Raw genomic sequence first — 144,179 nt, forward strand, 5'->3', positions numbered from 1 at the left:
GCACAACTAAAATCGGTGGAACTATTAAATTTAAGAATGCTCATGAAATTCAAATGATGTAAGTGCTGATATCACAGAGGGATGTGGGCTGGAGGAGATTACAGAGAGAGGGAGATGTGAAGCCATAGAGAACTTTGAAAATAAGTGGGGAATTTTAAAAATAGGCTTTGCTTAACTGGGAGCCAATGTAGATCAGCAGGGATGATGAATGAACAAGGACATGGTGCAACTAAAGATACAGGCAACAGAGTTATACATCACCCCAGGTTTACAGAGGTCAGAATGTAATAGGGTAGCCAGGAGTTCATTAGAATAGACAAGTCTAAACACAACAAAGAATACACGTTTCAGCAGCAGCTGAGCTGCCACAGGGGTGGAAACAATGGCCTGAATAATGGTGCAGGTATGTGGCAGGAAGCTGCTCTTCTAAAGTTGTGAGCTGTCTAGTTCAGTTACCAGGGATGGAATCGTTGGTAAGGAAAGGAATTTGTAATATGCTTCAGTCTCCCCAATATTTAATTGGAAGAAATTTCTGCTCATGCAATATTGGATGTCAGACATGAGTCTGATCATTTTTAATAACAGTAGATGACATGTATAGGATGGGAATAGACGGATCCAGGAAGTGCAGAAGGCTTTAGACAAGCATCATGATCGGTGCAGCGTTGGAGGGCCAAAGAGCCTGTTCCTGTGCTGTTCTTTGTGGATGAGTCAAGAGGTGTTGTGGTGAGGTAGAGCATCAGCATACATATAAAAGCTGGTGTTGTATTTTTGGTTGATGTCATGTGGATGAGAAGTAGGAAGCCAAGAATAGATCCTTTTGGAAAATCAGAGACAGCAGTGCAGGAATAGGAAGAAAAGCAATCGCAGGTGATCCTCTGGCTACGATTAGACAGATAAAAAATAGAATCAGGCGTTTGCAGTCCAATGTTCCCTCTAAACTACACAGACTTCACACAAGTTAGCCCTTTTATGTTAGTGTGTGTGTGTGTAGCTGTGCAAAAAACTTAACGATCCCACACACTTAAACAAATAAAGTGTCCATTACAAAAGAAAATTAGAGGGAGTGTGGTTGCAGTTGCATCCAGCTGGCTGACAATGGAGAAGTTTTGATGGAGGATGGTTTGTATAACCTTGTCAAAGACTGCACACAAGGCCAGAATCACCAGGAGGAATATGATGAATGGTATCAGGCTAATGGGCCTTAAGTTCTGTTTCTCTTTTTTCCTTTCCCGAGTAGTAGTGTTACATTCCAATCCATTGGGACCATTCAGAACTTAAGGCGCCTTGTTGCCACATTAGGTCCAATGTTGAGCCACTCTCACCTTAATGCTCTTTGGCACCCAGGGAGATCTGGATTTGTAAATTCTATCCTTTCTCTTTGTGGAAGCATATTTGCACTGAAACCTTTTGAGCTCCTCCTTGAATGCCTCCCACTGTTGTAACTTTGATTTACCTCAAAATAGCTGTTTCCAATCCAATTTTGCCAAATCAAATCACAGCCAATGCTGACCTTTTCCCAACTTCAAACATTGATACTTCGTCTATCTTTAAACTTTTCTAAATCTAACTAAATTATGATCATAACCACTAGAATGCTCTCGCATTGATACCCCTTTCACCTGCCCAGATTTAATCTCTAAGGCTAAGTCCAGAACTGTCCATTCTCTTGTTGAGCTTGTTGGCTAAGGAAGTTCTCCTGAATATATTTTAAGAATTCTTAATTCTGCATCCTATGTACCTTTTATGCTGAATTTATCCTGAATACCCGCTACTGTTATTGCCCTTTTGTTTCTGCACTTTTGAACAATTTGCCTAAAATACACATTTGCTTTTCTCTTTCCCTTTGAATGTTTGGGGTCTATAGCAGACTCCCAACAGTGATTGCCCCTTTTTTATCCTCAGTTCAACACAAGCGGTTGCAAATGGGAATATGCAAATATCCTTCTTGCATATCATTTGTCCTCACAGCTGTAACTGTTTGACCAACATTGCAACCCTTCTCCAATTCTGCCCCCCTCTTTATTCTATCTGAAAACCCTGTAACCAGGAATGTTGAGCTGCTATTCCTGCCCTTTTTAAAGCCACATATCAGTAATAACTACATTGTACAGTCAAATGTCTTTCTGTGCCCACAGTTCATCTGCCTCATTCACTAGACTCCTGGCATTTAAATATTTACCATTACTAATTGAACAGTACCTTTGTTTTCCGTGTTCTAGCTGTTGCTTTGTTAACCTTCCATACTCACTGCGCTCTTGTCCAGCACTTTACTACTGGAAGGTTACTCTACCAAGCCAAGACTGGGTGACAAATGCTTACCTTGGACACTTTTGGTGCAAGCAAAACCATTGGTCTATATTTTTACAATACACAAGGAAATAAAAACGTAAAAGTACTAGGTGTGGTATCACTTTAATCAGTTAAAGATGTAAAGATTGTGACAGGTGGTCAGAAATTGTCTGCTAGATACAGTACTTGAGTTACAGATATAAAGAAATGTTGATGATGACACCTCAATTACTCATTGTGTATGTAACATTTGGACTTCTTTGTGGAAACTATGATAATGAATGGGTTTGAATAAGAATTGCATCTCGACTGATAGTCATAAACAAAACTATGATTGTACAAGAGATTTATTATTGGTCCTATAATGCCGGTTGTGACTGCCAGTCACCATTACATGGTTACCAAGGAATACATCTAGTCCAAGTATGGACTGGGTGGAGTATGGTTAACAAACTTTATCAGCAGCTTCAATAATTACTTTTGGTTTAGAGGTTAAAAAGGGTAGACAAAGCACCTATAGAACATCTTTCCCAGGGATGCAATGTTATTGTTACTCCAGGTAATGTTGAGCCACTGTGTCAATTACATTTTCCTTATGTTCACAAAAGACAAGAGGGTAAGTACAGTGTACAGCAGCATTGAAGTGCTGGAATCAGATTTTGATGTTTGTCACCCAGTATGGGTGCACGAGGCAATAACTGTTCAGGTTCTGCAAGATTCTCAAACACATGACACTCAAAAACAGTGGGTGATGGATGATATTTTACAGAGGGGCTCAATAATGGACTTGAAGGGCAGCACGGTGGCCTAGTGGTTAGCACAGCTGCCTCATGGCGCTGAGGTCCCAGGTTCGATCCCGGCTCTGGATCACTGTTCGTGTGGAGTTTGCACATTCTCCCCGTGTCTGCGTGGGTTTCGCCCCCACAACCCAAAAATGTGCAGATAGGTGGATTGGCCACGCTAAATTGCCCCTTAATTGGAAAAAATAATTGGGTAATCTAAATTTTAAAAAATAAAATAAAATAATGAACTTGAGGCTCAGATCACACATCGGGTGGTGTACTCAAATGTGAGATATGAAATTGTGCTGTGATTGATAAAACAATGCCTCAGGGACTGTGATAATCTTTGTGGCGATTGGGCTCAATTAGCACTTAAACAAGAATGGGATGGGTTTCTTGAATGCACTGCCAGAAGATACTGGAAGGCAGAGAGAGAACATTTTTGTTTCAGTACACTTTCACCAGAGAAGGCCCATTATGGATTGGATGGGAGATGGAGCTGTTGTTAGAAAGTCAATATTATTTCAAAATTAATTCATCAGTTGAAAGGGTTAAAATTGTAAATGAGACGGGTGTGATTAAGCACATGGGTAATAAATTAATCAAAACGTGATAACTCAAATGCCTCCTGTGTGGTTGTGTGCGCCTTGTATTTTACCAAATTGGGAAAATATGGTAAATCAGGAAGTGTACCAAATAAATGAAAAATTACCCAACTGGACAGTCACCCGATGAACAATTGCAAAAATGGTGTCTGGGAAGTAAAATCTTTATTTGTTTTGACAATTCGCCAGCATCCATAATGCAGAAGTTACCCAGTAAATGTACACACTACTGGGGCATTTGGGATTCATATTCAGGTACGATTGTTTGAGGACCAAACTGGATACAATTTAGTGCATAGAGCAAGTAGAGGGTGAAACTCTGGAGTATCTTAATCCTCCACTATATTTAATAAAAAGGATAAATGGAAAGTGAGTTTAGATTTAGACATGGAGGTAGCCGAGCATGTGAAGCAATAACACTAGGAGATCACAATCACATAGATTTACTTTTGCAGACAAATCACCTTCACAGCTGTGTGATATGCAGATGATCTCCTTATTACATATACTGCAAAAAGAAAGCACCTCAAAAACCATGTTTTATCATGGTGTAAGTGTGGCTGTGTCTGCTTACATTAGTGAATAGCTGTTTATATCTTCCAATCAATTTGGATTGAGGAACCATCAAATTTTTTGATTTCTGGTTGTAAAACATACCATCGAAATACAGGTGGGAGCTGCCCTTCAACCTATCGAACAAGTCGAGGGTAAACCTCTTAAGGAGTATCTAAACAACTGCAGCATTTGAATATCCTGAACAGCTACCTCTAAAAGACATTTGGTAAGTATGCAACTATGAGTCTGAAAGAGGCATATGAGTTTTAGGAGCTCGTGACTTATAGCAAAATATGAATCATGCAGGAGAAACGCCTTGGGCTATGTTGTCGTCTCAGACTTCTCGTTGCCTAGATGGTAGTGACTGTAGCATTGTTGGTTAGTAATTGATGGTTTTGAAAGTTGGTGAGGTTTTTAAAATTCCTAATGAAAAATTAAAAATAGTGGAGTTATTGATCTGGAAGTAAGGAATCCGAAAAAGATTTCTTCATTTTCAAGGACATGACTAAGATAATTCAGTTGTTATAAATATATATGTGCGATGAAGATTAACATTTATGGTTCTTTTAACACTCCCATTATATTTTAGAGTTTGATTTGTCAGTGTACAATTTAATTAAAACTAAGAATTTTACACAACCCTCTGGATGTGTTTGAGGCAGGGGGCATATAAAATAGGACGGGTGGCTAACCCACCACCTTCCCCCATATTGAGTGGGTGGGTAGGCCTATTGAGGTCTTTATATGACTAAATAATGGGCAGTTAAGGACTGCCTCGGCTACCAAAACACATGGACATAAACAGGTTCAGAAAGCGCGCAATCGAGGGGTCATCCAGCCCGACTGTCCGCCCCTCTACCATGGCTATATTTGCGGCCAGATACCCCTAGAGAGGGAGCACACTATCTGCCAGCAGCGTAGAGGCCTTCTGTGCCTGATGGACACCACAACGACTGGATGTTTTATTGACCCTTTAATCATGTTTTGATTTGATGTTAAACTTCTTTTGTGATTTGTTTTTGTTCCCTTAAGGGGCTGCTCTTTACATTTTTCCATCAGTTTGTTTAATTTAGTTTTAATCAAAATAGTATAACACATGGAGGATGGAAGACAGAGGAAAGTGGCCAGCCGCGTTTTTACCATCTGAGGAGAAAGGGCAGGAAGGAGAGGGTGCCATGTGTGCATCAGGGGCACCACCTCAACATGGTACCCCTTTGTGCCACCACCTGCTTCCAAAGCTCAACCCACCACCTTTGCCTCCCCAGGATCTATGATCATCCCTCATCCAAAAACCCTGAGATTCACCTTTGAGTCCAGTCACCATGGTCTTCTTCTTGGGATTGAGTGTAGCCCTAGCAGCGCTTACTGCTGAGTTCTGGCACGGCTGGGATTATTCAGCTGCCAGCTAATCAAATTGGCAAGGCAGAAGTCCCAATCTCACCTGAAGGCCGCTGCAGCATATTATCACTGTGGGGCTGCCTTTTTTAAAGTTAGTCACAAACATGTTTGGGGGGAGGGGGGGGCAGGGACAGGGACCAATATACCAGCACTTCTGTAAATATCAGCCTAATGGTTCAGGTGTTTGCTGAAATAACAGGTCGTTTGAGATGTGTCTCTTGATTTGTTTTCATGACAATATTGAAAAACAGTTAATCAAGGCAGTTTTGAGATGAAGAGTGGAACAATGGAAGAGCAGGATGAAAACAAGTTGGCATCTATTGAGTTGAAGGAATATATATTTTCTTGTACACAACAGCGCTTCTCATAATTAATTATCAATGAGAATTATCATGAGAAACAGGATATAAAGACACTCAATAACTCAACTCTATCCAAGACAATGCAGCCTGTTTGATAGGCATCCCATCCATCTCCTTTAACATTAAAAGTAAGTAGTCACCATAGTCCCAGACGACGATAGGCTGCTTTCCCCTTTTGAGGGAGAGAGCTGACTGGTGCTGATTTAACCTGAGGATCGCCACACCTCAGGTGAGGGGCAACGTTGAATAACCTCATGAATAACCTCAGCCAGTATGGAAACTAAACTGTTGGTCTCGTTCTGTATCACGAACCAGCTGTCCAGCCAAATGAGCTAAACTGACCCCTTTAACATTCCCTCAATCATTAGAGTAATGGCAGCAATATGTACGATCTATAAGATGCCACATAGTAACTTGCCATGGCTCCTTAGACACCACCTTCAAAACCCATGACCTCTCCTACCCGGAAGAACCACAGCAGCAGACACATATCCACGCTTGGAAATATATCAATGTTCCATCGATATTGCTGGGTCTAAATCCTGGAACTCTCCCTAATTGCACTGTGGATGTACATACAGAGTGCAGCAATTCAAGAAGTTAATGGCGGCCAGTGACGCTCACATCCCATGAATGAATTTTTAAAATCCAGAAGCTTTTCTTGACAAATGGAAGAGGGCCTCAGTATTGGATAGGAACGATGACAATGTGGGGGAAAAACACTTAGTGTATGGTATATTCCTCTGTATGACACTTGCTTAAAGATATTGTGTTTAACTGGACTTGGTTTAATGCAAATAAACAAGAGTCACTGCAAACTATCTTCTGGTGTCACAAACCTATTACAATTTTCACAATAACCATAAATAATTAGATGCTTTTTCAGAATAATGTATCATTATGATCATAATATTTCATTATAACTCAACCAATTTATCGCAAACTTCACTTTTGTCCTAAATATAATTAACTAACTTATATAATTTTATTATCCAGTTTCATTTTCAAACACATGCCCTGAGTTTTTTCAGCTATCTGAGGCTGATATCTTCAGTGTGAAAGTGCAGTGTAGTTACTGTAATTCTCTTCACATTGCTGAACACACTTTATGAAGTAATTGCGGTCATGGATGGCTCCAAGAAGGTCTGTCTGAACTAGACAAATATCATACAGCTCGGAGGTTGAGGCAATCCTGGTTCCAGCACCATCCTCCACAAATACCTGATTTTTTGCAAACAAAAAAGGAAAATCACTGATTTGAAAATTATGCTATACCGGAAGTATTTTTCAATAAATTATCAATGTTAATGTGTGGTACAGTATTTTATTCATAATTGTGAAATCCTCAAACATTAACGCATGTCAGTAGTGTGGCATGACATGTGTGTAAAAATTCTTTACACCTGGATCATTGATGAGACATTTTCTTCACTATACAGAAACATTATTCCAGGTAGAGATTTCAGTGAGAATGCTGGTACACAGCAAACTGTCAAGTAAGCTATTTGTGGTGCAACAATCCTGTTGGCAGTGACTGATCGTACAACATCAATATAAAACCCAGCAGACACAGTATTTAGTCAATTTCAGTAATTCACACCTTTCAGGCTGAGCAAATGAAATTCTTACATGGAGTTTTTGCAATTAATTTGCACCAGAATATCTTGCTGCTTATCTGTGAATGACAATAAATATGAAACAATAAATTACCATTAGGCAGTCACTCCACTCATTGTTAAGAACAGTGGCCAATCATTCCACGTCTTCATGTGAGACGAGTATTAGATGCAGCATTTATTGGATAACTCTCGTGGCATGGGTTACTTTTGAAGCATTTGATTCTGAGTAAGTGAAAGATTTTAAAGTTTACATAAATTCTGACAAAGCAAAATACTGTGGATGTTGGCAATCTGAAATAGAGACAGCATGGTGATTCTGACCTCTAGTGATTGTGTGGAATTTGCACGTAATCCCCGTGTCTGCGTGGGTTTCCTCCGGGTGCTCTGGCTTCCACCCACAGTCCAAAGATGTGCAGGTCAGATGGATTGGTCTTGCTAAATTGTCCCTTAGGGTGGTGTTGCAAGAATAGGGCAGGGGATTGGGCCTAGGTGTGGTGGTCTTTCGAAGGGTCAGTGCAGGGTTAATGGGACAAATGGCCTCCTTTTGCACTGTAAGGATTCTATAAATCAATGAAAATGCTGGAAATGTTAATGCTTCAGAACAATGACCTTTCATCGGATCAGGAAAATAAGAACATAAGAACATAAGAACTAGGAGCAGGAGTAGGCCATCTGGCCCCTCGAGCCTGCTCCGCCATTCAATTAGATCATGGCTGATCTTTTGTGGACTCAGCTCCACTTTCCAGCCCGAACACCATAACCCTTAATCCCTTTATTCTTCAAAAAACTATCTATCTTTACCTTAAAAACATGTAATGAAGGAGCCTCAACTGCTTCACTGGGCAAGGAATTCCATAGATTCACAACCCTTTGGGTGAAGAAGTTCCTCCTAAACTCAGTCCTAAATCTACTTCCCCTTATTTTGAGGCTATGCCCCCTAGTTCTGCTGTCACCCGCCAGTGGAAACAACCTGCCCGCATCTATCCTATCTATTCCCTTCATAATTTTAAATGTTTCTATAAGATCCCCCCTCATCCTTCTAAATTCCAACGAGTACAGTCCCAGTCTACTCAACCTCTCCTCATAATCCAACCCCTTCAGCTCTGGGATTAACCTAGTGAATCTCCTCTGCACACCCTCCAGCGCCAGTATGTCCTTTCTCAAGTAAGGAGACCAAAACTGAACACAATACTCCAGGTGTGGCCGCACTAACACCTTATACAATTGCAACATAACCTCCCTAGTCTTAAACTCCATCCCTCTAGCAATGAAGGACAAAATTCCATTTGCCTTCTTAATCACCTGTTGCACTTGTAAACCAACCTTCTGTGACTCATGCACTAGCACACCCAAGTCTCTCTGAACAGCGGCATGCTTTAATATTTTATCGTTTAAATAATAATCCCGTTTGCTGTTATTCCTACCAAAATGGATAACCTCACATTTGTCAACATTGTATTCCATCTGCCAGACCCGAGCCCATTCACTTAACCTATCCAAATCCCTCTGCAGACTTCCAGTATCCTCTGCACTTTTCGCTTTACCACTCATCTTAGTGTCATCTGCAAACTTGGACACATTGCCCTTGGTCCCCAACTCCAAATCATCAATGTAAATTGTGAACAATTGTGGGCCCAACACGGATCCCTGAGGAACACCACTAGCTACTGATTGCCAACCAGAGAAACACCCATTTATCCCAACTCTTTGCTTTCTATTAATTAACCAATCCTCTATCCATGCTACTACTTTACCCTTAATGCCATGCATCTTTATCTTATGCAGCAACCTTTTGTGTGGCACCTTGTCAAAGGCTTTCTGGAAATCCAGATATACCACATCCATCGGCTCCCTGTTATCTACTGCACTGGTAATGTCCTCAAAAATTTCCACTAAATTAGTTAGGCATGACCTGCCTTTTACGAACCCATGCTGCGTCTGCCCAATGGGACAATTTCTATCCAGATGCCTCGCAATTTCTTCCTTGATGATAGATTCCAGCATCTTCCCTATTACCGAAGTGTTAGAGATTTAATAGATTTTGAGCAAGAGGTGGGTGGGACACAGATAAATAGAAGGCCTGTGGAGGGTAGGATTCAGGAGAGATTAAATGACAGAGGTAAGAGGTCTTATGGGGCCCAAAGGGAATGGTGGTGAGATAAGAAATGAAACAAAAGAATATTAAACAGTAAACAGTGTGCCACTGTCTGAAAACAAAAGTAAGAGAAAACCGAAACATGCAAATAGGAATCAAAAGGTGGGGTCAGAGTTCACGATCTGAAATTGTTGGACTCAATGTTGTGTCCAGTGTGTAAAATGCCTCACTGAAAATTGAGGTGCTGTTCTTCAAGCTTACATAGAACTTCACAGGAACAGTGCAGCAGGCCAAGGACAAAAATGTCAGTAAGAGAGCACGGTGGGGAATTAAAATGACAGGTCACCAGAAATTTGGCTTCATACTTGTGATCTAAACGGAGATGTTCGACAAAGCGGTCACCCAATCTGTGTTTGGTCTCCCTTGTGTAGAGGAGACCACAAATTGTGCCTTGAAAGAATTATTGAAAGTGTGTTTTTATTCAGCTCATTGACAATCAGCCATCAATGTCCAAAATCAGAAATGATTTTCCTGTTCACCAAGAGAATGGCTGGGTTAGAGGAGGTTATAGGAAGGGTTGCAAATCCTCTAGGATTGACCTGGACTATCCATGAATTGAAGAAGGGCTAAACAGCTGGCTTGTAATGCAGAACAAGGCCAACAGCGCGGGTTCAATTCCCGTACCGGCCTCCCCGAACAGGCGTTGGAATGTGGCGACTAAGGGCTTTTCACAGTAACTTCATTGAAGCCTACTTGTGACAATAAGTGATTATTATTATTATTATTAAGATCAATCTTCAGGACACTGCTGTGTGCAATCCTGGATGTTGAGTGTCTCATTAGAGGAAACGGTTATGAATAAACAAGCTCAGACTAGATTAAGGATTGGAACGCTTACCCTCCCTTTCTTTCAATAGAATAGTGATCAAATCAAAGATTAATTAATACTCTGTTAATGAATGCCTCAAAAAATGGAACGGTAATAGCTTTAAGCATAGACAGATGGTCAATCTTTTATTTGAATTCATATTGAATTGCCCTTGAGAAGGTGGTGGTGCGCCACCTTCTTGAACTGCTGCAGTCCACGTGTTGTAGGAACACCCCCAGTGCTATCAGAGAAGGACTTCCAGGATTTTGACCCAGTGTCAGTGCAGGAAGGGCACTATAGTTCCAAGTCAGCATGGGTGTGTGTGTTGGAAAGGAAATTGCAGGCGGTGGTGTTCCCATGCACCTGCTGCCCTTGTCCTTCTGGATAGAGGTTGCGGGTTTGTAATGTGCTGTCACAGGAGCCTTGGTGAGTTGATGCAATGCATCTTGTAGATGGTACGCACTGCTGCCACTATGTGTCGGTGATGGAGGGAGAGAATGTTGGAGGTATGGAGGGGGTGCCAATCAAACAGGCTGCCTTCTTCTGAATGGTGTAGAGCTACTGGAGTGTTGATGGATCTGCACTGACCTAGCCAAGTGGGGAATATTCCATCACACTCCTGACTTGAAGATGGTGGACAGGCTTTGGGGAGTCAGGAGGTCAGTTACATGCCACAGAATTCCTTGCCTCTGCCCTACACTTGTAGCCACAGTATTTATATGGTTGGTCCAGTTCAATTTCTAGTGAATGATAACCCCCCAGGATGTTGATTGGGGGAGGGGGGGGGGCTTCAACAATGGTGATGCCATTGAATGTAATGGGGAGATGGTTTGATTCTCTCTTGTTGAAGATGGCAATTGCCTAGTACTTGTGTGGCGCGAATGTTACTGACTACTTATCAGCACAAGCCTGAATGTTATCCGGGTCTTGCTGCATTTGGACATAGATCGCTTTGGTATCTGAGGAGTTACGAATAGTACTGAACGTTGTGCAATCATTAATGGCACCCCTACTTTGGACCTTATGATGGAGGAAAGGTCATTGATGAAGCAGCTGAACCTGGTTAGGCCGGGGACACTACCCTGAAGAACACCTGCAATGGTATCCTGGGACTGAGATGATTGATCACCAACAGTCATAATGATCAAACTTGTGCAAGTGTGACTCCAACAAGTGGAGAGTTTTCTCTCGATTCCAATTGACTCCAGTTTTGCTGGAGCTTCTTGCTGCCATACCCGGCCAAATGCAGCCTTGATGTAAAGGGCAGTCACTCTCACCTCTAGAGTTCACCCCTTTATTTGAAATAAGCGAGTACGGAGGTCAGGAGTCAAGTGGCCCTGGTGGAACCAAAATTGAGGGTCAGTGTAGCCACCTAAGATGGACACTGGGCTAACAAAATGGAGAACTGCTAAGACTGCAGGGAAAAAGCAGTTTAGCCAAGACAAGCAGTCTGCAAAGACTGATTAGCATTCTGCACGTAGCAAAACTAGTTTCTGGCCAGGTGGGAGATCTCAACCAAAGGTGTTAATAGCAAAACGCTTTGCATATTAATGAGGCAATCCAGATCTGGGCACACACAATAGCAACATTTGGTTTTGAATAGATACTTTAAGTGGAGGCCCAGACAAAACGGCACCAGAAGTATCCATCACAAAAGACCCTAGAGACCGCCCCACACATCGAGAAGGGACCCTCAGATTGGGGGATTTGTGAGACATCGATTGGGAATTGATCCAATCAATGCATGACAGGCAAAGCCCGCCCCGAAAAGGCACGGACATTGGGGGCCACTATAAAGATAGACCCCACACATGGTCCTGTCTGTTCTTGCTCCGGCCTGGTCTGCTGTTGTTTTTATGCTCCGGCTTGGACTGCTGTTTTGACTTCGACCCAGATCTGCTGTTGTATCCTGACTCCGACTCCAGCCGTTGATCCTGTCTTCCATCACCAGCCGTTGAGCACCAGCCATCGTTCAGTAAGTCCCAAAACGACGCTCGCTACGTGAACTTATACAGTACTCGTCTAATAACGAACAGAAGGTGCAGCCCAGAAAGGAACAAAGGCCTTGTCCCCTGACCTTGCTGGTTCCCACTTAGATAAGTATTTAGTCGTTTAATAGTAGAAATAGGTATTAGTCTTTAGCGTGTGCATGCGTATTTATTATATTTGTATAATAAATATTGATCGTTGGAACTTACTAATCGGTGTATAGTCTTATTACTTTGAACCTGACCTTGAGATACTTGTGAGGTGTTTATATACGACACCTGGCGACTCCCGAGCTGAAATTACACATACAGAGCCTAGCAGTGATAAGCACACGGTCTTTAAACGGAGGCGTGTTAATACACTCCAAAAAACGCGTATTACACTCAAGTAAAACGTGCAACATCAGTGAGCAGGATGTTCCTGAGTGCCGCTTGCTAACAATGTCAATGATCCCAAAAGCTGATGATCGAGAGTAGACGGATGGGTAGTGATTGGCCATGTTTGATTTGTTCTGCTTAGGAGAGCAAAAAAGGGGGCATGAAAGGATACTGACAGGTAACATAAAGGAAAATCCTAAATTGTTTTACAAGTACATTAAGGGTAAAAGGATAACTAAGGAAAGAATAGGGCCCATTAAGGACCCCAGTGGTAATTTGTGTGTGGAGCCGGAGGACGTGGATAGGGTTCTAAATTAATACTTTGTGTCGGTGTTCAGTCGTGAGAGGGACGGTGTGGGTATATAAATCAGGGAGAAGGACTGTGATAAAATTGAAGTGATTAACATAGACAGAGAGGAGGTTCTGAGTGGATGATACGAAAATTGGTGGGGTGGTAAATATTAAACGAGGATATCCTTAGATTGCTAGAAGAAATAGACAAGCTGGTCAGATGGGCTGATCAGTGACAAATGGACTTCAATCTGGATAAGTGCGAGGGAATACATGATGAGCGGCAGGACCCTGGGAAGCACTGAGGATCAGAGGAACTTTGGTGTGCATGTACACCGGTCCCTTAAGATATCAGGGTAGGTGGATACAGTGGCTAAGAAGGCATATTAGCCAAGGCATAGAGTTTTAAGAGCAGGGAAGTGACATTGGAACTGGATAAAACACTGGTTAGGTCACAGCTAGAATATTATGTGTAGTTCTGGAATCCACATTCTGGGAAGGATGTGATAGCACTGGAAAGGGTGCAGAGACTTACCACGATGTTGCCTGGGCTGGAGAGTTATGGCTATGAAGAGAGATTGGGCAGACTCAGGTTGTTTTCCATGGAACAGAGGACACTGAGGGGGGACATGATTGAGATGTATAAAATTATGATGGGCATAAATAAAGTAGACAGGAAGAACATTTTCCCTTTGGTGGAGGGTTAGTGACCAGGAGGCATAGATTTAAGGTAAAGGGCAGGAAGTTTAAGAGGGGATGTGAGGAAAAACCTTTTTACCCAGAGGGCGGTGGGAGTCTGGAACAAACTGCCTAAAAGGGTGGTGGAGGCAGAGACGCTCATGACATTTAAGGAGTATTTAGATGTGCACTTGTGATGCCAAGGCAAACAAGGTTATGGGCCAAGTGTTGGAAAACGGGATTAGAATACCTAGGTGGTTGTTTTTGACCAGCGCAGATAGGGCTCATAGCTGAAGCAGTCTCCAGTGTCTTCACCTGTTTCTTGATATATGGAGTGAACTGAACTGGCTGAATACTGGCATGCCATGCTGGATCCTGAGGAGGATGTCAAGATGATTCGACCATTGGCACTTCAGGCTGGTTCCCCATCATTGAGGATGGGGATATTTTGGAGCCTCATCCTCCAATAAAATTATCCCCATCCTCCAATGAGTAGTTTAATTGTCCACCACTGTTGACAAGTGAATGTGACAGGATCTGACCAGTTGAATGTAGGATCACTTAGCTCTGTCTATTGGATGCTGCTTTTGCTGTTTGGTATGCAAGACTCCTGTGTTGTGGCTTCCCGAGGTTTGACACCCCCCCCCCCCCCCCCCCCCCCCGCTTGATGGGAATGGTAGAGGGGTGTTATGCCAGATTGTAGTTGTATACAATTCTGCTACTGCTTAGGACCCACAGTTCCTCATGGATGCCCAGTTTGGAGGTACCAGATCAGTTCGAAATCTGTCCCATTTAACATAACATTGGGACTTTTTTTGGCAATAGTATTTTTGTGAACAACAATGTGTTAATATACACAGAAACAATTATTATACTTAAGATTCTCCAAAGGCATTGAGAATTCATAAAAGTAGAATTTCTTTACATCTGATATGGAGCTGAGCTTTCCTCACAGAGATGGGCAACAAGTGCCGGGTTTGTTTTCAAGTCAGAAACTTGTCTCCTGTGGGGAACTGATTAAAGCTGCTATTTTTATGGGGGCAAGTGCTTAATTGATATGGAGGCAGGTTTCCTGCCCAGTTGGAGCCTGTGAGGGCAGGAATAGAGAAGAGCAGATCAAGTGTGAGACTCATTTTCATTTAGGCACCCTACAGCAACTATCACTGAGGCTGCTGGTGAAATGAATGGGGAGCGCTGCAGGTTTGGGCCCCTGAGCAGGGTTTCCCCTCAGTTTATTGATGTGGACCTGGATCTCGTGTTGGAGGCCGTGAGGGAGGAGGAGGAGGTCCTTTTCCTGGAGGGTGGCAAGAGTAGGCCATTAGCAGGGATCACATATGTTTGACTCCAGATTGTTGCTGCCATCAGTGGCAGAGGCGAGATGAGGGGAACTTGTATCCGGTGCTGAAAAAGATTCAACAACGTTGTACATTCTGGCAGGTGAGTGCAACACTCAACACCCTAGATAGCTCACAGGACTTGAATCATCCAGCAGACACACCACCTCCTCAGGATGTGTGTCCCTCCTGAATATAGGGGGAGGGGGGAGGTGTACCCAGGGCACTTACTGACTCCTCAGAATAGCTCCCAGGCAGAGCTGCTGAGAACTTTTCACCACTGAGACAGGCAGCTCCTAATGAATAAGGACAGATGACACTGGACACAGAGGACAGTAGTATCTTATCATGCTCGGTTTCATCCTTGAAGAAAAAGAACATGCAAAATACAAAGGGAGGGGGCCCAGACAGGAGGAAACCCCATGGAACACATAGCAATGGAAATAACCAGGATGTGGTCAAGAGGCAGTCAGGACTGGCAAAACAGGAGCTCCTGAAGGAACTAGCGATTGTAGGGAACAAATTAGCATTGCAGATGTTTCTACTCTCCGAGACTAGCTCTCATCATGTCTTCAGGTGCAGACTGCCCCACAAAGCACCCTCTCCATCTGCAGATCAAGAGCAGCACAAGCAAGAAGCAGTACCATCATACCGTATGAGCACACAATCCAGCAATGGAGATAGCCAGGATGTGGTCAAGGACTGCCGATACTCTCACCTGTGGGTCCTTGCATGGTGTATGGATAGGCTGACACAGGGTGATGATCACATCACTAGTGTGCAGAGGCAGAGGGAGCTGTGGGCCGTTCCCAAATAAGGAGGACAGACACAGCCTTGTTCAACTGAGCACAGATGGGGGGCTCAGGAGCCACAAGAAAGTAAGTTTCACCTTGAACAGGAGCAAGAGATGTGCTCCCGCATGTCAAAGTTCCCTGAGGAATTGTGAGCTCTTGGGTAGAGGATACAGGAATCCATCCAGCTCAGGTGCGCCACAACGGCTCAGGACTATGATTTGCATGAGACCCTCCATTGTAAGATTGGCCAACATGTTGTATGGCCATTTTTTGTTATTCTTCCGAAAGATGTGGGTTTCACTGGCAAGGCCACATTTGTTGCCCATCCCTAATTTCCCGTGAATGCAGTGGTTTGCTAGGCCATTTCAAAGGGCAGTTAAGAGTCAACAACATTGCTGTGGGTCTGAAGTCACATATAGGCCACACAATGGTAGATTTCCTTCCTTAAAGGAGATTAGAGAATTAATTGGTTGTTTTACAACAATCAATGATAGTTTTATAGTCATCATCACCAAGTATAGCTTTCAATGCCAGATTTTATGAATCAAATTTAAATTCCACAGTTGGCAGTGGAATTTAATGCTCTGGGAACAAGAGTCCAGTGACATTACCATTGTGTCACCGTCTTCCCCTATGGGGAATTAGTCAAAATGGATGCAGGAACCGACGCCACAGGATCTATGGACAGTGGATACCATGGACTGGTCAGTGGTGTTGGCGGCACAGAGATCTTTGGAGGAGATTCCAGCTGCACTTCAGCTGGCGTCTTCCTCCAACCATACAGAGCAACCGAAAAGGGGTAAGGATGTCTTGGAAGCCTCTGGAGATGCCTGCATGGGCATCTCCATGATGAGAATGACCACCACATGCATCTCGGCTGCCAGCTGACCAGTGAGCAGGTTGCCTCCACCTCCTCCAAGGCCTCTAGAAGAGCACCACACAAGAGTGACCGAGTTGTGAAGAGCACTACGTTAGTTCACTGGGGTGTCTTCCTTTGTGAACTTTGTACACAATATAAATATATGTTAAGGAACATGTCTAAGCCTCCTTTTATTGCTGACACAACCGGAAAAGTGGTAAACTATGGTGAAAGATTTAGCACGATACTCTATGGTGAGAACAAAGTCTCTGGGCAGATGTGTCCTTTCATTGGTGGTAAATGATTAAGCTGCTCCAGGCTGCATCATTTTTGCAGGTGTTTTCACACGCATCTCAAACTCCCTTCCATGCTATGCCCTTCAACATGGGTGAAAAGGTCTCAGCTTTTTCACTGAATCACGAGATCCTTGACATTCATGGCATCCTCAGGAGCCCTACCTGTCCTGAGCTGTGTCTCGACACCTCCCTGTGCAATGGAGGAACTTCCTTGTTCAGCAGTATCTTCTACTGCCTTCATTCCTCCTCCTCACTTGCCTCTTGCACCTCACCCAATGAGCGGTCTCCTTCCAGGATATCAAGGTCCTCACTCTGGAAGTCAGGATATGGAGGACACAGCAGACCACCAGATTGACAAGGCTCTTTGCAGTAGAGTATTGGATCACATCACCCAAGCTATCCGGACACTGAAATCTCACCTTCACCAGTTCAGTCATGATCCTGCTAAGCAGGTAGCTTTAGCTCTATCACCTCTGTCTAGAGTCATAATTGGAAGAATAAGAATAATTGGGAGAATAGCTTTAAAGGGATATTCCTTCTATCCTAGGAAATATACGTGGACTTTGGGGTTGGTGTGTAGAGCAGAGATAGCATGGACTGGTAGAGGATGACAGGGTCATGGCAAGTGCCAGCAAAGTGAGCCCAGGATGCAGGAAGCTCTTGTTGAGGTTGCAGACCAGTTAGATGTTGAGGTAGTGAAAGCCTTTCATGTTGATTAATCCAGCTGGCCGGTCGTTGGGTGCCTTGGTGGTCACATGGATGCAGTCGATAAGGCCCAGAGGAATCCAGTGATCGTGGGGAAATAAAATGCCTTTTATGCATGTGCAGCAGTTTCCTGTGTAAGATTAATGTACTGTCCAGTTCTGGCAGAGAGGTCATCGGTAATTAATGAGATGTAGTGGTGTGTGAGACGCTATTAAAGGTCCACACCTAATCCTCAGAAAATGCCAGATGAGAAGTTTAGAAACAACATTACTTTTGACGATCACAGGTAGGGCATGGTGATCAGTGCTGCAAAGTACAAGGTCTTGGGCCAAAAGGTCACGGGGTGTTGAGCAGTCAAATACCTGGTTAGTAGCAGTCCCTTGACTGGGTCTCCTTCATTTCAACGTAGCTCCATTTCAGTGGTAGATCCTGTGTTGATCTTATGGCCTCTGTTGTCCTCCTGCCCCTCTTTCCTCTCAAATGTTTCAGATAACCATCCAACTGGGATCTCGCCCATCCCGACCTCTCCACAATGTTATATTGGGATGGGTGAGGCTCAGGGCAGCCCCCAAACCCTTTTCCCAATTGAGGCCTGTAAGTGCCTAATTAAAGACCATGGGTGGGATTCTTCGCCGGCGGGATGCTCCGTTTTGCCGGCAGCCCGGGGATTTCCGATGGTGTGGGGCTGCCCCACAATGGGAAACCCCATTGACCAGCCGGAGTAACGGAGCATCCCGCCTGCGGGTTGAGGCAGAAACATGGCGCGGTGGGACGGAGCATCCCGCCGCATTTAAAGGCTGTTTCCCACCAAGCCCCAACTGCTGCCCACAAACCTTCTGCTGGGGGATGTAATATCCTGCCCAATATCTCCCAGTGCTTTCTTTATATTCTCTTCACTGGTAGATTTCCTGGGTCAAGTATCATGTACTGGCTGAGTGAGCGAGCAAGTGCAAGCTTGTATCTGAGCCATTCTTCGGTGAGCTATACTGGTCGGTCAGTGTGAGCACCTCATGAAACTCACTCTCATCCCTCTCCCCGAGATTCTAGCCTTACAGCTCCATATCTTTCCCAGATAGTATGCAGAGAATTGCGGGCAGCACGGTAGCATAGTGGTTAGCACAATTGCTTCACATCTCCAGGGTCCCAGGTTCGATTCCCGCTTGGGTCACTGTCTGTGCGGAGTCTGCACGTTCTCCCCGTGTCTGCGTGGGATTCCTCCGGGTGCTCCGGTTTCCTCCCACAGTCCAAAGATGTGCCGGTTAGGTGGATTGGCCATGCTAAATTGCCCTTAGTGTCCAAAATTGCCCTTAGTGTTGGTTGAGTGGAGTTACTGGGTTATGGGGATGGGGTGGTGTGGGCTTGGGTAGGGTGCTCTTTCCAAGAGCTGGTGCAGACTCGATGGGTCGAATGGCCTCCTTCTGCACTGTAAACTCTATGATTCCATGATTCTATGGCCCTCTGTTGCTCAGGATTCCACTCTTCCTGTGGACGGTGATGCCACTGTGCCCAAATTCTGACAGGCATGCCTCCACTGCCAGCTGCAGCCCTTCCTTCTGGACAGGTGGCCACCCAATTATATGATTGACCTCTACCCCCACAATGCCAGGGGGAGATGACCCTGTTCAATTCCCAAGCACTATACCCACCACTTGCACAACTCCAGAATGTTGACTGTCCCACTGACCCTCTGTTCTACTGACTCCATAAGGGCCGGGGTGATTCCCAAGGCAGCCATGACCGGCTCCTCGCTTTATCCACCTCCCTTCAGCTGATCTGCAACAGAACACACAAGTAATCCATGTGCCCCCTTAATCATTCCACCCTTCATCTTTAACAAGCTCTATTATCATGTGTGCTCCGTCAAAAAACAGGTCCTTAGCTCATCGTCCTCTCCATCTCTCTGTCCTGTGTCAGTCTTTTCATTTCCCAATAAATTGCTTCCATTTTCAAGCCATCCAGCACTGATGCTCTCTACCTCTTTTTCTTGAAATCTTCCCTCCATAACTTCTCTTATTAGTCAATTCCTCTTTAAGATAGTACCTGACCAGTCTCTCTGCCTTTTCCTAGTTGCGTTCCATAAAATTCCTCGTTTGTTTATTCTCCTCAGCACTTCATCATTTGTTACTTTTTCTATTCAACTAATCCTTTTCATTCTCCTCCAAACACATATCAAAGCTATTTAGCAATTTGGTCTCCTTTTCCATAACGTCCAAGACTCGCATCCATACGCAACAAGACTCCAAATCGCACTCATTACAAGTTGTTTATTCACCTTTTTTCGCAAATGTCTCTTCTTACTGCGGCCTTTCTCTTTGCTGTCCTTAATCTTGTGTCTTTGCTACCCTTTCAATTGCAGATATTATGCTTCCTAACTCCTTGAATTCTTGCATTTATTCTAGTTACTTTTCTTCTCTGAATATATGAATATTAATATTTTCAGAGATGCGTCACTTTAGTTTTGCCACTGCTCACTTTCATCCCAAAATTCATGTCAGCTGTTTCTCATCTATTTACTAGTTCTTGAAATCCTTCCCTCGGTTCTTTCTACATGTGCTTTGTCATCTGCAAATCTAACTGATGTTATAATTCGACGTCCATCTTAACACCAGATACTGTGGCCTCAAATGCTTCTTTAATAATTGCTTCTGCAAAGGCATTTAGGAATACTGGCGATAAGTAACACACTTGTCGAACTCCTCTTCCAATTACACATTGTTCAAATTTCCCATTGGCTGCTTTCACTTTTGCAAATCATGTACAGATTTTTTATGAGTCATCTATCTCTCCAGTATACTTCAAAGTCTTTCAGCACTGTCAAGAGCTTAATCTAGTCAACCCGGTCAAATGCTTCTTCAATTAGAAAACAAACATTTACTTCTGGTCCAAACTCAAAATTGCGTGAACGCAGTTTAATGAAGCTGATTGCATCACTCATCACTTTTCCTCTCTGCAATCCAAACTGGTCTTCTGCTATAGTTCTGCACCTTCCCATCCACTCAATTTCAATTCTCCACCAAACCTTTGAAGTATGGACAATCAAACAAATTGTAACAAGTTTTCAATCTAATTTAATTAGCCTCAATATGAAGAGGGGGATCCCTGACTTGTCCTCCCCATCCTGATTACCATTGTTAGTGCCAAGAACGGTATCCTGTAACATCAACATCCTGGGGTTACCACTGACCAAAATTGAATTGGACTAGCCATACAAATACTGCAGCTACCAGAACAGGTCAAAGGTTAGGATTCCTGCAGAGAGTAACTCACCCCCAATTCTTGCATAGCCTGTCCACCATCTACAAGGCACAAGTCAGGAGTGTAATGGAATACTCTCCACTTGCCTGGATGAGTGCAGCTCCAACAACACTCAAGAAGCTTGACACCATCCAGGTTAAAGCAGCCCACTTGATTGAAACCCCTTCCACAAACATTTAATCCCTCCACCACCAACAAACAGTGGTAGCAGTATGTACCATCTACAAGATGTATGTATGGCAGGGATGGGTAATAAATGCTGAACTAGCCAGCAACATCCACATCCTGCAACTGGATAAAAAGAAAACTGGCAGGCTCTTTGGCACTTGTATTTTCATGGATCTGCCACCTACGTTTCCACCTCCAGGCGGATTGGGGGGGGGGGGGGGGGGGGGGGGGGGGGGCAGGGGGGTCACAGCAGTGGGGTATGTGCAGAATTCAATACAAGTAGTGCACATTTTTTACCTGTAGAAACTCATCCCAGTTATCCAAATCCAGGCTGGCATGAGCCAGAGCTTCAGAGACATATCCTTTCCCAAGTGTGTATTTTCTGCCGTATTTAACCAACCAAAACTACATAGTTAACCAGTACAAAGTGCTGCTGTTTGGCCTTCTTGGTACAGGCTTGCAGAGTATCTGGTTCCAAATTGGTTGGCCAGGTCATCATGGATCAGTGTTGGATCCAAGCAGAGTGACCACAAGGAAACGATAGGTAGGAGGCATAAAGAAAGATTTATTGAAACACTCTACTCCACTCCCCGAAGGGTTCTCCAGCCAGACTCCCCTTGTTAAGGAGAAGCCCCGCCCCATTAACGGGAACGTTCATCTTCAGCTGAGGTTACGTTGAATCTGATAGCCCACACCCCGTGACCTCTGTGAGGATTGTAACAACCAAAATGGCTGCTCTGCTGTTGGGAGCATGGAACAATCAGGCACATTATTCCTCAGGACCAATGTCATTTTAATGGCAGTGGTGAGTGGGGGAGTATGAAAAAGGGGCTAAAAATTAGTCAGGGACATGTTACACTGGCTCCCAGAAACAAATCGACATCCTAATTATAACAAAGGCAGTGACATTTTCATCATTAGTGCCTCAGCAAAAATGGAGGCCAACAATGCCTGTATGTGTTGCTAGGACAGGTGGATTTGTGGTGAATATAAGAAATTGCCATACTTTATAGTTTGTAGTTTTGCAGTAATATTGTTAAAACCAAGATTAAAATGCTTCCAGACAATATGTCTGCGAGAGGTGTGATTAAAAGCTATTTACCTATTTACAGATAGAGAGCTAATGTAATGTTGTAACAGTTTGAGGCTGGCTAAACACATCAAGGCACATCTTGTAACAAGAGAAAAAATTACTGGGTGCTTTTGAGTGCACCTGGTGTAGCTAATGAGAGGGGCCAGGTCCGTCAGGACAAAGGAGTTGCTTCCAAGACTCTTAAGATGAGAAGGTTTTCAGCTTGATCCTTAAAAAAGGTTTCCCTCTCCAAGAACTCTTCCCCAAGATACGCAAGTGGATCCTGGTTGCTAACTTTATATGGTAAGCGGCATTTGAAATATATGGGGTTGCTTAATTGGAGTGTAGAGGCAGGTTTCAGGAAGCAAGTTAAATGTTGTACCTGTTAACTGTAAAACTATTTCCTTTGTTTTTAATGTGCTTAATTCTGTGTTCAAATGAAAGTTTGTTTTAATACAAAAGTTGATCCAGGTTAATGTTTAGCACAGGGCTAAATTGCTGGCTTTGAAAGCAGACCAAGGCAGGCCAGCAGCACGGTTCCATTCCCGTTCCAGCCTCCCTGAACAGGCACCGGAATGTGGCGACTAGGGGCTTTTCACAGTAACTTCATTTGAAGCCTACTTGTGACAATAAGCGATTTTCATTGTTATCACTCCTCTGATGCAGTAATATTTCCTCACAGTTTTACCAAATGGTTTGGTTCTAATCCGGGATCTTAACCAAAGTTGGGGTTCGGGTCCAGACACGTAACAATTTAAAAAGTATAATTCCTTGTTTGGTTTGGGATTATTGAATTAAAAACAGCAAGTGTGAGGAGCTGTTGCTAACAGGTGTTGATACTCTTCAGTTTAATCGGGGGTGACTTGTAAAATAGCACTTTCAGAGGCCAAGAGTTTCCTGGGTGTTGAAGAAATAACTCCAGGGGGCTCACAAAAGGTGGTTAAAAAGCAACTTTTAAAATTGGCGGACAAGTTGCAGGGGTGAGAAGGAAGCGCTCGCTCAGCATTTAAATTTGGAAGGACTGCCAGAAACACAGCCTGGTTCGCAGCAAGATTCCGTGGAATTATCCAAGATCCAGTTGCAAAATTGCAACATGATAAAGAAATTAGACAGCTTGAATTAGAAGCAGAAGCAAAGAAAAAGAGTAGAGAGAATTTGAACTTCTGAAAATTGAGCTGAAGGAGGGGGAATTTAAAGGCACAGAGAATGTCAACTTTAAAGGTTGGAGTTAAGGCAGAAGTTAAGGAAAGTCAAGAGGGAGGAATAACCCTTCCCTGTCCACATTTTAGTGGGGATATGTTTAAATATGTTCAAGCACTGCCAAGGTTTGAGGAGAAGGAAGGATGTGGAAGCATCTTTTAAGATCTCTTTTCAGTAGAAGTAGCTAAACAATTGAATTGGCCAAAAGCCATGTGGGTATTGTTGGTTCAATTAAAATTAGTAGATAGTGCTGGTGAAGTGTTTGCATCATCGCCAGAGGAGGTATCTAGGGATTATGATGAGGTCAAAAAAGCCATTGTAAGTGGATATGAACTAGTGGCAAAAGCCCATCGATAGAAGTTTAGAAATATAAGGAAAGAACATCAAACAAATTAATTGTGATAGGTGGGTAAAAGCATTAAAAATAGACCAAACATATGAAACAGGGAAATTATTATTCTGGAGGAATTTGAAGACTCACTTCTTGCAGGAATGAGAACTCATGTGGAAGAGCAAAGGGTTAAGACAGCGAGACAGGCAGCAGAAATGGCAGAGGATTTTGAATTAGTTCATATAGAGGCTTGGTTTTCAAAATTAGTTTCAATTGGTGAAGGATAGAAACTGGGGTAATGAAAATTCCATGGGCAGCCAAGGAAAAGGAAGTATAGTTGGGGATATTAAAGAGATTTTACCTCAGGTTAAAAAGGGAACTTATTAGAGTGGTAGAGAGTTAAGAAAACTTAAATGTTTTCATTTGGACACACAAAGTCACAGTGTTGGCAGCTTAAGAAGGGTACTGGGAAGACAGGCTCTTAAAACAGGATAAGCCAGTGGGGTTTATTGAAGTAGCCAAATAAACCATGGTTACAGCTGAAGAGGTGCAAAAGTGTGTACAGCCTGGACTTCCGGTGGCGTGGGCGTGCAGGGCGGCCGCAGCGCGAACAGCTCCCGCCGGTGGCTGCGAGTCACGGCGATTTCGGGGAAATCCCCGAGTTTCGATGCACCCCCCCCGACTACCGTCGGCCTTTGGGGCCGTCGCGAGCAGCCAGCGGCGGGGGCTGAGGTTGTTTCAGTTTTAAAACCGGTGAAGAACCCCGCGCAGGTGTTGGGGCGGCAGGGGCTGAGGTCCTGGGCCCAGCGCGGCATAGGGGCCAGAGCAGCGGGGGCGGAGCTACGAGGAGGCAGGCCCGAGTCCAGGGCACCATGTAAGAGCGGTGTCCCACGACGGATGGCTCCCACCTAGGAGGAAGAAAGAAGACTGAAACCTGGTCCTAGGGGAGTTCTGGATGAGTACAGAGGGGAAAGGAAGAGAGCTGGAAGATTTAAAGAAATTTAAAGAAGTTTGATGAAGTTTTTTTTCCCTCCCCTTTGTCTTTAAAAAAGAATAATTCAGATTGATGAAGGACAGAAGGGTGGAGGGAGAGAGAGGAGAAGAGAAAGAAAGTGAAAAACAATAAGCTGCTAAAGGATGCGAAAAGCAGCATCGAAGAAAGGAGGAAACGCGGGGTCGCCGCTGAAGGAGAAGACGAATAAAAGTGGTGATAGGATGGCGGAAGCCGAACTGCAAAGCGGGGCCGCACTATTTACGGTGGAGAAGATGACCGAGGTGATGGCGGGGGAGCTGGAAAAACAGTTTGCGAGGCACATGGAGGCCTGGAAAAAGGAGAAAACGGCCGCATTGAAGTTACTGGTGGAGGAGGCAATCGCCCCGATAATTGCCCCGTTGAAGGTGGCGGTGGCAAAGGCATTGGCCGAGATGAGAGCAGGGCGAGAAGATGAAAGAAGTGGAGGAAGCCATGTCACGACACAGCAACCAGGTCACCTCGATAGGAGATGAGTTGAGGAAGGCTGTGGAGATTAATAGAGGTCTCCGAGCAAAGCTGGAAGACTTGGAAAACCGCTCAAGGCGGCATAATTTGAGAATTGTGGGTTTGCCCGAAGGGACATAGGGCCCAAGGCCAACACAGTACTTTGCTAAGAAGTTGGCAGAGCTGATGAGGGAGGGCGAGAGTCCCTCCCAGTACGAGCTAGACCGAGCCCATCGGTCATTAAGGCCGAAGACCAAAGTGACCGAGCCGCCAAGGGCAGTAATTATCTGCTTCCATAAGTTTTGTGTGAAGGAGAAGGTGTTAAAATGGGCGAAGCAGAAGCGGGCGATACTATGGGATGGTACTACGGTCCGGATCTACCAGGACCTGACGGTGGAGTTGGCAAAAATACGAGCGGCGTTTGGGCGAGTGAAGGCGACGTTGTATAAGAAGGGGGTACGGTTTGTTGCTCGTTCTGGGTGAGTGTGCTTTACACTCAATTGGCTCCGTTTTATTCCTTAGCACTAGAGTCGCCAGGTATCCTTATGATACCGCCACAAGATTCAAGTTCAAGTTCAGATCAATGACTCAATACACCAGTTGGTAAGTTCAAACAAGACACGTTTATTACAGTTATCTAATACTCATGCACATAATACTAAGACTAAACTGTTCCTACCACTACTAGGCCAATACTTATCTGGAATAAGGGAACTGCCGGATCAGGGAACAATGGCCTCTTGCTTTGTCCTGGATCCGCAGGCTTCCAGTTGGTGTGGACTAAAGGGGTCAGGAGTGTCTACTCTCATAGCGTGTGTTGTATGATACTTACTTGTCGGTGTAGCAATTAGCCAGGCCTCTCCTTCTCACATTCAAGTTCCTGGAGAGCTGCTGCAAAGGTGTTCTGCTGGGAGGGCCAGCTAAGAGAGAGAGCTGGGGTCGGGGGTCTCTGTCTTATACTGTTTTGGGTTTCGCGCCCATCTGGGCGGACCCTCTATAAACTTGCAATCGATTGGGTCTCTTCCCAATCGATTGATTTGAATTTCCCCAATAACGGGGCTGTTCCTCGATCACTGGGCGGTTCTTTCCACCTTATTTGTGTCCTTTTGTTTCAGACTCCACTGGCGCTGGGATGTCTGACCTGCTATAGAATGTTTCAATCTCTTCTAATTGTTATGTCCATTGTGCCTGGGAATCACCGGGAAGCGCTCAATTAATATGCGCAGCTTGTTAGTTTCTGTGCTGTCTGGTTTCTTCACAGACAGAATCAACAGAGAGGTTCTGCAACCTGCTTGCCTCTCTGTCATTGTCCAATTTTCCCTGCATGCAACTCAATGTTCAATTTTATGTCGGGAAGTGGCCAGCTTCGGTTGCTACAGGTTTGGTATGGTGTACCCAGCGAGGTTGAGTGTAACGTATAACGGCAAAGACTTTTATTTTGAGACAGCGGATGCGGCTGAGGCGTTCGTGGGAGGCACTAGCTGGGCTAATGGTGGAAATGGGAGAGGTGGACCCTTGGAGGTTCCTGCACCCAGGGGAATGCGAGTACTCGTTTTTCTCAGCAGTCCATAGGGTATACTCACAGATTGACTTTTTTTTGTGGTGGGAAAGGCTTTGCTGGCTGGAGTCAAGGGGTCGGAATACTCTGCAATTGCTGTGTCAGATCACGCGCCACACTGGGTGGATATGGTGCTGGAGAAGCGGGTAGTACAGAGGCCGGGGTGGAAACTGGATGTGGGGCTTTTGGGGAGCCAAGTATTCTGTGAAAAAATTGAAAAGGTAATTAAGGAATATGTAAGATTCAACTGTACGGGTGAGGTGTCAATGGCAGTCGTCTGGGAGGCTCAAAGGCGGTAGTGAGGGGTGAGGTAATTTCGTTTTAAGGCTAGGGTGGACAAAGAGGAGAGGTTGGAGCGACAGAGGCTAATAGATGAGATGTTGGAGGCAGATAGGAGTTATGCGGAGGATGGGGACCCAGCGATGCTGGGAAAGAGAAAGGAACTACAGGCGAGCTTCGATCGACTATCCACCAGGAAGGGGGTGCGCCAACTGAGGCAAGCGAGGGGTGCAGTTTATGAACATGGAGACAATTACTAGCGTATGTTAGCAGGTCAGCTCCAGAGGGAGGCAGCAGCAAGGGAAATTCTTCAGGTAAGGGATAGGGCCGGGAAGTTGGTGGTGGCTCCGGAGCTGATTAACAAGGTTTTTGAGGAATTCTACGAGAGGTTGTACAGGTCAGAGCCACCTGGGGGAGACCGTGAGATGCTGGAATTTCTGGATGGGTTGGAGTACCCGAGGCTAGGGGAGGGAGACAAGGCTACATTAGAAGGAGCAATACTGGAGCAGGAGATAAAAGACGCGATTGGGAGGATGCAGTCGGGGAAGGTGGCAGGGCCGGATGGGTTTCCGGTGGAATATTATAAAAAATTTAAGGATAAGTTGGTGCCCCTGATGGTAGGGATGTTTGAAGAAGCGATAGGGAAGGGAGTGCTGCCGCAAACCTTGGGGCAGGCATCGATTTCACTGTTGCTTAAAAAGGATAAGGATCCGACGGAGTGTGGGTCGTATAGGCCCATTTCACTTTTTAATGTAGACGCAGAGGTATTGGCAAAGGTACTGGCGGGTAGGCTGGAGGGATGCCTCCCGAAGATGATAGGTGAGAATCAGACAGGGTTCGTGAAAGGGAGGCAGCTGTTTTCGAATATTAGGAGGGTCTTGAACGTCGTTATGGCGCCGGCGGAAGGGAAGAAACAGAGGTGGTGGTGGCACTGGATGCCAAGAAGGCGTTTGATCGGGTGGAATGGGGGTACCTGATGGCAGTGCTGGAACGGTTTGGGATTGGACCAAGATTTGTGAACTGGGTAAAGTTACTATATAAGGAGCCGAAGGCGAGTGTCCGCACGAACAATATCAGTTTGAGATACTTCTCTCTCCACCGTGGGACGAGGCAGGGATGTCCTATGTCCCCCCCCTGCTGTTTGCACTTGCGATTGGCCATCGCATTAAGAAGTTCGGGAGCATGGAAAGGAATAGTGAGGGGGGGGATAGAGCATAGGGTGTCCTTGTATGCCGACGACTTGTTGCTGTATGCGTCGGAGCCGAGTGTGTCGATAGGAGGAATATGGGAGTTGCTGCAGGTATTTGGGTCTTTCTCTGGGTACATGCTGAACTTGGACAAGAGTGAGTATTTTGTGGTGTCTCAACCGGGGGTGGTGGCAGGGCTGCCATTCCGTAGGGCAGGGACTCACTTTAGGTATTTGGGGGTGCAGGTTTCCCGGGAGTGGGGAAGGCTTTGCAGATACAACATCACTAGTTTGGTGGGGAGAGTGAAAGCTGACCTGGCAAGGTGGGATGATCTCCCTCTGTCACTGGCGGGTCAGGTGCAGGCGGTTAAAATGAATGTGTTGCCGCGATTTGTTTATTTTTCAATGCCTACCGATTTTCCTGCCAAAGTCCTTTTTCAGGGAGATTGAGGGGAGGATTACCTCGTTCATATGGTGAGGGAAGAGGGCCAGAGTGAGGAAGGTGCTGCTACAGAGGGGGAGGCAGGCAGGGGTTTGGGTCTCCCGAACCTGATGTACTGCTACTGGGCAGCGAATGTGGAGAAGGTGCGGAGCTGGGTCAGGGGGGTTGATTCCCAGTGGGTCAGAATGGAGGAGTGTTCGTGCAGGGGGTCTGGGCTGAAGGCACTAGCAAAGCAACGGCCCCACTCCCGATAGCTCCGGGGAAATACTCAGGAGTCCGGTAGTAATAGCCTCATTGAAAATCTGGAGGCAGTTTTGCCAACACTTCAGGTTGGGGGCAGGGTCGAGGGAAATGCCGATCAGGGAGAAGCACAGATTTGAGCCAGGGAGGTGGGATGGAAGCTTTCGGAAATGGGAAGAGATGGGGATTAAGACTCTAAAAGATTTGTTTCCTCGGGGTCGATTTGCAGGATTGAGGGAGCTGGAAACGAAGTATGGGCTGGAGCAGGGAGAAGTGTTTAGGTATATGCAGGTTCGGGACTTTGCCAGGAAGGAGATACAGAGTTTCCCGGAGGAACCGGCCTCCACGTTGTTGGAGGAGGTGCTGACGGCAAGTGGACTGGAGAAGGGGACAGTGTCAGCGGTATATGGAGCTGTTGGAAAAGGATAAGGCACCACTGGAGGGGATCAAAGCGAAGTGGGAGGAAAAATTGGGAGGTGAGATAGAGGAGGGGGTCTGGTGTGAGGTGCTCCGGAGATTGAATGCCTCCACCTCGTGTAAGAGGTTGGGGCTGATACAGCTGAAGGTGGTGCACAGGGCACACCTCACGAGGGCAAGGATGAGCTGATTCTTTGAAGGGGTGTGTGTGAACATTGGGGGGGGGGGGGGCGCTAATCACATTCCTATGTTTTGGTCCTGTCCAAAGCTTGGGGAGTACTGGAAGGAGGTGTTTAGGGTAATTTCCAAGGTGGTGCATGTGAAGCTGGACCCGGGTCCCCAGGAGGCCATATTCGGGGTGTCGGATCAGCCAGGGTTGGAAACGGGGGCGGAGGCAGATATCATAGCCTTCGCCTCGTTGATCGCCCGAAGGCGGATCCTGCTGGGATGGAGAGCAGCCTCTCCACCCTGTGCCCTGGTGTGGCGAGGGGACCTGTTGGAATACTTGACCTTTGAGAAGGTTAAGTTCGAACTGAGGGGAAGCTCGGAGGGGTTCTACAAGTCATGGGCACTATTTATTATGCACTTTCAAGAACTGGATAACATCGAACATTAGTTTGGGGGGGGGGTGCGGGGGGAGGGGTCTGTGTATGTTGAAGATGGGTAATCCCTGATTCCTTTTTTTTTCTTTGTCATTTGTTACTGTTATGGGGTTTGAGATATTTGTTGTTGGTTATTGATTGTTGTTGGGTGTAAATTCGGGAGAAAAATTGTGAAAAAGGAGAATAAAAATATATTTTTTTAAAAAGTGTGTACAGCCTGTTCAGAGGTTGGTTGATAAACAGGTATCAGATCTTTTTATTTGTGAGGGTATGATTTACATATGTACACAAGGTGGAGTAGGTGAGGAGGTTAACATCTTAAGGGATACAGAAGCAAGTCAATCTTTAAGATATAGGCGATATGTAGTTCAGGAATATTGCGAAGAAAAGGTGGTAATATGTGTGATTACAGGTGAAGTGAGTAGTATTCCATTATGTAAGATAAGGTTAGAGTCGGGTGAAAAGTGGTGAAGTGGTGGATAGGAGTAACAGAGAAATTACATTTTTAAGGAACACAGTTAATCCTGGGTAATGATATTGCTGAATCACAGGTGGAGTGATGCCTACTGCGGTTGAAAGGCCAGTGGAATGTCAAACAACTGAGGTGTTGCAAGAAGCATTCCCTCGGGTGTTTCCAGATTGTGTGGTAACAAGATCACAAAGCCACAAAGGTTGAGACAGGAAGAGGAGAAATCCAGGAGTAAAGATAGGGAGGCTGAGGTTCAGCTATCTGGAACAATCTTTGACAGATTGTTGATAAAGAACAAGAGCAGGTGGAGGGTGATGCCGATATCTTTAGGTTAGGAATGTTGGTAGAATTCATAGAATCCCTACAGTGTAGAAGGAAGCAGTTCGGTCAATCGAGTCTGCAACTGACCCATAAAGAGCAATCAAAGCCAGCCCTCTCCCCGCCCTATCACCATAACCCCACCTAACCGTTGGACACTAAGGAGCAATTTATCATGGCCAATCCACCTAACCCACACATCTTTGGACTGTGGGAAAAACCGGAGCACTGGGAAGAAACCCACGCAGACATGGGAAGAACGTGCAAAACTCCACACAGTCACCGAAGGCCGGAATTGAACCGGGTCCCTGGCACTGTGTGGCAACAGTCCTAACCACTGTGACACCGTGCCGCTACAACAGAAGGATTCAGAGATAAAGTAGTTGTAACAGAAAGTCTGCACAGAAATAATATCTGAATGTACACCAGAGTGTTATTACATTAGAAAATAATGTATTAATGAGAAAATGGAGGCTGTTACAATTCAGGCAGATGAGAAAGGGGCAAAAGTTCATCAAGTTATATTACCAATGGGTTCTTGAAAGGAGGCATTGCTGGTAGCGCATGTGGTTCCAGTAAGGGGGCATTTAGGAGCAAGGAAAACTCAGGCGAAAACACAAAAATATTTTTATTGGCCTGGAGTGCATAAGAACGTAGTTGGCTTTTGTCGTACATGTCACACATGTCAGCTTATAGGTAATACCCATTCCGGCATTTGAGGGACATTAGTTTACTAAGTCCTAATTGATTGAATGGGACTCCTTCCTAACACAAAAAGTTGAAATCAGTATTTATTGACTATATTGGATGTGTCTACTAGATTGCTGCAGGCCATTCCATTACAAAATATAGACTCCCAAGGAAAATGAATCTTGTCAAGGGCGGCAGTGGTTAGCACTGCTGCCTCACAGCGCCAGGGACCTGGGTTCGATTCTGACCTTGGGTGACTGTGTGGGTTTTCATATTCTCCCCCTGTCTGCGTGGGTTTCCTCGAAGTGCTCCAATTTCCTCCCACAGTCCAAAGATGTGCAGGTAGGTGGATTGGCCATGCTAAATTGCCCCTAGGTGTCCAACGGTTGAGTGGGGTTACAGGGATAGGGTGGGGGATTGGGTCTAGGTAGGTGGTCTTTCGAAGGATCGGTGTAGACTCGATGGGCCAATGGCCTCCTCCTGCACTGTAGGGATTCTATGAATAGGGATTCCATGAATAAGGATTCTATGAAATTTTATCTCAAGATTATTCAGGGAAGTTATGGATAGCTTCGGGGTTTAGCAATTTAAATCATCTGTACATCATCCAGAAAAGCAACGCGCATTGGAAAGGTGACACCAAACTTAAAGACCATGTTTGAGGGCCTATAGTCAGAATCTTCCAAAGCATTGGGATAAAGGAAATCCATTGGTACTCTTTGCAATTAGGGACACACCTAATGAATCAAATAGATTCAGTCTGTTCAAATTGATTTTTGGTCATGAAGAGGACCACTTTAATTGATTAAGGAGAAATTGGTGAGTCAGAGTTTTGAGACTTCGGTTTTGGGCCGTGTGTCAAACTTTAGGGAGAGATTAAGTAGGGCTGCTGAGTTGGCCAAGAGCATTTTAGAAGTGTTATAGCATGATGTGAAAAAGAGTCGGATAATAAGCGAGGAGAAGGTATTACCTATCAGTGGTAGGTGGACCCTTTAAAAACAAGATTCAGTGGGCCTTACCAAATTGACAGGAAATTGAGTGAACTGAATTATGTGATAACACCAGATAGAAGGAAAACCCAAGAGTGTATCATGTTCATAAACTCAAAAGGTATTTTGATAGGGAAGGAAAGCAGGAGGTTGCGTTAGTAGTTATAGGTCAGGGAGAAATAAATCCAGAGGATTCTGAATTGGACATTCATCCCCTCAAATTAGATTGGACAATGAGGAAGTGATAAGAAATAAATTAATGAGTTACCTTCGGAGGAAAGTCAGAGTGACTTGAAAGGGCTATTACAATCACATGGAGTTATATATGGGAATAAACTAGGAAGTATAAGGGCGATTATACAAGATGTAGATGCAGGAAGCTCTGTTCCAATTAAGCAACATCCATATAGACTGAATCTACTCAAGATAGCACAGGTTCAAAAGGATATTGAAAGCATACTTAACAATTGTACCATTGAAGTAAGTTGCAGTGATTGGAGCTCACCTATTGTGATGGTTCCAAAACCAGATGGAATGCAACGATTCCGTAGATTATCGGAAAGTCAATGCAGTAATGAAGTGACAAATTTGTATCCTATTCCTCATTTGGAAGACTGTATTGAAAAGGTGGGATAAGCAAATTTAATTTCCAAAATTGACCTACTAACAGAATACTGGCAAGTACCTTTAATTGGAAAAGGCAACAGAAGTTTCAGCTTTTGTAACATCAAATGATCTGTACCAGTTTAAAGTCATGCCGTTTGGGATGAAAAATGTAGCAGCAACATTCCAAAGACTAAGCAATAAGGTCATTCCACGACTAAAGAACGGTGCAGTGTACATGGACAATTTGCCGGTGTTCAGTCAAACGTTGAATGAGCATTTGAAGGACCACAAGAGGCTGGCTTGGTGGCAAACTTGACTAAGACGGAGTTTGAGAAATCCCAAATTGCATTCTTAGGCCACACTGTTAGGCATGGCCAGATGGCGTTGTGTGAAAACAAAAGCTATTGGGGATTTCCCCATACTGTCAGTGAGAAGAGAAATGTTGAGGTCTCTTGGCATGAGTGGTTTCTTCAGCAAATTTATGCCAAATTTTAGCAGTGTGGTTGCTCCATTGACTGAACTTCTTGAAAAAGAAGAAATTTAAGAGCCATCAGAATGTCAGGAGGCAGACACAGCACCAGTTTTGGTGACACCAAATTATGACAAGCAATTTAAGGTGCCCATTGATGAGAGTAAAGTGCGCGTTGGTGCTGTATTATTACAAGAGGATGACGCAGGGATAGAAAGGCCTTTTAGTTATTTTTCAAGGAAACTGAATACACATCAAAAGAAACGTGCAACAATGGAAAAAGAAACATTGGGTTTGGTATTGGCGTGGCATTATTTTAAATTTATGTTTCTAATAACTCAACAGAGACAATTATTAATACCTACCATAATACCATAAAGTTTCTAGAGACATTTAAAGATCGGAATGCAAGACTGTTTAGATGGAGCTTATTGCTACAACCATTTAACTTATTAAATTAAATTAAGATCATACACGTAGCAGGAAGAGAGAACCTAATTACAGGTGCTCTACCACAACTTTGAAATGGGAGGAATGGAATATCCAATGTTGATAAAGTTCTGAAAAATGAAGCCATCTTTTTATAGCAGTGTTAATGCAAGTCAACTTGTGGCAATAATAGATATTATATTGCTGGTTCATTTTTTATTTTTTTTTAAAAGGAGGAGGTGTGATGAATATAGAAAATTGTCATACTTGTAATTTTACAGTATATTAAAATCTAGGTTAAATTACTTACAGGCTGTCTGCGGGATTCTCCGCTTCGGTGGCAGGGCATCCACGCCCGCGGGTTTCCCAATGGCTTGGAGTGGCCACAATGGGAAAACCCATTGGTGAGGGAGCACCCCTCCGGAAAACTGGGCTGGCAATTCAAGAGAATCCCGCCCAGTATGTGTGTAGGAGCTGTGATTAAAAGCCATTTACCCATTTGCAGATACGGAGCTAATGCAACTATGATTCTACGAACTGTTATCTGTAGAAAGCACTCAGAAAGGATTGAACCTGTAGGTATAGGGAAGAACAGACTGTCTGAAGCTTCATTCCATTATTTTTGATTAGGAAGAAATTTTATACATGTTTCCTTCAAGAAATGTAATTTGTGCGATCCAGTCCAATGTCCATCAGGTTGCAGAGTCTGCAGATAAAGAAGTGGGTCAAATGGTCCAAATACCATCTCTGATTCACGCTTTCTATGTTCGGAGGTCCTCAGTGGACAAAGAAAAAATTAGTCTGTTACCTGTTTATTTTCTCCTCCTGAAAAAAATGAATGAAATGAAAATCGCTTATTGTCACAAGTAGACTTCAATGAAGTTACTGTGAAAAGCCCCTAGTCGCCACATTCCGGCGCATGTTTGGGGAGGCTGGTACGGGAATTGAACCGTGCTGCTGGCCTGCCTTGGTCTGCTTTTAAAAGCCAGCGATTTAGCCCAGTGTGCTAAACCAGCCCCAACCTCAAGACAATAATGAATCTTCACATGATAATTTGGTCATTTGGGTTACGGAAAACCTCACCATGACTGAAAGCATGGATCATGAATACTTAACTATACTTTCTATTCGATGTTTTATCATATCATTGGTGTCACATTACAACAAAAATGCATAAAGTAGTTTAGTGGAATTGTGGTAAATCTGGATGGTGAGTACAGATATCTAAACAAGGATGGACAGTTGCGTAGAGGGCCAGAAATAACTAAAATGTGCATATTGCAATCATGACAATCAAATTACAAGCAGAGAACAGGAAACACATTAAAAAGGAGAATGATGAGATGATTTAGGGTGGAAGCATTTAATCTTTGGTATCTTGTGAATTAATTTTTGACTGCAAACATTGTTTTGCTCCTATTAATTCTGGATGTGAAGAAAATATTAACAACGAAACATACCCATTTAAAAAACTGCAGGATTTATAAGGAATAGGACTCGATCGAAGTGAAGCATTTAACATTCAAAGTAAGAGTACATCATAAATAGTCCCTAGCTAAGTAAATTCAAGATGTGGAGATGCCGGCGTTGGACTGGGGTGAGCACAGTAAGAAGTCTTACAACACCAGGTTAAAGTCCAACATGTTTGTTTCAAACACTAGCTTTCGGAGCACTGCTCCTTCCTCAGGTGAATGGAAGAAGGAAGTGGTCCGAAAGCTAGTGTTTGAAACAAACATGTTGGACTTTAACCTGGTGTTGTAAGACTTCTTACTGTAGTAAATTCAAGAGAGCGATTTGGGGCCGGTTTAGCTCAGTTGGCTAAACAGCTGGTCCGTGATGGAGAGCAAGGCAAACAGCACAGGTTCAATTCCCTTACAGTTATTCATGAAAGCCCCACCTTCTCAACCTTGCCCCTTGCCTGAGGTGTGGTGATCTCCACCAGTCAGCTCTCCCCCTCAAAAGGTCATCTGGAACTATGGAGATTTTACCTTACCATAAAATAGTCATGGATTGTCATTATATTGCTGCCAGTAAGGCTTCCATCCTGTTCAGTTTAGAGTTAAAGGAACAAGGTGTTGATGGCAGTGATTAGACTTTCACACCCAATCTTCCTCTAACCTCAACTTCCTCAGATTTGATATTAATAGTTCTGCTGCCTTCTCTCAGAATAAAACTTGCAAAGGAATTCTATCCTCTAAACTACATGTTGCCTTTCTACTAACTTTGGCAAACCTCTTTTTAACTTTGCACATTTTTTGAGAAAACAATTGAACACTGTGATGCCATCTTGAGGAGCTCAGTCCAAATAGTTTTTCAACCCGAATGCACTCATCCGGAATTATTATTCATCAATTGTTTACATTTTTTGTTGTACTGCCTACCAAGAATATTTTATGATGCAGATGCAGAATGCACCCCAAATTTTGAAGTAAGTATTTTCTATATTGTCATACAGCAGCATGTAGTAGTGTTGAACTGTGAAATATAGATGCAGTGCAGGGATTTATTGGTTAACACAAGTCTTTTATTCAAGGCTGCAAAGGAAACAATTGTTAAGCTACAGTTTTCTGTAGAACTCAAAACGGACAATAGAGAAGCTGTTGGAATTTGATCATTCAGCAGGGTGTGTTATGGCTATTGATAAAGAAAATAACACCTCTAACATGGTTTCATTGATGCCCATTTATATTGATTCTTTTTAGAATATCTTGTTCGAACAGTGAGCATTTCTGGAACTGATATGGTTAGAATGGAGGGGTTAGTTCTTGCAATGAGCCCCACACAGGTCTTGGCTTAAGCCAGTGACGGATTCAGGACTGCTCTGGCCCAACTGCTAACAGGGAATTCCAAATAACATTGCAGAGTTCTGGGTGCTCATTGTTTGCTTACACTGTGCACTATGAAAATAAATATCATCCAAGTATACTGAATAGGAAAAAGAAAGTAAAATACAATACACAAACAGGGTGTTGAACAAAATATAATGCATGCAAATGATCTTATGATAACAGAACGGCTTTAAACAAATGTCAAAAGTTATTTCTCATTAGGTAAACAGAATGTTCTTACAGGTCTTTATGTGCAATAATATGGGTATCAACCAACAATAACAATTTGCATTTTCACAATTTTTTTGACATATTATTGATCCAGCAGAGGGCAGCAGAGCAGAGCTACTGATCAGCTGTTCTGGGGGAATTTGCATACGTGCAGTGCAGTCAACCTAAGTTGAAGGGGAACCGGCGAAGGAGACCCAAGGAGTTTGAGTGAAGACAAGCATCCAGCAGAGGGCAGCAGAGCAGAGCTACTGATCAGCTGTTCTGGGGGAATTTGCATACGTGCAGTGCGGTCAACCTAAGTTGAAGGGGAACCGGCGAAGGAGACCCAAGGAGTTTGAGTGAAGACAAGCATCCAGCAGAGGGCAGCAGAGCAGAGCTACTGATCAGCTGTTCTGGGGGAATTTGCATACGTGCAGTGCGGTTAGCCTAAGTTGAAGGTGGTTTGTGGAGGGGCTGTTGGCAAGTGACAGTTAAACCCGAAACACTTTGTGAGTGTTTCCCACCCTACCTCCTCCTCTAACCAACCCCCCCACCCTACCTCCTCCTCTAACCAACCCCCCCACCCCACGGTGGTTGGGAAGCGGGAGCAGGGGCCTGTCGTGAAGGTGAGTGAGTGCCTTTAAATTTGCTTAACTTTCAGCGGGAGCAGGGTTTGAAGTAATATCAGGTAAGCTCTTCCTTTCTTTTTCTTGTTTTTTTTTTAAATCTAGAGGTGATGTCAGGGTAGGCAGTACAATGCTCCTCCTGCAGAATGTTTGAGGTGAGGGACGCCGTCAGTGTCCCTGCTGATTTCATCTGTGGGAAGTGCACCCAACTCCAGCTCCTCAAAAACCGTGTTAGGGACCTGGAGCTTGAGCTGGATGAACTTCGGATCATTCGGGAGGCAGAGGGGGTCATAGATAGGAGCTTCAGGGAAGTAGTTACACCAAAGACTGGAGATAGATGGGTAACTGTAAGAGGGACTGGGAAGAAGCAGTCAGTGCAGGGACCCCCTGCGGTCGTTCCCCTGAGTAACAAGTATACCGTTTTGGATACTTGTGGGGGGGACGACTTACCAGGGGTAAGCCATGGGGTACGGGCCTCTGGCACGGAGTCTGTCCCTGTTGCTCAGAAGGGAAGGGGGGAAAGGAGTAGAACATTAGTAATTGGGGACTCAATAGTCAGGGGCACAGATAGAAGATTTTGTGGGAGCGAGAGAGACTCACGTTTGGTATGTTGCCTCCCAGGTGCAAGGGTAAGTGATGTCTCGGATCGTGTTTTCCGGGTCCTTAAGGGGGAGGGGGAGCAGCCCCAAGTCGTAGTCCACATTGGCACTAACGACATAGGTAGGAAAGGGGACAAGGATGTCAGGCAGGCCTTTAGGGAGCTAGGATGGAAGCTCAGAGCGAGAAAAAACAGAGTTGTTATCTCTGGGTTGTTGCCCGTGCCACGTGATAGTGATATGAGGAATAGGGAGAGAGAGCAATTAAACACGTGGCTACAGGGATGGTGCAGGCGGGAGGGATTCAGATTTCTGGATAACTGGGGCTCTTTCTGGGGAAGGTGGGATCTCTATAGACAGGATGGTCTACATCTGAACCTGAGGGGCACCAATATCCTGGGGGGGAGATTTGTTAGTGCTCTTTGGGGGGGTTTAAACTAATGCAGCAGGGGCATGGGAACCTGGATTGTAGTTTTGGGGTACGGGAGATTGAGAGTATAGAGGTCAGGAGCACAGATTTGACTTCGCAGGAGGGTGCCAGTGTTCAGGTAGGTGGTTTGAAGTGTGTCTACTTCAATGCCAGGAGTATACGAAATAAGGTTGGGGAACTGGCAGCATGGGTTGGTACCTGGGACTTCGATGTTGTGGCCATTTCAGAGACATGGATAGAGCAGGGGCAGGAATGGTTGTTGCAGGTTCCGGGGTTTAGGTGTTTTAGTAAGCTCAGAGAAGGGGGCAAAAGAGGGGGAGGTGTGGCGCTGCTAGTCAAGGACAGTATTACGGTGGCGGAAAGGATGCTAGATGGGGACTCTTCTGAGGTAGTATGGGCTGAGGTTAGAAACAGGAAAGGAGGTGTCACCCTGTTGGGAGTTTTCTATAGGCCACCTAATAGTTCTAGGGATGTAGAGGAAAGGATGGCGAAGATGATTCTGGAAAAGAGCGAAAGTAACAGGGTAGTTGTTATGGGAGACTTTAACTTTCCAAATATTGACTGGAAAAGATATAGTTCGAGTACATTAGATGGGTCGTTCTTTGTACAATGTGTGCAGGAGGGTTTCCTGACACAATATGTTGACAGGCCAACAAGAGGCGAGGCCACATTGGATTTGGTTTTGGGTAATGAACCAGGCCAGGTGTTAGATCTGGAGGTAGGTGAGCACTTTGGAAACAGTGACCACAATTCGGTGACCTTTACGTTAGTGATGGAAAGTGATAAGTATACCCCGCAGGGCAAGAGTTATAGCTGGGGGAAGGGCAATTATGATGCCATTAGACATGACTTAGGATGTGTTGGTTGGCAAAGTAGGCTGCAAGGGTTGGGCACACTGGATATGTGGAGCTTGTTCAAGGAACAGCTATTGCATGTTCTTGATAAGTACGTACCAGTCAGGCAGGGAGGAAGGGGTCGAGCGAGGGAACCGTGGTTTACCAAAGAAGTGGAATCTCTTGTTAAGAGGAAGAAGGAGGCCTATGTGAAGATGAGGCATGAAGTTTCAGTTGGGGCGCTTGATAGTTACAAGGAAGCGAGGAAGGATCTAAAGAGAGAGCTGAGACGAGCAAGGAGGGGACATGAGAAGTCTTTGGCAGGTAGGATCAAGGAAAACCCAAAAGCTTTCTATAGGTATGTCAGGAATAAAAGAATGACTAGGGTAAGAGTAGGGCCAGTCAAGGACAGTGGTGGGAAGTTGTGTGTGGAGGCTCAGGAGATAAGCGAGATACTAAATGAATACTTTTCGTCAGTATTCACTCAAGAAAAAGATAATATTGTGGAGGAGAATGCTGAGACCCAGGCTATTAGAATAGATGGCATTGAGGTGCGTAGGGAAGAAGTGTTGGCAATTCTGGACAAGGTGAAAATAGATAAGTCCTCGGGGCCGGATGGGATTTATCCTAGGATTCTCTGGGAAGCCAGGGAAGAGATTGCTGAGCCTTTGGCTTTGATTTTTAGGTCATCATTGGCTACAGGAATAGTGCCAGAGGACTGGAGGATAGCAAATGTGGTCCCTTTGTTCAAGAAGGGGAGTAGAGATAACCCCGGTAACTATAGGCCGGTGAGCCTAACGTCTGTGGTGGGTAAGGTCTTGGAGAAGATTATAAAAGATACGATTTATAATCATCTAGATAGGAATAATATGATTAGGGATAGTCAGCATGGTTTTGTGAAGGGTAGGTCATGCCTCACAAACCTTATCGAGTTCTTTGAGAAGGTGACTGAACAGGTAGACGAGGGTAGAGCAGTTGATGTGGTGTATATGGATTTCAGTAAAGCGTTTGATAAGGTTCCCCACGGTCGGCTATTGCAGAAAATACGGAGGCTGGAGATTGAGGGTGATTTAGAGATGTGGATCAGAAATTGGCTAGTTGAAAGAAGACAGAGAGTGGTAGTTGATGGGAAATGTTCAGAATGGAGTTCAGTTACGAGTGGCGTACCACAAGGATCTGTTCTGGGGCCGTTGCTGTTTGTCATTTTTATAAATGACCTAGAGGAGGGCGCAGAAGGATGGGTGAGTAAATTTGCAGACGACACTAAAGTCGGTGGAGTTGTAGACAGTGCGGAAGGATGTTGCAGGTTACAGAGGGACATAGATAAGCTGCAGACCTGGGCTGAGAGGTGGCAAATGGAGTTTAATGTGGAGAAGTGTGAGGTGATTCACTTTGGAAAGAATAACAGGAATGCGGAATATTTGGCTAATGGTAAAATTCTTGGTAGTGTGGATGAGCAGAGGGATCTCGGTGTCCATGTACATAGATCCCTGAAAGTTGCCACCCAGGTTGATAGGGTTGTGAAGAAGGCCTATGGTGTGTTGGTCTTTATTGGTAGAGGGATTGAGTTCCGGAGCCATGAGGTCATGTTGCAGTTGTACAAAACTCTAGTACGGCCGCATTTGGAGTATTGCGTACAGTTCTGGTCCCCTCATTATAGGAAGGACGTGGAAGCTTTGGAACGGGTGCAGAGGAGATTTACCAGGATGTTGCCTGGTATGGAGGGAAAATCTTATGAGGAAAGGCTGATGGACTTGAGGTTGTTTTCGTTAGAGAGAAGAAGGTTAAGAGGTGACTTAATAGAGGCATACAAAATGATCAGAGGGTTAGATAGGGTGGACAGCGAGAGCCTTCTCCCGCGGATGGAGGTGGCTAGCACGAGGGGACATAGCCTTAAATTGAGGGGTAATAGATATAGGACAGAGGTCAGAGGTGGGTTTTTTTACGCAAAGAGTGGTGTGGCCGTGGAATGCCCTACCTGCAACAGTAGTGAACTCGCCAACATTGAGGGCATTTAAAAATTTATTGGATAAGCATATGGATGATAAGGGCATAGTGTAGGTTAGATGGCCTTTAGTTTTTTTTCCATGTCGGTGCAACATCGAGGGCCGAAGGGCCTGTACTGCGCTGTATCGTTCTATGTTCTATGTTCTATTACAGATCCCGAAGTGTTTCATAGAGATGAAGGGAAATACATAACAAGCGTTTGGTGGTTAGGAGAGGTGACTGAAAGTTTAGTTAAAAGGTACTGCTTTTGAAATAGCTTTTAACGGTGGAGAGAGTTAGAAAGAGAAAAGGACCTTGATAGCTGTGGTTCTGCAATTGATAGCAAGGTTAGAGTGGCACCAAAGAATATGTAGAGCTCAAGGTGCTGCACCGGGCCCACATGACTGGGACGAGGATGAGTAGGTTCTTTGGGGGTGAGGACAGGTGTGTCAGGTGCTCGGGGAGTCCAGCGAACCATGCCCATATGTTCTGGGCATGCCCGGCACTGGAGGAGTTCTGGAAGGGGGTGGCGAGGACGGTGTCGAGGGTGGTGGGATCCAGGGTCAAGCCAGGATGGGGACTCGCGATTTTTGGGGTTGGGGTGGAGCCGGGAGTGCAGGAGGCGAAAGAGGCCGGTGTGCTGGCCTTTGCGTCCCTAGTAGCCCGGCGAAGGATCTTGCTACAATGGAAGGATGCGAGGCCCCCAAGCGTGGAGACCTGGATCAATGACATAGCGGGTTTCATTAAGTTAGAGAAGGTCAAATTCGCCCTGAGAGGGTCGGTACAAGGGTTCTTTAGGCGGTGGCAGCCTTTTCTCGACTTTCTGGCTCAACGATAGGGTACGGGGACAGCAGCAGCAGCAACCCGGGGAGGGAAAAGGGGAGGGAAAAGGGGGGGGCCGACAATGACTATGTTTGTTTATTTAATTTTAATATTTTTTAAGTTCTTTTGTTGTTCATTAGGGTTGGGGGGGTGGGGGGATGTGATACATGCGCCGATACGGTCTGGGGGTGTCACAGTTATTATGGGTTATTTTGTTGCATTTCATTGTTTGTCGTTATGTTTTATATTTTCTGTAAAAAATTCCAATAAAAATTATATTAAAAAAAAAAAAGAATATGTAGAGCTGGAGAACAGAGTCAGGTGAAGTGGATTATCCTAAAGGTATGTTGCTGAAAGAAAAGAGGGGGAGTGGGGAGAAAACAGGGCATGAGACTCAAGAGGTGGAAGAAGATGTAGGGCAGTGATAGATGATCGATACAAGGACAGCTAATATGTGGACATAAACCCTGTAAAATTACATCTACTGGTTGGAGAGCGATAAGCAAGGAAGTCAAAGCAGGAATTTGATGAGTGAAGATTGCCAATTTGGTAGTCAGTGTGGTTGTGGTAAATGCAGTGGCTCGTACAAGGAAGCAATTTTAGAGATGTTCAGAGGCAGTGAGGAAGTCATCAGAATCCAGGGTCAACTTGGAATGTTGGAGTAATCCGATTGAAGGAACTGTGACAAAGCATTGTTGGAGGGAGACATGATGAGCAGAGAGAGTAGAGATGTTCCATAGGGGCAGCACGTGGTGCAGTGGTTAGCACTGGGACGTTCCCTAGAGCAGATTACTGATGGAATCTTGCAGCACTGGTAAATGTCTAACAGAAGCATCAGCAAAAGCAAAGTAATGAGTCATTAAATACCATGGGGTGCAAGGAGATTTAGGCAGCTGAAATTATTTGGTCCACTGCTTAATGACAGGCGAGGGAATGTTCTCAGGCCAGACACAAATCAACAGTAACACCACAAGGAAAACTATTGAAAGAAAACAGCAGTACAACCATGGATTCCCCCCAGCTCCCAGAAGGCAGCCACTGAATCAAATAGGAACTGCATCTGAAGAAGGTTATTGATCACAACAGTTCCAGCAGCACATTGGCAAAGTGTGTGAAATCTACAGAGAAACCATGCACGTTATGTGGTCACCATTTTTGGTTCCAGAATTTGTCAGTCAGCTGCGGGATCCAATCATTAGTATACATTCTACTTTACTCATTCTAAATTAATTCTGAGTAGTGTTGTACCTGTGGATGAACGATGCTCTCAGCATCATTCAGACGGATATTGTCATCTATAAAGATATGCTGTATTTCAGTTTCAGAAGGATCAATCCAAAATGGTTTACCACCATGATTTGAGAAGTTATTTCGAGCCCACCTGAAAAAAAATAAGGGACATAGAAAAGCATTAGACTTCTATCAGAATCAATGAATAATATTCTGATACTTGGGTCATGCACCTGCTTAAGCACGCTAAATAAATGGAAACCTAGTCACAGCTAGGAGGTTTGGTATTAAATGACCGGAAAGCATCATCACCATTTTCTAGTAATAGCAAAATTGTTAACATGGTCACGATACTAAGATTTTTTTTAATGAATGGAAAACTGTAGAAGTCATTCTCATTTTTTTTTATAAATCGGGAAGTTAAAATTTGAGTCCATTATTTGGAATCCTGACATACAAAATAGGCTGGCTTCAAAGTCAAGAGGTTGCGAGAGAGTGTCATGACTCCTCCACGTTCCCCACACTGGCTCTGCCACGGACCTAAACCACATTATGCTTGACATTTTACACTAGGTCTTTTCCTCAGGTTCAGCATCACAGACTGTTCTTGAAAACAATCCTCTCTCCCATCATACTTTACTTGCTCAATACCTCGGTAAGTGTTCTAACCACACAGACTGAACAGAAAACATTGTCTTAGTATTTAAATTAATATATTGCATGCTACCATGTGGCTTTCATATCTTTAAGACAGGCGGAAGAATAAACATCATAAACCAGTGAATTAACCTCTAAACTAACTACTAGGCAGGTTTGCTGAACAGTAAACAAATAAATGAGTGATATTAACTTTTAATGATATAATTTACATTTTGGAACATTAAACAACAAAAGCACTTTTCCCCTACTGGAAACTGGTATAAAAGATGGGCAACGAATCCCTCTCTGACCCATTTCCTGCTCAGCATGAACAGTTAAAATCAACCACAATTTTTGGATGATCACCAATGCTGGGTAAGGGATGCACTGCAATGATTCACTGAGTGATATAGAAGCAACAGCATTGAACCAGAGAAGAGAGCTACAGCAGATGCAATTTGTAATTGTTATTATTTCGCATTTCATTCTTTTGATTTTGTAAAAAGCTAATTATACTAAAAATATTGGTCAGCATTCTCCGTCCCGTCGCACCCTTTTTCTGGTGTGGTGTGCCCCCCGCCGGCAGAGAGATTCTCGTCCTGGCAGCCGACCAATGGGGTTTCCCATTGTGGACATTCCCACGCTGTCAGGAAATCCACGAGCATGAGTGCGTTGCTGGCGAAACGGAGGATCCTGCTGACGGAGAATCCAGCTCATTAAATCTGCAGTGGATAATTAACTTCCAAGACTCACCAGTCAAAATGATCCTGAAAACCGACAATTCCTTCCAATGAAGAGAAGTAATGATATACAGCTCTAGGGCTTGACTGTGTAGAAATCCGCTCAGATCCCAAGGTCAGCACAACATTCTTTTTGTTACAACGAATTTTACCTGGGGATATTCTCAATGGAAACTGTTGGAAAAAATAAGGGCAACAGTTGGTAATTAATGTTTTACTGAAGCCTGACACCCGAGACTAGAAGAATTCAGGGTTTGCGGCCGTCTCAAAAATCGAATTGTATCTTTACATTCACATCAAATTGTTAACAAACCAAAAGGAAACAAACTAAAACAAAACCAGAAAATGCTAGAAACACACAGAGAATAAAAATGTTCTGCAGGGGCCACTTCGAAAAAAAGGATCCACATCAAAAATATTAACTTATCTGTTGTCACCACAAATGCTAACCGATTCACTGTTTTAGATAATAATAATCTTTATTGTCACAACTAGGCTTACATTAACACTGCAATTAAGTACTGTGAAAAGCCCCAAGTTTCCACATTCCGGCGCCTGTTCGGGTACAGAGGGAGAATTCACAATGTCCAAATTACCTAATAGCATGTCTCCCGGGACTTGTGGGAGGAAACTGGAACATCCACAGGAAACCCACGCAGACACAGAGAGAACATTCAGTCTCCGCACAGACAGTAACCCAAGCCGGGATTTGAACTTGGGACCCTGGCGGTGAAGCAACAGTGTTACCCACTGAGCTACCATACCGATATCCAGCATTATCTGTTTTTGTTTCATATTTATAGCTCCTGAAATACATAGAACATAGAACACTACAGCGCAGTACGGGCCCTTCGGCCCTCGATGTTGCGCCGACCTGTGAAACCATCTGAAGCCTATCTGACCTACACTATTCCATTTTCATCCATATGTCTATCCAGTGACCACTTAAATGCCCTTAAAGTTGGCGAGTCTACTACTGTTGCAGGCAGGGCGTTCCACACCCCTACTACTCTCTGAGTAAAGAAACTGCCTCTGACATCTGTCCTATATCTCTCACCCCTCAATTTAAAGCTATGTCCCCTCGTGTTGGTCATCACCATCCGAGGAAAAAGACTCTCACTATCCACCCTATCTAACCCTCTGACTATCTTATATGTCTCTATTAAGTCACCTCTCAGCCTTCTCCTCTCTAACGAAAACAACCTCAATTCCCTGAGCCTTTCCTCGTAAGACCTTCCCTCCATACCAGGCAACATCCTAGTAAATCTCCTCTGAACCCTTTCCAAAGCTTCCACATCCTTCCTATAATGTGGTGACCAGAACTGCACGCAGTACTCCAGGTGCGGCCGCACCAGAGTTATGTACAGCTGCAGCATGACCTTGTGGTTCCGAAACTCAATCCCCCTGCTTATAAAGGCTAGCACACCATATGCCTTCTTAACAGCCCTATTAACCTGGGTGGCAACTTTCAGGGATTTATGTACCTGGATGCCGAGATCTCTCTGTTCATCTACACTACCAAGAATCTTGCCATTAGCCCAGTACTCTGCATTCCTGTTACTCCTTCCAAAGTGAACCACCTCACTTTTCCGCATTAAACTCCATCTGCCACCTCTCAGCCCAGCTCTGCAGCTTATCTATGTCCCTCTGTATCCTATAACATCCTTCAGCACTATCCACAACTCCACTGACCTTCGTGTCATCTGCAAATTTACTAACCCATCCTTCTACACCCTCTTCCAAGTCATTTATAAAAATGACAAACAGCAGTGGCCCCAAAACAGATCCTTGCGGTACACCACTAGTAACTGAACTCCAGGATGAACATTTGCCATCAACCACCACCCTCTGTCTTCTTTCAGCTAGCCAATTACCGATCCAAACCGCTAAATCACCTTCAATTCCATACTTCCTTATTTTCTGCAATAGCCTACCGTGGGGAACCTTATCAAACGCCTTACTGAATATTTATCTTTTCACTTGGAACAAACCAAGTTATTTATAATTGTTATGCAGTGTTTAAACACACACACACACATAGAATGATATGTTTTAACCTTTCAACAAAGTTATTAACTAAATCCGTTTTTCACTCTCCTTGACCAGTCACTAAGTTCCATTGTGCAAAACACACCAATTAAACCACCCACAGCAGGTATTTTCCAGTGTTCTTTCTGAGCCAACTACAATGAGATGCACGACAGCAGTATGAGTTGACTTGATTGGTGTAGTATTTTCCTCTCCCTCCTGGTAGTAAAGTATCTAGTTTCTGATCATTTTTCCCCAGATGGATGCCAAGACTTGAAACTCTAGGGGCGGAATTGAATGCCCCCCTCTCCGAGGTGAGTTTGAGGTGGGACAGGAGGGTGTAGAGTTGGAATCCCGCCACCTCCTGCCTCCTCTCAATTAAGTTTGGGGCAGTAAGGGTTTCGGACTGCCTTTCCACCTGGGTGCTAATTGTGGCCTTGAAGTGAGAAATTATTGCCCACTTAATAGCCTCATGCCACCACTACTGGTATTCAAACCAATGGGGTTTGCCACCAGTCTTAAGTGGGTGGTGGAGTCTCTCGTTCACATGCAACCTATGTCTAATTGAGGCACCCAGCTTTCGAAATGCGCGAGGTGAGGAAAATCCTGAGAGTCACCCCATGCCCTTCCCTCCAATTCCTCTGCCCCCCAATCCCTTGCCAGCAAGGCACTCCGTGCGACGCACCGTCATTTACCTTTCTTCAGAGGTCCAAAGATGAACTCTGGTGCAGACCCAAGAGTATTAATGGCAGCAGCCACTACTCCGAAGTTGTGCTACTGGTAATGGAGAGCTGCCTGCCTCTCAGGGGAAGAGTTTTTGCTCTTCTAGGGAAAGCACAGGGATTAAATATTCCCGATGGAACCAGTCACTTCGGTCCCTGCTGCCAATTCGGGACTTTAATTTCCTTGGGGTTCTTAGAGATTGGGTTGGCAGGGGTGCTGCTAGTTTTGGTGGTGGACTTCAAGCCTCCCCTGTCACTTTCGTTAAATTTCACCCCAGATGTGGAAATTCATGTTTTTTTGGTTCAGGAAAATATCAGGAATGAATAGGAACTATAGTTTTATTGGGCCACTATTTTAGAAATTTTGATTCTCTGTAACTGCAAATATTCCTAGCTGTAATATCTAATTCAATCCATACAAATTATTACATTTGATATGTGCTGGTGAATTTGAAAAGAGGAAACTTAGCTACTTGCGTGTTATGCTGCACATTCAATTAACAGTACATCTGGTATTTCAGGGAGACTATGGTATCCCCCATTGATATAATAAATGGATTTTAATCAATTTTTGCATTGGGATTAGCTAGTGTGTAAATATTGTATTGAACAAACTTTGATGCAGATTCACTAAGCTTATGCATTTATTTGATTGAACATCACTTACGTGTTTCATTTGAAGATGTTGATACTGAGGATGTTGACCTGACAGGGTTACCTGGATGGTTTTTAAAGTTCTAGACAAATCCGACCCAAATGTTCGAAGTATTATAGCAAATTCTCTGCCTTGTGATGATAAACAATCAATCAACTCAAAGAAAGATGGCAGGATCCGATGGTACTTTTTTCCATCTTCATCGGTTATGGACAGAAGTTCATTTGGGGGATCCTGCCACTCTACTGTCTGTAGGTGGTCAGTGAAAATCTTTTTAAAGAGGGAACCATCACTCGTCTCCGTAAAATCCAGCGGCTTCCCGAACTGCGAATAATAGCTCACCGCACCATCACAGGGTGGGTTCAACGAAGGTACATTACTCAGCCATTCCCACTGTCCTGAAACAAAATTTGCAACAGTTTAACCCATATCACAGTGCCAGAGATACTGAAAAAAAGCTCTAATTTAGCAAGGGAGCATTTTCATCACCTACAACAGGCAAAAGATTGTAAAGGTTCACAGGAAGTAGCCCAACATAGAACATACAGTGCAGAAGGAGGCCATTCGGCCCATCGAGTCTGCACCGACCACTTAAGCCCTCACTTCCACCCTATCCCCGTAACCCAATAACCCCTCCTAACCATTTTGGTCACTAAGGGCAATTTATCATGGCCAATCTGCCTAACCTGCACGTCTCTGGAATGTGGGAGGAAACCGGAGCACCCGGAGGAAACCCACGCAGACATGGGGAGAACGTGCAGACTCTGCACCAACAGTGATCCAGCGGGGAATTGAACCTGGGACCCTGGCGCTGTGAAGCCACAGTTGTGCTACCATGCTGCCCACTGTAACGTGCAACACTGTTGCTTCTAAAGTTTAGTTGTCATCTATTTTAAAAATAGCTGGAATAAAAACGTAACGAGTATTCACCAGCTGTCCTCTTTCTCCTTGTCTATCATACAAAGCCGTCTACTTTCCTCCTCATTGCCAGAAACCCTTTGGGCTCCCACAGCAGAGTTCAAATCGTATTTCTCCCGGCCTTGACCATCAACCTTCTATCTGCGCACTGCCACCAACCACTTTTCCTGTCATCCACCCATTCTTTTAATGCATCCCTTATCCGTTCACATCACCCAGTTTTTGCCAGCAGTAATTTCTTCAAATAAATATTTCCGTCTTCAATCTTACTGGCCCATCTATGGCCTCTCCTCCTACACATCCTTCTGCCTCTCATTTCTATCTAATGTCCTCATATGGCAACGACGCAGAGAAAAAGAGTGACAAAATGAGAGTTACAATTGTATATTCGGACTGTGAAAATAAACATATGTAACAAAATGGTGGTTTGATTAGTCACTTACAGCCTCTTCACTGCTTTTATCCCAAGATCCACAGCTCTAAACGCCAAAATGTTAGCGTTAAATATCAAGGGCGGGATTCTCACGAATCCCTGCGATGGCCCGACGCATAAAACGGCGCAGAACCACTCCGGCGTCGGGTCGACCGGAAGTTGCGGAATCCTCCGCACTTCCGGGGGCTAGGCCGGCGCCAGAGGGATTGCTGCCGAGCCAGCCGGCGGCGAAGGACCGGCGCGAGTTAGCACGTGCACTGAACCTCTGGCGTGGGGCTTCCCCCACGACCGCATCCCCCCGGCCCAGATCTCTTCCCCCCCCCCCCCCCCCCGGGGCCCACGGATCCCCCCACGCCCGCACCAGCCGGCCTACCATTCCAGGGCCCGCCGTGTGGGACCATATCCAATCCATGCTGGCGGGACTGACTAGAAGCCTTCGGCCACTCGGACCATCGGGGCCCGGAGAATTGCCGCGAGGGCCACTGCCAAAGGCCCCCGACCAGCGTGGCGTGATCCCCACCCCAGCCCGAAAACCGCCGCCGGAGAAAACGTCAGATCTCCGCAATTTTGAACTCAAGGATTACATCCATTTGTACCTGAAGAAGTTGTTTATTAACCAAGAGTGTAATTTAAAACCAAAATAGTTGGCAACGAGAAAATCAATCCAAAAAAATGTATAAAACAAAGCGCCCTTTCAAAGAATTTAATACAATTTTTATTTCTTTAGTAAGGCAGGCCATAAAAATCTCGCTGATGAGATCAAAATCATGCCACGCTCTAATGCACAGTAGCTTTTTTTCATTCAGCCCACAATTTTATTACCTTAGGTACTGCATTTTCCATTGGAATATTAGCACGCATATTCCACACTACCAGAACAAAATGGATTTTTAAGTAGGAATAGTGTTGACTTCACACATTTGAAAACAACAGGTAGCTAAGTATCTAGGTACAAAATTGCATGGGTTGTATCCCGTGTCAGCTAAATGAAAATCTGCACAATATTTTTTAATTATAGAAACCAACTAGATTAAGGTATCCCATTCTAATGTGTGACTAAAATTTAAGGCAGAGAGACAGAGTTCAAGATTTATCAAGTTAAATAATTTTGGAATAATAGATTTTCATTTTGATGCCTGCGCTGTTAAAAATCAAATATTCATCATATACTCCATAATATGTTTCCCAACTGGCTGTGTGAACGAAGAGGGTGCCTGATAGGTAAAAAAATCTTTTGAACTGCATATAAGTGATCATTTTCCTCTTATGTGATATAAAGCTGCCCCCTATTGGCCACATTTAAATCTTTCCCTGTTGCTGATAACACCGAATTATATACTCCATCATGAGAAAGAGGCTGTTCTAAAAAGTATTGCACAATTTTACCTTCTCTCTGCTGAACCGTGTTGACCTAATCCAGTTTGAAAGTTTTTGTCAAGTTTACATTGGACCTTAACTTTTGTCAACTGCAAAAACTATTCCAAATTAGCCAGCTACACTTATCAAGCGGCCTTGAGCTTGATAAGTCACCCATTTAAGGAATTTCACCTTCAAAAATAAAAGGGTAGATGGGCATACGTGAGTGATGATCTTTGGGTAAATGAGAGGTGCCCATGAAAACATAGCCCATGGTGAAAACATAGCCCATGGTCTTCAAATTTAATGTTATGACTCCAGTACTAATAAAGATTAAACTTAAAGGATTTCCCTGTCCAATCAGCACAATGGAGGTGAATGACCATCAGTTAATATTCCCATTCTAGGCCAGATTACTCACTCACATGATTAACAAAAGATAGGTTTCTGCCATTCTCAAAAAGGTGACATCAGTACTTATTTTCAAACAAAATATTTCAAAGCAACTGAATTGAGAGAAATTTATCAGAATGCCTTCAAGATTGATTTTAATTATTTTTAGTTAGGAGCAGCATGGTGGCACAGTGGATTAGCCCTGTTGCCTCATGGCACCGAGGTCCCAGGTTCGATCCCGGCTCTGGGTCACTGTTCATGTGGAGTTTGCACATTCTCCCGTGTTTGCGTGGGTTTCGCCCCCACAACCCAAAAGATGTGCAGAGTAGGTGAACTGGCCACGCTAAATTGCCCCTCAATTGAAAAAAAAATGAGGCAGCACGGTGGCCTAGTGGTTAGCACAACCGCCTCATGGCGCTGAGGTCCCAGGTTCGATCCCGGCTCTGGGTCACTGTCCGTGTGGAGTTTGCACATTCTCCCCGTGTCTGCGTGGGTTTCGCCCCCACAACCCAAAAATGTGCAGAGTAGGTGGATTGGCCATGCTAAATTGCCCCTTAATTGGAAAAAATAATTGGGTAATCTAAATTTTTTTTTAAATTGAAAAAAAAATGAATTGGGTACTCTAAATTTATAAAAAAAACACTTCTCACAAAATTCTGTGCAAGGAACAAGGAAATGGTTCCTATATACGTCCTCACTTATTGCAACAGAGATTTATTGTGATACAACATAAATAAATCACAGGAGGCTAATAGGTCGAAATAAGTGGAGAACATGTCCTCTTACCGATTAAGACAAGGGGTCAGAGGAAAGGGTTACACACACAAACTATTAGAAAAATGAAGGCACACAGTATTGGAGGCAACCATTTGGCAGGAGTAGATAATTTGTTAGGAGGCAGAGAATAGGGCTAATAGCTACATACTAGGATTGGGAAGATGCAACAAATAGTGTCACCAGAGATCTGTACTGGGGTCTCAGCATTTCATTATATTTATAAATACATTGAAAAGGGAATGGAGAGAGAGACCTCCAAGTTTGCTAATGAGACTCTGTTGGGTGGCACAGTAAGTAATGCAAATGGGTGCAAATACAATATTGTCCACTTTAGACCAGAGTATTTTCTAAATGGCGAGGAACTGTGAACTGTTGGTGATCAGAGATTTGGGGAATAAAGTACAGAAAACTCTGAAAACCAGTGGACAGGCACAATAAATAATTTCCAACGGCCATAGAATGATAACCTGCATCTCAAGGGTTCTGGAATACAAAAGAGTAGAAAAGATTCTAAAGTTGTCTAAAGTTCTGAGTAGAATGCATCTGGAGTACTGCACCAGATCCGGAGACTATACTTCACAGAATACACTGGCCATGAACTGAATGCAGCACAAATTTCATCAAATGAAATCAGAGCTGAAAGGGTTACATTGGAAGGAATGGTTGCAGACACTGAGCTTGAATTACCGAGAGCTCAGAAGATTAATTAAGAGGTGGTACGATGCTAAAATAATTAAATAGAGTAAATATGGAGAAATACTGTTTCCTCTAGTGGGGGAATCAAGTACAAAAGCACATAAACTTCAAAATCCAAAACTAGGCAGTTTAGGGATGATATCAGGAAGCAACTTTTCACACAAAGGAACTATCTGCCTCAAAATGTTCTTCATTTCAAAACTGAAACCGATTTGCTTTTATGCCACAAGTGTATTGTGGGATGTGCAACCAAGTCAGGGAAAAGGATCAGCATGATTAGAGGGACAGGCTCAAGGGCTGACTGGCCCTACTCAAAGAACAATACAGCACAAGAACAGTCCTTTGGCACTCAAAGCCTGCGCCGACCATGGTACCTGCCTAAACTAAAACAATGTGCACTTACGTAGTCCGTATCCTTCCAGTCCCACCCTATTCATATTTGACTAGATGTCCCTTAAATGCCGCAATCGTACCTGCTCCCACCACCTCCCCAAGCAGTGAGTTCCATGTATTTACCACTCTCAGTGTAAAATTCTTGCCTCGCACATTTCCCCATGCACTTTAAACCTTTGTCCTCCAGTACTTGACTCTCCTACCCTAGAAAAGAGCATCCGACTATCCACTCTGTCCATGCCACTCATAATCTTATCGACCTCTTATCAGGTCGCCTCTCAACTTCCGTTCTTACAGTGAGAACAGACCGAGTTTATCTAACTTCTCCTCATAGCTAATGTCCTCATACCAGGCAACATCCTAATAAACAGCTTCTGTACCCTCGCCAAAGCTTCCACATCCTTCTGATGGTGTGGCAACCAGAATTGTACACAATATTCCAAATGAGGCCTAACCAAGGTCCTGTACAACTGCAACATGACTTGGCAATTTTTATATTCAATGTCCCGACCAATGAAGGCCAGCATGTCGTATGCCTTCTTCACCAACCTTATCCACATGCGTTGCCACTTTCAGTGATCAGTGGACATGCACGCCCAGATCTCTCTGCCTATCAGTACTCGCAAGAGTTCTACCATTTATTGCGTATTGGACCTTCCAAAGTGCATTACCTCACACTTGTCCGAATTAAACTCCATCTTCCATTTCTCCGTCGAAGACTCCAATCAGTTTATATCTTGCTTTATCCTCTGACAATCCTTTTCACTATCCGCACCAATTTTTGTGTTGTCTGCAAACTTACTAATCAGACCAGCTACATTTTCTTCCAAATATCATTTATATACACAACGAATAACAAAGGCCCCAGAACTGATCCCTGTGGAATGCCACTTGTCACAGCCTTCTATTCAGAAAAGCACCCTTCTACTGCTATCTTCTGTCCCCAAGCTAGTTCTGTCTCCAACCTGCCTGCTCTCCTCTGATCCCATGTGACTTCACCTTTTGTACCAGTCTACCATGAGGCACCTTGTCAAAGGCTTTACTGAAATCTATGTATACAACATCTACTGCCTTTCCCTCATCTATCATCTTTGTCACTTCCTCGAAAACCTCGATCAAATTAGTGAGACACGACCTCCACTTCACAAAACCATGCTGTCCATCAGATCCCGCCTAATGCTGTTGTAATTAGCCTTCCCCCAGTCCAACACCTACACCCGAGGACCACTCTTGCCGTTTTCCAGAAGCAGCTTAAAACTTACATAATTATGATTATTGTTCCCGAAATGATCTCCGACTGAAAGTTCGATCACCTGACCAGGCTCATTTCCCAGCACCAGGTCTATATGAACCTTCCCGAGTTGGGCTATTTACATTTTGTTTCAACTTCTATGTCACTTCAATTTGAATTGTTGCTGCCTACATTATTGATTTACTGATGAACAATGCAATTAGCCACTCCTGGATTGTCAGTTAATCATGGGTAGGCAGTGGAGGTAATTGGACATCTACGTGTGCACACATGTGCATACTCTGTGTAACTCTTTTTAAAAAAAATTAATTCAACACATTGCCTCGGAATCAAAACTGATGCATCCCCAATCAGTCACTTTGTTAATCTCCCACTGCAGCTTCATTATTGCACATTTAAATTAAATCACCAAATTTTCTAGACAATATTTTGCTGCATACTTTGTGCCTGCTGCTCTTTCTCTATTTTAATGCAGTCAACTAATCTGACAAGCTTATAGCTACAAATGGGATCGGTGCCATGTGGAAGGCCTGTCTACAGTCCTGCCCTGCTACCCATAGTGGGCCATTCTGTCCCGTGCTGGCAGGAACATGTAAACGGTTGATATATATTAATTACAATACGAATAAAGGGCTGGACCCCCTTAAATGCCCCGCCCCCCCATCATTATGCTCTGACCTCCACAGCGGGAACTTCACCAGGGGGGCTTCGGTGCAAGTATTGAGAAGCATTGTTCTGGCACTCTGGACCCCAACAGGGATCAAAGTGGTCAGCCCATTGCTCATGTGCCACTGCCAGCTCAGGGGTTGATCCTGGAACCTTCCCCTGGGACGGGGTCCCGTGTCTGGACTGTCCCGCCCAGCCCTGGGCAACCTGAAAACCACTCTTGGCATGGTGATTTCTGGCAGCCCAATGTTCAAAATCATCATCCTGGTCTGACCTATTTAAACTTTTAAGTTACCCTTTCGCTCGGAACTGCTTTATTGTAGAAGAGATGAAGTAAAAGTACTTAGCTGCTTTGAATTGGCCAGCAACCCTCAATCAGGCCAAGAATATTTATAAACATTGCGGTTTGGATAAATGGAGGGTACTACAGATACATTCAAGCATGAAGGGAAGGATGTGAGGAAAGAGAAACCCATGTAGTTCAGTAAGGACAGGGGTGATGGATGAATGGAATTTGGAGTGAGTTAGGACATAAGCTTTGCTCTGGTTGGATGGAGGAAATGGTATTTCTTTCAGTTCGAAGTACTACAACAGGAGAGAGGCAACATCATTTCCCGTTGAACAAGATAAATGAGCGTGTCATTTTTTAAAAATCTGGAGAAAAATACTGGGTGTTACCCATTTATCTCAATAGACAAGGGTGGGGTGACAGCCTTCTCAACTCTATTTATAGGCTATGTTATATAAATTATGCTCAAAACATTTAACTTTTCTAAACTCATTCTTTTTTGCACATACCATCCTAATTTTGTGTTAAGCAGTTTAACGCAATCTTACGAGGCATTGCAAGCCAGGTAGATTACGGGAGCGGGGTCTCCCGGTTTCTATCGGTTGTGCAGCACTGTGGCGAGCTGCCTTCTGGACGCAGGGTGGCCATTAAATAGCGTCCTACAGCCGGGATTCTCCGTTCACCGCCACTAAGATTGGGAATCACGATCGGGCAGAGAATCACACGTCTGCCCAAAAATGGGATCGGTGCCAAGTGCAAGGCCTGTCCGCAGTCCTGCCCTGTCACCCATAGTGGGCCACTCTGTCCCGTGCCGGCAGGAACATGTAAACATCTGATATATATTAATTACAATGCGAATAAAGGGCTGAACTCCCTTAAATGCCCCACCTCCCCCATCATTTCTGACCTCCACAGCGGGAACTCCACCAGGGGGGCTTCGGTGCAAGTATTGAGAAGCACTGTTCTGGCGCTCTGGACCCCAACAGGGATCAAAGGGGTCAGCCCATTGCTCATGTGCCACAGCCAGTTAAGGGATTGACCCTGGAACCTTTCCCTGGGACGGGGTCCCGCCCAGCCCTGGGCAACCTGAAAACCACTCTTGGCATGATGATTTCAGGCAGCCCACTGTTCAAAATCATCATCCTGGTCTGACCTATTTAAACTTTTAAGTTACCCTTTCGCTCGGAACTGCTTTCTTATTGTAGAAGAGATGAAGTGAAAGTACTTATCTGCTTTAAATTGGCCAGCAACCCTCAATCAGACCAAGAATATTTATAAACATTGCGGTTTGGATAAATGGAGGGTATTACAGATGCATAGATGCATTCGCCTGAAGGAGCAGTGCTCCGAAAGCTAGTGTTTGAAACAAACCTGTTGGACTTTAACCTGGTGTTGTAAGGCTTCTTACTAGATGCATTCAAGCATGAAGGGAAAGATGTGAGGAAAGGTAAATCCATGTGGGTCAGTAAGGACAGGAAGATGTGAGGAAAGGGAAATCCACGTGGGTCAGTAAGGACTGGGGTGATGGATGAATAGGATTTGGAGTGAGTTAGGACATATAATGGAAACAAATTATGTTCAAAACATTTAACTTTTCTAAACTCTTCATTCTTTTTTGCACATACCACCCTAATTGTTTGTTAAGCAATTTACTACGTTAAGCTGTATAAATACAACCACTCAAGAAAATCTGCTTCTTTTTTGTCATTTGAATAGTTGTTTTTTTCCCCTCATGACAATTTTAATTGCTTTCAACAATCTGTTTAGCTTGTACAAAGCATGACAAATAGCCCCATTTTATTATTGTGCATATAGTTCATCCAGCTATGTTCTAGACTTTCTGGTTTAACAGTACATTGAACCAATTCTGAAGTTTGGGGCTTTTAAAGCTAGAATGTGATCCATCTTGTGTACAGCAGGTTACCCACTCTCTCCTCCTGGACAATGGCAGGAAAGGCGGCCAAGATAAGACTCCAGATAATCGGAAACCAGGTGGAGCCCTCAGGATGCGCTACGGGACCCCTTGGAAGTCCCAACATGATGACTCTGTGGGAATTGCCAATTGCCCAGAAAGACTGTACTTTCAGTGGGCAATTCCCCAGCTCCCTGGGACCCTACAAAAAAGTTGCTAACTCTGATCTAAAGTCGGAGACTTTGAACAGTTAGACAGATGTAAGACATAAAAAAGTTAGGCTAATTCCTGGATAATTACACAACAAGTCACACACTTGGCCACCCAGCTCCCCTCTCGACCGCCCGCCCTTCCATGCCCCCTCCCATCCGACACTTCCCTCCAACCTGACCTAACTTGGCCTCACTACCAGATTACCCATAATCCCAGAACGTGACCTCACAACCCTACCCACCTACCACCCTACCCAGCTGCCACCCTATACCCTTACCCATGTTACTCCATTACCCACTTTACCGGCTTACAATTTACCTTTTCTCTATAAACCTTTCAAAGTTACTTTGGCACAAAAACACGATAGCTGCTGCCATAAAAAAAAAGAGGGAATATGGCTTCTGCACAGGTTCTCCCCACTGCCCTCACAGAGGTTTCCTGTGTTGAGTGAGTTTGGAAGGAACGTCACCCAAAGACTGCCCAGAAAAATCAGAGGAAGATAAATGTGTATTTTGTTTTGTCTGCACAAAGTCAGAAATAAGGGTTCCAACCACGAACAGAAGATGCGGGCCTATCCATTATACGATTATGCATCATCAGACATTACACCCCCTCTTCCACTATTTGAAGGGAGCTTTCCTTGAGTTTTGGTTACACTTTCTGCAAAACCATGTTCATCTTTGGCTTCCTGGTATACAGGTCAAAGGATTGCCTCGTAGATACCTTCTTGGGGCTGGAAAAAAAGGCACATGCAGGTTCAGAATGTCTCCATTTGTCTGTGCACCTTTAAAGTGTTGGTAAGTGCTCCAGTGGTCATATAATAAAACTTTTCTATGACAGCGGGTACCACAGTGAGTCAAAAGGATAATCAACCAAAATTGAAGAATTCTGATTTAAATATGAAACAGATTGGATGGATTGGTCATTGTTCATAAATGTAGCAATTTGTCATTTTAAATGGAATAAACTACCCAATATTTTTTTTTTTAAATTTAGCGTACCAATTAATTTTTTCCAATTAAGGGGCAATTTAGCGTGGCCAATCCACCTAGCCTGCACATCTTTGGGTTGTGGGGGTAAAACCCACGCAAACACAGGGAGAATGTGCAAACTCCACACAGACAGTGAGCCAGAGCTGGGATCAAACCTGGGACCTCGGCGCTGTGAGGCTTCAGGGCTAACCCACTGCGCCACTGTGCTGCCCAACTACCCAATGTTTAGTGTGACTCTCAATGACAGATGTAAAAAAAGGCTCCTCGGAAATTAGTTTTAGCAGCAAGCAGTGGTGGTGGGGCTATTAGAAGTCGCATGGGTTTTAATGCACAGTTATGAGCCTTGCGACTTAGGACCAGGTTAACGCAAGAGGATTGGGGCATTTCTGGGACAGTACTTTAGCTGTCACACATTGCACACTCTATAAATACAACTGTGCCACAACAGCATGTAATGGAGTGTTAACGATAAGAAGAAATCACCGGAAATAATTTGGAAATTTGTTACAAAAATAACAGTGGACAATAGGCTGTGTGTTTGTAGATTGATCAAGAACACTGCATGGTTGGTTGTACTTTTTTTATTTTTTATTTCCCTGGGTCCTAACATCACCTGTGTTAGCAACAAATTATAGGATTGGTCGTGAGTTACGTTAGTGCTCGGAGCATTATAGGTAAGACTAATGAGTTAAGAGCGTGGAATTGTGATACTGTTGCCATCACAGAGGTTGAGGGAGAGGCAAGATCAGCAACTCAACACAGAACCACGACGGTACAGAAAAGGAGCGTGTCTGCACCAACCCTCCGAAAGAGCTCCCCTCCTACGCCCATTCCCCACTCCCATCCCCACACATTGATCACAGCCAATCCACTCACCTGCACATCCTTGAACAATCAGGGCAATTTACCATGGCCAATCCACTGCGCTGAGAGGCCGCAGCGTTAACCACCGTGCCACCGAGGTATAGGATCTTCAGGCAACAAAGGGGATGGTGTAAAAGGGGTGGTGTTGTATTACTGATAAAGGAGTCAGTTATCGCAGTAAGGAGGGATGATATCTTGGAAGGATCTTCAAATGAGGCTTGTGGCTAAAGTGCAGGAATAACAAGGGGACAGTCATATTGTTGGGAGTGTATTACAGGCCCCAAATAGTCAGCGGGTATTGGAGGAGTAGATATGTTGACAATTCACTGAGGTGTGTAAAAATAATAGGGTAATTATAATAGGGGATTTCAGCTTCCACAACATTAATTGGAATAATCATAGCGTTCAGAGGAGGCGGATGTCTTAAAATGTATTCAAGAAAGCTTTTTATGTCACCATATAGAAGGTTCAACAAGGGACAGCGCGGTGCTGGATCTAATTCTGGGGAACAAAGTGATAGTGAGGGAGCATTATAGTGATAGCAACCACAACACAGTATGACTTAAATTTGTTATGGAAAAGGAAAAAAAGATGGACTGCAAAAAGTGATTTTGGATTGGGAAAACCCAGATTTTGTTCAAATAAGGCAGGATCTGGCCAAATAGACCACAAACAGCTTGTTGTGGGAAAAGAGGTTGGGGGTGTCCAAAGAGGAAATGGGGAGAGTACAGGCCCAACATTCCCTTTAGGGTGAAACGTCAAGAGCCACACACCCAGAGAACCCTGGAAGTCTAGAAATATTCAGGATTGGATAAGAAAGAAAGAGAGGCTTTTAGCAGGTACAAAGGGAGCAAATCAGCTGAGGCCTTAACAGAATATAGAAAGGGCGGGGGAAGGGGGGAAAAAAGAGGGGTTATGGAAAAGCACTGGCGGTAAGATTAGTGAGGATCTCAAGATATTCTATAAATATATTATGGGGAAGAGGATAACCAGAGAAAGAGTATGGCCCATTAGGGACCATGGGGGCAATCGGTGTGTGGAACCAGAGGACATTGATAGGGTGTGAAACAAACACTGCACATCTGTCTTCATTTGGGATGGGGATGTAGATAGAGTTCAGGAGAGGGACTGTGAGTTCTTGAACAGTTTAACATAGGAAGTGAGGAGGTATTGGAGATTTTGGCAGTTTTAGAAGTGAAAAGAAAAATCGCCAGGTCCAGATGAGTTGTATCCCAGGCTTCTGTGGCAGGCAAGGGAGGAAATTGTAGGGACACTGACCCAAACGTTTGATTCCTCCCTAGCCAGAGGACAGTTAATGTAGTTCCACTTTTCAAGAAGGGTGGTAGAGATAAACCAGGGAATTACATACCAGCGAGTCTCATGTCAGTGCTACGGAAACTGTTGGAAAAAATTCTGAAGGAGAAAATTAATCTCCACTTGGAGACAGAAGGTTTGATCAGGGACAGTCAGCATGGCTTTGTTACATCTAACAAATTTGATTGAATTTTTTGAGGACGTGATCAGATGTGCAGCGGAGGGTAGTGCAATTGATGTAGTTTATATGGATTTCAGCAAAGCCTTCAACAAGATCCCACATGGGATACTGATTGAAAAAAAAAGATAAAAGCTCATGGGATGCGCCTAGGTAGGGTGCTCCTTCCGAGGACTGGTGCAGACTCAATGGGCCAAATGGCCTCCTTCTGCACTGAAGGGATTCTTTGAATCTTTGACCCGCCTGGTAATTCTTCAGAATCCAAGGATTTTGTGAAAATTACAACCAGTACCTCTGTAGCTACTTCTTTTAGATTCCTAGGATGCAAGCCATCAGGGCCAAGGGACTTATCTGCTAATAGCCACATGAGTTTGTTTAATACTACTTTTCTAGTGATGGTGATGGTATTCAATTCCTCCCACATATTCTTTAGTATTAATGGGATTTTCAAATATCTTCCACCTTAAATACTGATGCAAAATATCTGTTTAACTCTTCTGCCATTTCTTTGTTTCTCATAACTCCCCAGATTCATTTTCTGTGGGGCCCCATGTTCACTTTGACCATTCTCTTCCTTTTTATGCATTTAAAGAAGCTCCAATTGTCAGTTTTTATATTTCTCGCTAGTTTGCCCTCGTAATTTATTCTCAATCAAAAAAATAGTTCTGAGCTAGCAAGGATAGTGTAGCATATTTTGTTTCCGACTGTGTTACAATACAAAATTACATTGAATTTTAGTATTACAGAAATAGGCTATACAGCCCAATATAGCAACCCTGGTGGTTTATGCTCCATCTCAGCCTTCTCCCACCTTTCACCCTATTAACATACAACAAGGCACAGTAGCACAGTGGTTAGCACTGTTGCTTCACAGCACCAGGGACCCGGGTTAAATTCCTGGATTGGGTCACTGTCTGTGCGGAGTCTGCACCTTCTCCCCATGTCAGCGTGAGTTTCCTCCGGGTGTTCCAGTTTCCTCCCACAAGTCCTGAAAGACATGCTGTTAGATCAATTGGATATTTTGAATTCTCCCTCAGTGTACCCGAACAGGCGCCGTAGTGTGGCGACTGGGGGATTTTCACAGTAACATCTGTGTTAATGCAAGCCTACTTGTGACACTAATAAAGATTATTCTTTCCTCCCTCAGGTATTTCTCCTTAAATGCTATTTGCCTTGAACTCTCCATGTGATAGCAAGTTCCACTTTTTCATTCACTGAGGAAATACTGAAATTTACTGCAGTCATTATCAGTTTGTTCATTTATATTAAGCTCATCACAATGGTACCAATTGGACCAATTTTCAAAAATAGTCAAGAAGCATATGGAAATGTGCAAAATTTACATATTATGCTCATATCAAGCAGATGCATTGTTACAATCCCGAGTTATGCTAGTCATATGACTAGACACATGGAAGTAAAGGAAAACTCCCGAATATTGGCTACGATTACTTCATATAGCGAAAAGCTATAGCATAAACTTGTATAAGGAATTAGCATTTTACCTCAAGTTCTCTGTTAAGGGCTCCCTTACTTACCGTTGAAGTTATCTGGCGAAATACTATTTATCTATTTACTCCAGATTATTTTGTTGGATTGTTAACCTTGTCACCAAGTTAAAATTGCTTCCACAACCATAAGAAAATTTAATTGCCACTACGAAATAATGATTCTTACCTTCCTGGTTGATCCGGCCCCAGGTAACAGTGGTGAGAAAGGAACTGAGAGCTTTCCTGGGTCCTTGTCTAGTAACTGTGTCAGACAAGAGGACTGTGTTGTTTAAATCCAAGTGCACAATCAGTTTTGACCTTCTTCCATTTAAAGTTTTGGGAATCTTGGTGATAATTTGGTTTGAAACAGATTCCACACTTTCAGTATCTTGATCTGCATGAAGCAATGCCATTTGTGATTTAGATATTGAGTGCTGAGAGAAGTCAGTTATTTTAGCGCATTCCAAGTCCATTAATCTTTGCAGCTATTGCCACTATTTCAATTCCCTCTTTTATTGGTCACAAGGGATTTCTTTGTTAAATCCCTGGTTTCATTACTGTCCCAGGGATGGGCTGACTGGCTTCAAAGACCTATAGGGGAAAAAGATGAACATTCAATAATCATCAGTATGACTCCAATTAGATTATTTTAGCATTTTTAAATCTGTAAATATAGACTAAAATGAATGGCTGGCAGAGAGAATTATGAAATACAATTACAAATGATACACAGAAGAAAGTGAAATTACAGTAGATATATTAGGGTGGAAGGTAATTGAAACAGCCCATTTGTTCCTAAATGCACTTTAAAGGGTTTCCCCAGAGTGAAGTAAGTTTTATGTTTCCACTGTTTCCCAATGTGCATGGGTATAATTTTCTTTATGTAATAGGACTATTACAGATGGTGCATAATATTATGCCCTTCTCCTGCATGATTGGCTGATGTGTTGGAATTCCCAACTTCGATGAATGGCTTAGACCATAAGTCCTAGGAGCAGAATTAGGCCATTCGGCCCATCGAGTCTGCTCTGCCATTCAATCATGGCTGATATATTTCTCATCCCCATTCTCCTGCTTTCTCCCCATAATCCCTGATCCCATTATTAATCAAGAACCTATCTATCTCTGACTTAAAGACACTCAGTGACTTGGCCTCCACAGCCTTCTGCGGCAATGAGTTCCACAGATTGACCACCCTCTGACTGAAGAAATTCCTTCTCATATTGCTCAAGTCATGTTGCTACACTTGAACATAAATATTCCCTAAACTGCAGGCAAATAGTTACTAGAGTGACTATGTAGCTCATGGATTTTGCCACAGAATCCAATTGCATTTTACAGAACATTTTATTTTTGATTGTCTCCTGCTGATGCAAGTCCAAAAAGCTCAAGCACAGTTATGCAAAAGCTATGGCTTCAAAGATTAGGAGTTGAACATGAAACCCCACAGCTTCGCAGCAGAGCTTCATAATGCTATAAAATAGGCATGTGCCATAAATCCAAGCATGTTTGTTCCTTACAATTCCACCCAAAGCCACAGAATCAACTTTCACATATATGTTGATGACACTCGGCTCTGTCTGTCCACCAGTTTTCTTGACCCTTTCACTCTTGGGCTATCAAAGATTATAATAATAATAATAATCTTTATTATTGTCACAAGTAGGTTTACAATAACACTGCAATATTAGTCGCCACATTCCGGCGATTGTTTGGGCACTCTGAGGGAATTCAGAATGTTCAAGTTACTTAACAGCACGCCTTTCAGGGCTTGTGGGAGGAAACCGGAGCACCCAGAGGAAACCCATGTAGGCACGGGGAGAACGTGCAGACTGCGCACAGACAGTGACCCAAGCTGGGAATCGAACCTGGGACCCTGGTGCTGTGAAGCAACAGTGCTAACCACTGTGCTACCGTGCCGTCCATGTTTGTCCAACACCCGATTTTGGATTAGCCGGTGCTTGGGGCAGCACGATGGCACAGTGGTTAGCATTGGTGCCTCATAGCACCACGGCCCCGGGCTCAATTCAGACCTCCAGTGATTGGGTCGAGTTTGCACGTTCTCCCATGTCGGCATGGGTTTCCTCCAGGTGCTCCGGTTTCCTCCCACAGTCCAAACGTGCGCAAGTTAGGTGGATTGGTCATGCTACATTGCCCCCTAGTGTCAAAAGGTTAGGTGTAACGGGGATACGGTGGGGGAAAGTGCCTTGGTAGGGTGCTCTTTCAACGGGTTGGTGCTGACTCAATGGGCCAAATGGTCGTCTTCTGCACTGTAGGGATTCTATGATTCTTCCAGGTAAACATTGAGAACACCAAACCTTTAACTCCTGCCACAAAATAATACTTTTACCACTAACTATGTTTGCTGCCTGGCTATTAACATGGCAGAAATCTAACTATTCACAAAGTCAAAAGTCCTGCTTGACTCTGAGCGGTGCTGCCCACCCCCAAATTATCTCCATCATCTACCTCCACCTCTGTGACATGAACAGGCCCATCTCTAAATCAACCAATCTACCACTAAAATCCTCATTCAGGTCACCTCCAGACACAATTACGCCAATGTTCCGATGGCCAATGCCCTATCCCTCACCCACCCACCATGTTCAACAAACTTAAAACTTAGATCTCCCTGCACGTCAAAAGCCATAGTTTATTTTCATATCTACCTTAACTCATAATTTCACCTCCTCCAAAAAGAAAAAAATACCTGCCTCCACTCTCTCCTCGTTTAAAATCCAGCTTGGACCCTTCAAACAAGCTTTTGGTCACCCACCCCTTTTTTTAACCTTGGGGTCTGGTCCTTACCTCCCCGGGGCTTCTGCAAAACGCCTCAGGAAGTTTTTTTTTCCCTCAAGTGAAAAGTGTTATATAAAGTTGCTGCTGTTGTTTTGCAGCACTCTGGCCCCGTTGGTAATCTGGATTCAGGAGCAGTGACTCCGGGATGGGGGTAGAGGGAGGTTTATTCTGCTAATGATGGAAAGGCGCCGGTTCTCCTGACTCAACCGCAACTCCTCGAGTCTCCCGAGCCCCGGCCGGCGGGTTCCGGTCAAGGTCAAGAACCTGCTGATGACCAACACATATAAATATTTAAAATATTGTACCTGTGTTCATTGCGACGTGTTTCTAAGTGCACGGCACATGTTCATCCATCAGAGTCTATTCAACCGGCCGGCTTCTTCTCTAAGAATTGTGGGATACAGGAGGACCAGCAAACGGACTTGCCCAGTCTCAATGACAAGACAGGAAAAGCCACTGCCTTCAAATATATATCTCATTCTATTTATTTATAAGTCTTGCATTTAATGTCGACAGTACATCCAAAATAAATATGTTGACACTATATTTAATTTTTAAGTAAGTTTCTCTAACTTCTCAGAGTTTTACCATCTGGCTCTTTTTTATGTTTTGCTGGTACATTGGCTCGTTAACCTGCCCAGTCTCACTGACTGGAAAGAAAGAGCGCCTGATTTTGGTTAACCTGACATGACTGATGGTTCATTTGTTATAAAAAAAACATTTTTGAACAGCCTTAAAATATATTTCTCATTCTATCTATTCATAAGTTGTACGTCTCAATATTGACAATGCAAAATAAATATGTTTAAATTTGCATTATATTTCATTTACAAATAGGTTTCTCAAGCTTCTCAGAGTTGTGCTATTTAGGCTCTTATATCTGTTTTGCTGGAACATTAGATCATTGGGTATGGTATAGATTTCCAATGGGTAATTTTTCTTTTATCATATTAACTAAATTTGGTGTTGAAACTATTTAAGGCAGAATAATAGCACTGTATTAGTGCAGTGTTTATATTGCTCTGTATTTTACTTTGGTCTTTTATGAAGATGCAATTATATGTAACAAAATAAGAGGATATGATTGGGTGAAATGGAGTGAATTGGCTCCCCTTTATTCAGACTCCTCAGTTGGTCGTAACAAAGATTTTTTTTTTAAATTACCCTCTGAATGCCTTTTCAACCAAATGTATTTCATTTTTCATAAAAAGCCGATCAAACCAGCTCGTCTTGAGCCAAGTAAAGAGTCAGCCTATTAGTTACTAAACCTGAGGAAAAAATGACAAAACACACACACACACATCTCATAGGAAAAGTTAGAGTCCAGATAAAAGTTAAAAGACTATGGGTGGGATTCTCTGTTGGCCGACGTGGAAATCGGAAATGCGATTGGGGAGAGAATAGGTTCCGACGCCGAAATCTCGGCAGGCACCGGGTGTTTGATGCTGAATCGTCAAAAACGCCGTCAATGCAACGCACGCCACATGTAGTTGAAACACCGTTCGCCTATCATTAGCGGGCCCATCCACGATTCTCTGCCTCCGATGGGCCGAGATCCCGACGGCGCGGTCCACGTGTGCTCTCAGAAATCGTGAACCTGGCGTGGTGGTTGCTGAGAGAGATTGAGGGTGTACAGACTGTGTCCAGCACCGCCATACTTCGCCGACAGCCATGCCGCTTTTTATTAATTTAAGGGATGTGGGTTTCACTGCCTAGCCCAGCATTTATTGCCTATCCCCAATCACCCTTGAGAAGGTGGTGGTGAGCTGTCTTCTTTAACTGCTGCAGTCCATGTGGATTACGTATATCCACAGTGTTGTTAGACAGGGAATTCCAGAATTTTGGCCCAGCAATAGTGAAGTAACGGTGATATAGCTCGAAGTCAGGATGCTCGGTGGGTTGTTAGTAACCTAACATATGTTGCAAGGGAATTACTAGAGGTTGAATTGATTGAACACCTTGAAGATTTTCAGCTCATAAGATAGAGCTAGTATGGTTAAGCTATGTCTGACGAACCTGATTGAATTTGTTGAAAAACTGACTAAAGTAGTTGATAAGAAAATGTCTATGGATGTTAGGGGAATGTCTATAGATGTTATTTATATGGACTTCCAGAAGGCATTTGAAAAAAATATCTCATAAGTGACTGTTAGCTAAATTTGAAGCCCATGGTATTGATGACAAATGCCCTGGTTAGAAAATTGGCTGAGTGTCAGGAGACAAAGAATAAGGATAATAGGCAGTTACACACAGGATGTGATTAGTCATTTCTCACAAGGATCTGTGTTGGAGCTTCAACTACCTACTGTATTTATTGATGACTTAGATGAGGGGATAGAAAGACAAGTGTCCAAATGTGCCACTGATACAAAGGCAGTATTGTAAGCTATGTAGATAGAAGCATAAAATTAAAAGAAGAGACGCTGATAAATTAAGTGAATGGGCAAAACTGTAGAGAATGGATTTCACTGCGGGTAAATGTGATATCACTCACTTTAGACCTGAAAAGGATAGGCCATGGTACTCACTAAATGTGAAAAACTAGAAACCATAAAAGTCCAAAGAGACTTTGGTTTCCAGGTACATGGAACATTAAATGTCATGGACAGGTACAGAAAACAATGAAGAAGACTAATCGAAGGCTGGTTTTAAAAGAAAGATGTAGAACAAAGAACAAAGAACAAAGAAAATTATAGCACAGGACAGGCCCTTCGGCCCTCCCAGCCTGCGCCGATCCAGATCCTTTATCTAAACCTGTCTCCTATTTTCCAAGGTCTACTTCCCTCTGTTCCCAGTCAAGGTCCAACTATGCAAAGTGCTGGCTAGGCCAAACTGGGAGAATCATGAGTAGTTCTGGGCCCCCAACTTTAGGCAGGCTATTTTGGCATTGGAAGGGAGTGAAGTGTTGCTTTACCAGAATGATAACTGGAGGAGAGATTGCGCGAAATAACTGATAGTTCAATTGAAGTTTTAAAAATAGTAAGGGAAAGAGATGAGGCAGACAGAGATTAACTAATTGAGGAGTATTGAGCAAGGGGACATTGTCTAAAATTAGAACCAGCTCTTTCAGGAGTGAAAATAGGAAACATTTCTACATACAAAGGGTGGTTTCCGCCACTACAAAGGCGGCTACTTATCAAAAGTATTTTGTTGACTGTAAAGTGTTTTGAATATCCTGCGATCATGCACAGAAGACAAAGATAAATAATACGGGACAAAAGATGCCATGGCAGCAAACAATCTGGGACATGAGACAACTGCCTCAAATATGGGACAGTCTGGTAAAATCCAGACGATTGGTCACCCTCGGTGACACAGGTTCAAGGGGCTAATTGACCTACTCCTGTTCCTATGTTCTGCCTCTCAACCTTTTCTTTTCTTAAGAGCCCCCAGCCTCCATCAGAATGGCCGATGCCAGAGCAACCATCCAAGATAAATGTAACCTCTCAGTCCTGGTATAATGCCTGTAAATCTTGTCAACCTGTTGAAAGAGAAATCTTATTTTGAATAAGAAGGGACTACTTATTAAAATAAACCATATTGTTAACTAAACAGAAACAAAAAGTACTGGAAATGCTCAGCATGTCCGTGGAGAGAATGAGAGTTAATGTGCCAGGTTAAGATGACTTGCTTTTTATTTCAGATTTCCAGTGTTGCAGTATATTTTTAACTATATGTTCTCCCTAATATGTGACACGCTTGTCTGTGTTGTAGGGTTAGCAACTGTGATTAAATGTATTCCTGGAAGTTTTATCACATGATTTGCATCAGCCAACGCATCAATCCTTGTGACATAAGACCATAAGACATAGGAGCAAAATTAGGCCATTTGGCCCATCGAGTCTGCTCCGTCATTCAATCATGGCTGATGTTGTTCTCATCCTCATTCTCCTGCCTTCTCCCCATAACCCCTGATCCCCTTGTTAATCAAGAACCTAGCTATCTGTCTTAAAGACACCCACACTGTCTTCCTACACCAATTGGGAAGCAAAGACTCATCATCCAATTGGCAATATTTGACTATCAGCCGACCAAGCTGTATTTGCCATTTTTGAAAATTTTATAACTATTAAGGAGAAATTATCAAAAAGTACAATTGTTTTTAATGTAATGAAACTTTTCTTCAGGATTGCACACAGCAGTGTCCTGGAATCTTCATTCTTGGCCACGGGCCAAAACCCTCCTGAGCTGATAATGTATTTCAGGGCCAATCAACTTAATAGAATGGAAATTAACAGAGGGGCAAATTAAAATGGGGCAGCACGGTAGCATGGTGGTTAGCATCAATGCTTCACAGCTCCAGGGTCCCAGGTTCGATTCCCGGCTGGGTCACTGTCTGTGCGGAGTCTGCACGTCCTCCCCGTGTGTGCGTGGGTTTCCTCCGGGTGCTCCGGTTTCCTCCCACAGTCCAAAGATGTGCGGGTTAGGTGGATTGGCCAGGCTAAATTGCCCTTAGTGTCCTAAAAAAAAATAATGTTAATGGGGGTTGTTGGGTTACTGGTATAGGGTGGATACGTGGGCTTGAGTAGGGTGATCATTGCTCGGCACAACGTTGAGAGCCGAAGGGCCTGTTCTGTGCTGTACTGTTCTAATTCTAATAAAAAAAATTAAAAGGGGGGAAGCTCCGAGTAGGAGCACAGCCCCAAAAATAACAAAGAGGAACGGAAACTTAAAAACAACTGATAATCAGTGGGCAACTTGTAGTTTGGAAGGCGAAGTGAAGAAAGCTTTCGCCATGGAACCCTGCAGTACCTCGACTCGGCCACTTGGAAAAAGTTTTATTTGAGTCTGTGACGTCGTCTTAATGCGCTCGAGGAGAGAAGCTGGCAGCACGGTGATGAGATCACGGCAGCTACACTGGGCAGGCGGCGTGGAGGTGAATTCGTTCAGTGTGGAATTGAGTTTAATTTCGGTTTAACCCGCTTGGCTAATCCCTTCAAACACGCTTTAAAAAAAATCACTGGCCCTCCTAAAAGACTGGAGTTTCTCCAACGCGGGATTTGCGGGCAGTTCTGTTAGCCGCGTGGTGATTGGTGTCCTTCTCCCTCCCTTAGGGAACAGACCCACAGTTGGATCGAATACAGTTGGTGTGAAATCAGAATGGCCGATCCCAGCCTTGCTGCAAAAGACAAGTATTTTCAGAGTCTGGGGAGCAAAATCTGTGCGTCCCAGAATCAGGAGCAGCGCAAAAGAAAACTTGGTGAGGCATGTGTTAAGAAATTCACAACAAAATGCTGGAGGAACTCAGCAGGTCTGGCAGCACACGTGCGGAGAGAGAGAGAGAAACACAGAGTAAGATGAATATTCTCTCTCCACAGATGCTGCCAGACCCTGCTGAGTTTATCCAGCATTTTCTGTTTTTATTTCAGGCTCCTGGCATTTTGCTTTTATTTGATGTGTTAGAAATTGTTCTGTTGAGAGGATCACCCTGGTCTCTAATGTTGAAAAGCATGGCAGCATTGTTTAAATTAAACATTCAAAACAAAACTAATATCCTGGACACCTGGGCTAAACCAAATTGATTTTGCTCACCTTCCTCTCTGACCTCCAATCTGATGAACGTCTGAGGTTTGTAGCTTCTTGTGCACCCCCACCCCCCCTTCCAAAAAAAAAGTTCGGAACCATGCCTTCAGCCTTCTCTGCCCTAAGTCTTGAAATTTTCTCCTAAAATACCTTTCTTCTCCATTTCTGTCTCCTTTAAAATGCTCCTTAAAACCTTTCTCTCTGATCAAGCTTTATCACCTGTCCTAAAGAGCAGATAGAAAAGAAGAAAGAAAAACGGAACACTGGGATGAAAATTTTAAATTGGAGACATTAAAAGACTGGATGAAAGTAATCAAAGACAAGAATAAGTTGAACTTGATAATGGATAAGGACAACAACATTTTGTATGAGTTCAAGTTTTGCAGGGATTGGATGCTCCCCCATTGGAATCGTGGAGCCTGGAGGTAACAATGGCGTGGATAAAGATTTCAGCAACAGATGAATTGAAGCAAAGGGTGGTGGATTTTTATAGGTGATTTTTGTGATGGAGAAGGTGTGGGGTTGAAATCTCCACTCAGTGTTGAATAAATTGAGAAGATTGTTTCAGCCTGTAACATGGCGTGCAAAATAGGATGGAAGTGTTGGAAAGGTCCAGTGTGTGTGAAGATAGCTGACGTGCTGATTGCTGTTTTCAAAATGTCTATGTGGAATAAATTGCAGGTCATCGAAGACTGAATGTTGGACAAATAGTTTGACAACACAGGAGGTACAGAGGCACCATTCGATGTGGTCAGCTTTCATGTAGAAACTGATTCAATGTCTGCAGAATTCTACAAATGAGGAAAGTAGGGGGACCAAGAATAGACATTTGAAGGGCATCGGAGGTAACGGGATGTGAAAGGTCATTATTGGGGGGTCTTTTGGTTGAAATTTGATGCATTTGCACTGAACTGAACAGTAGAGGAGATGGCTAGTGTGGTAGGAATAATGAACTTGCATAAAATGTGATAAAGTGTTAAATAAAAACACAAAATGTTGGAAATACTCAGGTCAGGCTGCATCTGTGGAGAGAAACAAAGTTGAGAATGAAAATTGCGGAGGTGCTGGCCATAATCCTCTGACTTCTCTAGATTCTGGGGAGGTGCCGGAGGACTGGAATTGCAAATATTACACCATTGTTCCAAAAAGGTCGTAAGGATAGCCCCAGCAATTATGGACCAGTCAATTTAACACGAGTGGTGGTCAAGCTTCTGGAAACAATTATTAGCGATAGAATTAGTGGTCACATTGAAAACTGTAAGTTGATTAGGAAGATCCAGCACGGATTTCGAAAGGGGAAGTCATGTTTAACAAACTTGCTGGAGTTTTCTGAAGAGACAACAGAAAGAGTCAATGAGGTAATGCTGTTGAAGTGGTGTACATGGACTTTCAAAAGGCATTCGATGCAGTGCCATGCAACTGACTTGAGAAAATTGTTATAGGTCATGGAATAAAAGGGTAGTAACAACCTGGATACAAAATTGGCTGAACAATAAGAAACAGAGGAATGGTCAATGGAAATATTTCAGGCTTGAAGGTTTGTAGTGGTGTTCTCAGTGGGCCCATGCTTTTCCTGATAGATATATAATAATGATCTAGAACTTGGTGTACAGAGAACAATTACAAAGTTTGAGAATGGTACAAAACTTGGAAGTATTGTAAACTGTGAGGAGGACAGTAGAACCTCAAAAGGACATAGACAAGTTGGTAGAGTAGACATGTAGGTAGCAGATGAAGTTAAATGCAGAGAAGTGAAGTAATGCATTCTGTTAGGAGGAACATGGAGAGACAATATAACATTTGTACGGTATTACGGGAGCAGAGGGACCTGTGTGTATATCCATAGAATCTGCAGTGCAGGAGGACGCCATTCGGCCCATCAGGTTTGCACCGACCCTCCGAAAGAGCAACCTACTTAGGCTCAATTCCCCATAATCCCACCTAACCACACCTGTGCATATATCATTGAAGGTGGCAGGACAGGTGGCGAGAGCAGTTTTCCTGGGCTTTACTAATGGCTAGTGTGGTAAGAATACCAAGATAGAGTCCATATTCTCAATTTGCGCTCAGGACGCAGTTGCGGAACACCGCCAAACAGATGAGACGACGATACTACACCACCTATAGCACACCAAGAACAGGAAGCTTGAGAAACTCTGCATCACCACCAGCTGCAACCAAGCCTCCCCTGGTACCACAGTAGAAAACAATACAGGGAAATCTGTTGTCAACTTGTCGGACTACACCTTTCAACCAGACGAAATTGATGTCCTCAGCAGAGGGCTCAATTTCTGCACCACCACCAAAATGGACCCCATCAGTCTCGCGGCAGACACGGAGGAATTCATCAGGCTAATGAGGGTCCGGGAGTTCTTCCACAGATCACAAGAGGCCGACAGCGAGCCCGGAATCGGAACAGCAGACCGAGAGATCTGCGGTGTGGCAATCGAAGAGGAAAGAGTCGAATTGGACCCCTCCAGAAGGCTGCTGCCCTAGACTCGACATGTACGCTCAAGCCGTGGTCTCATGACCAACCGCAACATCGTCATCACACCAGCAGACAAAGGCAGGACCGCCGTCATACTGAACTGAACTGACTACTGCCCCAAAACAGCGCTGGAGAGTCTCCTGCTGCACCTGCACCCACTGCCTCCATTCCTCGAGGCCTCCGCCGGCCGCCATCTTGATTTTCTTCCCCCGCTTTTTCTTAGGTGCTGCCTCCGCTATTTTGCTGGCCCCACTCCTGGTCAAGACCATAGACCACTGGGGATCTGCTGCAGACACCTGTCCACGTCGGGAACTGTCGAGCAAGTACCGCTGGGGGCCCTTAAAAGAGCCCAAAAGTCCGTTCCTGGCGGAAGCTGCCGAACGTGCGGCTTAGCTCCGCATAGCCGCAACCGGAAGTCGCCATGGCAATCTCTGCAAGACATGCCAGATCATCAACATGGGTACCACCATTGCATGTGAGAACACCACCCACCAGGACCGCGATACATACTCGTGTGACTCGGCCATCGTTGCCTACCTCATACGCTGCAGGAAAGGATGACCTGAAGCATGTTACATTGGCGAGACCATGCAGATGCTGCGACAACGGATGAACGGACGTCACGTGGCACTCACCAGGCAGGAATGTTCCCTTCCAGCCGGGGAACACTTCAGCCTCTGATCTCCGGGTAAGCGTTCTCCAAGGCAGCCTTCAGGACTTGCGACAATGTAAAATTACCGAGTAGAAACTTATAGCCAAGTTCTGCACTCATGAGTACGGCCTCAACCGGGACCTGGGATTCATGTTGCATTACATTCACCCCCACCATCTGGCCTGGGCTTGCAAAATCCTACCAACTGTTCAGGCTTGAGACAATTCACACCTCTTTAACCTGGGATTACCCCTCTCTCTGGATCTGTAAAGATTTATTTACCTGCAAATGCTCGCATTCAAAGTATCGTCTTGCATCTTTGACCTTGTCTATATATATATGTTTCTGGAACCTATCTCTTCATTCACATGAGGAAGGAGCAGTGCTCCGAAAGCTAGTGATTTGAAACAAACCTGTTGGACTTTAACATGGTGTTGTAAAACTTCTTAGAGTACAAGAGCAAGGAGGTCCCCACTAGCTAGACAACAGCTGAAATATTGTGTACGCTACACTCGCAAGGATGTGAACGATGTGATTGGATTAAGTGCAGAAGAAGTTTTAAGAATGCTTCCAGGATGAGAAACTTCAGTTATCAGGATAGATTGGAGATGTTGGGACTATTCTGCTTGGCGAGAAGAAGGCTAACAGGAGATTTGGTAGATAGGTTCAAAGTGATGACAGGGCTGTACAGAGTATGTAGAGAGAGACTGTTCCCTATCATAAAAGGATTGAGAATGAGAAGGCACAGATTTAAATTGAATTGTAAAAAGAGAAATGTGATGTGAGAAAAGCTTTTTCACACGAGTGGTTCAGATCTGGAATGCATTGCCTGGAGGTGTGGTGGATATAGGTTCAATCGATACGTTCAAGAGGGCAATTGATGATTATTTGAATAGAAATGATGTGAAGGGGTACAGGGGAATGTCACAAAGTCATAATGCTCATTTGGAGAACCAGTGCAGACACGATAAGCTGAAGGGCTACATTCTGCGCCATAACAGTTCTGTGAAGTTAATGTTTCAGATCAATGACTATGAAAGCTGGTAGACCTGAAAAGTTAACTGTTTCTCTTTCCATGATGCTACCTGATCATACATCCAGAATCCAAGTATTTTGTATATTCAAATTTTACAAATAACTAAAGGAAATTTAGGTTACATAAATATGCCAGTGGTTAGAAGAATCATCAGTGTGTAACATCCACAAGATTCACTGCAGTAACCCTCCAAGCTTCATTTGGCAGCTCCCTCCAGACCCACGACCTCTACCACGTAGGAGGGGCAAGGGCAGCAGATGCATAGGATCATTGCCATCTGCACATTCCCCACCAAGCCATACTCCATTGACTTTGTCAAAAACTTGGAATTCCCTTCCTAACCACACTGCGGGTGTACCTACACCACATGGACTGCAGTGATTCAAGAAGTTAGGTAACCTCCACCTTCTCAAAGGCAATTAGGGATGGGAAACAAATGCTGACCTATCCAGCGATGCTAATATCCCATGAAAGAATAAAAAACATCCATCCTGATTATAATCCGGATGGGAGGTTACAGTATGAATATGGTGAGAAGTCTTACAACACCAGGTTAAAGTCCAACAGGTTTGTTTCAAACACTAGCTTTCGGAGCACTGCTCCTTCTTCAGGTGATCAACAAATCTAAATTTCACCTGAGGAAGGAGCAGTGCTCCGAAAGTTAGTGTTTGAAACAAACCTGTTGGACTTTAACCTGGTTTTGTAAGACTTCTCACTGTGCTCATCCCAGTCCAACGCCGGCATCTCCACAGTATGAATATGGTATGAGGAAAGTTAAGTTGTGAGCTATAGTGCTGGGAGCAAGTTGGCTTGTAGCATTCACAAACCGAACATTAGTATGAGATGGTTGTGTGCAGGAAGTGAATTCAGAAGCTGTTTGAAGGACAGAGTATCGGTGGGTGCAATGCTGGAGGCTATCCAATGAAAACAGTCAAGGCGAGAAGAGCAGTCACCAATTTTGTGGGTTTATTACTCATGTTGATCAACATTGACCATTTAGGAATTCCGAAATGAAAACTGAAATGCTGAAACATCAAGCTGGAAAAATAAATCTAAATTAGCAGTTTTTTTTTTTTTTGCGACCCAGATGCATTGTCTTCCTGAAACAGCAGGTCCTTTATTCAGATACTGACGGGAGTGCTGTTCGTTTATTTATTAATAATGTGGTTTACATCAAAGTTACTGCTTGGGGACTAACTTGTAGGAATGCTCAGATGATGTGGTTAATGACAAAATGTTTTTAATTCAATAAAATTTGAATCCTGTTTGGGCTATGTCTGGTTATGTTTGTTCTTCAGTTTCTAGAAGGGAAGGATCAGAAGACACAGCCCTACCTAAAAAGAAGAGGAAGAAAAGAAAAAAGAAAACTAACAAGCCACTGAAAAATGTTCAAGCAGTGAATGGGGATCAGCCGAAGACTGTTCAAGGTGGAATGAAAGAGAACCATGTCCAGCAATGTCCCACAGGTGTGTCAACCACGTCTTACAATAGGCGACAGTTTTAGATAGAGAATTGGAGGGCCGAAAGGCCTGTTCCTGTGCTGTAATTTTTCTTTGTTTTTTGTAGAATGAGTAATAGTTCCCTCATCTCCATTGGGATTGTGAAATTTATCTTGTTTCACAAATGAGGTACTTGGGTTCAACACTTTACACCTTTTATTATTCTTCATTTAGCTCTAGACTCGACTATTCCAATGCACTCCTGGCTGGTCTCCCACATTCTCCTCTTCCTCCAGGTACCATCCTTAAGAGGGTGTTGGTGATCATAGACTACCAAAGGATTGATCCACGAGTATGCTTGGCAAAGTACTGCAGTGGTTTCCTGTGGCCTTCTGCAGTATGGCTGGTCAAGAGACGCTCCTACTCTTACTGACTGCCATCAGACTTATTGCAAAGATTTAAATGTTGCTGATCATCCTATTTTACCATGTTATGAATGCATCTTCCATGACTATCAAGTATTGAAGTAGGACTTGAATCCAGAGTTTTTGGCCCAGAAGGTAGGGACTATGCCACAAAATCTCCAGCTCCCACATTCTACCTTGTGTAAGCTCAAGGTCATCCTCGCCTTCAGTTGGCGAGGTTCCAAGTCTGGAATTCCCTCCCTACACCTCTCGGCCTCTGTACCTCTGTTCAAGACTATAACTTTTTGACCAAGTTTGTATTCATTTGACCGTTATCTCCTCGAGTGTCTCAGTGTCATAATTTATGACACCTGTGAAGCTCTTGGGATGTTTCGTTATATGAATTTAATTTTTTCTTTATTTCCTTTCTTCACTCCGAACTCCGAGCTTACTCACGTTTTCGCTATGACATTAAATAAAATTGTGAAGAAGCATCTTAAAATTATGAAGATTCTCAAAATTATATTTTGTTTTTTAAAAAAAAAAAGTCTTTTGAAATGATTATATTGTTTAAAGCTCTGTCTTTCACATAGGTAATGTAAACTCAGGGCACAGATGATTAGAAATAATAACTCCTGATTTGCTTTCCCAGTCAGCAAAGTGGGGCCGAGCTCCTTTTCAACAGTAAATATTCTGCGTCAGAGACTACATGAGAAAATTCAAGAAAGCCGTGGGCAGGTAGGATATTTTGAAATGCCTTAAATGTTAACGTGCGGGGCATCCTTGGAGTTGAGTTTAAAGACAGCTGGTTAGTCGGTCAATTCTGGAGTGTTTGCAACTCGAGAAGCTCACTTCAGGCAGGAAAAGGGAATGAAAATCGTAGAATCATAGAATTTACAGTGCAGAAGGAGGCCATTCGGCCCATTGAGTCTGCACTGGCTCTTGGAAAGAGCACCCGACTTAAGCTCACATCTCCATCCTATCCCAGTAACTGCACCTGACCTTTTTGGACACTAGCATGGCCACGCCACCTAACCTACACATCTTTGGACTGTGGGAGGAAACCGGAGCACCCGGAGGAAACCCACACAGACACAGGGAGAACATGCAGACTCCGCACAGACAGTGACCTAAGCCGGGAATGGAACCTGGGACCCTGGAACTGTGAAGCAACGATGGTAACCACTATGCTACCGTGCCGCCCAAATAAAACAGTATTCCGATGCAATGAAAGATCTACCTGGCTTAGAATAAGATATTGATGATTAGAGCATAACATTTTGCCCGTTTTTGAAGTTTAATGATTACATTTACTCTGACTTGGGGATTTAATAACCAAGCCTTTTAAATTTCAAAGTATAGAGACAATACATTTAATTTTCTATGCTACCTCGTATAAAACAAGGGATTTGGTGGGGTGGCATGCCAGTATAGAGTAAAACCTTTGCTGCACTTGCATTGTGAGTAATTTTAGGCTTTTGTGCTCTGCTGTCTGAGCAAATTTATGTGGAATTTCTCTGTGCCGGTATAGTGAGTACACTGATGCTCACAGAGGAGCATTCACAAAGTAAACCATTGATCTCGACCAACCTTTGAGGAAAGGCTGCTCACTGAAGATAGACTGACCTCTTTTTCATTGGCCTAGGGTCAGCCATGTAAAAATCCACTGGATGGGAATAGTCTTTGCACAAATCATTTGCTGGTAGACCTCTAACAGTTTGATCGATCATAGAATTTACAGTGCAGAAGGAGGCCATTCGGCCCACAGAGTCTGCACCTGCCCTTGGAAAGAGTACCCCATCCAAGCCCACACCTCCACCCTATCCCCATAACCCAACCTAACCTTTTTGAACACTTGAGAGCAATTTAGCATGGCCAGCCCACCTAACCTGCACATCTATGTACTGTGGGAGGAAACCGGGGCACCCGGAGGAAACCCACGCAGACACACGGCGAACGTGCAGACTCTGCACAGACAGTGACCCAAGCCAGGAATCGAACCTGGGACCCTGGAGCTGTAAAGCAACAATGCTAACCACTGTGCAACCACTGCACCCTGCTTATGGTAATTCTCTTACTCAAGGAAAGTACTTGTTTAGGAATAATTTGGTGGCAAGTGAATTGAAATTAGAGATTTGCTGATTGAAAACCTTTATTTCTACATTGAGCCATACCCATCCTGTATACTTTATGGATAAATGTATTCAAATTTTAGGTCAAGTTTACACAATTTGCCAGTTTGTCACTACAAAGATTTCCATTTACTGCCTTTTTATTGCTCGATCATTAATTGTGCTCTTTCTTGCACCTTTTATCAGGGCAATCCAAAAGGCTTGCCGTCGGAAGAATTGGAGAAGAAACGCCTGCGCAGAAAGCAGGAACGGGCAAGGAAAAAACAAAAACGAAAAGAGATACGAATGAAGAAAGAACAGAAGACTGTCCAAGAGGATAGCGCTGCATCAAAGACTGAAGATACAGAGAAAAAGGACATGACTAAGAAAGTGGAAGAGCAATTACTTTTCAATATAGTGAACATGCCATCCGAAGTAGTTAAAGACAAAAAGCTGAAGAAAAAGGAGAAACGGCAGAGCATTAAAGGTGGCATCACACCCCTGATTGGCAGAAACTACAAGCAGCTCTTATCTAGGTTGGAAACGCAAAAGAATAAGATCGAAGAGTTGAAGAGCAAAGATGAAAGTAAAGCAAAGAAAGTCGTAGCCAAGGTGAAGTGGACCAACCTTCTTTACAAAGCTGAAGGCCTGAAAATCAAAGACAACGAGGAAATGCTGAAAGCATCATTAAAGAGAAAGGAAAAGCACAAATCTCAGCGGCAGAAGAAGTGGGAAAAGCGAACGGAGCATGTTGTCGAAAGGATGGAACGCCGTCAAAATAAGAGGACAAGAAATATACTGAAAAAGAAACAAGCTGTGGTCGAACGGAAGAAGGACAAAGCAAGAAAGAAGGGACGTATTCTACCTGAAGATTTGAAAAAAGCAAAACTTTGAGGAGCGGGTTAAATTTTTCATGTGCCCATAGAAGAGACACTGTGATATGTACTATCCCATGGTGCATCCAATTTTGTGTAAAGCCTTCAGTGATGCTGTGTTGCTCATATTAATGGTTTTCTTAACTGTACTATGTTGAGCAAAGGACCCTGGAGATGTTGATATCTGAACTGATTTTCTGATGACATTGAAAAACATGTGTTTTTACCCTTTGTCTTATCAAATTTATAGTCACAGCAATGTTTTCAGCAAGGGGATTTGGTTCCTCTAGCAGATTCAAATTCTGCACCGGTCACTCGCTGTTAAAAGGATAAAATAATGGCTCCTGGGTGACTGGCATCAATAAAATGGTCCTCCAAAAAAAGTCAACCTATCCGCATGCTGGGAGTGCAGATTATAAATAATGTCCATCTCCAAAATGAGAAACTGACATTTTTCCATATCATTCATCAAACAATCAATGAACCCATGGGCACTTTGGAAAGTACGTCTGATGATAGGCAAACTAGAGCTTGTCAAAACAAAAAATAATCCTAAATTGCATTATTGTGAATTTCTTCTGCATTTTAACTTGCAGTACCATGTAACCTATAACAATGAGGCATTGCTAACATCAATACAAAATAAAACATTTGTACTATTACTACCAATTTGACTCTTCAGTTTCTAATTCAGTGGATATTCACATTCAAGTGTATCAAAGCTTTGAGATTTTTCCTTTTTGTGTTTTTTCAGATTAGATGTTGATATGTTTTGATACAAAAATGACTTTACCTCACAAAATAAATCTTTCATGTCCCAAGGCATGTAACTTTCAGACCTGCCTGTGTACTGAGGTATACAAAGCAAAATCACCTGATAGACTGAGGTGAGCTGATGTAGAAACTCCATTTTCAGATTGCAGTGGTGACTAGAATGCTCTTTTGAAAATCAAATGACGGGTACATGTAATGCAACCCCACTTTCGTGCTCTCAGTTGATGAAAAGAACACAACTCTTTGGATTATTTTCAGCTGTCACCCTCTGACATTCCAACTTCAAACACCTCATCTTTTATTACTCTTGTCTGAAGCAGTCATATTCAAGTGCAGGTTTTGCCTATCTAAGGTGGGTATTGTGATCCTTTCAGCCTCGAAGCATCTATTCAATTAAAAGCCAAGTCTTCAAAATTTGGGGTTTAAAAATCCATTGCATTTGGTCTGACTTGAACTGGAATTCTAATAACTCTACGTGTTATTTCACCGTACGGTATTGCTTCTGTAAATACTGACCGGGTTAGTTCAACTGAGAAACTAGTTACCTGTGTGAATATACTGGCAGCGGGATGTGATTCCAATTGAATGTTATGAATGTGTTACTTGTATTTGAATCAACAGTTTTGTAAAATCTCAAGAAGGATTTGTGATCTTTTGGAGGGACTGCAGCATAAATTTACCTGATCGATACTTGGGACTCCCAAGAGGAGAGGTTATATAAACTAGGGTTGTATTCCTTGGAACTTAGAAGGTTGAGGAGTGAATTAATTGACATTTTCAAGGTATTAAAGGGAACAGATAGGTAAATAGAAAGTATTTTGTTATAGGGGGAGTTGAGGACGAGGGTATGTAAAAATCTAAAAATTATAACCAGGGCTGAATTTTACTTGCATCCATTGGGCATGTTTTCAGCGGGGGGCATGGAAAATAGGTTGGGAAGCTTGCCCGCCTCAAAGCTCACCTCCATAATACGCTAGGTGGGTAGGTGCTGAAATCAGCAACATGTAAGTAAATAATTAATGGTAATTTAGGCTTGTTCGCGCCATTAATCTGAATAAAAAAATTGCTCATGCCATAACAGTTACCATGGGCAATCGTGCTGGAGTGGGCAGGCTGTTTTTAAATGCCTGAATGAGAAATGACATAAAGGAAGCGGGTCAGAACATTTCAGGGGGTACCTTGCATGCATCGGGATAGGGGGCACTGAGATGTCACCACCTCCTTCTGCAGTCCAACTTGCTATCAGGGAGCCTCCTTAAAATACAACCTCCAGACTTTTCAAGAATGAGGTGAGGAAATACTGTTCCATGCAATGGGTGGTAGAATTTTGGAACTCCTTTGTTACATCTGGCAATTGATGCTAGATAAATAATTAATTTTAAATCAGTAAATGGAGGTATTAAGGAATATGAGGCAAAACTGAGTAAATGGGGTTAAGTCGCATATCAGCCATTATTGGCAGTTGCATTAAAGGCAGAACAGGCTTGAGAAACTTAATAGCTTCCTGTTTCTATGTTCCTGTCATTTGTTGGGTTGCTGTATTTTCATGTAAGTAAGCTGTGTGTTAGAAATAAAGCTGGGTAATCAGGGCATGAATTATAATGGAGCAATGTAACATTTGGCAATCACTCGCTAACGAGTATGATTGTCCACCTAAGAAACTCCAAGCTACTGGCCATGAGTTCTGTGGGTTCTTGCATAGCTGATGAGCCCGATCCCAGAGCTGAATCCTTGACTGCACACTTGGCAGGTGTTTCCAGGAGGTGGGATCAGCCCTTGGACTAGATCACTGTTATTCCTTTCTCCGGCTCCTTTTCCAAGCCTCCTCTAGCTGTCGAGTGTCCTTGAAGAATTGCGTCCCTTCAATCGGGTTCCTTCAAGTAGGTCTCTTCTGAGCAAAGGTCTTCCAGGAGTTGGCTTCTATGTTGCATTTTTTGAGGTAAGCCTTCAGGGTGTCTTTGAAGTGCTGAATTTGACCTCTTATTCAGAAGCCTTGCTTGAGTTGGGCAAAGAAGATTGATTTGGCAGTGGGGACTCTGGCATCCTAAGCACATGGCTGGCCCAGCGGAGTTGGTTTCGGATGATTATGGCCTCAATGCTGGTGCTCTTGGCACCTTCAAGGACACTGACACCTCCCAGCTGATGCGGAGAATCCATTTTGGACAGCGATGATAGTACATCTTCAGAAAAATGGAGACTACATAGTCCAAGTTTCTGAGCCATAAATGAATTGGGAGGATGACCCCCTTGTACACTAGAATCTTGGTGTCAGCATGGATGTCAAGGTCGTCAAAGACTCTTCTGAAGGAGGCGCTCATGGATTGGATAAGATGTTGAATTTCCACATTCACAATGCTGAATCTCCACGTTGATGTCAGCTTTAGAGGAGCGGTGGTACGGGAAATGTTCCAGTTTCTCCATTGATCCTGATGGAGGGAGAATCCAAATCTTGCCCTGGGGTGGGTTAGTAAAGGATGGGTTTTCTTGAGGCTGAGACTGATTCTTTGGCATGCTTCCACAAAGATGTCAAGCATGACTCGGAAATGCTCTTCTGAGAGATGGAGATGGCAATGTCACCCGCACGCTGGAAGTTCCACGATGATGTCAGTGCTGTTTTCTTTGCTTTTAACCAGTTGGGGTTGAAAGGTTTTCCGTTCATCCTGTAGACAATGTCCACTCCACTGGGAAGCTTGCTTTTGACAAGGTGAAGGATGATGGCAATGAAAATGGAGAAGAGGGTGCAAGTGATGACACGTCCCTGCCTAATACCAGTCTTGATTTCGAAGGGTTCTGTCATATTTCCATCGATACGACTGTTGCCGACACCTTGTGGAGGAGTTGGAGGATGTTGATGGATTTTCTCTGGAAACCAACCTTTGACAAGACCTTTCCCTGGTCAGGTCGATGAAGGTCATGTAGAGTGGTTGATGTTGCTCCTAACATTTCTCTGTAGTTCCGAGCAGTGAAAATCATGTCCCTTGTTTCACAATTTGGTTGGAAGCCACACTGACTTTCTGGAAGGATTTCTTGGGCGAAGGTGACTACCGCAGATTTGGGGGATGATGTTTCTGACGCTGGAGAATAGGGCAATTCCTCGGTAGTTCCCACAGTCTGCTTTGTTTCCTTTCTTGAGGATGATGGTGATGACAGCATCCCTGAGGTCGGAAGGAACTTCTTCCCTGTCCCAGATTTTCAGCAACAGTTTATGGTGCGCTCTGCTCCATGTTTGAAAAATCTCTTCTGGGATCCTGTCCACTACTGTGGATTTTCCATTCTTCATAGCGACTTTGACTTTGTGTACACTTGGCAGGAGTCCAAGATAATCTTTGATGGGGAATTGGGTACTTTCTCAAACACGTCCTCATCTATGGTTGCATCATGACTTTTGTTCTCTCCATCGAAGGACGATGCTTTCTCTATCTCTCAAATTCTGCCCTTACTCTGCACCGGTTTGAGGTTTAGGGTATTGGATCCACATTGAATCTTGTGGCACTGAAGAACCCCTGGGAGTTATGCTTGATTTCACTAGATCTTCTTTGTACCTCTGCTTTGGCTAATTGCTGAGCTCTTTTTGCCTTGCTGGTTCTGTGATTTTGCCTGGAACGGAAAGCTTTCCTCTCTTGTCAATGCGATCTTGGATGGTGTGGTCATTCTCATTGAACCAATCTTGGTGTTTCCTGGTCTTGCAGTCGATGGTTTCCTCACAGCTTGAGATAATAGCTGTCTTCAGCTCTTTCCAGTTTTCCTCCACTCCATTAGAATGGACACTTTGGAGATTTTGGAGAAGATATTGGTGAAAGTTCATCATCATGCTTGGCTCTTCACTCAACGTTGATATTTTTTCTGAGCGGTTTCTTCATTTTCTGCTGCTTATGGTGGAGTTTGATGGACATAGAGGAGCAGATGAGCCGGTAGTCTATTCAACAGTCATCTGCACTAGTCATCGGTTTCATAATGAGGTTTTTTTGGATTGGACTGTAATGGATTGGAGGATGACAAACTGATCATGTGCCAGTGCTTTGATTTTGGATGTCTCCAGGAAGTCTTGAAATTGTCTTTTAGGTGGAACAGTGTAGTGTGTTAGTGATGATAAGCTGGTGGGCCGTGCATTTGGTGAACAGGGGAATCCCATTGGAGTTCCCAACTCCTTCCTTTTCAATGGTTCCTTTCCAGATTTGGGAGTCCTTTCCAACGCTCGCATTGAAGTCCCCAAGGAGGATGATCTTATCTTCCTTGGGCGTATTGGAGAGTATGGTGTCCAGGGTGAAGAAGCCGTTACTGGATTCCTCATTGTCATCAAGGATTGGAGCATCGGCACGCACGACCGTTGCCTGCGGGTTCTTGGCAAGTTGTCAATGGAGTGTCATTAGGCGCTTGTTAATGCAGACAGTGACATCTGAGTCGGTTGACGAGTTTGTTCTTGATGGCGAAACCAATTCCATGCATCCTGAGCTGATCCTCGGGTTTTGCTCTCCAGTAGAAGGTCACTGCCATATTCCCTCAACTTCTCTTCACCTGCTCTTCGAGTCTCTTGCAGGGCAGCAATGTCATTGTTGAAGTGCCTGAGTTGACAGGCAACACGGGCTGTTCTCCGTTCCGCTCAATTGTTTTGCTCGTTATCCATACATTCTATGTTCTGAAATTCAGTTTAACTTTGATTTTCTGACGACAGGTAGACGATCCTGCTAGATCCGGTTTGCCATGCATGTTGGGGATGGAACAGACTATTTTTAGGAAACCTTTTCTGGCACTTTCCCCATGCTGGGTGAGCAAAGTGGATCCTCACTAGGGCTGCTCAGCCATGAAGAAAGCTCTGGAACATTCTCCAGTTCCTATTCCAAGAGCGACGCTACTGAATCAAATTCGTAGAATCATAAAATCCCTAGAATGCAGTAGGAGGCCATGTCGGCCCATCAAGTCTGCACCAGCTCTCTGAAACAGCACCCTACCGAGGCCCAAACCCCGCTTAGGGCCAATGTAACATAGCCAATCCCCCTAACCTACATAACTTTGGGCTATGGGAGGAAACTGGAGCATCCAGAGGAAACCCACACAGACAAGGGGAGAAAGTGAAAACTCCACACACACAGTCACCCGAGGTCAGAATCGAACACCGGTCCTTGGCAGCAGTGCTAATCACTGATCCAGCGTATCGCTCACATGCTGGCCTGAAGCTACGGACTTCCACTTCTCACGGTCTTGCCACCGCAGGGCTGGTCTGTGTGGGGGTTATGCTGGTTTCATTTAGAGGTACCTGGTGGAGGTCATAACATGGGTATGCCTTTTTGCACACCTGCAGACACGGTCCTTGTCGGAGGGTAGGTCCAGTTCCAGTGGAAAGGGAACCTTGACAACTGAGTATCTTCTCATTCTGCAGTCTTCATCCGCCATTGCAGCAGTTGATACCATATGTGTATCTTTCGCTTGATCCACTGTTGAGGACTTGTTTTGGATTGTGCTTTATCAAGTTCCTCCCCTCCAACCGTACCGTCATGGGTGATTCTGACAGAATCTTCAGACTCCCAACAGCATTGCTCTTGTGATCAATGGAACGTTCAAGCCTCCACCACGGAAGATGGCAAGCCAAAGGAGAAATATAATATAGCATAGGTGAAAATTATTTAAAGGATTTATAGATGGAGTCTGCATTGAAGTCTGCAAAAGAAAGAATCTGGGGGTTGGAGTACATTAGGCTAGTACATAATGGAAAAGAAATTGAGGCACAATCAAGAGATTTGTAGTTATAACCAATTTGCAACTGTGGAGAATTGGAGCTGAGCTAGGGTAGAATGGTTAAAGCAAAATGGGGTGGCATTCTGTGAAAGTGTCCAGGATAGTTTCTGGAATTTCAAATGAGCAGACATTCAGCATTTTTCTGCCAATTGTTAACTCTGTTAATGAATTTATTAAAATAGCGCCCAGTGGCAAATGCCCAAATGTGGTAACTCCTTTCATCCACTAGATGGCAGTATCATGTAGCTACTTAATGCATCTTAAGGAAGAGGGGTGTTTATAATAATAATAATCTTTATTATTGTCACAAGTAGGCTTATTAGTCCCCAAGTCTACACACTCCGGCACCTGCTTGGGTTCAGAATTCAGAATGTCCAATTTGCATAACGTAGAGTCATAGAATAATTTATGGCATAGCAGGAGGCCATTCAGCCAATCAAATCCATGCCGACTCCCTGCAAAATAATCCAGACAGTCCCAAACTCCACTCAATCCCCGTAGCTCTGAAAGTTATTTTCTTCATGTCTGCATTGGTCAACCTGACTGAGCCTTTGGTTTTGTTGAACGGCAAGAATCCAGTTCTGGAACTAGCTTTTCAGAGGCAAGAGCTAAGTTACTTGGAAGCAAGCAGAAAAATGAGTGGAGCTTTCAAAATGGTTGTAAAGCTTTTATTGAGTTCATGGTTGGAAAGAAACATTGCATGAGCTCTCAAATTCTCTTATTAAAACAATTATCTCTATTTTTAAAAATAAATTAATTTGTTTAAAGCAGTGGTGGACAACCTGCAGTCCGGGGGCCCAACTGGGTTCCCAGCATGGCCCACGAGACAGTTTATTGACCGTTGCCCACGCACAGGGTTGCAACATTCCACTGATTTCCGTTCATGTAGGTTTTTTTCCACCAGTATTACTGAAGTGATATGCACGTAAAGCAAGGCCAAGTGAAGTGAGGTGCATGATGATTGCTCACAACATTGACCGTGAGAGCCGTGCGCTCCCTTTGTGTACAAAGTGTAAATATTTATTTATTTTTGCCATTTGAAGTTGACGGTAGTTCCATTAATATATAAATGATTAAGCATTTTCTATAACTCGTTATGAAATATTCAGCATTTACTAAGCATGTTTAATCTAATTCATGGGGTCATGATTTGTGAACAAGCCCGATTTCAATCTTGTGGCCCATTGAGATGAAGGAGGTGATGAGCCATCAATTGCACGTGAGACGAGTTGCTGTACAAAAGTTAGGCTTTAATAAGCTAGAACTTAGCCCTGCGGTCGACTACAATAAATGGACGACCGCCGGGCGTTCTGACTATTTATACCTCGGTATGGAGGCGTGGTTAACTTAGCCTCTCGATCAATCGGAGAGCCGTCACATGACTGGTCTCAACCAATCGGTCGAGAGGCACATGACCGACCAGGGCCAATGGTAAGCCGGTGTTCTGCACCAATGGCAGACAGCTATGCAAATCATACGACCACAGGAGGGTCACACATGTGGCCCACCCACTCACCTGGGTTTGCCCATCACTGGTTTAAAGCCGATTGCTGCGATTTACCCCAATCTGAATTTTTCTCCTCTGTGCTAGTGACCCTTTCCCCAGCTGTCAAATGAAAATTCTGGCAGGAAGCCAGGTCCAGCAAGCCGCTACATTTTCCAATTTCTCTGCTGATCCAAAGAAGTTTCCGGGAGAAGGGTGTTAGTAATCACTGGTAACATCCAGTAATCATTGGATGAAGAGAGAGAGGGACATGTTGTGCATACTCCTTCCTCTATATAGACCTAACAATAAAATCATGAAGGCCTTGGAGTCAGCTCTCATCTAGACTTCCTCCCCTAAATCTCTTCCCACTCTTCAGATGCTGTAGTAAAATTCCAGTTGCAATACAACTATTATCAGAACATTCTAGTGTGATGGATGTGGGATAGATGTTCTCTTGTTTAATTTATCTAGGTGTGTTCTGACAAAAGCAGCTTTGCTGTGTGTAAGCTGCATCTCGAATGGTGGAGAGGACCCAGAAGAAATAGTCCGTTGGGCCTTTCTGCACTACAAGAACAGAAAGTACCAGCTCCATTGATCCCCACTTGGAATGTAGGTGGAGCTCAACCTCAGTTTTGATTTCATGGAGGAAAGTTGGAAGATTCACCGTATCTTGCAGCTAGTGGAAGAAATCTGCAACGGTTTTCACGGAATGTTGTGGCGGAAATCAACCAAGGGAGTTAGTTTGGAAAGCTGTGGGATGACATTTGTTTTTTTTTTGTTTTTTTAAATGCATTTTATTCAACTTGTATCAAAATAGGTTACAGCAAAAAAACATCCCGGGAAACATTCTTTTGATTTTATTTATTATTGTCACGTATTAGTATGTAGTGAAAAGTATTGTTTCTTGCATGCTGTACAAACAATGCATACCGTACATAGGAAAGGAAGGAGAGACTGCAGGATATAATGTTACAGTTATAGCAAGGTGTAGAAAAAAGATCAACTTAATACGAGGTAGGTCCATTCAAAAGTCTGATGGCAGTAGGGAAGAAGCTACACATCAACTATACAGTTTGTACAGATTTGTCTACTTTCCCACCCCCCTGCGACGAACAGCTCCTCAAACGCGGTCACAAACATCCCCCATCTTTTCTCAAACTCCTGTGCTGAGCCTTTTAACTCATCCTTTATCTTCTCTAACCATAAGTCATACAGGGGCAGCACGGTAGCATGGTGGTTAGCATAAATGCTTCACAGCTCCAGGGTCCCAGGTTCGATTCCCGGCTGGGTCACTGTCTGTGCGGAGTCTGCACGTCCTCCCCGTGTGTGCGTGGGTTTCCTCCGGGTGCTCCGGTTTCCTCCCACAGTCCAAAGATGTGCGAGTTAGGTGGATTGGCCATGCTAAAATTGCCCGTAGTGTCCTAAAAAGTAAGGTTAAGGGGGGGGGGGGAGTTGTTGGGTTACGGGTATAGGGTGGATACGTGGGTTTGAATAGGGTGATCATTGCTCGGCACAACATCGAGGGCCGAAGGGCCTGTTCTGTGCTGTACTGTTCTATGTTCTAGGTCACCCAACCATGCTGCTACCCCCGATGGCGATGCCGACTGCCACGCCAGCAAAATTCGTCGCCGTGCAATCAGAGAGGCGAAAGCCAAGATATCGGCCTTCCTCCTCTCCATGAACTCCGGTTTCTCTGAAACCCCAAATATCGCCATCAAATGGTCCGGGTCCACTCCCTCCTCTACTATCCTGGCTAAGACCATGAACACTCCCGCCCAGAAACTTCTCAATGTTTCACAACCCCAAAACACGTGAGCATGATTCGCTGGTCCCTGCCCACACCTCTCACACTCATCTGCTTCCCCCTGAAAGAATGCATTCATTCTCACCCTGTGCACCACCTTAAACTGTATCAGGCTCATCCTTGCACAAGAAGAGGTCCCGTTTACCCTTCGCAGTGCCTCACTCCATACTCCCCAATTGATCTCCATTCCCAACTCTGCTTCCCATTTCTCCTTGATCTTCACCACCCGCTCGCCTCCCTGCTCCCCCAGCCACTTATATATATATATCCCCAATTCTTCCCTTCCCTCCCACATCCAGAAGCAGCAGTCACTCCAGCAGGGTGTATCCCAGCAATCTAGGGAACCCTTTCTAGACCTTTCGTGCAAAGTCCCTAAACTGTAGATACCTGAACTCACTATCCCTCGGCAGCTGTACCCTCCCCCTTAGCTCCTCCAGACTAGCGAACCCTTCCTCCAAATACAAATTCCTCACCTTGACTAGCCCCACTTCCCTCCACCTCCTGATTACACTAACTATCCATCCCTTCCGGCTCAAACCCATTATTCTCGCACAGCGGCGTTAGCACCGACATCCCTTCCACCCTAAAATGCCTCCTCAGCTGATTCCATATCTTCACCGTGGACTGCACCACTGGGCTCCCTGAATACCTACTCGGAGCCATTGGCAATGCTGCCGTCATCATAGCCCTCAAACTAGACCCCTTACAAGATTCCTCCTCCATCCTAACCCACTCTACCCAGCGCCGGCCCTAGGGTTGCTGGCGCCCCGGGCAAGCTGAACTTCGGCGCCGAGGGGGGGGCGGGGCCGAGGGGGGGCGGGGCCGAGGGGGGAGGGCGGGGGGGCGGACCCGAGGGGGGGCGGGGGGGCGGACCAGTGGGGGGCGGACCAGGGGGGGGCGGACCGAGGCGGGGGCGGACCGAGGGGGGATGGGGGGGGGCGGACCGAGGGGGGGAGCGGACCGAGCGGGGGGGGGGGTCGGACCAGGGGGGGGGCAGACCGAGGGGGGGGGCGGACCGAGGGTGGGGGCGGACAGAGAGGGGGAGCGGACCGAGCGGGGGGGGGGGCGGACCAGGGGGGGGCAGACCGAGGGGGGGGCGGACGGAGCGGGGGGGCGGACCGAGGGGGGGGCAGCCCACCACCACCGCACCTTAGCCACATTCGGCGCCCAATAATAATGAAGCAAGTTTGGCAACGTCAACCACCCCCCCTGCTGCCTCTGCCTCTGTAGCCGGGTCCTCCCCACCCTCAGCACCTTCCCCGCCCATACAAAGCCAGAGATGATTGTGTCCACTTTCTGAAAAAAGGCCTTTGGTATAAAGATCGGGAGAGCCTGAAAGATAAACAAGAACCTCGGCAGAATATTCATTTTCACCACTTGGACCCTCCCCGCCAACGTTAAGTGCAGTGTATCCTACCTCTTAAGATCCTCCCTGACCTCCTCCACCAGCTTCATTAAGTTCCACTTATGGAGCCCCGTCCATTACCTCGCTACCTGAATCCCCAAGTACCTAAACCTATCCCTCGCTACTGTAAATGGCATCCCCCCTAAATTAGCCCGCTGTGCCAGCTCATTCACCGGGAATTCCTCGCTTTTCCCAACATTCAGCTTGCATCCCGAGAACCATCCAAACCTCCCCAACAGGCCCATAATCCTTCCCATACTCTCCAACGGATCCGAAACATACAGCAAGAGGTCATCGGCATAGAGCGACACCCGATGCTCTCTCTGTCCCCTCATTATCCTCTGCCACTCTGCTGACCCCCCTGAGAGCCATCGCCAATGGCGCTATGGCCTGCACCAACAGCAGCGGCGACAGCGGGCACCCCTGCCTCGTACCCCTGTCTCGTACCCCTGTGTAAGTCAAAGCTTTGTGAGCTCATATCATTCGTCCTCACCCTCGCTCTTGGTGCCACATACAGCAATCGCATCCATGCCACAAATCTCAGCCCAAACCCAAACCTTCCTAAAACTTCGAACAAGTATCGCCACTCCGCCCAATCAAATGCTTTCTCCGCGTCCATGGACACCACCACCTCCGGTATCAGAGCTCTCGACAGATTCATCACCACATTCAACAGCCGTCTTATATTACTCACGAACTGCCTGCCCTTCACGAGGCCTGTTTGATCTTTTGCAACCACCCCCGGGGCACAATCCTCCATCCTCCCCACCAACAACTTAGGCAATACTTTCACATCTGTGTTCAATAGTGATATGGTTCTATGCGACCCACATTCCACTGGATCGTTCCCTTTTTTGGGGATTAGTGTGATTACTGCCTGCTTCATCATCTCCGGCAACTCCCCCTTCTCCAGTGCTTCATTAAACGCATCCAACAGATGTGGTGCCAGGTCCACCGCAAATTCCTTATAAAATTCTGCCGGGTACCCATCCGGCCCAGGGGCCTTCCCGACTTCATACCCCTGATACTATCCAGCACCTCCCTCAGCCCCAGGGAGTCCTCCAACGCCTGCCTCTGTGCTTCCTCCACCTGGGGAAATACCAGCTCGTCCAGAAACCACCCTGTGTCCCCTCCTCTCCTCCTGGGTCTGCCTCATAAAGTCCCTGGTAATACTCTCTAAATGCCTCATTTACCTTCCCTGGCTCTGACACCACATCCCCAGCCCCAGTCTGGATCTTCAATATTTCCCTGGACACAGCCTGCCTCCGCAGCTGGTGCGCCAGCATGCGGCTCGCCTTCTCCCCATACTCGTTTTGCACCCCCCTTGCCCTATGCAGTTGCCCTACCGCCCTCCCCATTGTCAGCCTGTCAAATTGCCCCTGCAACGTTTTCCTCTTCGCCAATCCCTCCACGGTGGGCAGTCTCGAATATACCCTGTCCACCTCCACTATCTCGCTCACTAGACGGTCATGTTCTGCCCTCCTTGGATTCGCACGAACAGTAAATGAGATAATTTCTCCCCGGGCCACTGCCTTCAGTGCTTCCCAAAAAATGCCCGCCGATACCTCCCCATTCTGATTGAACTCCACATAATCCCTAATCGCCAACCGCACCTTATCACAAAAACCTCCATCCGCCAACAACCCCGAGTCAAACCTCCATCCCGGCCTCTGCTCGTGTCCCATACTGAACCGAATATCCAGCCAGTGGGGTGCATGGTCCAAGATAACTACCCCTGCATACTCTGCCCCCTCCACCCCAACCAAAATCTCCCGACTCACTACAAAGTAATCAATCCTCGAATACACCTTTATAGACGTGTGAAAAGAAGGAATACTCCCTTCCCCCTCGGTTCTGAAAGCGCCATAGATCCACCATACTCATCCTCTCCATAAACCCCCCCAGCTCCCTTGCCATTTGAACCCTTCCCATCGACATGGGGCTCGATTTATCCACCCTCGGCTCCAAGACACAGTTAAAATCTCCTCCCGTGTTCAACTAGTACGTGGCCAAATCCAGGTTTGCTGCCAGCAACCCCCTCATAAAACCCACATCATCCCAATTTGGGGCAAAGACATTTACTAACACTACCGGTGCCCCTTCCAAAACCCCACTCACAATCACATATCTCCCACTGGATCCCTCACCTCCTTCACACTTACGTGTCTTTTGCTCATTAAAATCGCCACTCCCCGAGTGAAAAACCTGCCTGACCCACCCCTTCCTTAACCTAACCTGGTCCTTCACACGGAGGTGGGTCTCCTGCAAAAAGACCACCCCCGCTTTCAAGCTCCTGAGGTGCGCGAACACACGCGACCTTTTAACCGGCCCATTCAGTCCCCGGACGTTCCACGTTACCTACATTACCGGAGGCTTGAGCCTCCAATCCCCTCTACCATCCGTCATCTTCCCCACTTAACTCCTGCCCCTTTAATTCCACTCTGTACCTAGCCCATCCCAGATGGCCCCTTTCTTCGCCCTTGACAATGTCATCTCTCACCCCCTGCCGCGTCGCAGAAACTACCCCCCCCCCCCCGCTTTTCCCCTTCCCCTTCTTCCCCCCCACTTCCCCTTTCCCCCCTCCCCCTGGCCACCCCCCTTGGCCTTCCCCCCCACCACCTCACTTCCGTTCACCGGCATAACCAGCTAGCGCGGCTGCCCCTGCCCAAAGGCACATCCTAATGCCCTCCCCCTCCTTCTCCCCCCCCCCACCCCCTCCACTCCTCAGATCAAAGAAGAAGGCCTCATGCTGACCTTCCCCTCCCCCACCCAAACAAGGACTTCTCCTTCTCCAGGTAGCCTTCTCCAAAAGCAAACAAACAGATGTTTAACACAAACAGTCCCATAAAACAGGAGAGGGGATGGGAACATCCATCCCCACATAAACTTTTCACCCTGACAACTCCTTACAATCTCAACATTGAACAGAAACCCCTCTCCCACAAAAAAAGGCGAAAATCCCCCAATCCCTACACCCACTTCAAACACGCTCCCAACCATTACATAGTGCCAGCACCCCGGTTCCCAAGCATTGTCCACTCAGTTCTCCCCCAATTTATGCTCCTTAATGAAGTCTTCAGCCGCTTCTGGGGTCTTGAAATAATACTCCCGGCCTCCGAACATCACCCATAATTTTGCCGGGCAGAGCACCACAAACCTGATCTGCCGCCAGCACAGCACTGCCTTGGCCTTGTTGAAACCTGCCCACCATTTTGCCAACTCAACTCCAATGTCCTGATAAATCCGTACATTATTTCCCTCCCAATCGCAGCTACGCTTCTCCCTGGCCCACCGTAGAATTTTCTCTTTCTCCACAAAATTTATGGAGTCTCACGATGACCGCCCGTGTCGGCTCCCCAGCTCTAGGCTTTTGCCTCAGAGACCTATGCGCTCGGTCCACTTCAGGTGCCTTATCTAGCACCCCTTCTGCCACGAGTCCTGCCAGCGTCCTCGAGACGTACCTCGTGGCACTCACACCTTCCACTCCAGGCCCACTATTCACAGGTTCTGTCTTCTCGAGGTATTCTCCTGCTGTTCAACCTTTGCCTTCAGCGTTTTACAAAGGTCTCCTAGGAGCCCCTCCTCTGCCTCCAGAGCCACCACACGATCGCTGTGGTCCGAGATCGCTCCTTCAATCTCCCGAATCTGTGACCCCTGCACCTCCAAACACCTCTCCATCCACTCCAAAGTACGTTTCAGGGGTGCCACAGCTTCTGCAATGGCCTTTGCATGATCCTCATGCATTTCTTTCCTCTGTTTATGGAATTCCTCCTTGATAAAAGTCATCAGTTCCTGTACCTGGGGCCTTACAGCTTGCCCCGCTCCTGCCTACATGCTGGAAGAGACTGTCTGTGAAGCACAAGATTGTTTAAACTTTCCAGCTAAACCTCTCTCAGTTTTCTGCCGGGTCCGGTGATCAGAAGACATACCATTCCAGGGATAAACTACTCCTCTAAGCCTTTTCATAAAAATTCCACCCGGATATGATTTAAAAAGAGCCCTTTTCTGTGACTTTGAACAGGATCAGCCCTTTATGTGACCAATTACTCCACGGTCACAAGCGGAAGTCAGGGGATGACATTTGTGTGTCTGATGGTAACTCAAACTAGGAACTAAGGCATCTACAATTGTGAAGTCTCTAAGGAAAAGGTGCAGGTTCACGTGACCTTAAAAACTAATGGAAGGATCCCCATCGAATTTTACCCCAGAGGATAGCTGAGTGAATTAAAATGAATTCTGGAGAGCTGTGGCATATTTTTGGATTTAATCAAGGAAGAATGAATGAATTTTCAAGATTTTGTAAGCGAACACGTGGGTGGTTGAAAAGTAGAACTGAGTTTATAGCAGAAATTTTTAGAAGCTCTAATGTTAGGTTTGTGGTGTGTGCTCTGTTTAATTTCTCTATATATAATTTCTTCATTTAAAAATGCAAAATCTTATGGGGTAGTTCTGTTGGTAATTGCTAGGTGTTCGTAATTATTTTTTAAATGTTAAGGGTCCTGAAAGGATTGTTATAGTACATGTCCGTAAACAAAAAATTTCAGATTTCAGGCTTTCAGATGTGGGGTTGTACACTCCAGTTGGATGTATTTCTGTAGGATTTATTACAAGTTTCCCACCTTCAACAGGCCTATATTGTCAAAAAGCCAATTTTACTACTTCCAATATTTTGATAATTAATAAACAAACGTATTCAAAGGATGTGATCAAAACAACTAATTTTCCCTTGGGCTGCTTATACTTGTGTCCAAGAAATTAATCCTCAGTTGCTGTTGACTCCAGACGAATCTAGGCAGCCCTAGTTAGTTGAAGAAGCAAATGTCTTTGCCTATTGCAATGTTTGTGACAAATCTCTCCACAACACCGCAACGTGTAGCTTAAAGTACTTGCCGTTATATTTTATTTGTTTCATATATTTATTCTCCCCTCTCCATATTCTGTGCTTACAGAATTATTTTCCTGCTTTAGAAAATATTCAAATATCTTCCGACAGGGCAGCACGGTGGCCTAGTGGTTAGCACAACCGCCTCACGGCTCTGAGGTCCAAGGTTCGATCCCGGCTCTGGGTCACTGTCCGTGTGGAGTTTGCACATTCTCCCCGTGTCTGCGGGGTTTCGCCCCCCACAACCCAAAAATAGGCAGCGTAGGTGGATGGGCCACGCTAAATTGCCCCTTAATTGGAAAAAATAATTGGGTAATCTACATTTATTTTTAAAAATCCTACACAAGTCCTACGATAGAAATAAAAGTTATTGTTGTCAATTATTAGGAAACTTCTGTGAAGTTACTTTGATTACTGTGTATTAACAGTTAAACAAACTTTTCAACCCACCGCCGCACATTGCTAACTCACACAGTTCTCTTTGATAAGTGAAATTTCACATTGCATCATAATTATTTTTAGTATGCATGAACATGTACGCATAGATTTTTCAAAAGAGCCTCTGTGCTACTTTTTAAATCCATTCTCCAGTTAGTCTAATGAACCACAAAAATGAACATTAACAAAAAAATCAAGGTACTGAAGGTCAATATGAAAAACATGTTGTTTGTCTTTAAATCTGTTGAGTTTGTTTTGATGGTCAATATGTACCATTATTAACAGAGGTTTAAATAAAGCAATTCGCCTGCGGGGACAGATCTACTCTTTTTCAAAATGAGACCAATGTTAGTCCACTTTTTGCTACTTTCTCTGCCGACATTGATATCAGCTGATTTCATAATCGCAGAATCAGAGGACCATGGGGTAAGGTACAACACATGTTCAAAATTTAGTTATTTTGGATATATTTTTAAAATTATGATTAACGTATTTTTTTGTTTTTTAATTAACATGGTAAGTTGCATTTGAAAGCCACTCATTAAACCGTCAACCATTAAAAATGGTATGTTTAAATCATTGAAAGCAAATCCCCTCTGGATTTCTTTGAATTTAGTAATTTAATCCTACAAATCCTTAAATGTCGTCTGATTCATAAGACATGCTATGGGCGGGATTCTTCATTTCTGAGACTAAGTGTTGACGTCAACACAGAATTTGTGGACTTTCACGCAGGAAAACAGGCGACACACCTGGACCAATTCACTGGCGCCACGTGGAACACAATCGATTCTAATGAGAAAGGGTGCCAGATTTGCTGATTTTACGATTCACACTCACAGGCTGACAAGCTGCAGCCACATATACACACTTAACTCCCCACACACGCCACCCCAGCCAACAAGATGGTAGTGGGGAGAGCAGCCCCGAGGTTTACCGATGCCGAACTCAAGACCCTCTTGGACACAGTGGAGAAGTGGCAGATGACCTTGTACCCTGGCCCGGGAAGGAGGCTGCCAGCTGCCGCCGTTCACTGTGCCTGGGCGGAGGTGGCAGAGGCCGTGAGCACCTTGGGCAACGCCGTCTGGACTGGCCAACATTGCCGAAAAAACTGCACAACCTCCTCAGGGTGACCAGGGTGAGTAGGCAGCACTGTGCCCCTAACAGTGACCCACATCCCACACACCTGTAACCCTACCCTCTACCCGGAGGATGGCCAAACCCCCACCCTGCCCCACAGACCGGTACCCTGCCCTGGCCACTGGGGCCACCAGCTACCGAACCCCTGAGCTGCCTGTGACAGACTGTCTGGTCGTTTTCTGACCCCCCTCACCCCGGAGAAGGCTGCGCACAACTGCCGGGAGAATGAGGAAGACAGGAAGGGGACCGCCGAACCTGTTGCCCCTCACTGTGGCCGAGCAGAAGGCCCTGGACATGGTCAGTGACCTGGAGGAACGGGATGCCGCTGAGGTGGAGCTCGTCCATGGGCGAGGACGTGAGACCCGGCTTGTGGTTCCCTGTGACACGTGCGCAAACCCTCCACCGCCCACACCTGCATACCACCCTCACCCCCACACCACCCTCACACCAACACCATCACCCCTCACCTCCATCCACATGCCCACCCTCACTCCCGCCAGCCTGCAGTCTAATCATGCGTTTTGTCTTGTGTCTTGCAAGACCTGCTGGTGATGGGTCAGGTCCATCTGGCGTCCCCCGCCCCCAGCCAGTGCCACAGCTGGGGCCTCCCCGTGAGCCGAGCACTGACACTGACAGCAACTTGGACATCAGCTCTCCATCGATTCTCAGGAGACCCCGGAGCTCGGCTCGGAGGATGACCCAGATTTCCCATCCAACACCCTCCACCATCCCAGAGACACTCACTTCAGATGAGCATGTTAGTGAAGAGGCTCCTGGGACACTATCTGGTGCAGACCGCACAGTTGACGTGGTACAGCAGTGGAGGGAGGAGCACCCAAGGGAGCAGACGGTCAGAGGGCAGGCTGACCGCAGGGACTAGCTGCCGTCTAGATTGTTTCTCGAGCTTCTGCAACGAAAAGTCCCATCCATAGTGGCGATGCAGTCGCAGAGCCAGGGACGACATGGGGGGGGGGTACCTGCAGATGTAGTTTGGAGGAATCCATCCGCTTGCAGGAGCAGGAAGTAGTGCTGACAATGCGTGCCATCCAGGCCAACACCGCACGGGTGGCATCCATGGTGGAGACTTTTGGGGCGACGGTTTTGGCTATGGATCAGCATGTCCAAGGCCTGAGAAATCCTGTGCGAGTGCTGGCCAAGGCCCAGGACAGGGTTGCCCCATCACAGGCGACCATGCCCCAGAGCCACCTGGAAATTGCAGTGGCCCTCCTGAGCGTGTCCCAGTCACAGCAGGCCATGGCCGGGAATGTCAGCGGCATTGCCCAGGTGCTGGACAACATGGCACAAACACAGAGGGAGGTGGTCCAGTCCCAGGGGGAGATGGCACAGTCACTGGCTGATGTGACACAAAACCAGAAGGTGATGGCACAGTCACAGCGCGATATGGCACAATCCCAGACGGAGATGTCCACTCGCTGTGCTCCATGACCGAGAGCGTGCGGATTCTGGTCGAGATCAGAGTGGCAGGATTGGCAGCGCCAGGTGGCGAGGGAGCCTCAGGGGAAAGCTCCCCTCGCACCCCCGATCCATGGAGTAGCCTGAGGTCATCTGGCATCCCGAGGGAGGAGGAGGTGATGGGCCCTGTGCCGGTGACTCCCACAGGGAAGGTGCCGGAACACTGCATCACCTTGGACTCACCCCCCCCCCCCCCCACCTCATGTCCCTGGCACATCTGGTGGGCAGCGGGAAGAATGGGGCGGTACCACGCCATCTAGAGCAGCAGGCGAGTCCATCCAGGCCCGGTCGACCCAGAAGACACCCGCCAACCCAGATCGCATGCCACAAATCACAGCTAGTTCCCCCCCCCACCCCCCCCCCCCCCCACCCCTGGAGGCGATCAGAGCGTCCCGTGCATGTTGGCCCTGGAGCACACGTCGTTCGAGGCTCCCCCAGCCCACCCAGCCTGGCCAGTGTCCATCATGGCAGCCTGCAGTCGTTCCTCTCTGTGCCTTACCTCCTCTCTCCCTCAGCAGCCATGAAGCCGGTGTCATGATTTTTAAAAGCACACGTGAACTGCGTGGTCAGGAACTCGGCCCATCGGAGATGGAGAATCACAGAGGATAAAGTGTCGGGCCCGCTAATGGTATGCAAACGGTGTCTGCTGTATGTGGGTTCAGGAACGCGTTGACGCCGCTGTCGAGGTGACGGAGAATTGCAATTTGGCATCAAATCTGCACCCTCCGTGACTTCTGTCATTGGACCTGTTCTCTTCCCAATCGCCATTCCCGATTTTGCCGTTGGCCAACAGAGAATCCCACCCATGGAATCTCGCTATTACAATCTCAGTGTCACAAACACCTCATCGTTAGAAACCCTTTTTTCCATTGACTGGTGAAGCCCCATTCCAGGAACACCAATACTTAAATATTGATGAAAACAAACTGCCTTGTTGATCCCATTGTGTTTGTTGTAATCAGGGTTGACCATTTTAATACCTTTTATTATTTGCAGTGCTGTTTGCCAGAGAATAACATTAAACCTTTGGGAGTAACTTCAGATGTTGTTTATTGAGATTGATCACAGAGTCATATCTGAATCATTAATTCGCTATGTCTTTAGCTAAGTTACTAATTGGCTTTTCTCATGTTTTACATTCAACTGCTATCTCCTTGTTAGTGACGCACTACCAAAAATGTTTTTCCTCTCAAAAGCCAATGTACTTATACATTCACTAAAAATCATGTTCTTTTTATTTTTGATAATAGAAAAGAATTACAAGAGGACTGAAATACAAAGTAGGTATTGTTTACCAGGTCTTTTAAACTGGCAATGTAATTTGTGCTGTAAGCAGTTAATTTTGTTTGACCCTAACATACCTTAGAACCTCCAGTTTCTTTTTTCTGCAAAATGTCTTATTAAATCCTTCTTCCCTGTCTCCTCCAGCCTCACCTCCTACAGCAGGTGTGAAGAACTCATGGATTTTGATATCACTAACAGAAACACCATGCGATCATCTACCCCTCTCCCCCTCCCTCACATACCCCTCTACTACTGGGTCAAACTTCCTCTCTAAGGTTCCCCTCTGCCCTCGTCCTGAACTCAAGTTTCCTTTCTTTTTCCTCTCATGCCCTCACCAAGATTATCTTGTCCATGAGACCCACCTCCTGCTCGCTCTACTCTTTTGCCACTAAAACGTTGACCACCAAATTTCCCATTCTTGCTCCCACGTTCGCGAATATTTTTATGGGTTCCTTCCCTTCACGTTCTGTCCCTGCCTCCTCCAAGTCCAATCACCCCTCTCAAAAAACCTTGAACTCTCCATCCCTGAAAACTATCACTCCCTATCTCATCTCCCTTTCCTCTCCACGGTCCTCATCATTTCCCAAATCTTTACCCATCTTTCCCACAACTCCAAGTTTGAATCTCTCCATCAGTTTCTGTCTCAACCACAATACCAAAATGGCGCTCAAAGTCAGCAATTATATCTTAAGGTACTGTGACAAAGGTAAGCTATCCCTCCTCTTTGACAACCTGTCTGCAATCTTTGACATGGTTGACCACAGCATCCTCCAATACCTCTCCACCCTTATCCTTCCCTCCATTCGCATCATCTGGACCTGTAAAGACTTAATTACCCGCAAAGACTCACATTCAATCTATCATTTTGCATTATTGCCTTTGTCTATATATTCCATTTGTGTAACCTACCTCTTCACTCACCTGATGAAGGAGCTATGCTCCGAAAGCTCGTGATTCCAAATAGACCTGTTGGATTTTAACCTGGTTTTGTAAGTACTTATCCAGCTGGATGGTGCTGCACTCTCTTGGTGCTGTTCTTATCTGTCAAATTGTAGACAGAGAATCACGTGCAATGGTTTCTCTTCCCCTTTCCTACTTCCTCACTGTTATTCCTCTTACTCGCAAGAATCTATCCTTGCCATGTTCTATTTCTACATGCAGCCTCTCAAAAACATCATCTAAAGCACAGTGTCTATTTCTACATATATGCTGACAGCATGTAGCTCTACTTCACTGCCTCCCCTCATGATTGCTCCACTGTCTCTAAATTGTCAGGTGGCTTCTCTACCATCAAGTTATGGAGGAACAGAAATCTCTTCCAACTACATACTGGGAACAGAAAAGCCAATATCATTGGTCCACACCAGACATTTTGTTCCCCATCTACTGATGTTATACTTCCCCCTGGCAATGGCCTGAGGCTGAACAGGACTTTTCCCAACCTTGGTGTCACATTTGACCCAGAAGTAAGCTTTCCAATGTATAGTTGCATCAACACTAAGATCACCTTTTACCACCTCTGTAACATCACCTGACCCTGCCACTATCTCAGATTATCTTCCACTGGAACCCTCATCCAGTGCTTTGTTATTTCTAGATTTGACCATTCCAATGCTCTTCTGGCTGGCTTCCCGTGTTCTCCCCTCCATAAACCTGAGGTCACCTGAAACTGCTGGCTGGATCCTTACATCAAGCCCTGTTCACCCATTACCCCTGTGCTTGCTTGCATAGCTTCCTGGTCAAGCAGGTCTCAATTTTGAAATGATCATTTCATAGAATTGACAGTGCAGAAGGAGGCTATTTGTCCCGCCGGCCCTTACAAAGCGCACCCTACTCAAGCCCACGTTTCTACCCTATCCCCATAACCCAGTAACCCCCACTTAACCTTTTTGGACACTAAGGGCAATTTATCATGGCCAATCCACCTAACCCGCACATCTTTGGACTGTGGGAGGAAACCGGAGCACCCGGAGGAAACCCACGCAGACACGGTGAGAACGTGCAGACTCCGCATAACAGCGACCCAAGCTGGGAATCGAAGCTGGGACCCTGGAGGTGTGAAGCAACTGTGCTAACCACTATGCTACCGTGCTGCCCATTGTTGTTATCATCCTTGTTTATAAATCCCTTCATGGCCTCGCCCTCCCCAGCTCTGTAATTCCTCCCACCCCACAATTTACTGAAATATCTACGCTCTATAAATTCAGGCCTTTTGAGTACCGTGATTTTAATCACTCCGCCACTTGACTTCAGCTGTCAAGGCCCTTAACTCTGGAATGCCCTCCCTGAACCTCTCCACTTCTCTATCTTTCTTTTCTCCTTTAAAACCAACTACTTTGATCAAGCTTTTGGTCATCTGCCTTAATATCGTCCTATGTGGCTACGTACTAAACGCTTACTTTATAACATTCTTGCAGTGAAGCACATTTTGTTGTGTTAAAGATATTTTACTGTGTTAAATACAAGTTGCTTTTGTTTGTTTCAAAAAAAGTTTCATTCTTCCAAAGAAAAACACATAGATGTGCAAAGGGCCAATTTAGTGTTTATATCTTTTTGATAATGTCAATGCTATCTCTTCACAGTAAACACTTTGTGGACTGGTAGGGGGTGAGGTGTCATTTCTGAAATTCTTTGAGTTACACCATCATCGTGATTGTTGCGAATTGTTCAGTTTTCGTAGTGGGAGTGAGACAGTGGTGATTGTAAGGCAGCTGGTAATTCCGTCAGGAAGGGTAAGCTGCCAGATAGTGAAGGAGATGCCAGTATTTCCGACATTTGTTGGATTTTCAGTTCATTTCAATTAGACCTTGGATGATCTGAAGCCAAGTATAAATTTTAATTCATTGTGAAATGAGGAAATTGTGTACAGTATGACATTTTCAACATCAGGGGATTTTAAACAATTTCCATTAAATTATGAGATTGCAAAATTGGCACTGTGACTTTGACCTTCCACTTATTGAGACCCAGTAGCAAATCCAGCCTAAATTGATCAGACAAAATTATCTGTGGGGTCCTAAGCAAAATGGATTTACATGATCTGCATCCAAATACTACTTGGCATATAAACCTTGATCTTAATTTGTTACAATTGGCATCAATCTATTTTTATTGTTCTGGGACTTCCTCGTTCAAGGATTTTCTGTAAAGTTATTAGTCATAATAGCTTGTGGGTACTGTAGCATCTGAAACAAACTGATGCAATGTTAGGTGAGTGTGTTTGATTGGGTAGGGCAGGGCTCTTTGTGCAGTCATTGTTCCACAAAGGGAAACTTTTCAGACATTTTCTTTAAGACAGGTGGCTAGAAAGAGCCCTCTGCCTCCCATTATTCCGTTGGTTATCCTTGGACTGGGAAGCATGTTTTTCTAACAAGGCACACGCTGTGACAGCCAACCCAATCAAAGCAGCTTTACTTTGTTCACAACACAGTGACTCATTATAATTCTTCACCAGTTAAAACAATTTTCTAATTTCTTCAGGGTCGAGAAAAGATTGAAGTCTACAGCTTGAAGATCGATTCCAAAATTACATCTCGATTCGCTCACAATGTGATAACAAGTCGAGTGGTAAACAGGGCAACTCAGTCCAGGGAAGCCCTCTTTGAAATTGAACTGCCCAAAACAGCATTCATTACCAATTTTACCATGTATGTACCTGCTACAATTACCTGACAAACTACTAAATTAGGGATAAATGTTGATGCATCCCCATACCTCATTTTTATTTTATATTAGTAGTGGCTTATATTAATTCTCTTTCTTCTAGTTACTTATTGATCCCTGACCACTTTTTAATAACATATGATGGCAGACTCTTGCCATCTCTCACAAATCTTAATGACTTTGCCAAATACCATATACTTTTGGTTGTAGTCTCCACCACATATAATCATGCGTTTTTGCTAACGCATATTGCCTGTTATTTGTGATCCAAGGTAAAACCACCAGAATGAATCAGTTTGAATTCTCCACTTTCTGGTTGCTTTGTGTGGCTATTAACAAGGTAAACAACTGATTGAAGCTGTCTGGAATTTCCATCAGCTGTTCACACTATTAATAATTACAAGAGTCGGGCAGAAAGTGGAGACTTGAAGCATCTTGAAGACCGAACGTTACCTGAAATTGGGGAGCTGAATACTTTTGAATACAGAAGTAGGGAGGTTATGCTTCAGTTATCCATGGCATAAGTGGGACCACATCGGGAATACTGTGCACAGCATTGCTCCCCTTATTTCAGGAAGGATGTAAATGTGTTGGAAGCAATTCAGAGAAGCTTTATAGATGAATACCTGGAATGGGTGGGTTGTCTTATGAGGAAAGGTTGGACAAACTAGGCTTGTATCTGCTGGGGTTTAGAGGAGTGAGAGGTAACTTGATTGAAACATTTAATATCCAGAGGGGTCTTGACAGGGTGAATGTGGAAAGGATGTTTCCTCTTGTGGAAGAACCTAGTACCAGGGACCACTGTTTAAAAATAAGGGATCATAGATTTTACAGTGTAGAAACAGGCCAATCGGCCCATCGAGTCTGCACAGGCCCTTGGAAAGAGCACCCTACTTAACCCCAGACTTCCACCCTATCCCTGTAACCCAGTGACCCCAACTAACGTTTTTGGACACTAAGGACAATTTAGCATGGCCAATCCACCTAACCTGCACATCTTTGCACTGTGGGAGGAAACCGGAGCACCCGGAGGAAACCCACGCAGACACGGGGAGAACGTGCAGACTCCGCACAAACAGTAACCTAGCCGGGAATCGAACCTGGGACCCTGGAGCTGTGAAACAACTGTGTTAACCACTGTGCTACCATGCTGCCCACTGTGCTGCCGGGTCACCGATTTACGAGAGAGATGAGGAGAATTTATTTCTCTCAGAGGATTGTCAGCCTTTGGAACTCTCTTCCTCAAAAGGCAGAGGAACCAGAGTCCTTGAATATGTGTAAGGCAGAGGTAGATGCATTCTTAACAAGCATAGGGGTGAAAGGTTATTGGGTGTAGGCAGGACTGTGGAGGTAAGGTTACAATCAGATTATTGTATTGTACTGAATGGTGGAGCAGGCTTGAAGGGTCGAGTTCTCCTAATTCATATGTTCTTTTAAATTGCTAAGTACTGAACTGCACAAAATAACCAAAACATTTAACAAACTTTAATTGGCATCATTGATGATTCCAAATGGTGAATGCCTTCATAGATGGCTGTCTGTAGCAAGACTGGACAGTGCATATGCTGGGGAGCATGTGCACTTGTGGATTTCTAATTTTGTTTTTTTGGAATTGTAGAAGAATGCAACCAGCTTTTGCAATTACTAGTGTGATGCACTCTGTTTGTTTTCTGTCAGGCAGATTTAGAAACAAGATACAACCCAAACTGATGATTAATGCGATCTTAAACAAGAGCTGTTTCACTTTCAGCTTGTAAATTGAAAATGAAAGTAGAGATTCCTTTTTTAATTTTTAAGTTTGCAAGGCGAGTTGTGCTTGAATTTAGAGTTAGACTGGAGGCAGATTGTGCGTAATGATTATAATGAATCTCTATATGTAAGCAATACAATCTTACCAATTGTGAAGCTAATATTTTTCTCTCTGTGGCCACCTTGATATGCTCAAATGGCCCCTGCCACATATCTGTGAGGCATTTATTAGGATATTTACATATTGGGCTGGATTCTCCGGTCCCCCAGCCGCGTGTTTCCCAGCGCACGCCATTCGTTGGCGGTGGGATTCTCTCATCCCACCGCTTGTTAACGGAATTTCCCATTGAAACCACCCATGCCACTGGGAAACCCGTGGGCTGGGGTGTACTGCCGGCGGGAAAAGTGAAGCGCAATGGTCCATCTGTGCATGATCTGGCCTCTATTTTGCATTCTTGGATGACAGCACTGAGGATGTAGATGAAAATATCTGGAGATATGAGTTCAAATCCAACTCAGAAATTGGGGAATTTATTTTCCATTGTTAATTAAATAAATCTGGAATAAAAAGTGAGGGCTGGATTTTTGATCCATCTAGGGCCAGGGTTGGAGTTCAGCAGGGCCGTAAATTAGCCCTAACAGCTGGCATGCTGGTACCCTGGCTCGATCCTGCTTCTGGTCATGGGGGGTGGCGAGAGCAGATTAGGCTCATTGGTCTAATTTATGCTGATTAAATGAAGCCAACCAGGGTTTTCCAGTCGTCCTTGTAGTTTAAGGCTTTGACACATAAAGGGTGAATGTGGTATTGAGTATAATACCATCCACAGCATGATGTAAAAGAAGTAGGGCAGCACGGTGGCATAGTGGTTATCACAGTTGCTTCATAGCTCCAGGGTCCCGCTTTCCTCCCATAGTCCAAAAATGTGCGGATTAGGTGGATTGGCCACGCTAAATTGCCCTTAGTGTCCAAAAAGGTTAAGTGGGGGTTGCTGAGTTACGGGGTAGGGTAGATACATGGGCTTGAGTAGGGTGCTCTTTGTAAGGGGCGGTGCAGACTTGATGGGCCAAATGGCCTCCTTCTACACTGTAAATTCTATGATTCTATGAACCCAAGATCCACTCCTTTGGGTCAGTGTGGTTTTGGACAGAGCCACGTGCAGACCTAAGTATGGAGACAGCTCCTAGCTTGTACCCTTCACTGTATATTTTTTACGAGTTTGAATAGTCCATAAAAACTTTCAATTAGTCTCCGTATGAATACGAAGATTTCCTCAGACCAACCAAACTGTAACCGACACCCCACAACAGACCTCCAGCTTCCCGCAGACCATGGGGGCCAATTTAAGTTCCTGCAGAAGGCCTAAAGGCCCTTTTTGCCGGAGTGGGTGCAGTCCATCCTGCAGAGGGGTCCCCCCACCCCTCCCAGATTGGTTACCTGGCAACTGAATCTATTTTTAATTAAATATTTTTAAAATGCTGGAGAAAGGAGCCTCTTACTCCCTTTCCATTGAATCCTGCTTTTCCTCTCAAGCTACACGGCCTCTGTTGGTCCTTCAGCTTCAAGAGTCCCCCTGCCACCTGCCAGGGAAAATCACAGGTGAATGACTATTTGCTCTGAGAATGAGTTTGGGTCTCAGAACAATGCCAACCTCTGTTTCACACCCCCAAGGGAAATTTGAACCGCTAGCCTCAGCAATAGTGGCTATGAAACCACCAAATTGACATAAAAACCCATCTACTTCACCGATTTTCTTTAAGGAAGGAAATCTGCTGCCCTTCTCTGGTCTGGCCTTCTTGTGACCCCAAGCCCATAGCAAGGGTGTCTCTGAACTGCGCTCTGAAATGGATTAGCCAATCAGTTGCACCAACTGCTACAGAAAATAAAATTTAAATAAAACTGGATGGACAATCTGACACTGGTAAATGCGCACCCTGCCCAGTCAATACCTCACTAACATCTGAGGACTTTTGCCAAAATTGAGAGAGCTGTCCCACAGCCCAGTCACACTCTCAGAATCATGCCTTTCAGACTCCTCCTGAGCTGCCCCACCAGATCCAGACAGCACAGATCCATCAGCAGTGGCAGCATAGCGCAATGGTCTTCAGTCAGGAGAAAGTGAGTCTGAGAGTCCTCAGCATTGACTCCAGACCCCATAATGTCTCATAGCACCAGGTCAAACATGAAAAAGAAACCCCCTTGCTGATTACTATCTACCTCACCCTCCCTCTGGCCATGAATCAGTACTCTCCATTTTGAACACCACTTGAAAGAAGCACTGAGTAAAGCAAGGGTACAAAGTGAACTTGGATGGAGGACTCTAATGTCCATCACCAAGCTTAAATCAACAACACCACTACTGGCCAAGTTGACCATGCCCTGAGCAGCATAGCTGCCAGACTGGGTCTGCTGCAGGTGATGAGAGAAATAACATGAGGGGAAAAACCTACCTGACCTCATCCTCACCAATGTACTTGTTACAGATCCCGCTGTCCACAGCAGTATTGGTTAGAGTAACCACTCCATAGTCCTTGTGGAGACTAAAGTCTCTGCACACTGAAGGCGCTCTCAACTATATTGTATATCGCCACAGTTTAAAATGGAATTGATTCAGAACAGATTTATCAGCTCAAACCAGGCATCTATGAGGCAATGTGTAGTTGAATGCAAATCTGTTTCTGCTAATTGCCCCATCTGTAACCTTACTCTGCCCTTATCACTAAGCCAAGGGACCACCCTGAGTTCAATGGGGAGTAAAGGAAAACATGCCTGGTGCTACATTATTCGTACCTGTGAAAGAAATGCCAACCTGGTAAAGCTACAATGCAGGATTTCATGCATACTATCCAGCAGAAGTTTGCTTAGAGAAGTAAGCAATCCCTCAACAAATGGATCAGATCAGAGTGCTGCAGTCTTGCCACATCCTGTCATTGATGGAGATGGACAATAAAACAAATGATGGAAGTATCATACGTAGCACAAAGGAAGATAGTTGTGGTTGTTGGTGGCCAATCATCTCAGCCCAAGGACATGACAGGAGGTGTTCCTCAGCTCATCCATGGCTGAACCATCTTCAGCTGCTTCATCAATTACTTTTCCTCCATCATAAGGGCTGAATTGGGAATGTTTGCTCATCATTGCACACTGTTCAGTTCCATTTGCAACTCCTCAGATACTGAAGAATCTCTGCCCACATGCAGGAAGACCTGAAGAACATTCAGACTTGCGCTGATAAGTAATAAGTAACATTTGCGCCTGTCAATGATCAGCCCCACCAAGAAAGAATCTAGTTATCGTCCCCTGACATTCCACTGCATTACCATCCCTGAATAATGCAACATCCTGGGGATCACCATTGACCAGAAACCTAACTAGATCAGCTACATTAATACTGTGGCTGCACGAGCAGGTTGGCAGCTGGGAATTCTGCGGCCCGTAACTCACCTTTTGATCCTCCAAAATCGGTCCACTATCTACAATGCACAAGTCAGGATTGTGATGCAATACTCTACACTTGCCTGGTTGAGTGCAGCTCGACAACACTCAAGAAGCTCAACACTATTCAAGACAAAGAATTGCTGCCCCATCTACCACCTTTAACATTTACTCCACCCACCACCAAAGCACTGTGGTTAGCAGTGTGTCCCATCGCTACGATTCACTACAGTAGCTCGCCAAGGTTCCTTTGACATTCCCTTCCAAACCTGCAACCAGCAGCAGGTACATGGGAACACCAGTTCTTCCATGCTGTCCTCCAATGCACACCGTCCTCACGTGGAAATATATTCTGCTGGATTCTCAGCCGGCGGGATCCTCTGCTTTGCCGGCAGCGCACTGACATTCACGGGTTTCCCAACGGCGTGTGGTGGCAATGGGAAATCCCATTGGCTGGTGCAGGAACAAAGAATCCTGCTGCCGGCGGGAAGCCATTCAGCCCATCGAGTCTGCACCAGCTCTTGGAAAGAGCACCCCACTTAAGCCCACACCTCCACCCTATCCCCATAACCCAGTAACCCCACCTCACCTAAGGGCAATTTAGCATGGCCAATCCACCTAATGCAGCACATCTTTGGACTGTGGGAGGAAACCGGAGCACCCGGAGGAAACCCATGCAGACACAGGGAGAACATGCAGACTCCGCACAGACAGTGAACCAAGCCGGGAATCGAACCTGGGACCCTGGAGCTATGAAGCAACTGTGCTAACCACTATGTTACCGTGCTGCCCCAGTAGATTCACGGTCACCATTAATGAACCTACCTTCATTCAAATTCAAAAACTTCCATTGGGGGATCTGAACTCACATCTCCAAATTATTAGTCCAGTATAACAACCAAACTTGGAATGTCTTGGGTTCATGCTCTTTCTCGACATGGCGGAACTATCCTAGATTGGTTCCATTCTTATTTATCAAACCATAGCCAGAGACTTGTCTTCAATGGCTTCTTCTCCCGCTCCCCCAGTCTTACCTCTGGCCCCCTATCCTTGGCCCCCTGTTTCTTATCATTGTTCATGGCTTGTCAGTATAGTTGGCAAGAGAGTATTTATTGCCCATCCCGAAGTGCCCTTGAGAAGGTGGTGGTGAGTGGTCTTCTTGAACTGCTGATGTCCATATTATACAGGTACATGAGAGATCCAGGATTTTGACCCAGTAACAATAAAGGAATGACACTGCACTGTAAATTATATGATCTATGCTCTACTGGGTTGTTGCAAAAATCCATCTGCTTCACTGATGGCTTTTAGGGAAGGCAATCTGCCATTGTTCTGGCATGCTTGCGTTACCAACAATGCACAAATATTATGACTGAATAAAAAAAAATAGAGCTGGAAATTAATGAGGTGACTCAGACATTCAGCTTCAGAGGCTGTAGTGCGATTTTTTGTTCCTCCCCCAAGTAAATCCTGAGACTGCATCCTGCAACTTGTGCTGCTGCTGAGAGCAGGACAAGAGACAGTTTTAAGTACCGTTAACTAGCCCTCTTTCTGTTGCTGCCTCTCTTAGCTCTGTGCATCATCAGAATATGCATTGGACGATGCATAATCAGAATATATCAAGTCAGCAATTTTTAAAAATAAATTTCTAACACATCCGACTATTTGCCAACTTTCCACTAAATTGATAATGCAAAATTCATGGACACATTGGGAAGCTAGGTAATGCATTGCAACTTACAGAGTTGAATGAAACATTGTACAAGATTGTGCTTCTGCACCGCTTTTGTTCGCCTATTAAGTGAAGGCACTAAGATACAATTATTGTTGTACCACACAAATCCGTTTTTAAAGAGATTAAAATGACTGCACAAATTAATTTCTGAGCTATTTATCCGTAATTTTTAACATTTTTCGGTGTATTTGTGATCTAAGTGAATGTTTTGACCGCTCTTAGCTTGGAGTACTGAAGAAACTTTTTGGTTAATAATTCTAGCGCACACATTCCCAAACTAACCTTAGATAGGCCTCACATGAATATGATTATGGGTTAAGTCCTCCGAAGGCTATTTAATGCTGACAACCAATCTAGAGAAACATAACTGATGCTCATGGTATCTGTGATAACTCTCACGAGGAATCATTCGTTGATCTCCCTGGAGAACCTTTATTCCACGAGCCCCACAGGGAGGTCAGTAAGTGATCTCTTGTAGCCCTCGTGAGGATTAAGACCATAAGACCATAAGATATAGGAGCAGAATTAGGCCACTTGGCCCATCGGGTCTGCTCCGCCGTTCAATCATGGCTGATATTTCTCTCATCCCCATTCTCCTGCCGTCTCCCCATAACCCCTGATCCCCTTATTAATCAAGAACCTATCTATCTCTGCCTTAAAGACACTCAGTGATTTGGCCTCCATAGTCTTCCTCAGCAAAGTGTTTCACAGATTCACCACCCTCTGGCTGAAGAAATCCCTCCTCATCTCTGTTTTAAAAGATCGTCCCTTTAATCTATGTCCTCTAGTTCCAGTATTTCCTTCAAGTGGAAACATCCTCTCCACGTCCACTCTATCCAGTCCTCGCAGTATCCTATAAGTTTCAATAAGACTTCCCCATCCTTCTAAACTCCAACGTGTACAGACCCAGAGTCCTCAACGGTTCCTCATGCAACAAGCTCTTCATTCCAGGGATCATTCTTGTGAACCTCCTCTGGACCCTTTCAAGGCCAGCACATCCTTCCTTAGATTATCACAGTATTTTTTTAAAAAAAGATTTAATTCTAATTACTGTAAATTATTGAGATTGAATTTTCAGTTCTTTGTATTGTGTCACTTCAAGCATTGTAGTGAAGTATGCAGAAAATACCCAGCCTGAAAACGTTGCAAGATGATTTGTTCTCGTAATGACCCAGTTTATTCACAGAAAAACAATTATGGAAAATGAACTTTAATCCCACTTGCCCAAGGTAGCTAATCATGGTTTAAAAGTTTATTTGTCTTTGGGATGTGTGGGCATCGATGGGGCTGGACAGCATTTATTGCCCATCCCTGAGGGCATTTAAGAGTCAGCCACATTGCTGTGGGTCTGGAGTCACATGTAGGCCAGACCAGGTAAGGATGACAGATTTCCTTCCCCAAAGGGTATTAGTGAACCAGATGGGTTTTCACAACAATTGACAATGGTTTCATGATCATCATTAGATTTTTAATTCCAGATTTTTATTGAATTCAAATTCCACCATTTGCCCTGTTGTGATTCAAACGCAGGGCCCCAGAGCAATATCCTGGGGGTCTCTGAATTCTTAGTCCAGTGACAATACCACTACGCCACTGCCTCCCCTAATAGTGGGGGTCTTTCTAAATTTGCTAATTCATTCTTCTGTTGCCATCCTCTGTAGGACTATAGATGGAGTAAAGTACTCAGGAGATGTGAAGGAAAAGGAAGCTGCTCGGCAGCAGTACAATGCAGCAGTTTCCAGGGGACAGACTGCAGGTTTGGTAAAGTAAGTTATACTCATATTATTGCAGAATAATTAGCAGAGAATAGTGAGATATATGGTGGTGGTAGTGGTTGGGGGGGGGGGGGGGGGGGGGGGCGCAGGGTGGGCTTAGTAGTTGGAGGGGGGGTGCTGTGGAAACTTGATTCACAACCCTACCCTCACCCCGGAGAGTTCAGGAGTTACTAACTTTCCAGGTTGAATTATTTTCATGCTCTGCTCTCAAAGTGAAAGCAACTACTATGTGATAACTCACATTGTTTAACTTTTACTTGTTTCTTGGTGTACAAAGAGCATCCGGAAGAAAAATGGAGACGTTTAAAGTGTCAGTAAATGTTGCACCAGCCAAAAAAGTTACTTTTGAAGTAACTTATGAAGAATTATTAAAACGCAAATTGGGGAAATATGAGATGATCCTCAGAGTAAAACCTATGCAGCTTGTCAGTCACTTCCAGGTAAAGTGGTTAATTGACATTCCATAACTAAAACATTTTAAGCATTGCTTGACATGCTATGAAATTGTAAGTAAATTTCTTAATATTGGCGTTAATGTTTTCAGATTGATGTCCATATTTTTGAACCGGAGGGCATTGCCTTCCTCAATGTTCATGGAACGTTTTTAACGGATGACCTGGAACAAGCTCTGGTGAAGAATAGAACTGGAACAAAGGTATGCATTTCCGAACTTGATGGAGGCATCTTTAAGCTTTCCTTCAGAATGGAATAACTGAAATCTAAAATCAAACTCAATTTAGGCTCATATTTCCTTTAAACCAACTCTGGAGCAACAACGGAAATGTCCAGATTGCAGCGAAACTCTGTTGGATGGAGACTTTGTCATACGGTATGATGTCAATAGAGATCTGTCTAGTGGCGGCATACAGGTGATTAGATGACAATTCAAAATAGTTTCTATTTGTTCGCATGTGTAACATTTCACCAGTTGCCTCATAAATGTTATTTCAGATTGTGAATGGCTACTTTGTCCATCATTTTGCGCCTGCAAATCTACCCAAAGTGCCTAAGAATGTCATCTTTGTGATAGACCGGAGCTTTTCTATGCGTGGCCTCAAATTCAAACAGGTAATATAATTCATCCAACCCATCTAGTGATCAAAGAATAAATGTTCCGTTGATTTTAAAGATTTGACTGAAAAATATTTGGCAAACCCTCCATGAGAATGTTGGCCTCATAGCGCAGCTTCAGTTCACGGTTGTTTTAAAAGTTAAATAGGGAAATCATTCTCCAGTTTAAAGTATAAATTGCCTTTTGAGATAATGGCCTGAGGCTTGTGCTAACGGGCGCACCTGCTCAACACAAAATGCACTGTTTTAAATTCCGCGATCGGCCCCTGAACATAATTTCAAGCTGGCTGGTTAATTAACGGGCCGTCAGCGTGACACACGCGGTGAGAGCAGCTTGGCGTTGCCAGAGTGAGTGGGAAAGAGATCGTACACACAGAAAAACAGAGTATGGGCGGGAGCTCCTTTTTAAAAAAAATATTTTTATTAGGGTATTTGAATTTTTATAATAATAACAATAACAATGACACAACATGGCACAATAAACATTATCAACCCCATCACAATCTTCACACCCCCAACAATAAAACAACAGTCTGGCCCTCTCACCCCCCTTTTTTGAATGCTGCTTCTGCTGACATTTTAATTTTCCCTGAGAAAGCCGGCGAACGGCTGCCACCTCCGGGTGAACCCTAGCATTGACCCTCTTAAGGCAAACTTTGTTTTCTCGAGACTGAGAAACCCAGCCATGCCACTAACCCAGGCCTCTACACTCGGGGGCTTCGAGTCCCTCCACATTAATAAGATTTGTCTCCAGGCTACCAGGGAGGCAAAGGCCAAGACGTCAGCCTCTTTCGCCCCCTGAACTCCCGGATCTTCTGACACTCTAAAGATTGCTACCTCCGGACTCGGCACCACCCGTGTTTTTAGCACCGTGGACATTGCCTTAGCAAAACCCTGCCAAAACCCTCTAAGCTTCGGGCATGCCCCAAAACATGTGGACATGATTTGATGGACTTCCCACGCACCTCGCACACCTGTCCTCTACCCCGAAAAACTTGCTCATCCGGGCCACCGTCATGTGAGCCCGGTGGACTACCTTGAATTGTATCAGGCTAAGCCTGGCACATGATGGGGATGTATTAATCCTGCTTAGGGCATTGCCCACAGACCCGCTTCTATCTCTTCCCCCAGCTCACCTTCCCACTTGCCCTTTAGCTCCTCCACCAGAGTTTCCTCCGATTCCATAAGTTCTTGGTAGATGTCCGATACCTTCCCCTCTCCTACCCATATACTGGAGACTACTCTGTCCTGGATCCCCTGTGGCGGCAGTAGTGGGAAGGCTGGAACCTGCTTTCGCAAAAAACCTCGGGCGCGATTCTCCCAAAACGGGAGAAATCGTAAAGCTGCCGTAAAACCCGGGCGGGTTTTACGGCAGCGCGCCCCTTCCCGACCGGGGACCGATTCTGGTCCCCGGTCGGGGCTAGCAGCCCGACGCCGTAGGCTCCGGCAAGACGGGCTTAACGAAAATCGTTAAGCCCGCTTGCCGGAGTTAGCGCCGGCTGACGCGTCATATGACGTCAGCCGCGCATGCGCAGTTTGGAAGACTCCAACCCGCGCATGCGCGGGTGACGTCATCGCGTTTTTGCGCGAAACCCGCGCATGCGCGGGCCGGGTTGCCCCTCAGCCGCCCCGCGAATGGATACTGCGGGGCGGCGGAAGGACACGTAGTGCGCGGGCATCGGGCCCGCTGCCCATGATCGGTGCCCACCGATCGTGGGCCCATGGCACCCTTGGCACGGCCGTGGTACGGCCGTGCCAATCGGTGCCATGGTTATTAATAGCGAGTTTGTGACGCCGTTTTTACGAACGGCAAGACCAGGTGTGTTTGCCGTTCGTAAAAACGGCGGAAAGGGCTGGGACTTCGGCCCATCTAACAGCTGAGAATCGCTGCCGGCCGTAAAAAAACGGCGGCAGCGATTCGGGTTGGGACTTCGGCGGGGGGGGGGAGAATAGCGGGAGGGCGGCAAAAATGTCGGGAAGGCCCTCCCGCTATTCTCCCACCCGCCGTGGGGGGCGGAGAATTTCGCCCCTCATACCTGCAGATACCTAAACCCGTTCCCTGCTGGCAATTCAAATTTATCCTTCAAGGCTTTCAAGCTTGGAAGCTCCCGTCTATAAATAGATCCCCCGTACTCCTAATACCTGCTCTCTGCCATCTCCGGAACCCACCATCCAGCCTACCCGGTACAACCCGATGGTTATTATGAATCAGGGTCCAAACCAATGCTCCCTCCACTCTCTTATATCTCCTCGACTGCCCCCAGATTCATAGAGCCGCCACCACCACCGGACTTGTAGAGTATCAGGGCCGGCGAGAACGGGAGAGGTGCCGTTATCAGTGCTCCCAGACTTGTATCTTTACATGACGCCGCCTCCATTTTCTCCCACACTGACTCCCCCCCCACCCCTTACCCCACTACCCACTTCCTAATCATGGCTATATTAGCCGCCTAGTAGTAATTGCAAAAGTTCGGCAGCACCAACCCACCCTCCCTCCGACTGCGCTCCAGCAACACTTTCTTCACTCGCGGGGTTTTACCCGTCCACACAAAACCCAAAATAATCTTATTCACCCGTTTAAAAAAGGCCCTCAGGATGAAGATGGGGGGGCACGGAAAGATAAACAGAAATCTGGGGAGGACCGTCATTTTCACGGTTTGTACCCTCCCCGCCAGTGATAGCGGGAGCATGTCCCATCCCCTAAAGTCCTCTTTCATTTGTTCTACGAGCCGGGATAGGTTTAATTTGTGCAATGCCTCCCATTCCCGGGCCACCTGGATCCCCAAATATCGAAAGCTCCTTCCTAGCATTCTTTTTTTTTTCTTCTCTAAAATTTAGAGTACACTATTATTATTTTTTTTCCAATTAAGGGGAAGTTTAGCCTGGCCAATCCATCTAACCTGCACATCTTTAGGTTGTGGGGGCGAAACCCACGCAGACATGGGGAGAATGTGCAAACCCCACGTGGACATAACCCAGGGCTGGGATTCGAACCCAGGTCCTCAGCGCCGCAGTCCCAGTGCTATCCACTGCACCACCGTGCTACCCTCTTCCTACCATTCTAAACGGCAGCTCTCCCAGTCTCTTCTCCTGCCCTCTCGCCTGGATCACGAACATCTCACTTTTCCCCATGTTCAATTTTTACCCCAAAAATTACCAAATTCCCCAAAGATCTGCATAACTTCCCCCATCCCCTCCAACGGTTCTGAGATATACAAGAGCATGTCACCTGCGTAAAGTGAACCCGGTGCTCCAACCCCCCCCCCCCCCCCCCCCCCACCCCCGAACCAGCCCTTTCCAGTACCTAGAGGCTCTTAACGCCATGGCCAATGGCTCTATGGCCAGAGCAAACAGTAACGGGGAGAGGGGACACCCCTGCCTCGTCCCTCGGTGAAGTTTAAAATAACCCGACCTCAACCGGTTCGCACGCACACTCGCTACTGGTGCCTGCACCAGTAACCGCACCCAGTCAATGATGCCCTCACCAAACCCAAACCTCCCCAGCATCTCCCACAGGTAATCCCACTCCACCCGATCAAAAGCCTTCTCCGCATCCATCGTGACCACCCACTCCATCTCCCCTCCTTCTGAGGGCATCATAATAACATTCAAGAGCTTTCGAGCATTGGCCGTGAGTTGTTTGCCCTTTACAAATCCCGTCTGGTCTTCCCCTATCACCCCCGGGACACAATCCTCTATTCTTGTGGCCAATATCTTAGCCAGCAGTTTGGCGTCCACATTCAGTAGAGAAATTGGCCTGTATGACCCGCATTGCTCCAGATCCTTCTCCCGTTTCAGGATCAATGAAATCGAGGCCTGCGACATTGTTGGGGGGAGGACTCCCTTCTCTCTTGCTTCATTAAATGTGCTCACCAGCAGTGGGCTCAATATCTCCAAAAACTTCTGATAGAATTCCACCAGGTAGCCGTCAGGCCCTGGGGCCTTTCCAGATTGCATGCCCTCCAAACTCTCCATTATTTCTTCAATTTCAATTGGGGCTCCCAGCCCTTCCACCAGATCCTCATCTCCCCTCGGGAACCTCACCTGACCCGAGAACTGCCTCATCTCCTCCATCCCAGCCGGGGGTTCCGACTCATAATTTGCTGTCAAAGTCCTAACCACCTCATTCACCCCCACTGGGTCCAGGACCGTGATCCCACCTCTACTCTTTACTCTCCCCTATCTCCTCCCTTTTTCTGAGCTGGTGGGCTAACATTCTGCTTGCCTTTTCCCCATATTCATAGATCACCCCCCTTGCCTTCCTCAGCTGTTCCACCACCTTCCCTGTTGTCAGTAGCCCAAATTCCACCTGTAACCTCCGCTGCTCCTTCAGTAACCTCTCGTCTGAGGCTTCCGAGTATCCCCTGTCCACCTGGGGTATCTCCCCAACTAGCCTATCCCTCTCAGCTTGTTCCACCTTTTCTCTGTGGGCCCGTATAGAGATGAATTCCCCCCTGACCACTACCTTCAAAGCCTCCCAGACTATTGCTGCAGAGACCTCCCCCGTATCATTTGTTTCCAGGTAGTTCTGGATGGACTTGTTCACCCATCACAGATCGCTTCATCTGCTAACAACCCAACATCCAGCCTCCATAGTGGGCATTGCCCTCTCTCCAAACTAACCTGCTGATCCACCCAATGTGGGGCATGATCTGATACTGCGATTGCCGAGTACTCAGTGTCCGCCACCCCCAGTAGTAAGGCCCTGCTCAGAAGAAAAAAGTCGATCCGCGAGTATACCTTGTGGACATGGGAGAAAAAAGAAAACTCCCTCACTCTTGGCCTTCCAAACCTCCATGGCTCTAATCCCCCCATCTGTTCCATAAACCCCTTCAATTCCTTTGCCGTGGCTGGCACCCTCCCTGTCTTGGATTTTGACCGGTCGAATTCTGGATCAATGACTGTTAAAATCTCCCCCCATGATCAAATTATGTGACTCTAAGTCTGGGATCTTACCTAACACCACCTCATAAATTCCACATCATTCCAGTTCAGAGCATATACGTTCACGAGTACTACCCGCACCCCCTCCAGCTTCCCACTCGCCATTATGTACCCGCCCCCCCATGTCTGCCATGATTCTCCCTGCCTCAAATGCCACCCGTTTATTAATCAGAATCGCTAACCCCCTGGTCTTTGAGTCCAGCCCTGAGTGAAACACCTAGCCAACCCTACCCTTCCTCAATCTAGTCTGGTCTGTAACCTTTAGGTGTGTCTCTTGTAACATTGCCACGTCCGCCTTCAGCCCCCTCAGATGCACGAACACGCAAGCCCTCTTGACCGGCCCATTCAGCCCTCTAACGGTCCATGTAATCAGCCTGGTTGGGGGACTCGACGCCCCCCCCCCCCCCCCCGCCCCCCCCCCCCCCCCCCTCTGCCAACTAGCCATCACCCTTTTTAGGCCAGCCTCCAGCTCGCGTCCCCGGCCTCCTCGAGCCCGCCCTCGGGCATCAGCCGTCCCCGACCTCCCACTTGTCCCCAAGTTGCAGTTCCTCCCCTGTCAGCAAAGCAGCTCTCCCCCCCCCCCCCCCTCCTCCTTCCCCCCCTCGGTAACAGCACCAGAAACCCAACCCCCCCATATCAAGCTCAAGATTGTCACCTGCTCCGTGAGCCAGCTGACCTAGCTGACCTGATAGCTCCCACCCATGGCTCCAAACGGATTGTCTCCCCATTGTTCTCTCTCCTACTCCCATCCTTGGACATACATATTCAAAGCATCACATTCCCCAATCAATAGTAGAAAAAACAGTGGAAAAACAACCACAGAAACCCCCCCCTCCCTCCACCCAGCTCCCAGTAAAACAACGTTAACTTTAGACCTTGAAACAGCCCCATATTGCACATAACATTACTTATTTAGACCAGCACAAAAGTGATTATCAACAAATCGCCATTGCAATACCCCCCCCAAGGTTCCAGTTTCTTTAGTTCACATCCAGTCTTTTTTCCCTGATGAAAGTCAATGCATCGTCCGGTGTTACAAAGTAGAATTCCCGGTCCTTATATGTGACCCACAGACGCGCTGGGTACAGCATCCCAATCTTCACCCCCTTCTTAAAGATGGACGATTTTGCCCGATTAAACCCAGCTCGCCTCTTGGCCAAATCCGCGCCCAGGTCTTGATAAATGCGCAGCTCACAATTCTCCCACCTGTTGCTCCATTGTTTCCTGGCCCACCGCAGAATATGTTCCTTGTCCAGGAATCGGTGAAAGCGTACCACCATCACCCTCGGCAGCTTGTTCGCTCGGGGCTTCTTCGCGAGGGCACTATGCGATCTATCCACATCCAGGGGCCGAGGGAACGCCTCAGCCCCATCAACCTCTCCAACATGTTCGTCACATAGGCCCTCGCATCCGATCCCTCACTGCCTTCAGGGAAGCCAACGATTCTCAGGTTCTGCCTCCTGGACCTGTTCGCTAAGTCCTCCAGCTTCTCCTGCATTCTTGTCTGGCGGTCATTCATCATCTCCGCCTTGGTCTCCAACACGGTTATGTATTCCTCACGCTCGGACACCTTTTTCTCCACATCCTGGATCGCACGTCCATAGATCTCTTGATTCTGCACCACCTGACCAATCGAAGCCTTGATCGGGCCCAGCGTGTCCTTCTTAAGCTTGGTGAAGCATTCCTCAAAAAGCTTCACCAGCTGCTCCATCGACCACTGTGCCATCTTCCCGCGGCCCTGCTTCTCCGCCATGTCTTCCCACGTTGCCGGCTCTGCTCCCGCCTTTCTTGTAAAACTTTGTCTTCTCACACGGCCAATTCTGGTCCAATTCTCCATGCACTGGAGGGGGACTTCTCCTCACCGTCTCACTCCTCACCGATTCATCCAATAAAATCCGGAAAAAACCTGGAGAAAAAGGTCCAAAAGTCCATCACAGGTGGGAGCTATCAAATGTGCGACCTACTCCTCCATGGCCGCCACCGGAAGTCCCATGGGCGGGAGCATCTAACGAGCACCTTGGAGGCAGACAGCTGCAGCAAACTGTCTATGCAGCATATTCAAGCACCGGATAGCAAAACTCAAAAAGCAACACCCACAAACATCTTTCTTTAAATTATATTTCACCTCAGACATTTAATCCCTCCCTGGATTGAGGTTGTACAAAAAATGAAGGTTGCCTGGCTGATTGACCTGCCCATCAACTGTAAGAGTGGACGGGCCACATAAAATCGCTTTCAAGAAATTCCTGAATGGGCTTATTTGCCGGCTTCATTGTTGGTGGGTGCACTTCCGACTGCTGGTTACGCCCGCTGAGCAAAATATTGCACGAGTGCACAATGCCAGGTTGGGAGTGTGGCTGCACAAACAATGTAAAACGCTGGCCAGTAAATGTTGTTTTTAACTTGTTTGTTACAGTAAAAGTCTTAAAAGTTACAGTAAAAATCTTGTGGCATTATCCTTCTCAAGTCAGAAATTGGAAATTCAAATATCTTCTAAAATGTTTTCATTCTCTATGGGTATCATAATGCATACAGTAAGAGCGAATGCTGAATACGTTATCATTATTGACATGGCAAAATCCAGGCTCAAGTTTAAATTGAGTCATATAAATTTCTGACACCGGATCACACAGCTGAGAACTGAAGTTGCCTAGCTTCAGCGCAAATATTGATCTTCAGCAGTGTGGCTTTCAAATTCTTCTCTCCTACTCCTTGCCTCTGCAACAGAACAGGGGGAGGAAAGTTGGATGATGAAACCTCTTGAGCTGCATTGGTCAGGTTTGCCTCTGCCGCTTCACACGTGGAATGTTGTCCGCCATTGCAGAAAGAAAAGTGGAGAGAGGAACATCCTTAACCTGAGGCAGTAACAAAAATATTATTTTCTCATTTACAGACAAAGTTAGCTATTCTTAGAATCTTAGGAGATATGAACGTAAAGGATCATTTTACAATTATCAGTTTTGATTCCACCGTTGAAAAGTGGAGGGATTCATTAGTTCAGGCAACTCCAGAAAATCTATTGCAAGCAAAAAGATATATCATCTACTTACAACTGGGAGCAGGTAAGGAGATCGTTTGTACTCATGGCAAACAGCAAGTAGAGATGCAAGTAAGAATAAGTCACCATTAGTGCAGGTAGAATGAGTTCCTAATGTCGTCATAAATTTCAAACGGAAGTACTTTCCAATGTAGGGCGTAATTCACTGGCCTCGTGGTGCCAGACTTGGTGTCGGGACAAGGCCGCTGAATCTCGTGACAGACCTCTCGCGAGATCCGCTACGCTCGAAAAGTCTCACGAGATTCAACGGAATCTCTCAAATCATCACGATCTTGACCTTGCCCGTGCTGGGTGAGATCCAGATCTGACTATTTAGATAAGAATAATTGTTTGCTTAAATACCTGGATGTCGGATTCACCCGGGCCCTGGTACTCAACGGCCGCGCCTGGGAGGCCTCACCAGGGTGCCATTTAGTACTGGTCCACACAAACGTGGACCAGTTCGTAATGCACCTGCGGGACTCACCCAGGCCATCAGAGACCCCCAGGTGGTTGGGGACAGGACAGGGTGGCACTCCCACTGGGGAGATCTGAAAGGAAGGGGGAGGGGAAAGATCGGGGCAGCCTTCCAAAATGGCACCCCAATCTGTGAAGAGCCTTTCCAGCTGGCAAGCCCTCTTAAGTGTGGCCTCGGCGGAGAGAATCTCCCGGAGGCCAAACAAAACGGCAAAGTGGCGTTGAATAGCGGGCTGTTTCTCAGCGTTAGAGGCTTCAACTCAAGTCCATTGAATTGTGCCCGTAATGTTTTTGACAGATTAATGAGATTTTAAACAGAGATGCGTTCTGACTGCTTGGGTGAATGCAAAGGATTTCATGATACTATTAACAAAATAGCAGGCAATTGCACAGGTGTCCGGGCCAAGAAATTGACCTTAAAAACACCCAAAACAGATTCGTTGACCATTTATCATTTGCTGTTTGCCACACTCTGATGTACAATAAGCTACATTTGCCAGCATAACAACAATGACTGCACTGCAAAAGTAATCCATTGTCTGTAAAGTGCTTTGGATTAATGCAGGACATGTCGAGATGGTAAATAAATGTGGGTTTTTTCTTTATCTGTGCAGCTAACCCGTAAAAATTATCTTCCCAAAAATGCTTGACTTTCTGCAGACTGATTGTGGATGGGATCAGGATGGTGAAGGGAATGCTGTCAGTTTTATTATATTAGTACCACATTTAATCACCGATGAATATAATTGAAAACTATTTACAAAAAGCAGAGTTATTACTGTGAATGGGATGACTCAGTGCTCAGACTGATTATACTTCACATGCTAAGTGATAAAAGCATGAATAATTGAAAATGACATTGTGTTTGGGTCAATGTAATGCATTTTCAAGTTATGTTTCCTCAATTAGATATAATGTTAACAAATGCAGGGCAGTTTGGTGTATTTGAAATTTTGTGCAGGAATCAGAATTCATCCACCTTCTCAAGGGCAATTAAAGGTACACAATAATTGCTGGCCCACATCCTGTTAATGAATGAATGAATACATTCTAATGAGTTCAGTTCTCTGTTGTTAAGTTGTATTTACATTTTGAGTCAGTTATTCTCAAATATTGATCAGAATGAAATTAGAAAAATGCTAAGCCATTTCCTCTCTCACTCTTGCAATAGTAGGACTGAAAACATAGCGAACAAAGGCAGTGAACAAAGGCACCTGTTCAGGGAGGCTGGTACGGGAATTGAACTGTGCTGCTGGCCTGCCTTGGTCTGCTTTAAAAGCCAGCGATTTAGCCCAGTGTGCTAAACCAGCCCCTGATCATCCAATGTTTACTTAAGAACAGTCAGGGTTTGTGACCTTGAAGAGATGTAAATCACTTTAGCAGCAGAATAATACATGCTACATTTTGCATTACAATGCATGGCCCTTATAAATGACTTATAATTCCACTCACAAACAGTAATTCTGTAGAGGATCATGAGACTATATATAGCACAGAGGAAAATTCGTCCTATCTATTGTCCTTGTATAAAGTATCCATTTCTAAATGTAAGCTTAAAACACTAATCCTTCCTTTCATTGCAGAAACCAATATAAATGATGCTCTGCTGCTAGCTGTAAGTCTTCTGGACACAGGTCACAAACAAAAGCAACTGCCTGAGAGAAGTGCCTCCATGATAATCCTCTTAACCGATGGTGATCCAAACGTGGGTTAGTTAAAAAAACATTCTCATTATAAAACTGTTGAAATAACTAAAATTGTCAAATATTATAAAGTATTTACTCTTATAACGTGCATTTTTAAAATAGGAAAATGGAAATATATACTGGCCATAAATTTGGAATTTATCTTATTAAAGCTGATTAACATTTTTATTTGAGGAAAGGTGAATGTGAACCAGTAGTTGCCTAACTATAATAATCAGAACGATATCAGTATTGATTTGGTGATAATCACATTCAGTATTAGGATGAAGTTTTGCACCAGGTGATATGAGTCTCTGTTCTTGGACATTGGCTGCTTCCCCAAAAATAGTGAAGGGAATGTGGAAGATGACTTACATTAACGCACTGTATTATCCTCTTGCAAATGGTAACATAATGGAGTTAATAAAAGAGAGTTGATAAAAGGAAGTTATCTAACCTTTCTCCCTGAATGAAACTGGACATTGCTAATGAAGAGCTAAAACCTGGAAGAAAGCTCATTAAAAGGGTTGCCAAATAGAATAAGTTTATTCACTTATGTCACAGGAGAGAAAGACCCAGCAAAAATCCAGACCAACGTTAAAAATGCCATACGTGCGAGGTACAACTTGTACTGCCTTGGTTTTGGTTTTGATGTTGATTACAGTTTCCTGGAAAAAATGGCACTTGATAATGGTGGTGTGGCTCGACTTATTTATGACGATTCTGATGCAGCCTTGCAGCTCCAGGTAAGCAGATGATTCATTAAATAATAATCAATAAAGATTAATTCACGAATTCAGAACCAGATTCCAATATAACCACAGAATGACAGAATTGTTACGGTGCAGAAGGAGGCCGTTCGGTCCATCCTATCTGCACCGGCTCTCAAAATGACCATCATGACTTAATGTCATTCTCCTGCCTTATCCCCCCTATCCTCACGCATTGTGTCTATTCACTAATCACCTAATGCCCTCATAAATGCTTCAATTAAATCTGCATCCACCACGTCCTGGGCAGTGCATTCCAGACCCGAACCACTCGCTATGTGAAAACGTTTTTTCTCACATCGCATTTGCAAATCACATACAAGCTGTGCCCTCTCCAGCCAAGTCATGGTTTGTAACATCTCTAATCAAATCTTCTCTTAACTTGCTTATCTCGGAGGAGAACATCCTAACCTCTCCAATCTATCCTCATAACTGAAGTTTCTCATCCCTGGAACCCTCACTCATGGGGGAATAGGAAACGTTGGTGCCATTTGCCTTTGCTATATTAGACTATAAGGAGGAGAGGTAGAATTAATGCTTGTCGGAAATAGAATATTGTGGAGAATTGGCAACATTTTGCCTGCTGTAGAGATTCACATAGAAATAAATGGAAACACTGAAGTGATCAAAACCTACAAATATTTCATTGATCACATTAACTTCTGCAGAGTGGCAATCTCCCTGGCATTGTCACTCTCTCCAGGCTTACCTGCGCTGTAATTCCCAAACCCCCGGCTCGACCACCATTCCTCATTTAGGAGGAATGTGAGACAGAAACAGTGAAGTGCACCTCCGGCAGATCGCCGTGGACTAACTGGAAGCAGGGCGATGAGTCACTCCCCCTTTTTATGGCAGTAACTGCTGTAATGGGGAGGTTTAAAGGGACAATTTACAGCTGAGCAGCTAAGTTATAAAGTTTAGGGAATGAGTTGGGGGGCTGGTCAAACACAGATCTGGGAGGGCGGTCAGTAGGGAGGGAGGGAGTTTAGTCTGGGAGGGAAGGGGGCCAATCGGGTGGGAGCGGGGTCAGTTCAGGAGGAAGGTCAGTTCGAGAGTGGGTTAGCTCGGGAGGTAGATCAGTCCAGGAGGGGGGGGGGTCAGTCAGGACGGAGGTGTTGACACCGGGTTGCACTGGGAGGGGGGGGTCGGGCTGGTGTGGGTGGTGTGGAGGGGTGATGAGCTGGGGAAGGGGGCGGTGTTAGGTCATGTTGGGATGTGGTCGGGTCATGTTGCGGCGGGGGGTGGGAGGTGTGGGAAGGGGTGTCAGGGGGTTGGGGGTGCAGGTCAGGCTGGGTGGGGTCGGATCAGGTTGGGAGAGGAGGGGTCAGGTTGGGGCGGTGGCCGGGGCTGGGGGGACATTGTTGGGTGCAGGGGTGGTGGTGGGGCCCCTGGGTGTTGTGTTTGTGCGGGATGTCCCGTGCGAGGCTGGCTTTGGGAATTTAAATTGCTACTCTGGATTTAGAAGTCATTTTTCCCCTTTAATGTTTCCAGAGTAACTATCAGAGTGAAACTGGCAGAACCATTTGAAGTTAGCCATTTAAATCGCTTTGGTGTGATGGTTCCCAGCCCAGCGCAATTATCCAAACAAAGTTAGCTCTTCTGGGCAATTGCTAGCTAAACCCTTCCATGGGAACTTCCTAGAGGGATTCCTAATGCATCATAGGGATACCCCCCAAAATGCGACACTGGGGAACCAAGAAGTTATGGGCCAGTGTTGTGTACTCCAGCATCACTTCATTTAACTCAATTCCAGTTTATTACTGAAAGAGGATAGGATTGGGTTAGACTGTAATTGCACCGGGTGTGTATAGACTGCTGCTACTTGTGGTCAAGGTTCACTTTGACTAATGTGAAGTACCAAGCCGATAAATATCCATGACCTCAGTTACCCACATAATGGCCTCAGGAAAGCAGAATTTAGAGGTATCAGAAATGAAATTATCCTAGCCTTCAATCTACGAGGCGTATTGTCTCTTTTTAACTTTCAGTTGGCTAAGGATTCTACATAGACCAGAAATGGTTGATTTTTACATACCATATGTATGGCTTTCTTTGTGGTTAACAGAGGAAAGCCAACTTGTCTATGGACTATAACCTTCCTTGGATAATTTCTGTCAGAAAAAAGTATTTTTCCAAAGGTGCAGACAAACCTATCTGAAACATAGTATGGTACATCGCCATCAGCATTTGCTTCAATCTACCATGATATTTAAATAATATTTCAATACTAACTTTCACTCTTGAATGCAGGCTCCGAATGATCATTTAAAACTAGAGAGATCTCAGGAGGCGGATAGATGGAGGGAAACTAGACTGATGATGAGAAGAAGAATTTTTGACACATAACATTGAATGGGTGGAGCAACATTCAATAGGAATTAAACATATTTGCACCAGCTGAATATGAAGATGAGAATTTTGATAAATAGAAATACTGGAATAATCACCCTTGTCCAATATAAAGCTGATAGATTATTGAGTGAAAATATGAGAAGGGGGGGTTCAAATTTTGGGAAGCCAACTAAGATTGTTTACTGCTATATTTAATTCTTGACACAATTAATATTCTGTTGAAGTGCTCAATTATGTAAAGGAATGTTTGTGGGTTGGGAGGTGCATAACATAATAGGCAACTTCAAATCACTATACGCACCCCATCCACTTTATCCATTTCAAAGCCTCTAATCCCCATCTGTGGCAAAATCATTATCTTACAGTGGAGTCCTCTGGTTTGATTGCAAGGCAGATGCATAGCAAAATATTTTTTTCAATTTTACATAACTCTTAAGGATCGCTGACAAAAGAGACGGATCAAAGTTTTTTGTCGCACTCATTGCACTTTGCAAGAATACCGATATAAGGGGATTGTTGATTGGTTGGCAACTGGACTCTGATTAGTTGAGGCATTACCCCCATGTTTAAATATAAGACCCCTTATATTTAAACGGTGTCATCTAGGTCTAGTCTCTCCCACAAGGGAAAACATCCTCTCAGCATCCATTCTATCAAGTCCGCTCAGTATCTTATGTTTCAATTAGATCATCTTTCATTCTTCTAGGGGTACAGGCCCAGTCTCCCAATCTTTCCTCGTAAGATAACTCCTCGATTTAAGGTATCAGTCGAGTGACCCTTTTCTGAACTGCATCTATCGTATTTATATTGTTTCTTAAATAAGGAGACCAAAACTCTACCCAATACTATTTTTGAGGCCTCACCAAGGCCTTGTACAAGAGTATCAAAGTATCCTTACTGTTATGTTCCATTCTCCTTTCAGTAAACGGCAACATTCCATTTGCCATATCGCTAGCATATAATAACCAATTAGAAGCATATGAAATTTTTACATGAAATGAAAATCGCTTATTGTCACGAGTAGGCTTCAATGAAGTTACTGTGAAAAGCCCCTGTCTGCACATCAGGATTAATTTTGTTAGGAGACACTTTGCACGTAAGAGGGAAATGTAACGTTTGGCCAATGCTGTATCTGATCGGCTGATCAGCGTTGCCTGTTGCTATGTTAATGATTCATTTAATTAGGTTTTAATGAAATAGCTTTTAAAAAATGCTTGAAACCTTCAGTTTGTGTAAATGTCTGTAATTATTTGTTTTCCTACAGGGCTTTTATAATGAAGTGGCAAATCCCTTGCTTTTGGATGTTGAGCTGCAATATCAGGAAAATGCCATTTCAGAATTAACAGAGGTCAATTTTAGACAGTATTACGATGGATCTGAAATTGTGGTAGCTGGCAAGATATCGAACAACAGTCTAGATGTATTCATGGTAGAAATTAGAGCTCGCACTGTAAGTACCTGAATTCCTCACACGTACTCTTTAACTCTGTAGCATAGCATCTTCACTTGGGGGGGGGGGGGAAAAGACAGCTTTAGAGCATACAGATCGAAATTGCTCTAGAATATCAGTTCCGCTTCGAAAACACTTGTTTATACTTTACACAAGAGCTGCGCCAAGCTGGCCGGCAGCAAGGCTCAAACTTCACATGACAATTTATAACTCTCTCAGAACATCGCAAAGCATAATACAGTGACAATTACTCTCTTTGGGACTGCAGGAACCCATCTTACGTGGTAAATGTGCACAAGATTTGATGAACAGAAATGTGAGGCATTATTCATGTTTGCTGTGGTTTTGGTTGGGTTGGGTTGAGGGTTGGCAGGGTGGTGTAGGACATACAGTTCCCAGTTCCTTCTTAAATAGTGCCATTAATAACAAAGTGCTTCCATCTATATAATACTTTTAACATAGAAAATGGCTCACGGATTTCATTGCAGAGTCAAAATTAACATGATGCTTAAGCGGACGGATTGGAAAAGGTGACGAAAAGCAGGTGAAGGGAATCAACTATTTTCAGATAGGTAAAAAGGCTATTTTAATATAAATACTAAAGCCCAGTTTTAATACCCATATTAAAATAAGGATTTCAGTTAGACCATGACAAAACACATAACTTCAACAGAAGCACAAAAGCCTGACACATGCATAAACTAATTGGAGATAAAAACTAAATTTTCACTAAGCAAGATGGAAAAGCTATTGTTCTGATGAACATATTTTCAAAGTCAGTTTGACATTAAGAAATAAGCTGTACCAGTAATTGAGATCAAGGCCAAGTAAGCACCACAGCAATATGAAGGCACCATTGTCCAGAATGTGGATAAAACAAAGTCAGCAAAAAACCAGTAAAAACCAGTCTTGATAAAAGCACAAAATCGCATTCCATAGCATACACAAATATTCAAACATGAAACATTCAGAACTTAAGTTGCACATTAAGGATTGACAGTTAACCATCGAATCAAATGTATTTGATTCTCACCCAAACCAATTAGGACGACATAGAGGTGTAGACAGATGGCTTCAGACTGATAAAATTATCTTTAAACACGATGGTCCGCACGGCCATCTTTATTCCGGGATCATTCTATACTTTGACCTAACTATTCGCTATCTCTATTTTCATATTTTCACTTTTCCACTCTAACTCTTGAAGTAAATGCAAGCTGTTTTGCCGTATGCAAGAAACCATTTCTATATTATTTTGAAAGTTAAATTGTGTATAAGTTACTTCTTATTAAGTCCTTTTGCTAGCCGGACTTTATTGGGAATAGATTTATGCTTCTCCTAATTGTAATCAAATAGAGGCAATAAAAGATTCTTGTTTGCATCCAAGAAGTTTAACTCAAATTTCTACAGAGTTTTAGTGTCGAAAGACTTCACTAAATCCGCATGGTGGATCTCTTCAGCAGGGTTGGGTTTGGAAGCGTGTTTCATAGAATTTACAGTCAGAAGGAGGCCATTCAGCCCATTGAGTCTGCACCTGCCCTTAGAAAGCCCCACTTAAGCCCCATGCCGTCCACCCTATCCCCTTTAGCCCTGTAACCCAGTAACCCCACCTAAGCTTTTTTGGACACTAAGGACAATTTAGCCTGGCCAATCCACCTAACCTGCACATGTTTGGACTGTGAGAGGAAACCGGAGCACCCAGAGGAAACCCACGCACACACAGGGAGAACGTGCAGACTCCACACAGGCACTGACCCAAGCTGGGAATCGAACCTGAGACCCTGGAGCTGTGAAGCAACTGTGTTAACCACTGTGCTACCATGCTGCAAGTGATACAGAAGGATACAAAGAGGGTATCCTAGGAATTAGAGCCGAGGCACCTGGCAGTTCTGCCCCAGATGATGGAAGGGAAAGAGGAAGGAGCATACATGCCCAGAATTAAGTAAGTGTCGAGCCCAAGACAAGGTATAACAATGGAGAATATCATGGAGTCCCACTATCATCTTGAACCACTGTCATCTAATTTACAGTCACGTCTGCTGCCAACAAAGGCAAGGTGGGGCAGCACGGCGACGCAGTGGGTTAGCCCTGCTGCCTCACGGTGCTCAGGTCCCAGGTTCGATCCCGGCTCTGGGTCACTGTCCATGTGGAGTTTGCACATTCTCCCCGTGTTTGCGTGGGTTTCACCCCCACAGCCCAAAGATGTGCATGTTAGGTAGATTGGCCACGCTAAATTGCCCCTTAATTTGAAAAAAATAATTGGATACTCTAAATTTAAAAAAAACAAAGGCAAGGTGACAGATTTAAATGGGTTAAAATCTAGCAGGTGAACTTCATCACATCCTCTGCCATTCCTCCTTTATTCAGACCTCTTTAATCACCAATGGCCATCTTTCTTAACCCTTCTTACCAAGTTCACATTGGGATCTAATCTTCATGTGCTGCACCTTGGAGTGTCTTTCCACCTTGGCTTGCCATATAAATGTAAGTTCTTGTGACTTTTTCAGTTTTTATGACTTTTTCAGATGCTGACCAAATTGAAAGGAAGCATTTTGATAGCAGCTTTTCAAGTTCTCGGAAGTGCTTTAGATAGAATGAAGAACTTTGAAATGCAATGTTAGAACAGAAAGTGTTGAAAAAAACTCGACAGGCCCGGTAGCACCTGTGGAGAGAAACAGAGGGCGGATTTAAAGGCCTTGTCACGCCCGACTTGGTGTTGGGGCCATTGAATCTCGAGAGAGGCCTCGCGAGATTTGACGAAATTTCACGAGACGTTGTGATCTCGATGCCGCCCTCTCTGGGCATGATCCAGATCTGCATACTTTTAAATATGCCAGGGTGGCAAGTGTCAGTGTGGCCAGATTGGCAAGTCCAGTGATTTGGTCTGGGGGACCTTACCAGGTAGGTGGAGGATGAGAGGGTGTTCCTGGAGGCCTATCTGAAGTTGGATGGAGGACGGAGGGGGGTCGAAAATTGGGGTGGTGAAAGTTCAGAGCAGTCTTCCAAATGGCGCCCTGATCTGCGAGGAGCCTTTCCTAGAAAATTGCTCCAAGTGCGGCCTCGGCCAAGATAAACCTCCCTGAGGTCAGAAAAACAGCAATGTGCCGTAGAATAATGAGGTGCTTCTCGGTGCTGCAGCTGCTGAGAAACACCCCGCTATACACACCCAGAAGAGTAATAGTGGACTCAATACATTACCTCTGCTCCTCTTTCCACAGATATTGCAGGACAAGCTGAGATTTCTCAGCACTTCCTGTTTTTATTTCAGATCTCAGCATCTCCAGTATTCTGCAATTATTTGACCGGTGACCGGAGAATCACCACCAGCTGCGCGCGCGGTTGACGCGCCGCCGGTTGGGGGCCGTTGAAAGAGGACCCGGCGGCAATTCTCCGTGGTTGACCAGCCGAGTTCCTGCCAGCGTGGTTCTAACGCGGCCGCGGTGACTGTCCTGGTGGGATCAGAATCCTGGTGGGCATCCTGGTGGGGTCAGACCTGGGGGGGATCAGACTCCGGCCGGAGGGGGGGGGGCCTCGCGGACCAGTGGTCAGCAGTGCAGGGCTACGTATCGGCACCAGCGCTGCGTGCAGCACTCCGGTATCATGCTGGCCCCCTATTAGCCACGGAATCACTGGGCCAGGAGGCCCGTTGACGCTGGTGTGAAACATTCCGGTGTTTACGCCGGCATCAATGCTTAGCCGCGATTTTAGAGAATCCCGACTGTGGTGTCTGTGTTTTGGGGTAGATAAATGCACCGATTTCTTGCACAGATGACCTATTTTCCTTGTGTCTATTTGCATGTGTATTTGGTTCCTGCTTCAGTCCTATTGTTTATTTTTTACCTCCATTTCTTTAACTTCCGTTCTCTTCAGCCCTCCAAACCCATATTTCCTTTTGTCAAACCTCTTTATTTCTCTCCCCTCATATACCCTGCCCTCACACATCCCAATTCCAACCTTTCAGTGGCCCTTCATCCTCCTGCTCTCCTGCCACATCCTCAAGCTTAACTCTTTCTTAGATCAATTTACATTTCTCTCTCTGCTTATGTTGGTATTCTTTTGGAAGGCCCACTGAGGTACTCAGTGCTGCTTCGTTACGAGCAGCAATGCCAACTGCTCCATCCTACTTTCCCATCAATTTTGCCACCCAATGCGCGCACTGGGGGATAATCTTTCCAAATGCTACTTTCCCAATTCATCCCTTCTTTGCTGACCCCATGGGCTTTCCCAGCAAATTAGCTATTACTGTGGCACACTGTATCTCCCTCCAGATTGCCCATTCACTTGTGAACAAGGCACTTGCCATCTATGGAGCTTGTCATGAATAATTGCATTGGCATTGTGGCCTTAATGGAAACCTGGATGTGGGGTGATGACACTTCCCCTTCAATGAAGCCCCCTGCCTGGCTATACCGTCCATGACTTGTCTCAACAAGACCATGTCTGTTATCACCAAATCAAGCCTTGGCCTGTCCCTTACTCCTCTGACACTATTCCGCCTTTGAGCATCTTACCTTGTTCCGCTGCTTTGCTTCGGCACTGAGCAACTTTGTATCCTTGGTGACAATCATTACAGCTCACCATGCTGTCTCTCCCCTCAGTTCACTGCCCTCCTTTCCTCCCTTGATCTCTCCCTCCATTATAACTCTACAGCTTATCTTTACAGCCATCCCTTGCCATCTCATGGGGTCTCAGTATTTCCAGTTAAGATAAGGTCATCGCAGATCAATTCTTTCTAACATTCTCCACCCACATTTTATGGTCCTATTTTATAGGTCCCAAATTAATCTTCTTCTGTGTCTTCCCTTGGAAACAAAAATCACTTACAATTGCACTTTCAAAATTCCAGTTATCTAGCCTTTGCCCGTCCTGTCATCATAACATTTCAACAACTTCTCATTTGCTCAACCACGTTCTTACCTCCAACTTTAATGCCCTAGATCCCATGAAAGCCATTCTTCTCCCGCATTCTTACCATTCCCCTTGATTAAGTCTTCATCTCCGGTCCCTAAAGTTCAAGAGACTCAGACTTGAAAAAACAGTGAGCTGCTTTAGCCATTCACCACCAGGCCTGGCTGAAGCCACAAAGCACTGTCAGGTCCTGCTGTCATCTCCAAAAACTGTTCACACTTCTGGAGTGAAAAAATAAACTCCTGTTCCTTTTCTCAGACTTCTTAAAACCCTCTCTCCTGTCTCCTCCATTCTTATCTCCAACAATTAGGGCAGAGCCTATGGACTTCTTTATAACAAAGATTGAGACCATTTGATCAGCAATCTCTGCTACTTCCTTCCTTTCTCCTAGCCATTGACCAAAACAGCACTTGTATTATTCTCTATTTTTTCTTGTGTCTCCCTTGATGCCATCTCTGAACTCATCTTGTCCATCATACCCATCTCCTGCTCCCCTATCCCTATTCCCAAAAAAACAGAAGACGTCAGAGCAGAAGTAGGCAACTCGGCCCATCGAGTCTGCTCCACCATTCAATGAGATCATGGCTGATCTGATATAATCCTCAACTCCACTTTCCCCCCCCTTATCCCAATAACCCTAAATTTCCTGACTGATTAAAAATCTGTCCACCTCAGTCTTGAACATACTTAAAGCCCCAGACTCTACAGGATTGCGGACTCTGGCAACGCCGCCGCCACCATTCACCCAAGGGAAGTATTCAGGGAGTCCTATGGTGGTAGCCACATTGAAGATTTGGAGGCAATAGCGACAGCACTCAAGGGTGATGCCAATCAGAGGGAACCATGGGCATGGAGCAAGGAATGATGGATGCGAGGTTCCAGGGATGGGAGGAGAGAGAGAGGGATGCAGGAGATGAAGGATTTGTTTTTGGAGCTGGAGGGTGAGGTCATTTTGGCATTTCACGGTTTGATCATGTGTCCATGGAAGAGATTAAGGCCAATTGGGAGGAGGAGCTGGGGCTGGTATTGGAGGACGGATTATGGTGTGAGTGCTGCAGAGGGTTAATGCCTCAACCTCATGCACGAGGCTGGGGTTGATTCAACTAAAAGTGGTGCACAGGGCGCACTTAACAAAGGCGAGGATGAGCTGGCTGTTTGAGGGGGTGGAGGATAACTGCGGGTGGTGTGGGAGGGGCCCAGCCAATCATGTCCATATGTTGTGGTCCTACCCGAAGTTGGAGAAATTTTGGGGGTTGTCTTCCATGTTGGCGATCCTGGATTTGGAGTCTGGTCCTCTGGAGGCCATATTTGGTGTGTCAGACCTGCCGGGGTTGCAGGCAGGTGTGGATGTCTTAGCCTTCACCTCATTGAATTTTCACAGGCGGGTCCTGTTGGGGTGGAGGTCAGCTTCAACCCCCTGTACCTAGGCATAGCTGGGGTATCTAATGGAGTTCCTGCATTTAGAGAAGGTGAAAATTAGCTCTAAGGGGGCCAAATGAGGAGGTTCCACAAGAGATCTTACACTTTGGGAATCTGGTTGCTGTCAAGGGGTGGGGTGGGGGCATAGTTTGGGGGGTTGCATTTTGGTTGGGTGTGTGTTTATTTTTTGTAAAAATTTAGAAAATTTGAATATAAATATTTTCAAAAAATCATTGCCTTGTGGGGCTTAATGACAAATCTTTGCTTTTTAACGCGCATGTGAAGCATCTTAGGACACATGATTATGTGAAAGGAATATATAAAAGAAAGTTATTTTGCTGAGGTAAGTGCACCCTTCTAGTATGCTTTCAATGGCTGAGGTGATCAGTTTTCAATATTCTTTGGGGTACACCAATGCATCAGTCTAAATTATGGGCAGCACTGTGGCACGTGGTTAGCACTACTGCCTCACTGCGCCAGGGACCCGAGTTCGATTCCGACCCTGTGTAACTGTCTGTGTGGTGTTTGCACATTCTCCCTGTGTCTGCGTGGGATTGGACCTAGGTAGGATAGGCTTTAGAAGGGTTGGTGCAGATTTGATGGGCCGAATGGCCTGCTTCTGCACTGTAGGGTTTCTATGATTCAATGCGCTCAGGTTCTGACGTAGGGTTGGACCCTTGATTTTATGCTAGTGGCCATACCATGTTGGCAGCCAGTACATGAATAATACGATTTATTCTGATTATGAAGTTACTACGTTCAGTTTTCTTTTTCCCTTACAACATGCCACAGTTGATTTTGTGTAAATTAAGATGTCTTCCCGTGAACAGAATGATTTGTTTCTATGGAGCCAGATTGAAATCTTTAATGTCACCAGTTTTGATGCTGTAATTCCCTTGCAGGCCAACACTGATTTATCTCTTGAAGGTAAAGTCAATGTGTCAGAGGCAGAGAACATTCTTCAATATCAGCAATATATTTTTGGAGACTTCACTGAGAGACTGTGGGCATACTTGACTATTAAACAGCTATTGAAACAAAGGTAAAGTTTGGATTTCTTGCTTTCTCAAAATTGCGCCACTGATTAAAAAAACTTCATTTACGGGTTGTGCGCGTCACTGGTTAGGCCAGCATTTATTGCCCATTCCTAGTTGCCCTTCGGAAGATGGTGGTGAGTTGCCTTCTTGAACCGCTGCAGTCCCCGAGCTGTAGGTACACCCACAGTGCTGTTAGGGAGGGAGTTCCAGTATTTTGACCCAGTGACAGTGAAGGAGCGTCAATATATTTCCAAGTCGGGTGGTGAGTGAATGGAGGGGATCCTCCAGGTGGTGGTGTTCCCGCGTATCTGTTGCTCTTGTCCTTCTAGATGGAAGTGGCAATGGATTTGAATGGTGCTGCCGAAGGAACCTTGGCGAGTTCCTGCAGTGTATTTTATTGAGGAGTTGCATGAAAAACAGGCTGAGTTCATATTTGAATAGAATTCTGAGCAGTTTTCCATAAATAACGGCCGGGACTCTCCGTTTGAGAGTCTAAGTGCTCCCACCAGTGGCGAATTGGGGCAGGTTTCCATTGGTGGTAGGAGCCCATTCCATGGCACTGGGAAACTTTCTTTTTGCGTATTGGGTTTTCATGGATCCGTGCTACAACTGAATGAGGTGGGACCTAATCTCCCAGACAGGTCCCACACCTCTGAGACCCTTTTTAAAGAGTCCTACGATCTTCGTTAGCTGCTACAGTACTCACCCCCCCCCCCCCCCTCCCTCCCAACCTGGATTGCAGGCAGGGGCACCATCCCTCCCTAATCACCTCCCTCAGAACCACCCTTTCGCCTGCCCCCATTCAGCACCCCAAGCTCCCATTCAGTCCCTCCTCGCCCACCCATTCCCCTTGCCAGTAACACCGCTTGGCAGTGCCAACCTGGCAGCATTCCTTCTTAAGGGGGGCAAGGTGATAGGTACCTTCACAACAATTGATGCCAGCATGCTGAGGGAGCTCCTTCATGGGCGGTGAGGGTCAGGGGTCTTGGCTGGTCTGGAGTTGCAGGCTGGAAATCTTCCCTGGAATGGGGCACTTTGACTGCTCTCCCCATCTGCAGCCTTTAAAACCCACTAAACTGTCACTAAGTATATAAAGTTTTCCCATAATAAAGTAAAAATGTGCTTATCTGTACCCTTATACCATTTAGACAGTCACTCATCATCTCATTATATAATACACACCCTTTAATAAAGTGAAAATGTTCTCATCTGGCCCCCTAAATCTTTTTTAAACTGTCAGTACGCCAAGTTTAAGGGTCCTTGAGATGAGGATGAATGTTACGCCTTTAAGTGTTGGAAACTTTTGAAGTGGTTTTCACATAGTCAATTTCATTTCCATTTGAAGTATTGGTATGGCTAGGGGGCTGAATGCTTTGAATTGGATTGTTTACATTGACATTCTCACTCCATTACCTGCTAAAACTTTGCAATTGACAGCTCGCTGGAAATTCAAAGCAATGAATCAGATTGTTTATTTTTCTGGCTCTGCCCGTATCTGTTAGCTCAGGGTAACCTCTATTTCTCTAACCGTGTAAGCTGATAAGTCCACCACTCAGTCTGTAGAGAAGTCACTCCTTGGTAATATGCAAAAGGGGCGACCGGAGCATATCATTTGTTTTGTGAATGTTGTGTCCTGCCCAACAATAACAAGCAAAATAGTTCTCATGAGCTATTTTTATGGTCACACAGGATCAGGGTGGAAGCCCAGTTGGGCCATCGGGAAACCAGGCAGGCGACGGAGCACCATAACAGACCTGGCGACGATTCCGTTTAGCGGATAACGGACTATTCTCTGCCCAATCGGGAATCCAGATACCGGCGCCAGACTCCATCACAATAAGCTTTGATCATAAAAGAAGAAGTAGTGAATTAGCCAAACTAAGTCAACAGTTGAGAACCACAATTAGCCCCTCAGCATCTCTGTAGCTGGGAAAGTGAAATGTCAGACAAACTGGTCTTCCTAACCATTATCAAAATTTCCTGCTATGGGCACAGTTATTATGTTAAGACCTGGATTAATGATTCAGAAGCTGGCTCCTGACATCTGCCACCTAGAAGCACCACTGCCTCTAAGTTCCCCATCAAGCACACACCATCCTGACTTGAAATTATATCGCTGTTCTTATATTGTCGCGAGGTCAAAATCCTGGAAATCCTTTCCTAAGCGGACCTCTGTTTCAGGGACTGCAAAAGTTCAGAAGGAAGCTCACTACCACCTTCTCAAAAAAAATTAGGGAAAGGTAATAAATGCTGGAATGTAAGTGCCACTGGCATAGTGGCACTTACATTCCATGAATGAATGTTTAAAATGTACTTCTATTGTTATCATCCCTGTAGAGACTATTAACTTTGAAAAAGATATTTGAATTCCCAGTGGCCAACTTGAAGGCACGGCATAACAAGATTTAACATTTTAAGACTTTTGCTGCAACAAACAGATGAAAATAGTTCATAATCCATGCCATCTGTTCCATTCTTCAGAATTTCAGCTACTGGAGGGGAAATGAAAAAACTAACAGACAGAGCCTTGGCACTTTCGCTAAAGTACAGTTTTGTAACGCCACTCACGTCTATGGTTGTGACTAAACCAGAAGAGGAGAAAATGGATGTGATCGTCTTGGCTGATAAACCCATTGGTAACCATTTTACTTTGTTCCTTTGTTTAACTTACTTTTTTTGGATGTAATCTATATTGTGGTATAGGCTTTGCAGAGGAAGTAGTCATTGTAGAATGTATTTTGAGAGTGATCCTCAAAATTACTTTTGGTGATTACCAGCCAGTGGTCTCAGGAGGCTCACTTGGCATTCCTAATGCTATTTTAAAACTTCAATCATGAATAATTCAGTATTTGGTTGTCATGGTAATTTTTATACTTGCATATTCTTGCAATCTTTGCACTTCCCAGAAATGTAATAATTAACCGTAACAACAGTGCAGGGATCAGTATTTAAAACAAATATGTTTGACCTGGGGTGGATAGAAAGTTAAAGTAGCATTTACTTGGGGGACAGATTGAATAAGAAATCAATTCCAAATGTATTTACCACCTGAATTGGCAGACAGCTGAGGATTTAGGATGTTTGCTAAACAACTGGGTTTAGGCTTCCACACTGGGCTTCGTCCTTAAGCAGAACTTTCATCCACCAATCTTCTGCTGAAGTGTGCAGCAGCAAGCTGGAGATGTGACACATAAATACAAAATGGGACCCCTGAACAACCAAACTGCACCGCTGTAAAGATGCACTTTCACAGACTTCATTAATAAACACAAAAGGTAGTTATTAATAAGAATTGTACAGCATCCTCATTGCTGTAACTAGCTCCCAAAATGTTCCCACCTCGGAGCCTCTCTCACCATGAGGTGGTTCCACACTCTTGAGTCCCAATTGGTCGTACAGGCAGTGTGACCCTTATTCTGATGTGTTGCTCTTAAAGGGACAATCACCACAACCCAAGGGGTCTCAGTACAAACCCCTTACCCACTTGTGTGGAAAGACACAAACAATGCTGCATATTACCAAGGATGACTTCTCTACAGACTGAGTGGTGGACTTATCAGCTTACACTCAGTAAATGAGGAGGCTATCACTTGGCTTTGGGGATTTGCTTTCACTAAATAAATAAATATACATGTTATTACATATAAATATACATATATATATTTACATGTATTGAGGACTGGGTTTAGCTCAGTTGGCTGGGAAGCTGGTTCATGATGCAGAGCGAGGCCAACGGCGTGGGTTCAATTCCCGTACCAGCTGAGGTTATTCGTAAAGGCCCTGCCTTCTCAACCTTGCCCCTCGCCTGAGGTGTGGTGATCCTTGAGTTAAATCACCACCAGTCAGCTCTCCCCCTCAAAGGGGAAAACAGCCTATGGTCATGTGGGACTATGGTGACTTTACTTTTAAATACAAGGGAAAGTACTTGCCTCAGTAAGTTGACCAGGTCACTATCATGGATGGTTCATATATGATTTTGCACAACTTCCAAAGAATATTTTACAATTGAAGGTGCTGACACAGGCACCCAAATAAGGGAGAAAGGCATTGCAAATAGGCTAAAACATTGAGCACATGACTTTAGTGTGACTAATGTATAATCCCTCCGGATGGGATATCATAGAATCTCTACAGTGCAGAAGGAGGCCATTCAGCTCATCGAGTCTGCGCAACCCTCCGAAAGAGCACCCAACCATGCCCACTCCCCCGCCTAGCCCCGTAACCCCACCTAACCTTTGGACACCAAGGGCAATTTAGCATGGCCAATCCACCTAACCTGCACGTCTTTGGACTGTGAGAGGAAACCGGAGCACCCAGAGGAAACCCACGCAGACACGGGGAGAACAAAAGGAGAATAAGGCTATTGGGTCTTTATGGCAAGAGGCAGTAGTCGTGAACTATGTGAAGGGAGGTGGCAGTAGCACTGTGTGTCATATCTCTCACGGTGGCACAGTGCTTTGCACTGCTGCCTCACAGTGCCAGGGACCCTGGTTTGATTCTGACCTTGGGTGACTGTCTTAAATTTGCACATTCTCCCCATGTCTGTATGGGTTTCCTCCATGAGGAAGAAACTCTGGCTCAATTTCCTGCACTGGCCAGAGCCAGTTTTCATGCATACAAAAGTTCTGTGAAGGTGCAACTAAGCCCCATATATAATTCTGCTGAGGCTCAACCTGCCCTCTTCTGTACTTCGTGAACTAGATTAGGAGAGTTCTCATTGATGCCCTGTCAAATAATTATCCCTCAGCCAACATAAAATATAGATGATCTGGGCTTCATCCCGTTGCTATTCGTGGGGGCTTGCTGTGTGCAAATTGGCTGCCATATTTCCCTACATGACAACAGTGACTATACTTCAAGAAATGCTTCATTGACTGTGAAATGCTTTGAGACACCAGGCATCCAGGTTATAAAGGGTGCTAGATAAATTCAGGTTCTCCCCTTAATGAAATGGACTGAACGATACAAAATCTTCAACACAGGGATTTGTAGGTTACATGTAATGTAACTTGCAATTTGATAGAACTGAAGAATACTTTTAAACTGCTAAATTCAATAAATCTTATTTTAAATGAAATTGGTTTGCGAATGGCGCTATGAAGAATAATACAAATGAATCTAAGAAGACTAACAGATGTTTTACTGTTCCAGCCAAACCCCAGACAGAGCTGAGTGGAAGACATTCCCCTCGTTTACAAGGTTTTGCTCCATCAGGAAGTTCCCGCACGTTACAAATTTCCTCTACATCACAAGGTCTCTCAAACGCACAAGAATTGAATCCTAGATTTAGTTTTATATTATCTGGTAAGAGTTAATTTTCAAATAAGAAATGCAGCCAAGCATGTAAATCTGTTCTAAGCAATATTAATTCTTCCAGAAAAATAAAATACCACAGATGCTGGCACCTGAAACAAAACAGAGAATGATGGAAAATTTCAGCAGAACTGACAGCATCTGTGGAGAGAGCAGCGCTAAGGTTTCGAGTCTGGATGATTCTTTGCCTTCCATGTTACTTTAGCATTTAATTACAGAAATATTCAACCTAAACTTTCAATTTGAAGTATATAAATTGTTGTCTTTATTCCTCAGAAAATATTTATAATGTTCATTTATTTCCGAAATCCAGATTATGGCCGGAATTCTTCGGTCATTGCGATTCACTTTTCCCGCCGGCAGCCCAGCCCAGCCAACAGGTATCGTGGTGGCGTATCCTGTCCCATATAAGAAAATGAGCATTTTCACAATGTTGGTGTACATTAATGTGAAAAAGATCAAAACTGAAAGTCATAAAACAAACAGATAAAGGCGTGTTTCTCCATCAGCCAACGCTGAATTTGGGGCATGCGATTGGGTGGGACGAGCTCCCGACGCCGAAATCGCAGCAGGCACCGGTTTGCCACCGAATCACGATACTCCGCCTCCTCGAAAAAGGCATTAATGTGATGCACGCCGCGGGTAGTTGAAACACTGTTCGCATGTCACTAGTGGGCCCAGCCGCGATTCTCCACCTCCGATGGGCCGAATTCCCGTGTGCTCTCACAATGCGTGAACCTGGCATGATGGGTGCTGAGAGAGAGAGAGAGAGGGAGTGTACGGGCAGTGTCCAGCGCCGCCATACTTCGCCGTGCCGCTGGCCGGGGCTTCTGCCACGGTTGGGTGGAGTTGTGGGGGATGTCCAGGAGGTGGGCTGTAGGGTTGGGGTGGACAGGTACGCAATACCATTACCGCCGCCGGCAAGGCAGTCATGCAGTTGCACATGCCACTGATAGCCTGCTTTAAACCTGGTGCCCTGGGTCATATAGATGACCCCCCCCCCCCGGGACACCCCCCCCTGGGTGCCCTCGGCCATCTGGCCCCAGCCGACCCATCAGCTGTATGGGCCTTCACTGAGTGTGGACAGCTAATCAGATTTAAACGAGCCATTAGGTACATCTAAATATGCACAGCGCATTTGGACCTGCATTCACCCAGCGTCCGGGAGTCATCGGTCACACTGGCGAGGCCTCACTCAGATGCAGATTAGTATTGGCCTCCAGAAACAGAGATCAGGCGGGGAGGGGGGGCTCGGAGGCTATTAGAGACCCCTGGGTGGTCGGGTCAGAGCAATGCCCTGACAGTGCCCCTTGCACTTGGGCAGTGCCAACCTAGCACCCTGACAGTGCCAGGGTCAGCAGTGCTTGGATGCTATGTTGGCAGTGTTCGAGTTCCAGGAGCACTGCCAAGGGGCAGGGTCTGGGGGACCATGCCAATGAAAGGAGTGGTGAAGGGGGTATGAAAGGTGAGGAGGTAAAGGAGGGCTTGAAAGGAGGGGGACTAAAGGGGGTGACCCTAAAGGTAGGGGGGGTTTGGAGGGATGGGCAATGCCCTGATGTTCACAAGGATTTGAGGCAAGATTACCCTCATGCCTGGATGATGAGGGCGATACTCACTTTTAGTAACGGGGAGTGAAGTTATCCCTCGGGGCTCGAGAATATGGGTATTGCCCATGTCTGCGAGGGGTTGCAATGTCTGTGGTTGGGGGTTTGTGGGGGACCCTCAACCTCACTTGAGATTGGGGCATCCTTTAAAAAGAGTGCCCTTATCTCTGAGGAGCCGGCCTTGTCAGCAAGTCTAGTTCCCCACCGCAGAAAAAAATCCAAGTGTGGGATTTACCGGTTAGAAGCTTCTCGAGCTTCAAAAAAAATGGTTACATGTGGGGGAATACCAGTCTGGATCGCACCAAAAAAGCTGGCCAAAATGACACTTCGTCATTTTTGGGGTGAATCACGCCCCAAGTATTTAGGGGCTGGTTTAGCTCACCAGGCTAAATCGCTGGCTTTTAAAGCAGACCAAGCAGGCCAGCAGCACAGTTCAATTCCCATACCAGCCTCCCCAGACAGGCGCCGGAATGTGGCGACTAGGGGATTTTCACAGTAACTTCATTGAAGCCTACTCGTGACAATAAGCGATTTTCATTTCATTTCTTTTGTTGCCATTAGTTCAGAATCACAATGTTTCACCTTTCAAACAGCTTTCTATATCTCAGATCAGCATCACCTACTCTTAAAAACCTCCAAATTCAAACATCAGTTTGTACATGTAACATAGATCAAAGAAATATTTGTTCAGAACACCACGCAGAAAATATGGAATTAACTAAACTTTAATCATATCCCATTGTCATCATCTGAATGGAAATGCTATCAAAGGGATGGTCAGACATTCTACTTCAAAAATGAAATAAAAAGAGCTAGTCAGGAATTCATTTACATTTCTAGCCGTTTGCGAGTTATTGCTGCGTATGTGTTGCTTGATAACACATTCCATTACTTTGTTGATGATTGAGAATAGATTTATTTCCTTTTTTTTTAAATTTAGAGTACCCAATTATTTTTTTTTCCAATTAAGGAGCAATTTAGCGTGGCCAATCCACCTAATCAGCACATCTTTGGGTTGTGGGGGTGAAACCCACGCAGACACGGGGAGAATATGCAAACTCCACACGGACAGTGACCCAGGGCCAAGATTCGAACCAGGGTCTTCAGCGCCGTAGTCCCGGTGCTAACCACTGCGCCACCGTGCTGCCCTTGATTGAGAATAGATTGAAGGTGGTTGGCTGGATTGGATTTGTTACGACCCCTAAGTTTCAGATGCTACATTGTATCAGATTCCCCTCCTACACCTTTGAACACAAACTCCCCAGGTGATTAGGGGGTGGAACTTCCTCCCAATTGGAGGAACCCCCACAGGATATAAACCACGACCTGGGAGCAGGAAGGGGAAGAGGACGTGGAGTGGAGTGCATTGAATCAGATATTGGACTATGTGACGTATAGAACGTAATCACAGCCTCCCAGCACATGTTTGGTTGC

The 144,179-nt window shown here is 45.0% G+C and overlaps 3 protein-coding genes across 6 annotated transcripts in view; 2 read left to right on the top strand and 1 right to left on the bottom strand.

Annotated features, from left to right (window-relative positions):
- Window positions 1-2,396: 2,396 nt before the first annotated feature.
- si:dkey-32e6.3 lies at window positions 2,397-65,788 on the bottom strand. 2 transcript variants are annotated; one of them, XM_038812522.1, is made up of 7 exons: window positions 65,682-65,788; window positions 62,765-63,168; window positions 48,454-48,839; window positions 45,050-45,210; window positions 43,676-43,808; window positions 7,071-7,215; window positions 2,397-4,657 (listed from the first exon to the last, which is right to left on the bottom strand). In XM_038812522.1, the coding sequence occupies exons 2-7, from the start codon at window positions 63,048-63,050 to the stop codon at window positions 4,614-4,616; spliced, it is 1,155 nt and encodes a 384-aa protein (XP_038668450.1). In that variant the 5' UTR covers window positions 63,051-63,168; window positions 65,682-65,788; the 3' UTR covers window positions 2,397-4,613. The 2 variants fall into 2 exon arrangements, with proteins under 2 accessions (XP_038668450.1, XP_038668451.1); XM_038812523.1 differs by lacking the exon at window positions 7,071-7,215.
- A 4,363-nt stretch (window positions 65,789-70,151) lies between these two features.
- On the top strand, window positions 70,152-80,573 carry surf6 (surfeit 6). Of its 2 annotated transcripts, XM_038812525.1 has the most exons (5): window positions 70,152-70,252; window positions 70,431-70,576; window positions 76,374-76,541; window positions 77,571-77,656; window positions 79,237-80,573. In XM_038812525.1, exons 2-5 carry the CDS (start codon window positions 70,477-70,479, stop codon window positions 79,921-79,923), a joined length of 1,041 nt encoding a protein of 346 aa, XP_038668453.1. In that variant the 5' UTR covers window positions 70,152-70,252; window positions 70,431-70,476; the 3' UTR covers window positions 79,924-80,573. The 2 variants fall into 2 exon arrangements, with proteins under 2 accessions (XP_038668453.1, XP_038668452.1); XM_038812524.1 differs by having other exon boundaries at window positions 70,199-70,576.
- A 16,158-nt stretch (window positions 80,574-96,731) lies between these two features.
- LOC119973915 (inter-alpha-trypsin inhibitor heavy chain H3-like) overlaps window positions 96,732-144,179 on the top strand; it is a 64,108-nt gene continuing 16,660 nt past the window's right edge. For both annotated transcript variants that reach the window (XM_038812534.1, XM_038812535.1), the window contains exons 1-15: window positions 96,732-96,852; window positions 100,290-100,319; window positions 103,804-103,970; window positions 112,565-112,669; window positions 112,956-113,118; window positions 113,223-113,333; window positions 113,419-113,547; window positions 113,630-113,746; window positions 121,587-121,755; window positions 123,791-123,916; window positions 124,457-124,638; window positions 128,279-128,464; window positions 135,694-135,833; window positions 138,310-138,464; window positions 140,980-141,132. In XM_038812534.1, coding sequence (XP_038668462.1) covers window positions 96,763-96,852; window positions 100,290-100,319; window positions 103,804-103,970; window positions 112,565-112,669; window positions 112,956-113,118; window positions 113,223-113,333; window positions 113,419-113,547; window positions 113,630-113,746; window positions 121,587-121,755; window positions 123,791-123,916; window positions 124,457-124,638; window positions 128,279-128,464; window positions 135,694-135,833; window positions 138,310-138,464; window positions 140,980-141,132 — 2,023 coding nt within the window. In that variant the 5' untranslated portion in view covers window positions 96,732-96,762. The remainder of the gene's footprint in view (window positions 96,853-100,289; window positions 100,320-103,803; window positions 103,971-112,564; window positions 112,670-112,955; window positions 113,119-113,222; window positions 113,334-113,418; window positions 113,548-113,629; window positions 113,747-121,586; window positions 121,756-123,790; window positions 123,917-124,456; window positions 124,639-128,278; window positions 128,465-135,693; window positions 135,834-138,309; window positions 138,465-140,979; window positions 141,133-144,179) is intronic.

Source organism: Scyliorhinus canicula, chromosome 11 (genome assembly GCF_902713615.1).
Source record: "Scyliorhinus canicula chromosome 11, sScyCan1.1, whole genome shotgun sequence".
Classification (NCBI taxonomy): Eukaryota; Metazoa; Chordata; class Chondrichthyes; order Carcharhiniformes; family Scyliorhinidae; genus Scyliorhinus; species Scyliorhinus canicula.

Excerpts from the sequence above, each read along its gene's own strand:
- si:dkey-32e6.3 (XM_038812522.1), bottom strand. The coding sequence starts at position 63,050 with ATGGACTTGGAATGCGCTAAAATAACTGACTTCTCTCAGCACTCAATA. Across the intron at positions 7,216-43,675 it reads AGAGCATCGTTCATCCACAG|GTATTTGTGGAGGATGGTGC; the intron begins GTACAACACTAC and ends GCAAAAAATCAG. Across the intron at positions 4,658-7,070 it reads GCAATGTGAAGAGAATTACA|GAATTTTAAAAACCTCACCA; the intron begins GTAACTACACTG and ends ATTTTTCATTAG.
- surf6 (XM_038812525.1), top strand. The coding sequence starts at position 70,477 with ATGGCCGATCCCAGCCTTGCTGCAAAAGACAAGTATTTTCAGAGTCTG. Across the intron at positions 70,577-76,373 it reads GCAGCGCAAAAGAAAACTTG|TTTCTAGAAGGGAAGGATCA; the intron begins GTGAGGCATGTG and ends TTTGTTCTTCAG. Across the intron at positions 76,542-77,570 it reads TGTCCAGCAATGTCCCACAG|TCAGCAAAGTGGGGCCGAGC; the intron begins GTGTGTCAACCA and ends TTGCTTTCCCAG.